Below are 144179 nucleotides of genomic sequence, written 5' to 3'. Positions count from 1 at the left end.
AACCCAACCTAAATAGAAGAAGCAATAAGACACTGAGTGTGAAAAACTTAAAGAAAAAAAAAAAAAAAGCCATCAGTCCAGGAACTACCTAGTTAAACTTTAGTATAAATTATCAAAAAATTATTTTCCTGCCTCCATTATATTACATGTGTATGAGTCTACAATTTCTGGATGCTTAGTACTTTAAATGCTTCTGAAGAAAAATGCATTTAGTTGAAAACCAGCAAGGAATTTGCCATCTGTTTGTACAGCAGCAACGTCAAGGCAAAGTGCTAGTCTGTGGTTCATGTCCAAAACCCTAACAAAAATATACAAGGTACATATGCTTGCAAATGTGGTTTTAAAATCAGAAGTCAATTAGCGTGTTCAGTGTTTCCAAACCTGATCTGGGTTTGCATTACTTACAAATAAAGAAGCTACAGACTCAAAGAATTAAAAATAATTACTTTAAGGTAGAACCTAGCACTTGTTCTTAATAATAATAAGCACATTCATGAACACCTACAATTTTTAAGGATCAGATCTCTCTTTAAAGCATGGGTTCGGTTTTTTGCTACTTATAGGACTTTACCTAGAGTTGTTGAAAGGATTAAACATATAATGTACTGGGAGTTTCTCAGTACATATTATAAACTCAATAAAAGATCACTATTATCATATATTATTGCTATTATTACTTAACTGGTCTAGGATACGGATCATGTCACTTAGTAAAAGTAATAAACTAATTGTCAAAACTCAGGGAAATTGAAATATCTGTCAGGCACTCAGCTAAGTACTTAACTTTTATTAACTCATTTAAATCTACAAACCACCTTATGAATATGCATTATTAGTGTACCCATTTCAGAGATGAGGAAATTAAGGTTTAGAGATTATAAGTAAATGGTTCAAGGTCCTGTGTAAGCACTAAACCTGGGGTTGAATCCAGGGCTTCTTCTCAGAAGTATTAAATATACTGCCATGGAAGTAGAATATCACCTTAGAAATTCAGTAAGTGAAAAGAACAGTGTTAAACCATTTTCAGTTCTTTCCTTCTTGGGGATTTAAGTGTGTCTAGGTTTTAATATTTTGCTGGTGGTGTCCTCACTCTATGATAATGTAAGAGATCTTATCTTCCTTTCCACTTCCCATTTTCCCAGGTGTTACGTTAGAACAGTGCAAGTACATCTCCTATAAGTACATCTGAAAAACCTCAAACTAGTGCTAGATCCAAGTGAGCCCAAGACTCAACCTCTACTTACTTGGGATTGCCAGTCTTTTGTCTCTGACCCTTAGCTGTATGCGTAACAGCCAATTAGAGATAGCTCTCAGTTCCTAAGTTTTCTTAAAAAAACAGAAAACTTACAGTTATCCAAATTTACAGGGTTAAATTGACTTTCAAGTGTGAGGGAATGAGAACAGTCATCACCGAGAGGTTTTTAGTATAAATATTTTCATATTTACATACACACATACACACATACATGTGTATACATTTAAAAATTTTTATCACATTTTAGTATAGTGAATAAAACTAAAATCAATAGAAATTGAAAATTCTGTTCAAACGTGTAAACATCCCGTTACACATGCCCTATCGCAAAGCAGGTAAAAAAATTTTTTAGATTGTTGAAGATCAAAACCAACCATATCATTATGTATTATATTTCCCTGGAATTAAAAAAAAAAAAACTTTTTAGCATATACACATTTGAAATAAATAAATTAATGTCATTTTCTTTGACATTATGCTTATGTTTTCAATTTATACATGCAAGTTTGAAAACAGAGAAATAAATTATGTGGCTGCCTCACATTAGTGTGAAAACTCCTCTGACACTGTAAAAATAACAACAGCATTAAGTTACTTAAATAATTTGTGGTGTTTGAAGAAAGCTCATTAGCACTTTGTAAATTTTCACATAGCCCATGTTATAACTTCATTTTCAGAAGAGCTATCATAGCACAAAAACAAAATCCCATGTGCAATTAATAACTGAAAGATTCACTGAATGGTCTTGAATAGAAGACACTACATAATAGAGAATAAATTCTTAACTTGGTATGTAGGGCTGAAACATTAATAAGAGTTATACCAGTGGAACTTATTCTTTCTTTTCCTTTTTTCAAACTGTCTATCCATTTGTGAAGGTTCTTTCAATACTCCAGTTTCTGCAATTTAGTAGATAATTCTATTGGAAGTAAAGTCAGATTATTTATGATTTTGGATCACTTTCCTTTAAAAGTTCAATGCATCATTTTTCTGCAAATAAGGATTTTTGCTACTTTATTCTTTGAGATAACTGCTACAAAATAATATTTCGGGACTCAGTATTTCCCATCGATAGTATTCTGGTTTAAAATTCAACAGATAAATGCTCTAATGGGGAAGAGAAGGAATTTCTTTTACTTATGTAACTACATCTTTACTCATGTAACCACAGGCTGAGCAGAACTTCTGCTGTGGAAATTAGGACCCACAGCTAATAGCAAGAGATGATGCGCACCCACTTCTAAAGAAGACCCTTAATAATTAGCAAGGAGACAGCAGAATTTATCTCTACAACAACCACTTCTCCACAACTCTGGCTCCCCAGTGCTCACGGCCACACTTCACAGAAGATGGCTGGGAGGGAGAGGGGGAGTTGGAGCCCAGAGCTCCTGGCATCGGCATTGTAACCCTTTTGGGGGGACACACTTGGACAACTACTCCCATGCAGACAAGCCAGGGGACTTCAAAAGTGTAATTCATAGAGAAATGAGGTATTGAGATCGTACTCCCTGCCACAAGCTTGCCTATCTGCAGAATCTTCAGGGCTACCCTCCCACCACTTTCACTGCTGAGAATAGCTTGGTGAGAGAAATCTTGCAAAGACATGGCATGTGTCTATGGCGTTTGAGTGTATATGTAAAAAAAGACACTAATGACTTCCAATCCACATCAGGGGGATTTTAGATCAAAAGTGACTTGAACACAATAAAATCTCCAGATTATATAGGAGAATATCCACTTGACTTCCAATCAAAGATTCTTAAATAGAACTTAAAAAGTGATATATCACAATGAGTGACTCACAATTACTTATATACACACATATATATACACACATATATGTATATATACATATACATATGCATAATTATATATGCAATACTACTGCATATATATGTGTATATATGCATACATATATATAATTATGTAATACTATTGCATATGTATTATATATATACATATATATATGATCAAAAAGGCAAATCATGTAGTGGAATAAGATATTTGTAACATATAAACTAATAGGAGGCTTGCACTCGGAATATCTAAAAAAAAACTTCCCCAAATCAGTAGGAAAAAGACAGATGATTCAATAGAAATAAATGAACAAGTTTTTAAGAGAATTGTATTAGCAAGAACTGTGTCAGCTTTGACTGAAAGAGACAGTGAAAACTGAGAAGAGGTCTTTGGAGATCTAAACTTTACAGAGAGAAAGTAGATTGAGAAAATGACTAGGGTGCAAATATAAGCTATGTTACTAGAATAGGAAGGATGGCTCAGGGTGAGATCAAGAATTCTGAAATCCAGAGAGCAAAGCCAGGAATCAAGGAATCCATGGTATGTATATGACTGAGTCCTGAAAGAGGACATTTCAACATTTGCCTGGCGGGATTTCAGAAATATGAAGACACTGTAATTCCTGTGTGCCTCTCACCACTCACACCCCTTTACAAGGAAATGTCTGTAATGGTATCCTAGGACTGTTTCATTGGATTATATTGTAGGTACACTAGGGGAGACAGAGAAGTTGTCTCTTTAATTCACAGGTCTTAAGATTGAGAGGAAGTCTACTAGAAGGGCTATACCTAAAATCTAATGTGGATGAAAAGATTCTAGAATTTTTATGGGATGAGACTTTTCAAGGCTTGGGAAAGGGTGAGTATGGTTAGCATTTGGAGTGTATTTTGCACATAAATCATTGGAGATTGAGAGATGGTGCAGTAGCTGACTTCTGAGATGGCTCCTAATGGCTGCCCCTTCCCAGTATGCAGCAAAGAAATTGAATCAGTAATGAAAAATCCCCCCACAGGGACGTCTGGGTGGCTCAGTTGGTTAAGCATCTGTCTTTGGCTCTGGTCATGATCCTAGGGTCCTGGGATCGAGCCCTGCATCAGGCTCCTTGCTCTCGCAATGAATAGGGTTGACTTATGCTCTTGAAATGAATAGGGTTGGCCAATAGGATATTGCAAGAATTACAAAATGTGACTACTCCTATTTTCATGAAAATCCTGAATTGTTTCTATAACACAAAAGAATGAGGCCATATAAAGAGGATTTTGAAGAGGATTTCTTTATTTTTTTTATTTTTTTTTAAAGATTTTTATTTATTTATTTGACAGAGAGAGATAGCGAGAGCAGGAACACGAGCAGGAGGAGTGGGAGAGGGAGAAGCAGGCTTCCTGCGGAGCAGGGAGCCCGATGTGGGACTCGATCCCAGGACCCTGGGATCATGACCTGAGCCGAAGGCAGACGCTTAACGACTGAGCCACCCAGGCACCCGAAGAGGATTTCTTTAAATAGATTGGTGCTATGAAACCTTATCCTTCCCCACTGGAAAGATTCATCTTCACACAAAAGAGAAGATCACTTGAAGAGCTCAATAAAATACAATGAGGTTTAGAGGACAAAGTGAATTGCTTTCTAATTCATGAATAATAATCAAAATGGTAAGAGATGAACAATATAGTGTAGTTAAGAATACCTAAATTTTCAGTCAGAGCAAAACCACCTGAGATTTCCCCATGGATGAGGTGTAGGCCGTAACACACACACACAATTGACTGTGTTGTTTTTGAACCTCTCCAACAGAACCTCCATAAGTGTGAACACATTATAACAAAAAGAAGCAGATATATGCCTGGATTCCTAGGCGCTGATGAAGTAACGAGTGGGCAGCCAGAATAGAGATGCCCTCATCTTCCTCAAGGAAATTGTAAGTTAAATATTGCCAGTGATGTGGAATAGCGAGTGAAGCAAGGAAGTTTAAATAAACACTGCAAGTCCAGTGAGGACTGATGCTAAAACTCTGCCACCGTTCATGGCAGTACCAACCAGATAAAACATTTATGGGCTCAGTTTGCTCTCCTTCTTCCTAAATGCCAATCCAGGAATGGTCAGAATCTCCGACTTACAGAAATAGCATCACTGAGCAAGAAAAAGAGAAGAGGGGCACCTGGGTGGCTCAATTGGTTAGGCGTCTGCCTTTGGCTCAGGTCATGATCTCAGGGTCCTGGGACCAAGTCCCACGTTGGGCCCCTTGCTTAGTGGGGAGCCTGCTTCTCCCTCTCCCTCTACCGCTCCCCTTGCTTGTGCTCACTTGATCCCTCTCTCTCTCTCTTTCTCTGTCAAGTAAATAAATAAAGTCTGAAAAAAATAAAAAGAAAAAAAAAAAAAAGAGAAGAAGCCAATCACATAATCTTCCCTGGCAGTAGGTTTCTTCCCTGCAACATGTCTGTTTGGGGTGAGGGCAGGAGGGTCCATTTTAAATCAGATTTGGAATTCTTAATATTTTAATATTGTAATTGTTTTACAAAGTAGCAGTAATGTTTTGTTGTTGCTGTTATTGTTATATTTTGGCTTAAGAACAGGAAAATTCGTAAGGAGCACCTAAGATTTCGTTCATCATCTGGGCAAATCTGATACCCACTGAGTAAATTTTAAAAAGGCAAAAATAAAATCATTTTATGATAATGTCCTTACAACTGTGTTTTTTCAAAATGCCAGTTCAAATGGCAGCTTCTTTCTCTACATGAGCTAAAACATTGTGCTGTGGTACTCGTTGGAAATCAGATAACTTCAAACATCCCAATTTCCTTTATATATGTCCCTGTCCATTTCTTTCCCCAGTGCTCGTCTTCATCATTTGAAGGTATTTCTGTTTCTTCAGCCAAAAGATAAAATGATAAAATAAACATAATAAAATTCAATTTTACCTCTTAGGGATGCCAAGTTAGGTAATAAGGCTTTGGGATGGGAGGGTGTTTTTACCCATTTGGGTCTATAGCTTAAGCACTCTGAATTTGCTCTGGCTGTAACAATGTGAAATAAACCAATTCCACATTATGTGGAATGAGTGTAAAATACAACTGCCCATTTTTGGGGTGGCCATTTTAAAACTGTGATAGGAAGGAATAATTGCCTAGTTCTTACTTTCTGCCAAACATGGTTTTAAGGGCTTTATGTATATTGACACATTTAATCTTCATAGGATTGTCTCTATATGGTGGGTACTGTTAACTCTTCTGTGATGAGGAAACTGAGGAACACAGAGTTAAGTAAATTAACTCAGAGGTCTCAGAGGTAGTAAGTGACAGAGGTCAACTATAAACTCAGGTATCATGGCTTCATAGGCTGTGTCCTTATCCACTACACTCTACCACCTATAATTCTAAAATTATAGTTTGCAGGTTTAATTTGACAGAAGCTATATCTAAAACTTAACATTTTTATAAAGATAATGTAACTTCTATAATTCATTTAATATTATTTTTTAAATTTTATCATGTATTGTGTATAACCCCGAAGATAAAAACGAAGGGGTGGATCAGGTCACTGTACTATGAGGTTACCAGAATTGATGTTCCTGATATTTCTCTTCCCAAATTTCTATTAAAATATTTACAATTATAATCCTGTCAATAGTACATAAAGTTTCCCTTCTCTCCACACCCATACCAGCATTTATTTCTTGTCTTTTTGATGATGTCCCTTCAAACAGGTGTGAAGCAATATCTTTTTACAATTTTAATTTGCAGTTCCCTAGTGACTAGAGATGTTAAACATCTTTTCATGTACCTGTTGGCCTTTTGTATATTTTCTTTGGAAAAATGTCTATTCAGGTCCTTTGCCCATTTTTTAAATTGGGTTATTTGGTGTTTTTTTTTTTGCTATTAAATTATGTAAATTCCTTTTTTTAAAAGATTTCATTTATTTATTTGAGAGAGAGGGAGAGAGAGAGGGAAAGCACAGAAGGAGAGTGAAAGGCAAAATCAGATTCCCCGCTGAGCAGAGAACCCATCTGGGGCTGGGTCCAGGACCCTGAGATCATGACCTGAGCCAAAGGCAGACACTTAACTGACTGAACTACCCAGGCACCCCTGTAAATTCTTTATATATTTTTGATATTAAACCCTTACCAGATATATGGTTTGCAATTTTTTTTTTTTCTTATTCCATAGGTATCCTTTCACTCTGTTAATGATTTCTTTTGCTGTGCAAAAGTTTTTTACCTTGGTACGGCCAGTATGAAAAAAATATGGAGAATCCTCAAAAAATTAGAAATAGAATTATCATAATATCCAGCAATGCCACTTCTGGGAATATATCCAAAGGAAATAAAAGTACTAACTTGAAACAATATCTGTACCCCCATGTTCATAGCAGCATTATTTACAACAGCCAAGACATGAAAATAACCTAAGCGTCCATCAATGGATGAATGGATAAAGAAGTTGTGGGATACACACGTACACACACACATACACAAGAATATTATTCGGTCACAAAAAATGAGGAAACCTTACCATTTGTGACAAGATGGATGGAAGTTGAAGGCATTATACCAAGGGAAATAAGTCAGACAGAAAAAGACAAATACTGTCTGATCTCATTTATATGTGGAATCTAAAAACAAACAAACAAAAAACAACTCTTAGGAAAAGATCAGACCTGGATTACCCAGAGGCAGAAGGTTGGGGGATGGAAAATTGGAGGAAGCTAGAAAAATGTACAACTTTCCAATTATAAATAAGTGCTAGGGATGTAATGTACAACATGATAACTATAGTTAACACTAACCTTATGATACGTAGGAGAATCATTAAGAAAGTAAGTCCTACTTTTTTCTTTTTTTCCTCTTTTCTTTCTTTTATTTTTATTCTATCTATATGAGATAATGGATATTAGCTGACCTTATTGAAATAATCATTTCATAATATATATCAATAAAAATGAATAATAATAATATAATGAGATAATCATTTCATAATATATGTTAATTATATTGTATATTATAATATGTATTAACCAAATTATTTATAATATATAAATAATATAAATTATTGAATTAGATAAATACATATATTATACAAATATGCAGATATAAATATATATTATATAATATATTAATCAAAGAATTATATTATATATTATAATATATTAATATATTATAATATATAATATAATTTATTTTATTATATATAATATAATTTATTTTATTATATATAAATATATTAATATATTATAATAAATATTAATCAAACCATCATTTTATATACCTTAAACTTATGCAGTGATATATGTCAATTATTTCTCAATAAAACTGGCAAAATAGTGAAATAAGTTTGCTTTAAAATTTTAAAAAAATATTTATTATGAAATAAGACATGCAAGAAATATAAGGCATAGCAAACTTTCTATCCAGTTTAATAAAATAAAATTAAATTTGTTTTTAAATTAAAAACAATATTTATAACCACACCAAACAATTTAGAGAAAGAAAATCCCATATAAAAAGTTCACTAACTTCATGAAAAATTACTCAAATGATACCCTCAAACAAAGTTCAGAAAAAGAGAGGCCTAAGGATAAAAATGAAATACATTAAATTATTCTACTTTTGCATCCCTAAGTCTAAGTTGCAAGGCTACACCTAACCAAAGACAAGGATCCCATTGTTCACTTTCACTGAGCCAGACAGAGTGAATCTGCTACTGTTTTCTGGGATTTTTGGTCACCCAAGAAAGAATTGTAAGGAAGACTGACTGCACACACACAGGTTATCTTTAAAGCTGGAGAATATTCTTGTATTATTAGAGTGTGCAAAGAAATGACAATCTGGGGTGTCTGGGTGGCTCAGCCTGTTAAACAGCTACACTTGATTTCGGCTCAGATCATGTTCTCCAGGTGGGTGAGATCCAGCACCATGTCAAGCTCTGCACTGGGCATGGAGCCTGCTTAAGATTCTCTTTCTCCCCCTCCCTCTGCCCCTCCCTGCTGCTCTCTTTCTTAAAAAAAAAAAAAAAAAAAAAAAAAAAAAAGACTGTGAGAGAAGCAATTGTGTGTATTCACGTCGCAAAATTCCCAGTGTCTGTGTTGAAGCTTCTCTGCTTTGTGTGGTGCAAGGGAACAATTAGTTAGACTTTCAGGACAACACCCAACATTAATCTCAACATTTCAGCATAAAACTTCTCTCTTTATCAGTGTTTCATGTTTGTTTGGTTTGGGGAAATACTTAGAAGTTGCCTTTCAGAAAATGGCAAGTTTAAAAGTGTTCCACTCTTCCCCACTCCATGGTGACCTGGAGAAGGGCCATCCTCACATCTCTACCCTGCTGGAGATATAAAGCCTATACTTTTCCCAGTCAGTAATTAGAGGCCCACTGTGTTAGAGATTTAGTATGGGTAAAATACACAAAACTTTTAAGATCAGGAGCTAATGTTTGTAACACATGAAGAGTACTTCAGTATTAATTGAGAGATATATTATTATTATAAAGCAAAGAACATCTGGATTTTAAAAAGGAAAAGAAGGCCAATGTGAAAACTGAAGATAACAAAGGCAGAATGTGTCTAAAAGTGAGTTGTAGGAATCAGGTGAAGAAGATCACAATATTAAGAAGTCTTAAAAAATTAATACACAGTCTCAGATTCCTGGTTTACTAGAAAAATCAAACTTTTGGGATATTGTACAATAATTACGCATACATAAAGCTGATATGATAAATCTTAATTAAACATTGCATATCATTGATGTCATTTTTATGCAATTATAATTCACAAAGGTTTGGTATGTGAGAAAAGGAGGGTGCAGTGAGCAATATAAGGGTAGGTTCTAAGTATGCCATAGAGCACAGTCTTCTCCCTTGATTTTCCTGGGCCAGCCATAAGAATTCTTGTCTGATCCACCATTACAATACTGCAACTGTTTAAGAACAAAGATTTGGTAAATGATAGGCCAGTTGTACTTTTTTGTATTTACCCCAATGAATTGAAAACATGTTCATACAAAATCCAGTATGCTGATATTTATAACAGCTTTACTCATAATTGCCCAAACTTAGAATCAGCCAAGATGTCCATCGATAGATAAATGGATAAACAAACCAAGGTACATCCATACGATGGAAGATTATTCAGTGATTTAAAAAAGTGAGTTATTAAACCATAAAAGAACAGGAAGGAATCTTAAATACATCTTATTAATTCAAAGAAGTTAATCTGAAAAGGCTACATACTGTGTCTTTCAACTCTATGACATTCTGAAAAAAGCAAAACTGTGGGCACAGTAAAAAAAATCAGTGGTTCCCAGGGGCGTTTGGGTGGCTCAGTCGTTAAGCGTCTGCCTTCGGCTCAGGTCATGATCCCAGGGTCCTGGGATCGAGTCCGCATCGGGCTCCCCGCTCTGCGGGAGGCCTGCTTCTCCCTCTCACACTCCCCTGCTTGTGTTCTCTCTCTCACTGTGTCTTTTTCTGTCAAATAAATAAATAAAATTTAAAAAAAATCAGTGGTTCCCAGGGGTTCAGGGTCGGGGAAGGGAGGGAGGGATGATTAGATGAGGCATAGAATATTTAGAGCATGAAACTATTCTGTATGATACTGAAATGGTAGTCACATGCCATTATATATTTTCAAAACCTACAGAATGTACAACACACAGTGATCCCCAATGTAAACTATCAAGTATAGTTGATAATATTGTATCAATGTTGGCTCATCAATTGGAACAAATGGCCACACTAATGCAACATGGTAATAATAAAGGGAATGGAAGAGGAGAAATTTGAGGAGATATATCAGAAGTCTCTACATCATGCTCAACTTGTTCAATTTTTCAGCAAACATAAAATTGCTTTAAAAAAATCTTTTTCAAAATTTGGGTGTCATAGTAACTGATCTGGGTTTCTACAAAATGCTGCTTGGAGGCAGCAGGACTAAAAAGTTAAAACCAAATGAACACTGGCAAATTCAAAGACCTCCGCATCCTGAATGTGCTAGACAAAAACCTTTGGAGTTGAAATCAGTGTGTGGATAGCGCTACTTTTAACCAACAGAGACCAAACATCCATGAGTTGTGAGGCTCTCCCCGACCCAACTACCCTCATGCAACCCTGCCCCCTTACCAGACACACACACAGATGAGCCCCAGCATTACCTAGGACTTCACCTCTTTACAGTATCCTGCAGAGAGCAGATTATATCAAGAATGACTGAGATGAACTTTATCATATGTTTGGAAAGTAAGGGGACTTAAAAATGAAAATTTGTTTTTATTTATTTATTTTCTTTTTAAAGATTTTATTTATTTATTTGACAGAGACACAGCGAGAGAGGGAACACAAGCAGGGGGAGTGGGAGAGGGAGAAGCAGGCTCCACGCAGAGCAGGGAGCCCGATGTGGGACTCGATCCCAGGACCCTGGGATCATGACCCAAGCTGAAGGCAGTCGCTTAACCAACTGAGCCACCCAGGCGCCTGAAAATTTGTTTTTAATAAAAAAAAATAAGAAGGTTCTGAACTTGAGCACTGGGATTCTTATCTCATTTCAAGCTTTTATCAGTATGTATGAAATCAAACCCTTTCTATCCTCAACCAGAGCAAGGTGTGCTTAGCAGCCAATTAACTACAATTTGAACGTACACCGACACTTACATGAAATCAGAGGATGGAAGACAGGTGCAGCAGGAGATTCAATGGACTTTGACCAAGAAAATTCTCACTATGCCAAAAGTAGAAAAACACTCTCATATTTGTGACAGTATGCATTAAAGCAACATGCATTTATCTTTTGTATTACGTGTGTGAATGTGTGTGTATAAAATTTCTGTCTCCGACAGGCCTCTCAAGGCTTGCCATTCAATTAAGTTTAATCCTGATTTTCTCATGATTACATAATCATGTGTGACATGTTCATCCAGTTTGTTTCCATAGCCCACTCCTTTCACCTGCTGACTCTTTCATTCATCACTTTGCAGATTCAACGGCACCTCTTTTATAAATGTTATAAAATTGTCCCTCATTCACCAAGCAGGCCTAATTCCAACTTTTGAGCTACCTCAGCATTTTGTTGGTGCGTCTGTTAATGAGTAGTAACATGTTATTGTTGTCACCTGTGAAAACATTACATTATCCAGTAGAATATGAAAGCAGTGAGAATGGGAGTTTTGTTTTCTAATCTTGTACCACTAGTTCCCCCAAACGCATTTAAAAAGTGGACATCCAGGGCGCCTGGGTGGCTCAGTTGGTTAAGCGACTGCCTTCGGCTCAGGTCATGATCCTGGAGTCCCAGGATCGAGTTCCGCATCGGGCTCCCTGCTCGGCAGGGAGCCTGCTTCTCCCTCTCCTTCTGCTGCTCCCCCTGCTTGTGCTCTTTCACTCTCTCTCTCAAATAAATAAAATCTTAAAAAAAAAAATCTGTTCCGGGGCACCTGGGTGGCTGAGTTGGTTAATCGACTGCCTTCCAGCTCAGTTCATGATCCTGGAGTCCCGGGATCGAGTCCCACATCAGGCTCCCTGCTCGGCATGGAGTCTGCTTCTCCCTCTGACCCTCCTCCCTCTCATGCTCTCTGTCTCTCATTCTCTCTCTCGCAAATAAATAAATAAAATCTTTAAAAAAAAAAAAAGTGGACATCTGATACATGAATGTTTCTGTGTATGATGAGGCATTTCAAGTCATTATACTAAGCACTTGTTGCCATCTTTGGAGGAAGATATGTTTACCATCTTTATCATCATAGAAACAGACTCGGAGAGATTATGACCTATTCATGATCCCAAAGCTAGTAATACCGTATTTGGTATGTCCAATCCAGATCCAATTTTTTATTGAAAAAGAGAGGGCATGGCAACATAACAGCACCATCAATGGTCAATATTGTTGTTGTTATTAACGGTTATTGAATGTTTAACATCTACCATCCATTGCTTCATGTCTTTTAAAGTTTCATTTTATCTAATTATTGAAACAAGTTATGAAGTAAATTCTACCCTGACCGTGAAGGAACTGAAAAACAGAGATTTCAGAAACATGTACAGACCATTAAATTCATTAGATCTAGAAAGTACCTAAGACAAAGATAAGTAAAAACGTCATTTTCTAGTATATCCCAAATATTTTATTAATGCCTTCAGGAATAAATATAGTAATGCAAATATATAGGCCTTGTTGTTTATGTCATTTAAATAAAATGTCATATTGATATTTTTGTAATGTACTGAAAACATAGGCAGTGTTCATTAAATTTTGTTCCTAACACCCGAAAATATAATGCTAGAAAATCATTTCACCTTTGTTTTCTATATAAGTAAATTTAAGTTAAGAGGTATGAACTGAATTGCATAAAAATAGTTGTTTTGAAAATGCAAATAATTTTCTCCTTCCTATTCATTAACTGAAAATAAGAATATGGAAATCAAGTATCAATGATTAAGTGTAATTAAACATGAGGGAAAGTAGAACTAGTCTATGGTTCTAACTTCAGATCCTCTGATTTTTCTTGGAAAAAAAATATTTCATTACAAATATGTTTCCCCAAATCCATTTTTATAATATAATATTATTATTCTAATACTGTCAGTTCAATATGGCTTTTGACATATTTGAGGTTATGTCAAAAAATGAAAGTTACCCATTTTAATTTAAACCTTAAGATTTAAGAAGGGAAAACAATTTCAATATTCCTTTACAATAAAAGAGATTTAATTCAAATGCATTAATTAGATGAACTTAAAGCTAAGAAATATTTTGTTATTTGCTGAGAGAGATTCTGGGAAAATAACATAGAACCCAGTTCTAAGGACTCCAATGAAGACTTACGTTTTCCTGTAGGAAGAACATATACATGCAAAAGCACACAAGCGCAGACACACATATGCAAATATATCCCGGAAATATAGCATAGGTGGTAACTTTTAAAGCTCATTTAATTGAGAAATAGAATGAGGAATTCTTAATCTCAGGAAACAAACTGAGGATTGCTGGAGTGGAGGGGGATGAGGGGGTTGGGGTGGCCGGGTGATAGACATTGGGGAGGGTATGTGCTATGGTGAGCGCTGTGAATTGTGCAAGACTGTTGAATCACAGATCTGTACCTCTGAAGCAAATAATGCAATATATGTTAAGAAGAAAAAAAAAAGAAGAAGAAGGTAGCAGGAGGGGAAGAATGAAGCGGGGGAAATCGGAGAGGGAGACGAATCATGAGAGACTGATGGGCTCTGAGAAACAAACTGAGGGTTCTAGATGGGAGGGGTGTGGGAGGATGGGTTAGCCTGGTGGTGGGTATTGAGGAGGGCATGTTCTGCATGGAGCACTGGGTGTTATGCACAAACAATGAATCATGGAACACTACATCTAAAAGTAATGATGTAATGTATGGTGATTAACGTAACAATAAAAAATTAAAAAAAAAAGAAATAGAAAATATGTTATTCATATTGGAAAAATAACTTTGCTGTGTTGTTCTGAGAGCAGGATTTAGGTGCTACAGATACCTTTCCTATATAATGATGTGTGTGGCGACTTCAGAATGACATTTTCTTTTACCTTCTGAAAAAGAGATGCCACATAAGAGATATTTTCCCCATAGATGTTAGTCAAGATGGTGCTCTTTCTGGGTGCAACTAGCTATAATTTGGTTTTCTAACAAAATTGAGAGAAAAGTGAATTTTTTTGTTTGTTTGTTTTCATTTTTGTTTTTTTCCGCTCCAAATCTAGAAGAGTCTGATCCACGTGTCCTTCTGGATGTTCAGGTAAGAACAGAACTAATCACTGACATATGTATAACTATTGAAAATAAAATGCTATTTTTTCTATCAATGCAACACAACTATTATGTGAATTTCTGCCAACAACCATTCCCATGCAACCATTAGAAATTTCTTATTCAACTAGCAATTCTTTCTGTATGGACGTCATGCAAAAACCAATTCTACTCATGATGTAAACAAGTCCTTTATTTATTTATTTATCTATTTATTTATTTATTTATTTATTTACTTATTTTCTTAACAATTCCTTAGTTCAAGGAGGATAAATGTTTAAGGGGAAAAAATGTAGTGAAGCACCTCAGTGAAAGAAACAAGACACATTTATGGATGTAGAACACAATTATATTTATGTAGATTTGGAAGGAAACTAAATCAGGAGGGGCCCTTCCTTTTTGGTCTAGCTTCATTACGGCCTGCCTGTTTTTGGAAGTCCTAAAGGTTGCAACGCCTATCACAATTTATTTTTATAATATAAAATTAAATTATTTTGTTTAATCTTATTTGTATGGAGGTACTCTTAACCCATCGTTCAAAATTTAAAAAAAATTATAATGTAGAAAAACATTATAATGTAGAAAGTATGAGGTAGAATGTAGATACAAAATCACATCTATGTATAGTTCTATATCCAGATCTTCTTAGTGATATCTTCAGAAGCTTTCTGATGATAACAAATATTGTTAGGAAACATTATTTTAATAGCCTAGCAAAAATTATAATGATGATAGTAATAACTAGAATTTAGTAATAATAATAATAATAATTTATTTGTTGCCACACTTGGAGCTAAGTATTTTCTATAGGCTCTTTTTATATAGAAGTTTTTTTTTTTTTTTTTTTTTTATGTTATGTTAGTCACCATACAATACATCATTAGTTTTTGATGTAGTGTTCCGTGATTCATTGTCTGCGTATAACACCCAGTGCTCCATGTAGAAGGTGCCCTCTCCAATACTCATCACCAGGCTAGCCCATCCCCCACCCCCTTCCCCTCTAGAACCCTCAGTTTGTTTTTCTTAATTGAGGTATAATTGACATCTAACCTTATATTAGTTTCAGGTATATGATGTAATGATTTGTTATTTGTGTACACTGCAAAATGATCACCACAATAAATCTAGTTATTATCTGTCACCATATAGTTATATATTTTTTTCTTGTTATGAGAACCTTCAAGATTGACTCTCTTAGCAACTTTCAAATATACAGCACTGTATTGGTAACTATAGTCACCATGCTGTACATTACATCCCCAATATAAAAGCTTTTATATGTTGCTACAACAACATCCCATAGTTGAGAGGCAGCATTGCATAACTGTTGGGAGTTTTGATCACTTGAGCCAGACAGCTAGACTTTATGACCTAGAACTTCTAAGTCAGGTTAATTCACCTGTTTGGAACTTAGTTTTCTCAGATTTGAAATAGAGAAGTGTTGTTGTGAGTATTAAGTGAGTTAACATATTTAAATTAAGTGAGTTAACATATTTAAATCACTTAGAAGAGACATACGGATTACTAAAAGTAATTGTGATTCTTTGTTTTTGCCATAATAAATAATGCACACCAGTGCTCAATGAAATATTTTAGTACACATTTAGTACACATTTAGCACTTTATATAAAGTGCTGAGGGGCGCCTGGGTGGCTCAGTCGTTGAGCGTCTGCCTTCGGCTCAGGTCATGATCCCAGGGTCCTGGGATCGAGCCCCGCATCGGGCTCCCTGCTCAGCAGGAAGCCTGCTTCTCCCTCTCCCACTCGCTGTGTCTCTCTCTGTCAAATAAATAAAATTAAAAAAAAAAATAAAGTGCTGAACATGAAATCACTGGAGCATACATTTTAAATATTCTCATGACTTTTGATTTATACTGCTGAAATTCTTCCCCAAATTTCTGCTCTAATAATTTCCATTCAGTGTAGAGAAAACATATAGGAGTGTTTTTTTGCCAGAATCATTAGATTTTATGTAATTTCAAATTCAGAAACTAATAGTTTAAAAATATTCTATTGGCAATTTTTTTAATTTTTTTTTTTTTTTAAGATTTTATTTATTTGCAAGAGAGAGAAAAAGAGACAGAGAGCATGAGAGGGAGGAGGGTCAGAGGGAGAAGCAGACTCCCTGCCGAGCAGGGAGCCCGATGTGGGACTCGATCCTGGGACTCCAGGATCATGACCTGAGCCGAAGGCAGTTGCTTAACCAACTGAGCCACCCAGGCACCCAGTCTATTGGCAATTTTTTATTCTGCTTATTTTTCTAGTGAAGTCCTAGTGAATTGGTCGTCAATTTGAATAAATATTTCATTAAGATGAAATTATATTATAATTTGCTATTATACTTTGTTGGTTTATTGTAATTTTTTTATATTATATTTTGACTTATATTAATACCTTGTGTGTAGAATGACTAACAGAAAGTTTTGTGTTTTTCCGTAGTCAAATTTATTAACATCACTACTGTGATTTTTAAAATTTTATTCTTGGAAATGAAATTATAATACATGCCATATAAATATGGTAAAGATTATATATAAAATATTATATATATTACATATACCACATGAAAACGTAATATACTTATGTATAATTTCATATGGACTTGTGTGTGTGTGTGTGTGACTCTATCCCCATGATATCACTTAGAATGCTATATTCTCGGGCGCCTGGATGGCTTAGTCGTTAAGCGTCTGCGTTGGGCTCAGGTCATGATCCCAGGGTCCTGGGATCGAGCCCCGCATCGGGCTCCCTGCTCGGCGGGAAGCCTGCTTCTCCCTCTCCCATTCCCCCTGCTTGTGTTCCCTCTCTCGCTGTGTCTCTCTCTGTCAGATGACTAAATAAAATCTTTAAAAAAAAAAAAAAGAATGCTATATTCTCTTCAATATTCTGCAATATTCAGTATCAACACAGTATAGATATAAATAAGCTCCAAAATTATATAATCTTACATATAAAACAGTGAAATGTAAAAAAAAAAATCTCACTTGAATATATTCTAATCAAAATAGGAGCCTATAAAACATTCTTACCAAAAAAGAGCAGGTTATATCTGAAAGCATTATAATTTTTGAATTTTTTTGTGCCCAAACCTATTTAGATGAACCCAGTGCGAATTGCAGTTTTGCTAAAGTACAGGCTTTCCTATGTGAGTAAATCATTGCCTTTGTGTTGGCCAAATTCTGTAGATCATTTCTTCTGGATTAAAGAGATGTGTTAACATGAGGGAATAAAGTACTTGGATATAAAGTATCACTGTATGCTAAAAATCAAACAAATATAATGCATTTTGTAATTAATCGAAATTTTGCCTTGTAAACCTAAAAAAGAAACATGGAAATAAAACGTTCTTGTTTCTCCTGGAGCACAAGTACATTTTAGCTGGGCCAAATGCTCTAAGTTTCTCCGCCTCTGTAAATCTATCAGATGCTTCATTCAAATGCATAATCATTATTTATTAAGACTTCGGCATTAAGAATAGTTCTACTTAGTTTATTTGACCGATTTAAGCGTTTTGTTTGTTTTGTTTTGTTTCTTGCTCCTTTTTTATTGATGTATACTTGACAAAATATTATATTAGTTTCAGGTGTATATCATCGTGATTTGCCCAATCCATGCCTTCTGCGATCTCGCCACGAACATGGATGGACCTAGGGTTTATTATGCCAAGAGAGTAAGTCAGACAGAGAAAGACAAATACCATATGATTTTACTTCTACACGGAATCTAAAATAAAAACCAAAACAAACCAACAAATAAAAAGAGACAGAATCATAAATACAAGGAATAAACTGGCAGTTTTGCTCTTGTTTTTGCTGTTGTGTTTTGTTTTTTTTACCACCAGAGAATTAAGCCCATTTCCTTGACTTAGCTGAAATAGATGCCTCCTATAAGGTAGAAACATCTTGTATACTTAAGCAACATAGAGAATTTAAGGGTTTCAGATTCCACTACAGCTACAGTACCTACCTACGCTAGAGTTCAGTACCAGCCTTATTCAACAGTCTTTGAAATCTTAAAACTTTTCTTCCCTTTTTCTTAAAACTGCAAAACCAGAAGATACTGGCTTGATTTCTTAGTATTGTGTCAGTGAGAAAGTATAGCAAACCTCACCCATGACATATTGGCTACTCCAAAAGAATGCTAATATTGGAAAGTTAGGGCACTATAAACAGTTCCCTGTGAATTGTCCTATCACCCAGGGAGCAGATACTTGGCACTGACAGCTTTTCGTTGGCTCCTTAAGTTATATCAAGAGCTTGCTAACCATTCTACATAACAAGCAGCAGAAGAATTTGAAAAAGCTATTGCATGGCAGCTCTGTACTGGACTATAAAGCAATATCCATGGAGAGAGGATAATTTTTTTATTTTATTTTATTTTAAAGATTTTTATTTATTTGTTTAACACACAGAGAGAGAGCACAAGTAGGCAGAGCAGCAGACAGAGGGAGAGGGAGAAGCAGGCTCTCCGCTGAGCAGGGAGCCCAATGCGGGGCTCGATTCCAGGACCCTGGGATCACGACCTGAGCTGAAGGCAGACGCTTAACGACTGAGCCACCCAGGCGCCCCAAGAGGAGAAATTTTTTAAACGTACACCGCAAGTGTTGGTAATCTTTGCATTAAAAAAGTCAATACTTAATGGGTAAATAACGTACAACTCCAAGAGTGAATTATTAGGTAAACTGTTGACTTTGGAGATAATGATGTGTCAGTGTAGATTCATCTGTTGTGACAAATGTACCACTCTGGTGATTGATGCTGATAATGGGAGAGGCTATTCAGGTGCGGGGGCAATGGGTATGTTAGAAATATCTGCCTACTTCATTTTTCTGTGAACCTAAAACATTATAAAAATAGTATTTTTTAAATGAATAAATATAATGGAACAATAGCTTTGGTGAAAATGAAATCATCATATTTTCTCTCTTCATTGAGATTTCTATTTACATTCAGTAAAACAATTATTTTAATCAAAATTTCCACAAAATTTGCTAATATGTCAGGATTATTGCCATAGGTAATGATGTATGTTTAACAAAACCAACCTAAGAAAATGCAGACTTCATAACCTGCTGATGTTCTTTATTCATGAAATACTAAATTATGTAAATACAAACTGATACCCAACACAGTAATAGGTAGTGATTTTTGTCTTTGAATAGACTACAGTTTCCACCTTAAAAAAAAATAATGTGAAAAATTACCAGAAAGCTCATATATGACATGGAACTTCAATTCCTTTACATTGAAACATGACATTGTTGAATAAACCAAAAAATCTGTCAGTTGCCTTTCTTTGAAATATGGATTGCATAAGGGAATGAAAGCATTACTAACACTGAATAAAATTTCTGTCCAAAATTCTATGAGGCAGAGAGATGTAATTTCACTCAGTCATTGAATTATGATACAGGAGGGGGCAAGGAAATGATGGGAAATCTGAGATCAATCATCAGGAAGATGCAATTGAACAGAATCTGTTAATAAACAAAATTAACTTTGCTTTGCTTTCCAGTATGTACGCTCAATCATGTCATTGTAGAATTGCATTTTATCTTTGTTCCAGGGGACTCCAGAAAGTAGTTCGGTATTTCTCGACACTCCACTATGATATGATAAAATTGAAAGTATCACAAAAAGGTTATTCGAATTTTCATCAGATGAATGTGAGGCAAGCAGGGTGGATTCTATTAGCCTTATTTTACCGATAATGCAATCAAGAAACAAGAAGCTTAAATACCTTGGTGTAAGCCTCATGGCTGGGAAATGAAGTGCTAAGGCTAGAGGCTCAGTATTTATTCTGTGATCTTTAAAATGTCTCTTTAATTATAAATTTTATAAAGGTAACTGACATTTACAGAGGACTTAATGACAATCCTCAAAGTGCACTAAGTTGCTTGCATTTTTTAAGCCATTTCTATTTCACAAATATCTTACGTGTTCATGAGAAGACTGAGGGCAGCTACTAAGTGTTAGTAAGTGCTAAATTTAATGTGCTGGTAGTATCTAATGTGCAATTGGGGGCGGAGGGCAAGTATTATTAACAACAAGGTCAAAACCTTCTAAAAAGAGCATAAATTCCAAGATAAAACACTGAAAGGATGCAAATAAACTTAATGTAAAAATAAACAACAATACAAAGTCAAGGCAATAAAAAATAGAGTCTAAAAAAATGATTTTTTCATTCGTGTTGTGAGGTGCAAACACATTTGGTTTTAGTTTCTCTTTTCTCTCCATCCTACCTACCTTACCCTGCTTTTCTCTTCACTATGGATTAGCCCTTCTTACACTACTATCGCTGAGCACATATTGTTATCCCAAAATAGTTGCTTACTCCAAGTAGGAATTTAATAATAAATGGGTAAAATGAGGTTTTGAAAATAGTAAGCATTATTGTATTCAAAATTTAATTGATGAATTTATTAATTTTTTTTATCCAAGGCATTATGCTCAACACTGCAGAAGTGCATAATATGTGGGCTTTTCCTATAACAGAGACTATTAAATATAAGTGTAAGTGTAATTGTTAGTTTTCACTTCTAAATTTATTTACCTCTGTGATTATTTCCCTATTCCATCCTGATTTTTTATCTCCCTTATTTCCTTCCATAAACTTTTAGTGATTTCCTTCTATGATGTTCTATCAAGGATAATGTATCCAAGCACATATCAAGGCAGGTGTTGGGATTCACCTATCTTGCTGCCTCTCAAGACAAAAACCTCATATGCAAGTTCCCTTTGCTTATTAAAACTGCCATCTACTAACTTGGAATGGCCAACCTCTTTCTCTCACCTCTCCCTGCCCTCTAGTATGAGGGCCAATTTCAGGTAATATTTGGGAAGCTCCTGAGGTGCATGCAAACCACAACTGGTGAGCCAGCCAGGAGACCAAAGAAATGGGCCTTGGGAAAGGGGCATCTGTGGAGGAAATCCTGAGATGGCCACCCACTTCGATGTGGTGAGGGGTGGCCCACATGTTAAATGCTTGTGGACCTCTGTGTGAGCACAGGGATGCTCCTAAAATGCCCGCCCTTCTAATGTGCTTGTTAGAGGATTTGCACATAGCACACCTCAGCCAAGAAGGAAAGCTCACGGTTGCTACCATGGGCTGACCTCTACTATGGGCAGTTCTGCTGGCCACTGATACCGAAGTGGAGGCTCATGCTAGGGATAGGAAATTAAAAGATGAGTTGATATCAGGTAAGGAGGTATGGGTGTCCATTAACCTGCTGGCCTCAGGGCTGGCTGACAAGATGGGAGAGCAGGATAATAAATTAGAGACCTTAGCATGCTGTTTTGCAAAGGTAGCAAGGGACTAACCGTGGCAGACCAAGGTCTAAGCATTTGTGACTCAGTCTAACTGGGAACTAAGGCTTGAAATCCTGGAAGAGTGATAAGAATGAAAAGGAAGATATCGTGGAGATTGACAGTGACTCGGACAAAATGTCCCATACTATCTGACCCTAATACAAAGGGACACAAAATACAGCGACAACAACCCCAGACAGCAGGGCAGCCCCCACTTCTGGGAATATTCTTAATAAGAGAATACAGTCCCATTGAGCTTACTGACATAGATGCTAAGTTACAACTAAAGGCCAGGGGAAGTGTCCAGGCTAGGTTAGTACAGCTGTGGGATACAAGAGGTGATACATTTCTCTGGCTAGGTGGGAGGCAAAAAAAAAAAAAAAAAAAAAAGAAAGAAAGAAAGAAAGAAAGAAAGAAAGAAAGAAAGAAAGAAAGGTAAAAAAAAAAAAAAGAAGAAAGAAAGAAAGAAAGAAAAGTAAAAAGAAAAAAAGAACAACATCACCACACACCCTGCCACCCAACAGTGCCTACATGATGCTCAAAGGGTTCAAGGTACTCACTCACTCCCTTATAGATTGGATCATTCTATCCTGCAGAGAGACTTTACTTTACTTAGAGGAGTTCTCTCTAGGATGTAGGGCCTTGGCATTTTATAGAGGAGATGCTTCAAGTTGTTAGGGAGCTGAGAATGGGATAGGCCATCTACACTCCTGCCTCTGAAGGCCCTGATCAGGCCACATTCACTGCAGGCATAAAAGCTAACATACTCTGCTCTACCCTCAACACCTGGTATGAAACACTGATATCTATGCTGAACCCAGTTTTGAGACAGGATATTCATGATATTAGGAGATCCGATGCTGATCTGGAGGAAACTGACAAATCCCAAGAACAGTTAAGAGCTGTGGGAAAGTCTAGAGATAAAAGGGAAGCTGGGAAAGCCAAAAGGTGACCTGCATAGACTGTGAAGGCTCCAATAAAAATAACCTGGAAGTAATACTGCAGAATCCAGGCTGAAGGGGAGGTAATCAACTCCCCAGTACTGCATTGGTTGGTAGAAAGCCTTAAAACCTAAATAACAGTTCAGATCTGTCCCATCTGCCCCTACCCTCCCTGAGGCCTCACTTGCTCCAGCAGAGGCCTCAGGGATACCCTCTTATTCAGGTGGATGCTTCCCTTATCCCAGGTATAAGATGCAGGCTAACATCGCCTCCAGGTGATGGCTACTGAGGGGGACTGGAAGCCTCACGTTGAGCTCACTATTCGCTGTTCCTCCAAAAACAAACAAGGCGATGTCTCTGGTGGACAATAGAAATGAATGTACTCTAATACATGGTAACCCGCAGAAGTTTCCTGGCCCTCTCAGTGCTGTCTATGGCTGTGGAGGGCAAACAGTCATGGTTAGGAAGTTTCTTTTGAGTTTGCAAACTGGGCATTCTCCATCCTTCCCTCTCCCTGCCCCCTCTGGAGAGTATGAGGTTTTCTCTCCAATACCAAAGAACATATCAGGCAATGATATCCTATAAGGTCAAACTCTGCAAACTTTATTCAGTGAATTTCACCTCCAGGTTAGAGTAATCAAACCAGTGCTGATAGGAAATACCAACAGGGAACTGGTAATCCTGTCACCCTCTGGAAAGCGTGGTCACTATCAGCCAGTAGTATGCATGAAGGGCATAAGGAGATAGGAGAAACTATTCAAGAACTGCACCCAGTAAATATGTATGCCCTGCCCATAGTGCTTTAAATATCCAGTATGGCCTGGATACCTTCCATGGAGGAAGATAGTGGGCTACCAGGAACTAAACAAGGTACTGTCCTTCATGAGGTTATGCCCAATATTGCCACCATCTTAGATACCTTAGCCATGGTTCCAGGTGTATGCAATGTCTTTTTCAGTATATCCCTGGCCACTGAATCACAAAGTTAATTTGCCTTCACATGGGAGGAGCAACAATGGACTCTTCAAGTTCTCCCCTAAGGTTACCTGCATAGCCCCACCTACATATGTCATGGATGATAGCCTGAGACCTGTCCCTGTTTTCCTTCCCAACACTAGCTGGGCCATTACATTGGCCCATTACATTGATGATATAATGCTAACATATGAAGATTAGCCTCTTTTAATCTTGTTAATGTTGCAGGCTTGGCTGAAACACCTAGGAAGGAGAGGATGGGCAAAAAACCCAAAGAAAATTTAAAACCCAGGCACGCCTGCAAAGTTTTGGAGACTCGTCTTGTTGGATTAGGCCCATGCTGTCCCAGACGCTATGATGGATAAGGTGCAAGCTTGTCCATCCCCTAGAACATGAAAGAGATGCAGGCCTTTGTAGAGATTTGGGAGTTTTGGAGAACATTTATTCGTCATCTGGAATAGTGCCTCCATTCTTTATATCTCCTGATACTAAAAGGATACATATGAGACTGGAGGTCAGAGCAACAAGCTTTTGAGAAGGCAAAAATTCTAGCACAGAAAATTAAAGTTCTGGGCACTCCCAAGCAGAGCACCATTTGAGTTAGATGTGTCTGTGACTCCAGAAGGTATGGATTAGACCCTATGGCAGAAACAACAGAACGAGTGTCTTAGCTCTGGAAGGGGGCAAAAACCTGATATACTCCTATAGAGTAATAGCTCCTAGCAATGTACCCAGCACTCTTCCAGGGAAAGCCTCTCACTAAGGAACAGCATATTACGGTAAGAACCTCCCTACTTATCAAAGAGTAAGTTGAGGCTGTGTTCCATCAACCCACCTCTGCCATGGCTCAAACTTCCATTGAGTGCCATGCCTATCTGCAGCAGAGGATCACCTTGTCTACTAGCCCAATGTCTAGGCATGTGGATGCTACCATGCCCTGTGGAATATATAGATACCAGCATGCATGGTATATACAACCAGGACAAGTTTCTAATAGCTGCCAAGTCCAGGTGGGCATGTACCTATTTTCTACTGGTATCATCACTTGGCTGGTGTCTTTGTTTCCTCAATTGGCCTGGAAGATGTTATAACACACATAAAAGCCCCTTCTAAATTCACTCAGCAAGCCCTGAATGATAGCCAACAAAGCTGCTCCTTATTGAGCACTAAAATGTCATGTCGGGATCGCAGGGTTCAGGGATCGAGCCCTGCATCAGGCTCCCTGCTCAGCAGGGAGCCTACTTCTCCCTCTGCTGCTCCCCCTGCTTGTGCTCTCTCTCTCTCTCTCTCTCTGTCAAATAAATAAAATAATATCTTTAAAAATAAAAAAATAAAAAATAAAATGTCTCTGATAAGAAAACTTGTCTTCTAAAATAGAATAGCCTTAGACATTATTATGCTGAAAGGAGGCACCCATGCCATTATCCAGACAGAATACTGCGTGTTCATATCTGATGAGTTTGCTACTGTATCATACTTATTAAATCATATGAGGACACAAGTGAACACCATGAGTGATTCAACCCCCAGTTTAGAGGACTTGATAAATCAGTGGTTTGGATCATGGACTCTTATGGAAAAAATTGTCACTGATTTCGGAATCCTTGTTTGAATCTGTGTTTCTGTTTACATATGCCTGTATCATAGCTATAGTATGTGTCTCCATTGCAGCCAGATAGCTGCAAAAGGACCCACTTTCGTACTAGTGAAACCACTCAGGGTCCACTGTGGCAGAAGAGGAGGCACGTGATATTGTATGAGGGGCTTATGGGGGGTTAGTGTTGGGGAGGTCATCAAAAAAGATGTGGCTGCCATTTGGCCGATGAGCTGGCCCTGGACAATCCGAGGCTCCTCACCCTTTCCCCAGATCTTGGAATGGGGGTCCTGCTTGGCTTTTCCACTCATAGAAGCTGTGTAGTGACATAGCTTTGAGATAGTGACATTGTGTCGCAAACACCTGCGTGGTATACGTGACTGAACCTAGTTAAGACTTCTATATAAACTTGTATTTGGCAGGTGAATTCAGGGATCCACTTGTTTTGCTACCACCCAAGACAAGCCTCATATGTAAGTTCCCTTTGCTTATTAAAACTGCCACCTACCGGGGTGCCTGGGCTAAGCATCTGCTTTCAGCTCAGATCATGATCCTGGACTCCCTGGATGGGGCCCCATGTTGGGCTCCCTGCTGGGCAGGGAGTCTCCTTCTCCCTGTGCTCCTCACCTCGCTCCTGCTCTCTCTCTCTCTCAAATATAAATAAGATCTTAAAAACAAAAACAAAAATCTGCCCCCTACCAACCTGGAGTAGCCTGCCCCTTTTCTTGGCCCTTCTCTGCCCTCTGAGTACAGAGACCAATTTCAGATTATATCTGGGAAGCTCCTGAGGAGCTTGCAAACCAGCAGAAAGTTCAAATAAAGTTCTTTATAAATGAAGGTGCAGCATTTTTATTTCTAATTGTATCTCAATCTCGAGGAAAGTTTTTCAAAAATTTTATTAAAATATGTAGATTATTCTTTGATATAAACTAAAATATTAAAGGAAATTATTTTATATGGGATATAACAATTTAAATAAATAAAATAAAACATGATTACTTAAACTTAGCTGTAAGAAATCTATAATGTTATTATAAAATATGTAACAAGCAAATAGATTGATTTTGATATATTAAAATAATTTTAACATAATTTAAAAAGTGTAAGAATTTTTAGAATATTGTCTGTGTATGAATAAGAAAATTAAAATATAGGCATTATTTTACACATTAATAAAAAAGGATATTTCCTAAAATATCTTGAAGTAGTATATGGGCACCTAATGCTTGTTTTTGTTTTGTTTGGATATCAAAATGTTTGTTTTGTTTTGTTTTGTTTTTGAATAGCCACCTGGGCTAGATTTCTCAGAGGTGTATTGCAAGTCTATACTTCTTGCTACTGAGATAGGGAAACTGAAGGACTCCATAAATTCTGTTTTTTGAAAAAACAAAACAAAACAAAAAACCCCCACCCTTTTTTTTGCTCCTTTTCCTACTTATATTCTTGCTAGGACCTGCACCCCCACCTTACACATACCTTGTAGTATGTCCGCCCTGTAAAAGTCAAGGAGTTAATGGTTTCTTCTGAGTCTTCCAGTACAACAGATAACATCTAAGCAAGGACTGGGCAAGAATGACCAGACAAAGCCATCATATGTATATTCCAGGCCACTGGCACTAGACATCTTGATGCCAAGTCCCCCTGCTCCAAGGAATAAATGACTTATGAAGGACACCTGGACCTTTGTCCTTGTTCTAACTGATTTATGGATGCTTGAGAGAATACATATACCAGACCACAATCCTCAGTGAAAACCCCGGCCCTAAGCAAAGATGAGACTCTCTGAGACTCCCACTCAGTCTATACCAGCACTCTCTTTATACCCTCAGTAAACTCTGCTTTCACTTCCTGCTGGCTCATGTTTGATTTCTACCCTGCATGTGGCCAAGGACCCTCTTGGCTGGTCGTGCTAGACCCCCTTTGTGTTCTCATACCCAGCCTACCTGTATCACTACTAAATCCTCTTTCTGGAGCCGTTCCATTCTTCCACTTTGACTTTGCTACGTAATCATGTGACCCAGCAAGTTCAAAGTTGCTGCACAGAATAAGGGATACTATATATAGAGAGATCTGTCTATTATAACAGAAAAATCTCAGGAAGAAATCCTTAGGATTTTGGAGCAAAGCCAAGAGTATAAATACTATATATTCAAAAAGTAATGATGGTTAAAATTTCATAAACTGAAGATTGTATGATATATAATTCTACCACAGATTAATTAACAATTCTCCAACTAAACCCAGATATAAAACAAGACATATGGAGGGCATAGCCACAAACCTGTCAGATAAAGCATCTTTTTTTTTTTTTAAAGTTTAACAGAAGATTTTCTTTTCTTTTTTTTTTTTAAGATTTTATTTATTTGACAGAGAGAGAGAGAGAGCACAAGCAGGGGGAGCAGTAGAGGGAGCGGGAGAAGCAGGCTCCCTGCCGAGCAAGGAGCCCGGCGTAGGACTCAATCCCAGGACCCTGGGATCATGACCTGAGCCAAAGGCAGCTGCTTAACCGGCTGAGCCACCCAGGCGCCCCAGAGAAAGCATCTTTAGAGACAAATACAGAATAGTCGACCTGATCACAGAAAGTTATCACTAAGATCCCTCCCTCTCCTCTGGGTTTACAAAATGCATTTTTGCAGAGAGCAGAGAATTTCAGCAGTAGCAACTCAGGTCCCCATGCAGTCCTTTGAGATTTATTTACCAAAATTTTGCTTTTGAAGAAATGGTTGAATTTCACAGCCATACGTAAAAGGACTATGCGGCCAATAACGCAGAACCCAAAGCCAGGTCAGTATGTTCCAGGACTCCAGGGAAAGAAGCTATGCTGGTTTTGTGAGGCGTAGCTCAGCTGGCACCTGCTTCTCTCTGAAGACAGAACTGAGGCCAGAGATTAGCCGGTAGCTTTGGAAAACATAATAGGAGATTAGGTTCATGGTGCCATCATTTGCTTCTCACAACAGACTATCTGCCTGTCTGAGCCTAGCACTCACTCTGCGATTAGTTTTTTTTTTTTTTTTTTTTTTTAAGATTTTATTTATTTTTCAACAGAGAGAGAGTGACAGCGAGAGAGGGAACACAAGCAGGGGGAGTGGGAGAGGGAGAAGCAGGCTTCCCGCTGAGCAGGGAGCACGATGTGGGGCTCGAAGCAGGGCTCGAAGCGGCGCTCGAAGCAGGGCTCGATGCGGGGCTCGATCCCAGGACCCAGGGACCATGACCTGAGCCGAAGGCAGACGCTTAACTGACTGAACCACCCAGGCGCCCCTGGGATTAGTTTTGCTCCAGGAATTCTTTGTCCCTTCACTTCACTAAATATGGTCACATCCAGTGATAGGAATTAAAACTGTCACCTGTCAGGTGGAAGTGTAACTGAACTAACATGAGTTCACTGCTTGGTGAGTCACAGATAGAAATTATGCTATATGGGTTTGTTCACACAAAGTAAACTTCATTTTCAACAAAGATCATGGGGAATAACTTCTAAAGTTGTGACTCCCCAAGCAAGTGTGAATAGGTGAATAGGTTTTTTTTTTTTTTTTTTTTTTCTTTAGTTTGTTTGTCTTTAGAGTTAGAATGAATATTTAGATAGATAGGGGAGCCTCGCTATTGAATGTTGAGGTAGCATAAGGTTGCACAAGAAAACTTGCCTGTACACACATGGTATGTTTGTAAATGAGGCGTATGGTTCTTCTGGGGTGGAGATTTTAGTATTATAATGAAATAAAGGTAGCCAGTGGTTACTCTGTGGGTCACTCCATCGTCCATCTGCACAGGTGTGAGTGGGGAGTTAAGCTCAGACTGGTTTGGGTGGTCTGGGCCAAACGGAATTCTTTGTCAGGACAGTTATTTCTTGAAGGGTAGTTTGGTTTGGTTTCCATCATGGGTCTTTTGCCTGAGTCAGGAAATAAGATAGAAAGGAGAGCTTAAGGGAAAATGAGGGACAAAGGTGGGCGGGTATAAGAGTGTGAGCAGTAAAGGTAGGGTCTTGGGGTATAGCTGGTGACAAAGCTAACTAGAACTTCTACCTATTAAACTGTTAAGGGGTGCCTGGGTGGCTCAGTCGTTGGGCGTCTGCCTTCTGCTCAGGTCATGATCCCAGCATCCTGGGATCAAGCCCCCCATTGGGCTCCCTGCTCAGCGGGAAGCCTGCTTCTCCCTTTCCCATTCCCTCTGCTTGTGTTCCCTCTTTCGCTGTCTCTCTCTCTGTCAAATAAATAAATAAATAAATAAATAAATAAATAAATAAATAAATAAATCTTTAAAAATAAATAAATAAAAATAAATAGAATCATACAGGAGTGCCCGGGTGGCTCAGTCGTTAAGCGTCTGCCTTCGGCTCAGGTCATGATCCCAGGGTCCTGGGATCAAGCCCCCCATTGGGCTCCCTGCTCAGCGGGAAGCCTGAGTCTTCCTCTCCCACTCCCCCTGCTTGTGTTGCCTCTCTCACTGTCAAATAAATAAATAAATAAAATCTTTAATAAATAAATAAATAAACTGTTAAACTTGGCACATAACAGAGAGCTTGAGTAATAGAGAAATATGTTAAAGAGAGACACCGAAATTTCATTTTCTTGAAGACAGCTGGCAATCTGTCTACACACAACATTAACTCAGGTCTGGCTTGTCCCAGTGCTCTTACTAGGGCTTAATTAATTTTTTCTACAACTCCCCTCACCAATACACGATACAAAAATGACTCTAGCCTTGCCACAAAAATTAATATGTCCTATTTTCTCTGTTAGAAATAATACAATTTAATGAGCTTACCTCTATCAGTTTCTGTCCCATAAATCTGCCTTATAATTATTGGGTACACATTCATTAACAAAAGCATCACTTGGTTCTGGCATCTTATCTCCACTCCTCTTAACCCCAATCTCCATTAAAGCATCATTTTTCAAATTATGAGTTGCCATTGTTGAGGGGGAAGGCATTTTTCCCTGTCCGAGGTTTTTCTAGCTGGACTAAGAATTAAATTTACATGAGAGACATTAACAGGAGAAAATAAAATTTAGTTTCATAGTTATGGGGAATCCCCCCAAATATGGAATTCCAAAGACAGGCAACATGAGGCTTATATGACATCAGAGCTAAGGAGAGGGGTAAGGGTCTGGGGATACAAAGAGGAGGAAGGCCATTAGCAGGAAGGTGAGAGATGTTTGAAAAACAGAGCTTTCCCTGTTATGTAGATACATTTGTTAGGTAAAAGAAATCTCTGTTAATAGCTATTCCAGGTACAGGCTCTCCTTTCCAATGTAAATTTAGGCAGTTGAGGGCAAGGTAAAGAGATTTTCCTCAATCTGTTAGGTTTTGATTTCTTTCAACTCAAAAAATCTTTATACCAAAGTGGTCCATCTTGGGGTGTCCTGCTCCTACCCCATCCACAGGATGTGAAATCAATTAAATTGGTCACCATATAGATTAGAAGCGAATAGAAAAGGAAACATAAGAATACAACACACAGTTAGTTTAAGCACTGTTTCCTTTGCTATTTTTCTAAGTATGTGTCTGTATTCTGAGTTATGGTGTTGAATCATTTTCTTACTGTTAATATAAGCCAAAAAATAGTTTAAAAATCACCAATCTTGAATCTAAAAAATCTGCCTGCTTTTCTTATTCTCTAAAACATTTGTGATCCATTTTCAGTGAAAATCCCTCATTCTATCACCCACTCTAATCTCTGCAAAATTCCTCAGTCTGTCACTGTAGTATTCAGTACAAGCTGCAATGCTCTCTATTATTTTTCTTAGTGAGCCCAGGCTTCCAGTGTGGAAAGAGACGAAAACATGCCTTGGTTCCTCCTACTACTTAATCATTGAGAATTGTTGAGGAGGAAGATTTTCCTCTGATCTTTGAAGTGGTTCTAGCTAGACTAAGAATCAAACTGACAAGAGACAAATTAACAGGAGAAAATCATATTTAGTTTTGCATGTACGGAGAATCCACACAGACATGAAGTTCCAAGAACAGAAATGTGACATGACGTTTATATGAGCTAAGGAGAGGGACATAGTCTAAGTATACAAAGGGGAAGAAGACCTTTTAGCAGGAAGGTGAGAGGAGATGTTTGGAAAACAAGGCTTGCCTTATTATGCAGATAATAAAGGTAAAGAGGAATCTCTGATAACAGCTTTCTTTCTGGTACAGGCAGGTATTTGAGGGGGAGTTGAAGGACTTTTCCTGAATCTGCTGGGTTTGGGTTGTTTTATTTATTTATTTTTTAAGATTTTATTTATTTATTTGAGAGAGAATGAGATAGAGAGAGCATGAGAGGGGGAAGGGTCAGAGGGAGAAGCAGACCCCCCGCTGAGCAGGGAGCCCGATGCAGGACTCGATCCCGGGACTCCAGGATCATGACCTGAGCCGAAGGCAGTCGCTTAACCAACTGAGCCACCCAGGTGCCCTGGGTTGTTTTAAACACAAAATTATCTTTATGTCAATTTCGCCCATCCTGGGGCTGCCTGTACTTTGCCCCAACAGAATAAAGGTCTCACTTCCTTCTCTGAATCTTGCTTCTTTTCCCTAATTATTTTTTTCTTTTGAGAGGAATAAGGTGGGAGGGGTTATGCACCACTCTCCATAATCAATCTTTCCCCAGTATCTGCTTGACAATATTTCCTGTGGTAATTTCCTTAAGAAAGTCCCATAAATAAGCAGAGTACTAGCTTTTGCTTAAAGCAGTTTTTTTTTTTTTTTTTTACACTTCATGTGCATCAGTTGGTTGTAGATAAGTAAGAGTTATGGTATAAAATAATCCACCCATTCCACCCCATGCCCCCAAGCAAAAATTACGAGAGAAAAGTTTAACAGAAAGGGCTTGGAAAGAACATAAAACATCATTTGGTTTGGGAGACATGGTAAAGAAGGCAAATGGGAATACAAGGTGAGATTGTAGTAAGAAATTGAAGTGTCCCTGATGAACACGGATGCCAAAATTCTCAATAAAATACTGCCAAACTGAATCCAACAATACATTAAAAAAAATCATTCAAGTAGGATTTATTCCTGGGTTGCCAGGGTGGTTTAATATTTGCAAATCAATCAACATGATACACCAAGTTAATAAAAGAGAGGATAAGAACAATATGAGCATTTCAATAGATACAGAAAAAACATTTGACAAAATACAGCATCCATTCATGATAAAAACTCTCAACAAACTAGGTTTTCAGGAAACATATCTCAACATAATAAATGCTATATGTGAAAAACCCACAGCTAATATCATCCTCAATGGGGAAAAACTGAGAGCTTTTTCTCTACTGCCAGGAACAAGACAGGGATGTCCAGTCTCACCATTACTATTTAACATAGTACTGGAAGTCTCAACCACAGCAATCTAAAAATAAATAAAAGGCATCCAAATATTCAAGGAAAAAGTTAAACTTTCACTTTTTGCAGATGACATGATACTACCCATAGAAAACACAAAAGACTGCACCAAAAAAATTGCTAGAACTGATACACGAATTCAGTAAAGTTGCAGGATACAAAATCAATGTACAGAAATCTGTAGCATTTCTATCCTCAATGATGAAACAACAGAAAGAGAAATCAAGGAATCAATCCCATTTACAAATGCACCCAAGATAATATGATACCTAAGACTAAACTAAAGAGGTGAAAGACCTATACTCTGAAAACTGTAAAACACTGATGAAAGAAATTAGAGAAGATGCAAAGAGATGGAAAGACGTTCAGTGCTTATGGATTGGAAGAACAAATATTGTTAAAATATCTATACTACCCAAAAGAATCTACATATTTAATGAGATCCCCATTAAGATAACAACGGCATTATTCACAGAGCTAGAACAAACAATCCTAAAATTTGTATGGAACTGCAAAAGATCCTGAATAACCAGAGCAATCTTGAAAAAGAAAAACAAAGCTGAAGGCATCACAATTGTGGACTTCAAGTTATATCATAAAGCTCTAATGATCAAACAGTATGGTACTGGCATAAAAATGGATACATAGATCAATGGAACAGAATAGAAAATCCAGAAATAAACCCACAATTATACTGTCAACTACTCTTTGACAAAGCAAGAAAGATATCCAATGGGAAAATTTTAATAAAATTTAATAAAATGGTGTTGGGAAAACTGTACAGCAACATGAAGAAGAATGAAACTGGAGCACTTTCTTACACCATACATAAAAATAAATTCAAAATGGACAAAAGACTAAGCGTCAGACAAGAAACCATCAAAATCCTAGAGGAGGACATAGGCGGTAACCTCTTTAACATTGGCCATAGTGAGTTCTTTCTAGATATGCCTCTTGAGGCAAGGGAAGCAAAAGCGAAAATAAACTATTGGGACTTCATCAAAATAAAATCTTTTGAAAGAAAAATATCTTCTGCACAGCAAAGGAAACAATCAACAAAACCAAAAGGCAAGCTAGGGAATGGGAGAAGATATTTGCAAATGGCATATCTGATAAAGGTTTATTATCCAAAATATAAAGAACTTATAAAACTCAACACCCAAAAAAGGAATAATTAAAAAATGGACAAAATACATGACTAGACATTTTTCCAAAGAAGACGTACAGATGGCCAACAGACACATGAAAAGATGTTCAACATCACTTACCATCAGGGAAATACAAATCAAAACTACAATGAGATGTCACCTCACACTTGTCAGAATGGCTAAAATCAATAACACAGAAACAATAGGTGTTGGTGAAGATGTGCAGAAATGGGAACCCTCTTACACCATTGTTGGGAATGCAGACTGGTGCAGCCATTCTGGAAAACTGTATGGAGTGTCCTCAAAAAGTTAAAAATAGAACTACCCTATGATCCAGCAATTGCACTACTAGGCACTTACCCAAATAATACAAAAATACTAATTCAGAGGGATACATGCACCCTGATGTTTACAGCAGCATTACCTACAATAGCCAAGTTATGGAAACAACCCAAGTGTCCATCAACTGATGAATGGATAAAGAATAGGTGGTATACATGCATACAATGGAATATTACTTACCCATAAAAAAGAATGAAATCTTGCCATTTGCAAAGATGTGGATGGGAATCATAATAGAGAATATTATGCCAAGTGAAATAAGTCGGAGAAAGACAAATGCCATATGATTTCACTAATATGTAGAATTTAAGAAACAAAACAATCACAGGGGAGAAAAGAGAGAGGGAGGCAAATCAAGAAACAGACTCTTAACCATAGAGAACAAACTGATGGTTACCAGAGGGGGCGTGGTGGGGGGGCAATGAGTAAAAGACCCTGAATAGCCAAAGCAATCTTGAAAAAGAAAAGCAAAGCTGGAGGCATCACATGGGGATTAAGGAGTGTACTTGCAATGGTGAGCACCAGGTGTTGTAAGGAAGTGCTGAATCACTCCATTGTACACCTGAAACTAATATTACACTGTATGTTAACTGGACCTTAAATAAAAAATTAAAAAAAAAATGTGTCCTTGGGAAAAAAAAAGAAATTGAAGTGGAAGATAATAATAATAATAATAATAATAATAATAATAATAATAATAATAATAATAATTGAAGGATGGATGACATTCTTTCAAGAAAATTAGGAATCCAGGGGCATCTGAGTGGCTCAGTTAAGCATCCAACTCTTGATTTTGGCTCAGGTCATGATCTCAGTGCTGTGAGATCAACCCCCACCTTTGGCCTCGTGCTGAGTGTGGAGCCTGCTTAAGATTCTGTCTGTCCCTCTCCCCGTGTCTCTCTTCAGCCCCCGAGCTCTCTCTCTCTCCCCCTTGCAAATACCTACATACATGCATACATGCACACTTACATACATACATAAATAAGGAAAACGAGGAATCCATATATGAGATCAGTTAAATACAGGTCTCTCTCATTGAAAGCCATGTTCCCAGAACATTCTATAGACAGATTTCAGTAAGTGCAATGCTTAACTTTCAGTTGGTAACTTTATGCTTATTTGAAAAAAAAACAATTTAATGTGATATTTTACATCAGAAGAACAAACAAACAAAAAAAAACTAGAGCAAACGTGGTATTTTGCAATTATTATCGCCACTACACATTTTCTATTTAGATTTCACCTACTTAATCTAATAGTACCATTAGTTTAAAATAAACTTAGGCAGCTATAAGTTGTATGTCAATTTCAAATCACATTTTTTTTCTGCTGAGTTAAAAAAAAGGCAAACAGAAACAGTGAAAAGAAGACTATGGGGAAAAAAAAAAAACAGTAAAAATCTCTCTGGTATTTTGTCAGTTTGGCATTCAGTAATCCTTAGGGGAAACTTGACTTCTGAATTCAACTTAATAGAAAAGCCCCTATGAACTCTGTCATGGGAATAACTATTACAGAATTTGACACAGTGTAGACAAGCAGGATCATTGCAGCAGAAAAACCTATAGCGATAAACCAAAATTTTTTTGACATAAGAAATCTAAGTTTGGTGATTATCAACTAGGCAGCTAGAGAAAGCTGATGGGACAGTAAACTTGAAACCTAATTCTCCCGAGGGTGGATGGAATGGAAAACTATTTCCATTCTTGGTGAACAATTTGAATCATATATAAGATCAATTATTATTAGACTACTCAAATCATTATTTCAGCTTACTGGAATAATCATTTGTGTGATTAAAATAGATAATAAGTTGGAAAAACAATCAATATATTTGTTTTAAATATTTAAAAGCATAATATTATCTGGATAATGTACTGTAAAACAATAAATAACAATGCTTTACTATAGTTTTAAGCAACGTTAAAGGTGAAGATAACCCACAGAAAATCTACAGATTAGTTCAAATAATTCTTTTAAATGAAGAAATTAAAATATTGAATATATTGGTCTGTGGTATAAATAGGCAATGATCAGACTATCCCTTTCCCTAATACCTAAAATATGGAAAACAACATCATGTTGAGATCTATTTTGACAAAATAAATTGTTTACTTGTAAGAAAAAAAATCTACTTAATTTTTCATACTATAGGCAATTCAGAATCAAATTTCTAGAATTAGAAACTTATACTTGTTAAAAACTAAAAGGTCTGAGATTTTACTCTACATGTAAGCTAATGAGTTTCTCAGCCCCAGGTTAATGGATGCTGGCAGAAGACATGAGACAGTGGGATCCAAAAAAAAAAAAAAAGGTTTTATTACTCACATCAATGGCAGGATCTACAGAATCAGCAATTTCTTAAATGGTACCAATTTTCTTAAGCCCCAATATGCACAGAGTGAAACCAAGATGACCCAGTGACACTTGCACATGCAGTGGGCTCTAGGACAGGAAAGGGACTCAAAGCCAGTATGTTGGTCCACCGCTTCCAATGGTGACACTCTCTATCCCAAGGCTGTTCACTATATATTCATTGTTGAAAAGATAGAAGAAAAAAAAATAGTCCTTCTGCTCATAGGTGGGGGAAACTGTAAAGACCCATGGAGAACTGTCTACCAACAGCACTTGCATTTTATTCACTAGTGTATTTGTGTTGAATAAAAAATAAAAACAGAAGTTTTGCCTTTTATAAGTCCATTTCTAGAAATTTACTATTTCTTTACTTTGCCTTGTGTTACACCATTGATCTTATTTTTTTTTTCATTATCACTCTACACCTGGGTGTCTTTTAGGACATTTTAATTAACATAGTATCATCAAATTTTAATACCATAGATATGCTGTATATCTGCTTAGGTAATATATATATATATATATATATATATATATATATATATTTGTGCTTTCTACATAAAGAAAGTAAGATATTTTACACCTCAAGAACCAATTTTTGTCTCCTTGTGGGTGATATTAACCTTGAGAATAATGATCACTTCAGGGAATTTCCATTTAATTCTATGTAAATTCTAATCCTTATCCAAAGAATTATGTTATTCATGGGGAACTTCTTAAAGTTAATAAAGAAAATACATTATTTCAATGACTCCTGACAATAACTGTTTCAGTTAGAGAATATTATTGCTATTATTAGTGTTTCACAGATGAAGAAACAGAGGTATAGGAGAATTCCATATATTCCGTTTCCCGACCCTTAGGAAGTAGACAAGTAAGAAATAAAATGTAACCCAAAAGGCTGGGCCAGATACCCTAATTCTTAAATTATATAATTGATAACCAAAATGTAATCTTTAATTAGATTTTTTCATACCGATGCTAAATCTCAATCTGATACAGCTGCAAACAAACATGTTATTCATATAACAATTATTTTAGGGTACCTAAAATGACAAATAAAAGCCTACAGAGTAAGAGTGAAAGAGCAAAAAGCAAAAGAGGAGCAAAAGTCAAGATTTACTGGCTTTAATTTCAGATTATTTTTTCAATTCATTTAGCACACCATGTCATACTGTATTCCTCTTATCCCTTAGAAGAGAACCTTTTTGGTATAATTCTCTCTAGCTCCCTTTTGAGTACATCATTCTCAAAAGAATTCACCCTTCTTTGCAAATACCAGCATTATTTCTTGAACGATATTTACTCTGTGCATTTTTTAACCTCAAAATATTACAAAGAATAAAATTCTCAATAAATAATAGTGCATACCATGGAAAATAGAGATGCCTTTTTTTATTATGTTCAGTTAGCCAACATATAGTATATACCTTTTTAAATCTTTGATAGTTTTAAAGCTAAATTCAACATTTCATAATTTTATATAATTTCCAAACATTTCAATAGCTTTGTTTTGAAAGATTAACACATAAAAAAATGAATATAGCCAACATGAACGTTTAGAGATTAGCAACAATTTTTCTACCCATAATTATCTGAATGCTCAAATAAATATAAATCCATATTATTGAGACATTATTATATGAGGAGAAAGGCCCAGGAAAGCGTTTCCTCTCCCCTAGTTTTTCACACATTCCTAATAATGGCTGTTTACTCTTTTCCTCTAGCTTGATTTTCATGAGTTGTTTTTTTTTTTTTTTTTTAAGAAATAAGAGAAGAGGCATAAAAGAAATGGTTTAAACAAAGAATCAGCATAGGAAAAGATGAAAAAGCCATAGAGAAAAATCTGACAGGAACTACTGTTAAAAAGTGTCTAAGCTGTCAGAGCTGACAGTGTTGAGAATCCCTACAGAGTACTGCATCCTCAGGAATGTCTAATAAAGGTGATGGAGTTGGGCTTATGAAGATTGTTGTGTTTTTCCCCTTGGCTATAAACCTAGTTAACACACCTTTTTAAAGTGTGCATTAACTTCATTTTATTAAATTGTGAAAGGTATTGTAAATATCAAATAAGGTATACAGTGCATATGTAGGGAGAGAACACAAATAAGTACTCATTTACTCATCACCCAGCTGAGGAAATAGAATACCGTCAGTATCTTTAAAACCCTTTATGTTTACAAGACCCTCATAAAGTAATACATCCGGAAGATTACTGTAGAAAAATAATCATGGCATTTGCTAATCTAACTCTATCTCATTCTATTATTTACCTAAAAATTCCAAGGTCACAAATTTGGAAATGAAGTAAGCTAGGATAAATAAATCCTTAAAATGTATGGCAAACCCCTTGATAGATGGGGGGTAATAATTCCATAAACCGTGAGCTGGAGACTAAAACGGCATGGAGTTACTATGTCATTGGACCACACTTTGTATATAAAATGTATATCTCAGTTAAGCAAAAGAGATACTACTGTTATACCCTACAGGCATAGCTCTCATGACACCATATTTAGTAAAAGAAGGGGTCATGTACTTCAAAGTGAAGAATACGGACAACAGCCTACTGCCAATTGTTGAGGCTTCACCCAAGCAATTTTGGATTCCAGAAACTCTAAGCTGACTGTCCTGAGGAGATAATAAATGTTTTCTACTGCAGAGATTGTTTTAGAGATACTAATAGAAGAAGGGAAAGTACAGAAACAAGGATTGTGCAAGTTTATGCTACTCTGTAAGCAGAGAAAAATCCTCCTCTATAAAAAGAAGACACTATGTCCAATCCATTAAGTCTAATGTAGACGAGTATGGTGTTCTGGAGTATAGGTAGAGATACACACACACACACACCAAGAAGAGAAGGTGATGTGAAGATGGAGACAGAGACTGGACCGATGCTGCTGGGAGCCAAGGAATGCCAGTAGAAGTTGGCAGAAACAAGAACATATTCTCCCCTTGAGCCTCCAGATCAAGTGTGGTCCTGCCACCACCTTGACTTTGCCCCACTGATCCTGTTGTCTAACTTCTGGACTCCAGAACTATGACAGAACATGCTTCTGCTGTTTTGAAGCCTTCCAGTTGGTCGTAATTTGTTAGAGCAGCCACAAGAAACGAACACACATTTGGCATTGGGTATAGATGCAGAAGAATGGCCAAATGTGTGCTGCTTCCATCCGAAACATTCAGGATACACAACAGTGCTGCTTGAGACAAGTGGTTGGAAGTATTTCTTTTCTAATAAAGTATCTATTATTCTGTCCTGTAGAAACCAAGAGTCAAAATCTAGCTAACACTTTTTTTGTTTTTTTTTAAGATTTTATTTGACAGAGAGAGACACAGCGAGAGAGGGAACACAAGCAGGGGGAGTGGGAGAGGGAGAAGCAGGCTTCCCGCGGAGCAGGGAGCCCGATGCGGGGCTCGATCCCAGGACTCTGGGATCATGACCTGAGCTGAAGGCAGACGCCCAACGACTGAGCCACCCAGGTGCCCCTAGCTAACACATTTGATAGCTAAACACCTCAGTCATTATGATAGGCACATCCTTGTCAGATATCAGAAAGATTCCACAGAATTAGTGGGTCTATGGGTAAAATTTCAGTTTGAAATCCAATTCTCCTGTCCATTGTGACAAGAGAGAGATTTTGAGGCTCCATTGTTAGGGAGATATTTCATGGACAGGTATCAAAAAGTCAAGCATTCTTATCATTGCCAATGATAATTCAGAGAGAAAGAGTTAATTCAACCCAGTGAAAACTTAACGGCAGTGGAGAAGTAATTTAGCTGGGAAGCAATTAACATTATCAGGAGAAAAAGTTGCTTGGCTTTGATTTGCCCCAACTGATTAATGTGAGAATCCAAAACAGACTTGCTAGTACCCAGACTTCAGAGGTCAAGCAGGAAAACAACATATCCTGGGAAACAAGTAACTTTAGAGTAATTAAACCGAGACACTGGGTGAAGCTGACTGGAAAGAGGAAAGGCAGGGAGACTTGGGACAGAATTTCTGCAAGACTCTACAAGACATACTGTACCAACTGGAAGGCCACCTATAAAGAACTGTAAATTACTGGTTTCTTCTTCCCTCTGATATGAAGTATTTTCTTGGGCAAGTATGAGGGAGAATGCATTTTGACTTTTGATAGGTTAAGCCTATTTGCCCCTTCTAGCAATCTGGACATAAAGGGAAGTTTACATGTATATTTGAGTTTAACACATCTTGATATAGTGTTTGATTTACAGCCTTAATTTTCAAGACCACCATGTTCATATATTACATCTTGCTCTAAATTTTTTAATAGTGAAATTTCTACACTTTTAAAAAGGACAAACCTATTTCAAAGAGAATGATATATATTTATTCATTTAGTGATTTACTCAACAAATATTTAATGGGTGACTATTCGACAAGCAGTAGGTGACATTCTACCATGTCTTTGAAAAACAGACAAAAAACTATACAAATCACACACACACACACATACACACACACACCCCAGATGTGGATAAATGCTAAGTAAGACAAGAGAGTAGGTAAGTGTGATGGTGAGTGGGGGTGGGATGGCGGTGTTTGGTGGCAGGCAAGATTACTCCCTTAAAAAGGGTACAAAGGAAACTTCTTCCTTGGGAGATGACATTGAAGTCCACCCCTGAAGGAAAATGCTGCTCTCTGAGGGGACTATTTCAACCAAGAGGGTACAGTTCAAAGGACTCCTTGAGAGAAAGCACTGAGTCTGGAGGGAGACCAGGGAGACCCTGATGGATGGATTAGAGTGAGTAAGGGCAAGAGGCAACAGATTAAGTCAGAGACGCAGGTGCCAGAGCCTGTGAACATTGTAGTGCTGTGGCTTGGATTCTGAATGAGGTTCCCTAGCAGAGCATTTGAGAAGGAATGGCATGATATCCTCACAGAAGAATTGTTTTCTCCATCCATTCGGATCTAGAACTACAATAAAAATGCAAAATGTGCTAACTACATCACCCATTTGTTTACTCTGGAAAACATTTCTTTAAAATAATTGTTTTTATTTTAGTTTTTTTCTCATTCTTTTTAGTTGTTATTTGTGTTTATTTTTACTTTATGGACTATTTAGTCCATGATTCACATGCTGATACTTTTCATCACTTGCATATAGTGCAACCTAGTTATGCTGTATCGGTACTATTATTTCAATATACAAATAGTGAGAATTCTAATAATATTTTATAGTAATTCATTCCTAAAACTGAGGTGAAACTCTGTCAATACATGTCCCTGTCATTATTTTAATACCTAAACACTAAAACTATTTAAATTTTCTTTGATTTCATAAAATATTCAAAACTTTGTTTATTGAAGATGTGGTTGTTATATAATAAATATAAAAAGGAAAAAAAAGGTACATATCCTTATCAGTAAATACTCACACAGCACTCAATAGTTTTTGCTACTTTGGCATGGTGTCATATGCTGATATAAGTGATGTGCTAACTAAGGAATTAGGCACATAGAAATCTCAAACTAATTTTGATTGACGAATGATCATGTTTTTGTTCAAAGGGAGAAATCATAAAGGATAATCAGGCAGTTGGCGTATTTTGCATAGAAATTAACCTTGTTTGAAGTTCTGATTCATTTTCATAGTTTATGTGTTTGGAGTAAATAAAGTTTTCTATCAAAACAAATCCCCAGGCCAAAATAACACCCAGTGTTCACTTGTCAGGAAGACATCCATTCCTAGGAGAAAAACTGCTGAATTTTCAATGTGCTTGATTGTACTATTTTCAGATCACACATTGACAAGCATTTTGCCCTGAAGATGGTATGGTCAAGCCTGTTTAAAATTCATAGATATTTTTCTCCTTACCAAGATGAATAGCTCAGCATTGAACATTTTATGTAGGTTAAAGCACCCCTCCCCACATTTTAAATGTTCCTGGCACCCTTCTTATCATGCAACCTGAACAACTTTGACAACGTTTCTCTACTTACCAGAATCTCATTACTACTAAGGTACACCATTTAATTTCAGATTTGCAAACAGTATTGTACTCTTGCATGTGAACTTATACTTTCCCTGTAAACTTGTGGAGTGAGATTCATTGATTTAAAGTTAATCTTTTATACTTCCCTGTAAATATATACAACATTATAAAACATTGATCCAGAATATTGATCTTTAAGTATTCAAGTCGAATTGTTATAAAGTGTAAGCCTTTCATCATATAGATAATGTAATCTTCCAAACTTATTAGTGGGAATTCTTATTTTAAAACTTAATATGGAAAATGCTGTGTAAAAAGTACTCTTTGGCTGGTTTTGCAGACCCTACACAAAGGCAGACCCTTTTACATTTGTAGTGAAATAGGGTCACTCAGTTAAGGTATGACAAACTTGAGCCTTCGGAAGATTACTAAAGTTTATGATTAAAACATTTGGATCACAGTCTGGAAATAGGACTTTGTGGACCACGTAGATTTAAATATTTATTAATAAGCATTCACATATACAGCAGATTATTACAATGAATGCTTTTCTCCACCTATAAAGAAAAAGATAAGACTCCCTGGTCAGTATGGTTTAGAGAAAAAATTAAAACTCAAATATTTACATGTTTAAATGAATGAGGTCTCCAGGGTAGAACTGTGACTATTGCTGTGATCATGTTTCTGCAAAAGTGGGCAGCCTAATATGCCATGCAGAAAAATGTCCCGATTTTCCAGATTTTTAAATTCTTCACTTAAAGCCAAAACTCTTATCTTAAAATTAAATAAGATTATTGCATTAGTTTTCTATTACTGTATGAGAAATTACCACAAAACTTAGTGCCTTAAACAACATCCATTTGATGGTGCACAGTTCTGTAGGTCAGAAGTCAGTTGACATTAACATATTCTGCCCATGGTCCCATAAGGCTGAAATGAAGGTGTTGATTGGACTGGACTCTTATTTGCTACAGGGTACATTTAGATTTTTGTGAGAATTAATTTCCTCATGGCCACAGTATATAGTTCCTGTTTCCTTGCTGGCTGTCAGCTGGGGATTATACTAACACTTAGAGGTCACCCACGGTCCTCATTTATATGTGAGCCCTCTCTTTCTGTAAGTGAGCAACCTCAGGTCAAATCTTTTTCACCCTTGGAATCTCTCTGACTTTCCCTTCTGCTATTAGCTGGAGAAAATTAGAATGTGGGACATTCGTCTTAGAGGGTTCTTGTGAGAAGACTGTGCCCACTCAGATAATCTCCTTATTGATTAACTGAAAGTTAACCAGCTAAGTCAACTTAATTACATCTGAAAAATTCCTCACATCAGAAAACTCTCTTTTCCCATTTAAGGTAACTTATAATCATGGTTGTGATATCCATCATATTTTAGTCTGAGGGATTAGGAAGGAAATCTTGGTAGAGGGGTACTATTTTAGAATTTTGCCTACCACAATTCCGAGACACTTTGTGAGCCGATTTTTATTTTTACTTATTTGATTTATTTATTTTTGTAGAATATGGAGACTCTGAGGGCAGAACTTTTGCCCTCGTCCAACCTGTATCTTACTCATTGTAGGGATACCCTGGTATCAGCTACTAGTCCTCTGGGATCTTATATTGTTCTTGCCCAACATTGTTCTCTCTTTACAATTTGCTCCAATATTTCATTTTTCAGTTTATGATCTTTAAATCTTCACATTTTTTTAAAGATTTTATTTATTCATTTGACAGAAAGAGACACAGTGAGAGAGAGAGCACAAGCAGGGGAGCGGGAGAGGGAGAGGGAGAAGCAGGCTCCCCACTGAGCAGGGAGCCCGAAGCGGGGCTCGATCCCAGGACCCCAGGACCACGACCTGAGCCGAAGGGAGACGCCCAGCGACTGAGCCACCCAGGCGTCCCAAATCTTCACATGTTAATGACCACTTATTCTTAAGTATAGCATTTCTTTTTATATAAATTATTACCCTGTGATATGCTCTACAAAGAACTGGCTGCCTGAATCTTTGGAAATTCTGGGAATGGCTGTGACCTGTTCTTTAGTTTTCTAATGTTCTTTCTAATAAAGAAACAATTATTTTACTTGTGTTTTCTGCCCTGTTGGTTCTTTCTTCTTCGGGAGCAACCAGGAGTTTTATATTATACTCACATTTTGATGAGATGGGCCACTTCTGCTTTAACACTGAAAGAAAGTGGATTCCTTTCTCTCCCAATCTCCTACTACCTTCACCATCTATAGATGCCTTTGTCTATTATTTCACAGAAAAAGAAAGAAAAGTAAGATTCCATTAGTGGGAAAAGCCAACTCGCTATCAATGAATCTGTCTCTTCCTGCATTCCCCACTTATAATGAAGGACTCTTGTGTGTCAGTTACAGTTCTAGCCCATGGATATAAAACTGTGGCCTAAAATATAAGCCTCCTTTCACTCCTTCAGTGGTTGCTGAAGACAGCAGACAAGTAAAGAAACTCTGTGTATAATGTCAGGGTGGCTAAGTATATGGAGAAAAAAGATAATAAAGTAGGAAGAGGAAGAGAAAGTAGTATTATGGTGGGATGGGGAGAGTTGTTCTCTTCAATTTGATGTTCAGGCAATGACTTGGGAGAGGACTTGAGGGTGATGAAGAAATGAACAATCAGGATTTCTGCGGGGAGAAGCTACAGTTTGAAAACAGCAAGCCTAAAGCTCTGACACTGGAGCATGTCTATGTATTGGAAGAAAAGTTTGGTCATCCATGTGGCTACAATGAAGGACGAAGAGAGAAAAAGAGAGTAACAGTCCTGGATTATTTAGGGACCTGTCTGTCATGGTAAAGGCTAGCTTTTAATTCTGAGTGAAATAGGATGTCATTGGAAGATTTTGATCAGAAGGTAATGCAATCTGATGCCATTCATTTTTAAAGGATCACTCTGAGTGCTTTGCTGAAACACATTGTAGGAGGCAAGAAGCAGACAAAAGGAGATCAGTTGCATACTACAGTAATTATCCAGGCAATGTCTGTTATCCTATTCTTGTTTGTTTTGTTTTGTTTTAAATTTTAATTCCAGTATAGTTAGCATACAGTGCTATATCAGTTTCAGGTGTACAATATAGTGATTCAGCAATTCTATACATTACTCAAGACTCATTGTGGTAAGTGTACTCTTAATTTTTCTAAGCCCTGAACTATTGCCCTATTTAAAATCATTAAGAACCTATCTGGTCCCCTCCATGTAAAGTTTGAACCCCTTAAAATGATAGACATAATCATTCATGATCTGATCACTGTACTTCTCCATGGATAGTTTTATAATCCTTTATACCTTCTCTGATAGTACCTATTATAATAAAATAAATCATTGTCTACGTTTTTATTTCTATTTATGTGTATGTTCATGACTAAAGTATATTAGGTATATTATAATGATTTTGGCCAGACCAAAATCATCGGTGTGTATTGATATAAGTATGTAATTAAATATGTATTTATAATTACATATAGATATTCTAATTCAGTAAATATATAATTAGTATTTGTTTAAATTGACTCAAATTACTCTTCTAGTTCTTTATATTATAAATATACATATTTGTTTCAAACTGAATACTAAATGTGTTAAGGAAAATGTTAAATTAAACGTAAGTGCACTTTCATGTGTTCTGGGTTGAAAGATATGTTCACTATAAAGTGAGCAATATGAATTTGATCCCTTTTAGATCACATTTAGGAAGATAGGTTACTGAGATAACAAATTGCCAACATTATAGTTTGGCTTCATCTATAAGGCAGTTCCGTGCTGGGATTTGGAAGACATCTTTAAAATCTGTTGTACTTTCTAATGCATTGAAAGCCACTGTGGGATTTATTTCTTCAGAAACATTGCTCATGTCCATGAAGCTTCATGTCATGAAGCAAGCATAGCTGAGCTTACTCTATTACAGAGCCTTGAAATAAATTGTTGTGACCCACATAACTTGCATTCTCTTTCAGAAATGTATATAATTTCTCAAGGGATCTTATGAAATGCTGTAGAGTGCCAAACAGTATTATACGTTAGGCGATAAAGCCTATAGATTCATACAGAAAAAAAATGATACAGATATTATGGCAAGGGGAAATTGGACTTTGAGGTCACTTTGGTGTGATGAGACTGTTGAGTAGCTATGTGAGTCACATCTAATGGTGTGCCATATGATACTGTGTCTTCATCTGAAATGAAAAGTTTGGCCTTAATTGCCTTGGAATTAACAGAATACCATATAGCCAGAGATCCAGGATTAAAACTTTGAAATAAGAAAAAAATTATGTGTATTATTTGATTTTGTATATATTATGAGCAAAAATATTTTTCCTCAAACCTATGTGCTGATTTTGAGAGAAATTGTTGAGTGAAAATTTAATCATTTGGATCTCATATTTTAAGTTGCAAATTCGTACCAAATTATATATCATCTTTTTCTCTAAAACCATATTTTCAAATGTAGCATATGGAAATGGGTCTTTCCCTTTTTGTCCTTATCAATTATATTGAATTTTGGTTAGTTACACATATTTTGCATTATATGTCACCATAGGCTGGCTGGCCATCCATCCACCCATCCATTCATCCATCCATCCATCCATCCATCCATCCATCCATTTAAATAAGTAGATATATAGTCTACATAGATTATCTATGTACAAAGATGCATAAATAGCCTACTGACATAGATAGATAATAGATAGATGATAGATTGGATAAAGGGCACTACAAAACTACAGTATGTGTTCACTTTGAAGTCTCTCCATGTTCCAAGATGGCTCACCACTATATTCATGTGCCAGGTAGCAGGAAGGAGGAAAAAGAAAATGTGAAAAGCATTCTTATTCTGTTTACTTAAACAGATCTTCCAAAGTTTGATCATCAGTTCTCATTTTTCAGGAGACAGTTCTTTGGCAAGAGAGTCTGGGAAGTATCATCTTTACCTTTATAAACATGTGAGCAGCTAAATTTCAGGGTTGGGTTGGGGGCCTAGGTGGCTCAGTCGGTTAAGCACCAGCCTTCAGCTCAGGTCATGATCCCAGCCCAGGGTCCTGGGAGATCCCATTGTCCTGGGATCGAGAGCTGCCATCCGGCTTCCTGCTGGCATCGGCCTCCATGCTTGGTGGGGAGTCTGCTTCTCCTTCTCCCTCTGCCTCTCTCCCTGCTCATTTTTCTCTTTCATTCTTTCTCTCTTAAATAAATAAATAAAATCTTTAAAAAATAAATTTCATGGTTTTGTTGCTAAAGATGAAAGAAAGGATGCATTTGGGAAATATCTGGCAATCTCTGCACAGACGATGTACACAGATTGATGCAGATAGTATGCCAAAGAATAATAATTATGGCAAAATACCAAACTTGGAACTGAAGGAATTTAAATAAAATGGACAGTGATCAAGAATCTTTAAACTATTTATTTTAACAATCAATAGCCTCCTCTGTTATTTAGCTTCTCTCCTTAAGAATGTCTGTTGGAAAGATGTTGAGATTGCGGGATGTGTCATTAGTGGCGTTTAATAATATTTCACTCACATTTTTTCCCCCTCTGTTCTGTGTTCTGGGGAGATCCTTAAGTTAGCTCTTCCAATTAGCAATAACTGCGCCTCGGATAAACCTCATCGGCTACGACGAATGACTGTAATTTCCAGCCTGTGTCTGTTATGTTATTCAATCCATTGACTTGTGCAGTTTAAAAATGGGCATCGTATGGTTAAACTGCCAACTTTTATAGCACCCTGTTTTGTTTATTTTAATGAACATAATACTTTTCACAATATTTTCATTAATCATTTTTAGTTTAGAACTTTAATTTTGTTCTCTGTATTAGCCATCTTAGCTAATATAATAAATTAAATAATTTCCAAGGATTAATTTTGTTGACTTCAGTGTTCTCTAACTGATGATTTTCCTAAAATAATTGTTCACTGTATTTTTAAAGGGTCAGTTAAACCAGATTGGTAAATTTGAGTCTGATTTCTCAGTCCAAGTAAGAATCCCTGTTTGCATGATAGTCAATGCTGAATCTGATTACAGGCACTTTGCCTCCAGAGTATGTGCAAGTGTAAAAGTGGCTATAATAGACAAGTCAAGTCTGGAAACACGATCAAGGGATGACACTTTGGGCCCTGGCAAACATCTCTAGCGTCAGCATTATCTCTGCATTTGTGAGGACTTTCTCGACAGAGAACTCTACCTAGGGTCTGCCTCTGGTCTGGTTTTCTTGGTGAATTCAGATGCTTCAAATGGGAGAAAATTCTTAGTGGTTTTTACTGCCCTATGATTAACGTCCTAGTAGGAGATCCTCAATTCTCCCAGCGTTGAGTTTCTTACCACAGGGCAGAATTTTTCAACTTAGTAAGAGTTGATATTTTGGGCCAGATAATTCTTTGCTGTGAAGGGTTGTTCTGGAAATCGTAGGATATTTAGTGGCATCTTTGGCCTCTACTGTCTAAATGTCAGGAGCACCCAGTACCCCTACTTCAATGCCAAGTCATTACAACCAAAAATGTCTTTGACACTGCCAAATGTCCTTTAAGAGGAAAAAAAGGCCCAGTTGAAAACCAGTGCTTTAGGATAATGTGAGGGGGGAGGTTTGCTTATTAAAAAACCAAAAAACAAAAAACGAAAAAACAAAAACAAAAACAAAAAAAACCCACAAAAACAAAAAAATCACGTTTGTTTGTTTTTTAAAGATTTTATTTATTTATTTGACAGAGAGAGAGCGAGAGCAGGAACACAAGCAGGGGGAGTTGGAGAGGGAGAAGCAGGCTTCCCGCGGAGCAGGGAGCCCGATGCGGGGCTTGATCCCAGGACCCTGGGATCATGACCTGAGCTGAAGGCAGACGCTCAACAACTGAGCCACCCAGGCACCCAACAAAAAAAACATGTTTTGTGGCAAGATATGTTGTCATTCTGGGATGCTGGGCACTTCTCTTCTAATTTTGTGTCATTGTTATTTTGTTTTCAGGAAATTCTAATATATTGTTCTACTGAGAACCACTGTTCCTGAGTTTTCCAATTATGTGCTTTTACTTGATTAACTACACACCACCATTTTATAATACTGGCCACATATTTTTCTTAGAATTCTCTTTTCCCTTGAATTCTAGACAACACTCTCTCCTCATTTTTCTTCTGCCTCATTTGTTCTTTGTTCCCAGTGTTTCCCTGTTCCAACACTCTAGAACCTTTTTCAATTACCGTTTTTTTTTTTTTTTTTTTGATACTTCTGCTCTGCTGATATAGCACCTGGTGTCTATATGATTAGAGTACAGGTTATAGAGTAGAACAGCCTGGATGGAAAATGTCTGGCTTTCAGTTATCTAAGCTGAACTATTTAAGACTCATTTTTCCTCCTATAAGGTGTGGGTTAGTGACAGACACCTCATGATGGTGATTTTTTTTAATGATACATACAATTCAGTTAATACTTTTTTTAAGATTATTTATTTATTTGAGAGAGTAAGTGCTAGAGTGAGCATTAGGTAGGGAGGGGCAGAGGGAGAGGGAGAAGCAGACCCCCTGCTGAGCAGGGAGTCCAATGAGGGGCTTGATCCTAGGACCCTGAGATCATGACCTGAACCAAAGGCAGACGCTTAACCAGCTGAGCCACCCAGGCGCCCCTCAGTTAATACTTTTAACACAGATCCTGATACATAGTAAGTACTCCATAAATGTTGAATGGTGTTTGCATAGTGCATATTATTTTCCACTGAAATTGAAGATTTGCTTGTGTTTCCACTAGATTCTCAGTTCTTTGAGGGCCAAGATTTTAGTTTTTTAGATAGGTTATTCCAAATCGCTAACATAGTGTCTGGTCCATAAGAATATGATGAGTAATATATATGCATGTGTGTGTGTGTGTGTGTGTGTGTGTACGTATGACAGAATTATGTAAGCCTGTATTTAAAAATAATTAAGATAATTAAGAATGAGAAAATTATAAAAAATTATATGTCACCAGTATTTAACTTTTCTAAGACTGTCCTTGATAAGTCAATTAATATGTGTACAATATACCAAATTAAACTAATGAATGTTCCTTTCTTTGGATTGTTATATTTCTCACATTTGGTAAAAAAGGCTTACTATTTTAACTACCTAATAGAAAAATATTTAAACATTTAACCAAAACTGATAATTTTTGAAATCTTCAAAACATCAATTTAAAAAGTTTTTTTTTTTTTTTTTTTAAGATTTTATTTACTATTTAACAGAGAGATAGAGAACACAAGTAGGCAGAGGGAGAGGGAGATGCGGGGCTCGATCCCACGACCCTGGGGATCATGACCTGAACCGGAGGCAGCCGCTTAACGGACTGAGCCACACAGGCGCCCTAAAAAGGTTTTTAAATGCAAAGCAACATGGGTGCCTGGGTGGCTCAGTCGTTAAGCGATTGCCTTCGGCTCAGATCATGATCCCAGGGTCCTGGGATCGAGCCCCGCATCAGGCTCCCTGCTCAGCGGGAAGCCTGCTTCTCCCTCTCCCACTCCCCCTGCTTGTGTTCCCTCTCTCGCTCTCTTTCTGTCAAATAAATAAATAAAATCTTAAAAAAATAAATAAATAAATGCAAAGCAACAATATAATAATAATTATTTTCAATTCTTTAAAAAAAATTCAATACTTTATTGCAAAAATAATCAATTGCAAGAGATTTCCCTAGGGTATGGAGCATTCAAATATGAGTCAGACATGTCCTTTATTCTAAGTAGTTCACAATTTAGAAAAATAAATCATTTATTGAAAAAAAGTGACCTCTAATACAGGGTAGATGGATTGGAAGAGAATATCCTTGGGATACAAAGAAAAGAGAGATTAATTTAACCATAGAGAATTGGAGGTCTCAGGTAAAGTCAATAGTGTCAATTTGACTCAAGTTTGACAAATGGTAAGATATTTCCTAGAAATAAAAAGCATGTCAATCATAGGAAATAACTTGAGTAAAGATATTGAGTTGTGGAAATGCAGTTCATACCCATAAATGTAGTTCAGTGTTGGATGAGTACAAAATTTGTGGAAAGAGAAGGCCAAAGAATTAGATTATAATCAGTTTCTACAAGACATTGAATTTAGCATACAAACTGGTTTAACCATTTTTACTTAGGTATTGCTGGGCTAGTGAGAGACATATGAACAAGGGAGTTGTGAGATATGAATTACCTGGATTTATACTGCTATGTGTGACGCAGTGTGAAATGTGTGCTAATTGAAGAAAAAAATGGAGGAAGTAAGGAAGCAAGAAATGATGGAGACCTCAGTCAAACTGTGTCCTAGAATGAGAGATCAATAAAGTAAGTTGAGAGAGACTTAATAGTTCACATATTGCATGCAGCTGCTGAAAGATTACTGGCCACTATAAATGGCTGTAAAGTCAATATTGAGGGAAAAAAAGAAAAAAAATCATTATTAGGAGTAATTCTATAAAAATACCTTTAAGAAGATATTGTGATAGATTATCCTAATCTAGTAGAGATAGAGACAAAGATAAAGATGATTTTGGTTAAATGAAAAAGATTTTTGCAAAACATCAGAAACTTTTTTTTTTTTTTTTTGAGAGAGAGAGAATGAGAGACAGAGAGCATGAGAGGGAGGAGGGTCAGAGGGAGAAGCAGACTCCCTGCCGAGCAGGGAGCCCGATGCGGAACTCGATCCAGGGATTCCAGGATCATGACCTGAGTCGAAGGCAGTCGCTTAACCAACTGAGCCACCCAGGCGCCCCAACATCAGAAACTTTTTAATTACAACTTGCTATAGTAGAAGCTGATGGAAAAGTGATAGGCTTTAAAAATCTATCAACAATGTTTTCCTAATGTTTCCTAATGTTTGTGTGTTTATCAACAATTTCTAGAAATCTGTACTGGTGAAGAATAAATATGAAAATAGCACAATAATCTTATAAAGCTCGGAGTAACTTCCACTGATTGTTGTTTTATTTGACACTATGTCATGAAGTTTATAGTAACATTAGTAATGCCAAACTTTTCTGTAGACAGATGAGATACCGTTATGTATTTAATGATATCATGACAGTATATTGATGATTGCATTGCAACATTTATGTGGGAAAATAAGCATTTTTAATCTGCTGTCAGATTAAACCAGTTGGAGAAAAATGTGCTTGAATGTTCCACTGTTACTTTCTATGTTGTTGACATCAAGCTTTGGAACAGCAGAATATAGTGAATTATAGCCTGTTATATTTTAGATGTTTGTGAAGAAATATGTGATTCAATTAAGTTTCCCAAGGCTTATTTCTGTAGGCAAAATATATTATCAGTTGCTGGATGTCTGCTGACACAAATGTGAAGTCATAGTTATGGTTACATACTTATTGCACACACCAGCTCTTTTAAAAAATAGACTTTATTCTTTAGAGCAGTTTTGAGTGCATATCAAAATTGAGCTGAAGGTACAGATATTTCCATATACCCCTGCCTACACACAGTCATAGTCTCTCCCATTTTCCACACCATCACCCCCACCAGAGTGGGGAATTTGGTACAACCGATAAACCTATACTAACACATAATTATCACCCAGAGACCATAGTTTACATGGTCTATACCAGTTTTGATGCTGTATGTTCTGTAAGTTTGGACAAATGTATAATGACATGTACCCACCATTATAGTAATCTACAGAGGGGTTTCACTGCCCTAAAACTCCCCTGTGCTCCACTTCCTCATCCCTTTCTCCTTTCTCAGCTCTCTTCAGGTGGCGCGAAAAATAACATGTTAATCTTTCAGACAGAAATGATACAAAAATAAGAAAGGTAGAATGGAGGCAATGAAGTAAATGATTGTTACTCTTATTGAAATGATGAATTAATGTAATTTTAGCTTACAGTTTGTAATTATTATTATAGTTTAGTTAATTATATTTTATAGATCAACATATTTTTATGGTTTCATGCCTTTGATAAAATGGAGGTTCTCAAATTATAACTCATTGCCACCATTCATATTCCAGAAATATGTAAAATGCACCATAAAAAAGATAGCATATCTATAGTGATATATGCCTTTTTCATTTTAAAAGTAATATCAGAATTTCAAGTATTTGTATTTTGTGAGGGAATGAACAAATCATTTGAAACATCAAAAGAGTTAATTCAATTCCAAGTAGTGTTGCCATTTATTTTAGTTGGGAAATGAATATTTATCTTAATGTAGATTAGAAATTAATTTTAATTTCTGTTTTAGTCATCCATAAAAAACCATGTATGAAATACAGTAAAAAGAGAAAACAGAATAACTCAATGTCATATAATCTGTCTCAAACAGATGCTATTTGTTTAAGTATATTTTCTTTAACATTGCCATTGGAACAGAAGTCTGCCAAGACATAATTTTCCTCAAAATTTAATCATACTTCTTTCAAACACCAAAATTAAAAATAACTGCTATTTTTTATGTTCATTTTGGTCTCCCTGAATTCCATGAAGGCTTTATTGTAGTTTACCATACAACTATACCAAAAACTTTTTAAAAATATATACCACATAAAAATCTGAGAAACATAGCCATTAGATTGAAGATTTAGAAAAAAAGGTAAATTCAATTCTGAGACCCACTCAAGGTAAAATTTGAGCAGCAATGTTTTATTCTCTTCTTCCGAGGTTTTAAAACAAAACATGAATCAGAATAATTTATATGATTAATGTTGAATAAAACTAAAGTCATGCCAATTCCTAAGAGAGGGACCTTCAAAGCACATCTCTAATTTAAACAATTTTGTTCTCTTTCTCTATCTCACACTAACACAAGTCAACAACATCTTGCATGTGGACTAATAAAGTCTTTTCCTCATTGGTCTTCTTCCACTTTTTACTATTCTTCTGCACACATATAGTATGTTCTCCACACACAAATGTGATCCTTTAAGAATGAACATATGTTACATCATTTCTTCCCAGAAAACCTCCAGTAGTTATCTAAAACCCTTAGAATGATCTGTGAACTTTTTACTCTGACTTGTGTGTTCACACATTATGGGGCTATTGAACATCACTATGGCTCATTTAACACTTTTCCCATCTCTTCCATCCCAGTCACACTGAGCCTTTCTACTATTCTAGAACACTTCACAAAAGCTCTTAAATCAAGGACTAGACACGTGCTATCACAGAAACATGAAACACTCTCAATTCTGATATGCGAACATCTTGCTCCCTTGTTTCATGTCTGGAAAGTCAGGAGTCCTTCCTTACAAACATGTATTTTTAAAAAGAAAGTTCAACTGAGTCTTGTGCAAATGTCACCTCAGTGAAGCCTTCTCTGACCACCCTGGCACACCCTCTCCAACTTCCTTGATTTATATTTCTCCATGGCATTCACTTCCTTCTAATATACTCTCTCACTTACTGTTTTTGTTTTTGTCTCTCTCTCTACTAGAATGAAAGCTTCTTGTGGGAAAGAATTTTTGTTTTCTTTGTTCAATGCAGTATCCCCAGTGCCTACAATAGTGTATAGCATCCTGTAGGTGCTCAATAAACATTTGTCAGCTGAATGAAAACTATGAATTATTTTTTAAAAAGCAACCTAGTTTTTCTCTGACCTATTTCTTACCCTACTTAACTTGTCTACATAGCATTCAATGTTCTCCATTACTGTTGTATATTTATTGATGTGTACCTGTCCTGTAAGGTAAGGGACTGTTTTGGCCTGTTTTAATGAGACCACTGGACACAATGTAGTATTCAACACATATAGAGAAGTCAATAAAAATTTAGCCAATAATGCAAGAGTTCATAATTGACATAAAACTGGCACTTATAACTGAGAGAATTTATTTAAAGGGTTATCATAAAGGAAAATGCAATGTTAGTCAATATCTGCAACAATTTATCTTAATGGTAGAACAGTTGGTTTTGTAAGACTTTACAAATGTAATTCAACCTTTAATTTCAAAGCCTAACTGAGGAACAGCAATACTTTTGCGGTAAGGTGTGAAGGAAGGACATGCAAAACAATGTTATCTAAGTTGCAGTTCTGTGCATTTCCTGCTTGGTCCTTCCATAATAAATAAATTAGAAGAATGGTTGATGACACCTTTCATACACTCTCCATAAGCTTCTCTCAAAGGGGCTTTTGATCAATGTTTGGCAATAAAAATCTGAGGTTACATTTTGCTCAAGGACTTGGGAACTTTAAATACAGCATTAAACTCACACCAAGAAGAAAATGATTTATTAATCACATAACTATATATTGTTTAAAATATTTTCCATGATTTTGAAGTTTTGGTTCAAACTTAAAAATGATTGCCACCTTTTTAATTGTTTCCGGGGTTGAGAGCACTCCCTGTAGACCTGAGCTGGCTTTTCATCAGCAAAGGCATCTTTCTATAAAAGACTAATAGTGTGGAGGCACTTCAGAATTTCTTGTATTCCATGTTGGCAACTGTTTCTGAATTTTAAATCTAATACTAAAAGCCCCTCAAACGTCTATCTAAATGTCAAGTCTCTAAATATCTTAGTCTAGAAACATGTTTTTTTAACTCAAAATTTTACTATTAGAAAAATGAATATAAAATTAAAAGTTACAGAGTTTATGAAAAAATGATATTTTTTTTCTCCTCCTTGCTCTTATACATTTATTCCTAATTCTTTTTAGTATAACAAAGGCTTGAAGGTCAGCATTGTATTGATTATGCCCTAATTTTCTTGTGGGAAATAAAGAAGAAAGTTGTCATTTTTTCCAAATAGCCCTCACTAGATTGGCCAAAGGTGAGAAGATAAAATGTTGGAGTTTATTCTGACAGTTACAGGGAAAATAGTTTTATCTCTGCATTAGATAAGAAATCCAAAGTTTTTCTTAAAGTAGTTTATTTCTCCTATTAGGAAACTAATGTTACAGATAATGCATCAATATGTAGTGATAAATCTTGATGATCTAAAGAAACAGAGAAATTATAGTGATAGATGCCAAAAATATCATGGATGATTGATTTAAAATTTTAGCAATACCAATTTGATATTTTATTAGTGTGTTACTTTTAACTACTATTTTTATAGCTAACAAAATTACTAAAACTAATTCTATTGTCCACATTTTGTTATTGTTAAATAGCTTTTTTGTTATGGTAACATCAGTTTTATGAGATGCATCACACAAAAAAAGGAGGAATTCTCTATAAAAGTGGTAATATGTGCACCATACTCCTCATTTTGGATACTCATTTACACATTAGCATGTTAAATATCATTAAAAGTTACATAAACATTCCAATACTGAAACAGACAATCTGCTTTACTTTTTTTTTTTAAGATTTTATTTATTCATCTGTCAGAGAGACAGAGAGAGAGAGCACAAGCAGGGGGAGGGGCAGGCAGAGGGAAAAGCAGGATCCCCACTGAGCAGGGAGCCCGATGTGGGACCCGATCCCAGGATCCTGGGATCATGACGTGAGCAGAAGGCAGATGCTTAACGACTGAGCCACCCAGGTATCCCTCTGCTTTACTTTCATGAAAGTTATCTTGATTGGAATGCAAAGTAAGAAATGGAAACAGAGACTTCCTCTCACATACATTAAAAAAAAAAAAAAAGTTCATATGCACACTTGTTATAGGGCATACTCATTTAAAAATAAAACTAAATAATATTAATTTCTAATAGAGATGTATATTTTAAACATTACTAACATTTAATATAGGTACCTCATAAAAAGCATTCAATATGCAATAGGTATGGGCAAAGTTACTACAATGTATATCACAGTTTAGTCTCCTTACAACTCTACCAGATGGAGGAAATGAGGATTGATGATGTCAGTTAATTCAGCCAAGGCCACTCATCTAACCATTGGTGGAAACTGGATTGGTTGACACCAAATCAATATTCCTAAACACTACAATACATGGTCTCTAGAATCTCAGGTAAAACTATTAATTTATCAAATGTTTACTGAGTGCTAACTACGTATCAAGCACTGCTTTAAGTGCTGGTAATTGAGAAGACACAATTTTAGGATCTAATAACAAAACTGCTAACAAAATAAACAGAAAAGTCTAGCTTTTGTGGAGCTTAGTGGAGAGAAATACATAAGACAATGAATAAATACATTATACAGCATTGTAAAAGATGATAGATGCTCTGGAAATGACTAAAACTGGATAAGGGAGATCGAGGATGAGAAGGGGAAGGTAGCATTTGGGGATGTGGCTTGGAGATGAGAAACACATTTTCCAATTTAGAATTAGCAGTGAATGAATCATTCATCTTACTCTTTATCATATTATGTCTTATTCTGATAATAAAAATCTAATCTCTGAAGCAAAGTAAGAAAAAGGCATTTTGTATTTATTTTTATTGTTAAACGTACATAGATAATGTAAATTGACCATTTTAACCATTTTTAAGTGTACACTTCAGTGGCATGAAATACATTCACACTGTTGTGTAACCATCACCACTACGCATCCCCAGAACATATTTTATTAGAACCTTTTTTTTTTTAAAGATTTTATTTATTTGACAGAGAGAGACACAGTGAGAGAGGGAACACAAGCAGGGGGAGTGGGAGAGGGAGAAGCAGGCTCCCCGCAGAGCAGGGAGCCCGATGCGGGACTCGATCCCAGGACCCTGGGATCATGACCTGAGCTGAAGGCAGTCTCTCAACCAACTGAGCCACCCAGGCGCCCTATTAGAACATTTTTAACATCACAAAAACTCTGTCCACATTAAACAACAATGCCCCATTCCCCCTCTCTCCAGCCTGTGCTAAGAACTATTCTCCTCTCGGGGGTTTTGAAATTAGGAAGTGTGATGGATTTCTTCAACTTTGTTTTTCTTTTGATTTCAGAGGTGGAATTGCTGAATCTTATTAATACAATTTTATTTTATTTATTTTTTTTTTGAGGAATTGCCATACTTTTTCCGTAGTGGGTGGAGCATGTTACTTACATTCCTAACAGTAATGCAAAGGGTTCCAATTTCTCCACATCCTCACCAACATTTGTTATTATCAGTCTTTATTCTTTATTGCATTTCCCTTATGATTTGTGATTTTGAACATTGTTACATGTACATTAAGCAATGTTTACATGTTACATGTATAATAAGGATCGTGTTTATTGCTCGTTTGTGTATCTTCTTTGAAGAAATGTCTATTCAAATCTTTTGCTTATTTTAAATGGGATTTATTGTTGTTGTTTGTTGTGTTTTTTTTTTTTTTTTGCTGAGTTTAGCATACACTGGGATTTAATCCTTTATCAGATATATAATTCACAAATATTATTTCTATCCTGTGGGTTTTTGTTTTTTTTTTTAAGATTTTATTTATTTATTTGACAGAGACAGAGATAGCGAGAGCAGGAACACAAGCCCCGGGAGTCGGAGAGGGAGAGCAGGCTTCCCGCCGAGGAGGGAACCCAATGTGGGACTCGATCCCAGGACCCTGGGATCATGACCTGAGCCGAAGGCAGATGCTTAACGACTGAGCCACCCAGGCGCCCCTGTGGGTTGTTTTTTTTTTTAGTCTGTTGACAATGTCCTTGCATGCACAAAAGTATTAAATTTGGATGTGCTACAATTTATATACTTCTTTCTTTTTGCTTTTTGTTCTTTTTGTGCCATCTCCAAGAAATCATTAACAAATCCAGTATGATGAAGATATTCCCCATTTTTCCCAGAGTTTTAAAGTTTTAGCACTTATGTTGGGTATTTGATCCATTTTTAGTTCATTTTTGCACATGGTATAAGGTATTGGTCTTTTGAATAATCATGCCCGGTTTCCTTAGCAATATTTGACTTCCTTTCCTCTTTGAAACATCTTTGCACCCTTGTCATTTAACCACATATGTGAAGATTTATTTCTGGGTTCTCCATTCCATTCCATTCTTTTGCAAGTCAGTCTTTATGGCAGTACCACACTGTGGTGATAGGTTTTGAAATTAGGAAGTGTGATGGATTTCTTCAACTTTGTTTTTCTTTTGATTTCTCTAACTTTGTTCTTCTTTTTCAAGATTATTTTGGCTATTGATGTGCGTTGAGATTCTACATAAATTTTAAGATGGGTTTTTCTGTATTTGCAAAAAATGTTCATTGGGATTTTGATAATTTGTAATCACTTTGGATAATATCGATATCTTAACAATAGCAAGTCTTCCAATTCATGAGCATAGGGTGCCTTTCCATTTATTTATTTCATTTAATTACTTTCATAAATGTTTTATGGTTTTCAGTGTATAGGTGATTTGCTTCCTTAATTAAGGAAGGAATTACTTTATTCCCAAGTATTTTACTCTTTTTATTGCTCTTGCTAAAGGAATTTTCTTTAACTTTCTTTTTCTAGTTTTCATTGTTTGTATAGAAATGCAACTGACTTTTGTGTGTTGATTTTGTATCCTGAAAATTTGCTGAATGTATTTATTAGATCTAATAGGTGTGTGTGTGTGTGTGTGTGTGTGCGCGCACGCGCATGCGTGTAATCTTCTTTAGGGTCTTACATAAAAGATCATGCCATCTGTGAACATTGATGTTTTATTTCTTCCTTTCCAATTTTGGATGCCTTTCATTTATTTTGCTTGCCTAATTGCTCTTTTTAAAATTTTTAATTGTCATGGGATTCTTGGAAAAATCATTTCTCAACTGCTCCTTTTGTTTTGGAGGAAGTCCAGGAGCCCTGAGTCAGCTACAGACAAGTTTAAGGGGCAGGTAATTTCTGAGGTTCCAAAAGATAAAAACATGATTTTAGAGAGGTTTGGAAAGATTTTAAATGGTTCAGATCGAGCAACCACTTATGTCTGAGAGGTTAATGCTATGCCTGATGGCCCTTTCCACCTCTCCACCACCACAACACAAAACTCTGTGATATTATAAATATAAGAACTGTGTCACCACGGTCCTAGTCATTCTGTGGTGGAAACATCCTGTGGAAAGTCATGTCACACAAAGGAGAAGAATTTCCTGTATTAGAGATAGAGGGGAAAGTTCACATTTGATTGGAGTTTAAGAAAAAGTTGGAAGAGGCTGGGACAGCAAGTTGATTGGCAACTTGTGGTCAACAGAACCTCTGTGATATTAGAAGGGGCTATGAGAAGAGTGGCTCCCACATCTGGACTGCAGTTACTATGAGTATTTGGGAGAAGCCCCCACTCCATACTGATACTAATCAGGGATTCTTAGAAGGTACAATGGGAGAACAGCCTCCCAAAAAAGAAATGTCTGCTAAATAAATGGGTATCAGTTCCAAGCATTCAGATTTGAACAGTTTAATTAAATGTGAGCAATTTGTCAGTTATATGGCTTAAGCAAGTGAAGACCAGAGTGTACAGTTTATGTTTACAGAGAAGGACATTCCTAAGGAGAAAGTATACAAGAAATTTCACAAAACTACAAAATGCCTTAAAGCTCTGTGATAATTTTATGCATTCACTTGACTGGGTCATGGCGCTCAGATTTTTGGTCAGACATTATCCTAGATGTTTCTGTGAGGGTGTTTTTGCATGATATTAATAATTAAATCAATAGACTTTCATTAAGGTAGATGACTGTCCATAATATGGATGAACCTCACCCAATTAATTGAGGGCCCAAGTAGAACAAAAGACTGGCCTCTTCTAAGCAAGAAGGAATTCTGCCAATGGATAGTCTTCAGACAAAACTGCAACATTGGCTCTTTCCTGAGTTTCAGGCTTCCAGCCTATCTTGCAAATTTTGGACTTATCAACTTCCATAATCACAAGAACCAAGTTCTTTAAATATTTCTATCTCTATATACACATCCTATTGGGTCTGTTTCTCTGAAGAAACCTGACTAATACAAGCTGTAAGTATGGACTAGAGGTAAAGTGGACAATATGACAGCTACTTTAGGGCAAATATTAAATGCAGAGGTAATTTTGGGAGGCTTGACAATGCTAATCTATAGATCAAGAGGTCATAGTAGCAAACGCAAATGAAGATGGAAAAGGACAGCAGGCTGTGTGATGTGGACTATTGCTGCCACAGGAAACTAATCAAAGTGCTCAAATAATGAGTGCAGGGAAAAATCAATTTAATACATAAAGCAGGATTGTCAAATAAAATAGTGACTTCCAGGTTTGATACATCTGGAAACTGAATATGTTTATTAGATTCACAGCAGATAGATGCTATACAAATAAGAAGGATATTAATAGGATAAACCAAATGACGAGAAGCAAAAAGTATTTCCAAAAGATCTAGCACTTATATAAATAAATTCCAGATAAAAAGCACAGCATAGACAAAATATATGAATTACCTAAGTAAAATTAAAAAAAAAAAAGTAGTCTATCACCCAGCCACCCCATCCCTCTCACCCCCCACCACTCCAGCAACCCTCAGATTGGGGAGGGTATATGCTCTGGTGAGCACTGTGAATTGTGTAAGACTGTTGAATCACAGACCTGTACCTCTGAAACAAATGATACATTATAAGTTAAAAAAAAAAAAAAAAAGAAGAAGAAGAAGAAGAAGAAGATAGCATGAGGGGAACAATGAAGGGGGGGAATCAGAGGGGGAGATGAACCATGAGAGACTATGGACTCTGAGAAACAAACTGAGAGTTCTAGAGGAGAGGGGGTGGGGGGATGGGTTAGCCTGGTGATGGATATTAAAGAGGGCACGTACTGCATGGAGCACTGGGTGCTATATGCAAACAATGAATCATGGAACACTACATCAAAAACTAATGATGTAATGTATGGTGACTAACATAACATAATAAAATAAAAAAATAAAAAAGTAGTGATCTGAAGACCCCCACAGACCTATGAAATTGTAGGACAATTAATGTAAAAAAAGCAAATTCTCTCCAGTACACCCTCTGCACCACCATTCATACACACACACACGCAATGATAATGTTTGCAGACTTTTTTTAAATTTTAAGGATAAAGGAAAACTCCATAAGGCTAAAATAAGCATATGATGACTCTCATATTTCATACTGAGGAAGTCACTTTTGTATATAAAGTTGAAAATAATACCTAATGACTCCAGTATTCAAATGTATCTGTAATAGTGTTTTAAATTTTTATTGTTATTTTAATTATTTACTATAACTACATCTATTTCTATATACCTTTGAATTTTTTTTTAATTTATTTTATTTGAGAGAGAGAAAGAGAGCACAGGAGGAGGAGCAGAGGGAAAGGGAGAGAGAATTGTAAGCAGACTCCTCGCTCAGTGCAGAGCCCCACACGGGGCTTGATCTCAGGACACAGAGACACGACTTGAGCCAAAACCAAGAGTCTGATGCTCAATTGACTGCACCCCCCAGGCGCCCCACTTTGTAGTTTAATAATTATTCAGTTCCAGTTTATTTTGTTTTTCCATTAAATCCTGGAAAAATAATTAGTAAATATACATATATATTCCCCACCTAAGAATAATCAATGTAGGCAACTTTCATGAACATTGTCTGATGAGCAGATACAAAGAATTTATTTTCTTTTTATGCTTTTCACTATTATCTATTTTACCTACTATTATTAATTATAATTATTTACTTATTTTACTTATTGCTTATTTTTTATAGTAGGCCTTTATCTTTTATACAAAAACAAATCATTATTCTTTGGGAAAAATGTCTTATTGGGAAAAACTAAAGTTTTACTCAAAGGAAATCATATAAAGACTACTAATTCAGAAAAAGAAGACTTAGTATGAAACTTGAGAAGCTATTTTTTAAAGCAACATAGTAATCATAACAAAAATATAAATTATAATGCATATAGAAATATCATAATAAATTATTTAAAATATAGTGAAGTTGCAAAAATAAAACAAATCTTACAACTGTTTCAAAAAAAGACTAAAATTTCTCTAAGAGATCACAAACCTTAGAAAAATCACTGTAAGATAAATTAAAAACTAGCAATGGGCTACTCTCTCTTCATAAAAGTAATAAAATTCTGTGATTTTAATGATTTGAGGGTAAAGTCTTCAATATTTTTATGTATAAATTAAGTCAATAGTCATATTTTAATAGTGCCAAGTCATAAGAGAAGAAAAGCACTCTTTTCATTTTAAAGTAACTTAATTATTTCTAAAACTTGCAGACAGAAATAGACAAAGAGAAAATTACAGAGAAATGTCCCCCAAAGCCAATATAAATGGAAATAATAGCTCCCATCTGATCCTTTAAAATAGTTCAATATTACTTATTTAATGGCTTATCAGATCAACGGAGAAAAATAGCATAATTACATCAAGAGCTATGGTTGGAGATTGCATATCTGCCCTCTGTAAAGCCACCTACTTATTGGCATTAGTAATGGTCTCTGTGTAGTTGCTAATAGAAATTTCATTTGTGGAATTTTTAGGTAGGTGTATATAAAGGAAAGTTTGTGATAAGTGAATAAAATGATTTTCTTACATTGTTAAAATAGTAAAGTTGTGATTAGTGACAATATAAAAGTTAAGTCAGGTCTAAAGTAATCAAGGAACCATATTAGCTAACAATGATCTGATTCCGTGTACAGCAGTGATCTATCCACATTCTGTTCATGACCGTTTCGGTTTTCTCTAAGAAGACTCAAGTTTTCTCTCTAGCTCTCCTCTCCTCTCCTGAGCTCTCGTAAGAATCATCTTTAACAGTCCATTTACTGCAATGTAGGTTTCTTCAAGCATGCAACCTCCAAACTCTCACAGTCTCTGCTCATTCCCCAGGTCCACGGCTGCTTAGGTATTTGTTACAGAACTCCCACTTCTTGGTGCCAATTTTCTTAGTCTGTTTGGGCTGCTCTAACAAAATACCACTAACTGGGTGGCTTATGAACAACAGACATTTATTTCTGACAGGCCTGGAGACTGGAAATTCCAGATCAAGTCTCTAACAGGGTAACATTCTGGTGAGACCCTTCTTCCCGGTTCATAGTCTGCACCTTTTTGCTGTGTCTTCACAGGGTGGGAGGAGGTTAGCAAGCTCTCTGGGGCCTCTTTAATAAAGTCATGAATTCCATTCATGAGGGCTCTACCCTCATGACCTACGCATCTCCCAAGGACTCCACCTTCTAATGCCATCAACTTGAACAGTAAGATTTTGTCATTTGAATTTTGGGAGGACACAAATATTCAGACCATAGCACAATGTGTGACTGTATCATAAATCATCTATCTTTTGTGCTTGTAATGAAGATACTGAGACTTTCAAATTGTGACTAAGCCTGACTGGGACACTAAGACATGGGATCCCTGGAAGAGTAATGAAAATGAAGAGGAGGAGATTATGATGATTGACAATGAAGCAGACACAACACCCCATGGCATCCCACCCTGACACAACAGGAAACCAAAGCACAACCACAGCAACCCCAGCCAGTGGAGCAGCTTCCACTTTAGGACATATTCGTGATCAGAGAATACATTCCCATTGAGCTTACTGACGTGGATTTCAGCAAAAGGCCAGGGGAATTATCCTTGGCACAGTTGGTGTGCCTATAAGATATCTGGGGCAATGGTATTTCTCTGACCAGGCAAGAAGAGAGAGAAAAAAAAAAAAAAAGGGTCACATCACCACACTCTGCCCTCTGGCAGTGCCTGCATGGCACACAGGAGTTCAAGGTACTCAATCCCTTATAGATTGAATTATTCTAGCCTGCAGGGAGGTTTGACCCAATTGGGACATCTCCCTGTGCAGGTAAGAATTTGGAGACAAATAGAACTGCATCAAATTCTCAGAGAGCTGGGAATGAGACAGGTGATCTATGCTCCTGTATTTAAAGGCCCTGATTGGGCCACATTTATAGCAGGAATGAAAGTCCACCCCCATCACCTGGTACATGACACTGATATCCATTCTGAGCCCGGTTGTGGGACAAGATGCTTATAATGTTGGGCAATCCAATGGTGATTTGGAGAACACTGATGGATCCTGGGAATGGATGTGGGCTGAGGGAAAGGACCCAGGTGAATCTTATTCCTTCCTTCTCTAGGATATTTTGCTCATGCTAGGGGATGAAGCAGTAGGAAACAGAGCTTCCTGGAGACACAAGATTATACCTACCCCATTTCCACAGGGTGAGCACTTATCCAGAACTGTAGAAGGTAAATCTGAGAGAAAATATTTATATATCCTTATTTGAGGTTGGTGAAAAATCCCAGTAGTTTCTAGGCTACCTGGTCAAACGTGGTTTATCTTAGAAATAGAGAAGTCCAGAAAGCCAGAAGACTATCCCAACCAGCTGTGAGGGGTCCAGTCAGAATAACCTGTAAGCAAGTGGCATCATTTCTGAGGGGATCCCACCTGAACAGCTAGACTGACAACCTAATACTATGTTAGTTCATGTATGAAAAGCCTTAAAACCTGAAAACAGTTTAGACCACCTCCTCTGCCCCTATCATCCCCGATGCTTTGCCTGCTCCAGCAGAGTCCTCGGGGATTCAGTCCTATTTAGGCTGGGTGCCTCACACACCCTGGGTATAAGATGTAGAGCAAGATTGCCTCCAGGTGAGGACCATTGTAAGTAGTCAGAAACCTGGAAAAGGAATCATCTACTGGAATTTGCAATGGGATGCCCCACCCAAATGGGTGAGTTACTTTGTACCCTTGGGTGAAGGGGATCTGCTCAATCTCTGCTGGGATCCCTTTGTCCTGATGCAGGTTGGACCTGTGGAGACACACTATACCTGCAATGGAACATGCACCTGGAAAGAGGAGGGAAAATGGGGGTTCTGGTCTGGCAGGTCCTGCCCCCAGTCGATCTCCTCATGCCTGTCAGTGCTATTTCTCTCGGCCGTCATGTATGGTAGGCATAGCCAGATTCCTAAAGCTTCAGCCCCATTAACATCTAAGGATTAGGCCACAAGTGTAATTCTTGTAGAAGGGGAGGACCTGCCATGTAATTTTCTACTAAATATCTGTCTTTCCAGCCTTAGACCTCTACTGCTCTTGCTGTGTCCAATCACAGGATGAAAACCTTTTGGAAATATCTTTCTACAGTGGGCCCACTCATATGCTCATCAAAGAAATCAGCCCAACTGCTGGGTATGTGGGCAGCTGCCCCTCTTTAGCTCCTCAGGATTGCTGTGGTGGGTATCACCCCTCCAGGGAAGGCATTAGAAGACCTTAAAATAGTACAGTAAAAATAAGCTAGTGTTAGTACTCTCAGTTCATCTGATATCACCAATACTAATTCAGAAAACTGGCCTGTGACACACACTTTTAATGACACCGGACATGGGTATTCTTTTTCTGTCAAACAAACTATAAAAGTAGCCCATCAAATTGCTTACCAAAAGGATCCTGGAAATACCACCATCAGAGTCATAGGGGGATATGCTCTGACTTGGGAGGGGTTTATATGGTTTGTCCAGGGTTGTTGAGGTTTGAGCACCCAGGCACCCCAATGTCAGGAATCGAAAAATCACTCTAAAGAGAATCAACCCAATTATACTGGAAACATAACTAACTGTGTAGTCATTCTATCATATTAAGGGACAATGACTGGTTTAGCACCGATTGGTTGTGACACCCAGGCATTTACTGGGTCGAAGAAAATGGAACACCATGGTGGTATGGCACAAATCTTTGGCCATTGCTTCCACCTGAGTGGTTGGCCTGCTGCATCCTGAGCTTCTCCTGGGCACTGGAAAGAATCTGCCCGACAGTAACGATGGCTGCCAATCTCCCGCTCCTCAAGGCCAGATGGACACATTCTGTCTTTTACTGGTATGATCGGTTGGCTGCTGTCTTTGTTCTCTCCATCAGCCTGGAGGATGTTATAGCACACAATAGAAGCCCTTGATAAATTCACTCAGCAAGCCCTGAATGATAGCCAACAAAACCTGTCCTCATTAAACACTGAAATGACTCTAATGAGAAAAGCTGTCCTCTAAAATAGGATGGCCTTCGATATTATTACTGCCTCACAAGGAGGCACCTACGCCACTATCCAAACAGAGTGTCATGTATTTGTACCTGATGAGTCTACTAATGGATCATCTTTACTAAATCACATGAGGACACAAATGAATGTCCTAAGGGACCCAATCCCCAGCTTCTGGGATTTAATAAATTGATGGTTTGGATCCCAGGGTTCTTGATGGAAGAAGTTGTCATCAATTTGGGGCATTACTGTCTTAAGCTGTGTTTTCTCTTGCATGTGTCTGTATCGCTGCTGTGACATCCACCTCCAACACAGCCAGAGAGCTGCCAAAAGAGCCCCCTCCACGCTAGTGAAACCACTTGCTGACCTCTCAGGGCCCACTTCGAGGGGGAGGGGGCAAATGAAATTGTAAGAGCCGGTCATGAGGGCTGCAGTTTTGGGTCAAAAAGGCATGACTGCAACTTGATCCTGGAGCTGGACCCAGGCACTTGGAGGCTCCTCACCATTTTCCCTGTCCGTGGAATGTGGGTTCTGCTTGCCTTTCCTACTCCCAGAGGCTGCTCCAAGGACATGACCTTGAGATGGTGACATGGTGTTGAAAACACCTACGTAGTATACATGACTGAGCACAGTTTGGGCCTCTTTTAACGTTTGGAGGACAGATGCAGAGATCCATTTGTCTTTCTGCCACCCAAATCAAGGCTTGTATGTGCATTCCCCTTGCTTATTAAAACTTCCACCTACCAACCTGGAGTAGCCTGCCTCTTTCCCTGCTTTCTCCCTGCCCTCTGAAGACAGGAGCCAATTTCAGATTACATCAAGGAAGCTCTCAGAAGGGGGCAAACCAACAGATATATATCCTTTTTAAATAAATAGCTATTTATATTCTTTCCCATATTTAATTGGGGTCTTTACCTCTTTTATTTAGTTGTAAGAGTACTTTATATACAGTAGACACAAGTTCTTTATCAGACAATATAATTTGCAATATTTTCTTCCATTCTGTGAGTTGTCTTTCGACCTCATGATGGGATCACTTACAGCATGGAAGTCTTTAATTTTGATAAAGTCTAATTTACATATATGTTTTATTATGTCACTTTTGCTTTTGGTGTTTTTTCCAGAAGCCTTTGCCTAAGGTCAAAAAGATTTACTTCTATGTTTTATTCTAGGAGTTTTAGAGATTTAGCTCTTATGTTTAGATCTGTGATCACTTTGAACTATTATTTTTGTGCAGGGTGTTAAGTTAAGGGTCCAAATTAATTATTTTGCATGTAGATATCCAGTTATTTCAGAATCATTTGCTAAAAGGACTTTTTTGGGGGTGGTGGTGGGAGTTTGTTTGTTTGTTTAGAGAGAGGGAGAGAGAGAATCTCAAGCAGACTCCATGCTGACCTCAGAGCCTGACGCAGGGCTTCATCCCATGACCCCAAGATCATGACCCGAACTAAAATCAAGAGTCAGATGCTTAACCAACTGAGCCACCCAGGCACCTCAAATGTAGCAGGTTTTGAAATCAGAATTGTAAGACTCCAACTTTGTTTTTCTTTTTCAAGATTGGTTTTACTATTCTGGGTTCCTTGCATTCCCATATTAATTTTACGGTCAACTAGATAATTCCTGAAAAATTGGTAGAAACATGGTATTTTGATAGTGACTTCCTTGAACCCATAGATAATTTGGATGCATTGCTATCTAATAACCTTGTCTTCTGAACCATAAACATAGAATATCTTTCTATTTAGTTAGGCTTTAATTTCTTTCAACAATGTTTTCCATTCAGTATTTCAAAAAAATACAAAATTTTTTTTGTTAAATTCATTCCTAAATATTGTATTCTTTTTGATGTTACTGGAAGTAGAATTGTTTTCTAATTTTATTTTGGGGTTTTTCATTTATAGAGTACATAAATATAATTTGTGTGTGTGTGTGTGTATTCATCCTGTATCCTGCAAGCTCCTTATCCTTCCTTAAAGCCAAATATTCTAGATAGCCAAATTCAGACATCATATATAGAAGTTATAGCTAATTAAATGCATGTATTATTAGTAGAATTTATTTTTGTGTGTGTCCAATAAGTTAGCTTCTCCTAATTTATCTCTTATTTAATAGGACATATTGGATATACTCTGGATATGGAAAGCGATGTTGAAAAGAGAAGTGTGAATGAAGAAATAGAAGAAGTGAACCATGAATTAGCTGACATCCTGAAGACAGGTCTTATTAATCTCAATAATAAATACTAGCTTCCCCTTGTTCTTTTTTAGCATCCAGCACTTCATCTAATGAAATGGTTCTGTAGGATAGATGACATAAAAATAATAACAAATTGTTTTTTAATTTATCTAAATCAATAAAAAATAAATGAAGGAAGCTGACAAAATATAGAACTCATATTTTAGATACTTCTCTCCCTTTCAGAGGTCACTCTTCAGTAATTTATTTTGGAACAAATCAGACTACTATGTTCCTCTCCTGATTTGCCCAGTGAAAATGGCTCCCCACTGACTCTCTGCATGCTCTGCTGAGGATTGCTTACTACATCAGTGTTGATATCCTCTTGAACTCTGGAACAAATGTCTTCATAAGATATCATATGATGTTACAATAGAGTAACAGGTAATTGAATATGTGAATGCCCATAGTTAGAGTTGCAGTATTAGTCAGTCTCTTTAGTCTCACAAAATTAGTGCACAAGAATGCTTGAGTGTATAATATTTTACTACAGGCTTAGATATTATGAAAGTTATGCAGAAGAAAAATTGTAATAGCTGTTTTTTTTTTTTTTTAAGTATACTATGCCAATATTTTTATACAATCCGAGGGAAAAGTACCTAAGAAGTCTAATCTTTTATAGGGATCACTATTTTGCAATATAGCTCTATTAACCTCTAGAACCTCTAAGACATATCTTTTAAACTCTATCACTAATAATCATGATATTTAACCCTTAGATTAAAAATGAACTTATCTCAGGATTATCTCCCTATATTTGCATCTCCATTACTCAGTAAGATTAAAGTTGCAAGAAGTTCAAATTAAACAATGCTTCATTGTTTTGGTACTTTGCTTTCTATGCAATAGGTGAGGGTAAAATTATTCTTGTTCTCTTCAATGTCTACTCCTCTTTGGTATAGAGCAGGAAGGAAAAGGTCAAGAGCCCATACACATTCCCTCCATAGCTAGGAATTTTTGGGAAATGAATGACTTTGATTAGGCATCCCTGCACTCAAAGTAAAGGTATATTTACTAAAATGGTGACCATATGTATTAAATGTTTTTGTAAGGTTATAAAAGTATCTGGATCATTTATAGAAAACAAACCTAAAACAGATTTACAGAGCACGTAGAATGGGGTGGTCATATCAGCTATTTAACTAAATGGTGAATAAAATGAGGGTATTCCAAAACCAAAGTATCTGCCTTCTCTGTTTATGTTTCTACTTTCATAACTCAGAAACCTGTCTTTTTATCCAAAGTAAAAAAAAATAATAATTCTGAACTAGAAAAGACAGCTTTTTAAGGGTGCCATAACACAGTGTTTCAGGGTTTCTTCAGGAAAAACATAACTGCGCATGATACGTGCCTGCAACTTTTGAATCACTAATAAAGCTTGATGTAGAGTAAGATTTATAATTTCCCTGAGTTAACTGTGAAATTCAACCCTTTTTTGTTAACACACACTGATGCATTTCCCATTGTTCATGTTTCTTTGAGTTAGTGTTAACTCAGGTGTATATCCCTGTATAGCCTCCCTTAAGATAAACCTAGAGTTTCAGGGATACTCGAGATCTAGTGGGGCAAAGATAAAGAAGAGGGTCTGTGTCAAGAGACAAGAGTTAAAGCACATGCACGATTATCCACTTCCCTGGGAAACCAGAAATCACAGCACTCAACAATGATAGGTATCAACACCAGTAGTAGTGGTGATGGTAGAAGCAGTAAGAACACATTTGTTATGTTAATAAAGACAGATTCCAAATTTCAAAAATTGGCCTAGAGACAGGCCTGGGGACCATTATTAGTTTACTGTTACCGGTGGTCCCTCTGATGAGATCTGCTGGTGAACTGAATTAGTACTTTTTCTCTGCATTTACATCATAGCCATAGAATGATTTAAACATAATAGATATCCTAGTTGATTGTTATCTTAATTAGTGTATACATTTGAATTTGAGTAAACAGGAAAATTCAATCTGAACCAATATACTAATAGTGCATTTTAATAGTTGAAAATACAGGATCTTTATAATAGGCCCTGGCAACAACCTTGATCTCAGCCTACATAACACTGACTAATAAGGTGACTGGGGGAAAAGTTACATTTCAGTAATTGGTATTAATATGACAATTACTGTAATTTTTAGTAGAGAATAAGTGAATCAATGAAAAATAACTTTTATTCATTTATTTATTTGTCAGAGAGAGAGAGAGCACAAGCAGGGGGAGCTGCAGGCAGAGGGAGAAACTGGCTCGACGGGACTCGATCCCAGGACCCTTAACCGACTGAGCCTCCCAGGCATCCCGAAAAATAACTTTTAAAAATTTCATAAAATCATTTTAGAGAACCTTGAAAAGTAAGCCTTTCAGATACACCAAAAATGAAAATAAACTGTTTAGGTCTGCTTCTCTGTTTATTTATATGCCTATCTACCTATCTAAAATCTGTTTTTAGAATTGGGACGCCTCGGTGGCTCAGTCTGGTTCCTTGCTCAGCGGGGAGACTGCTTCCCCCTCTGCCTGCCTCTCCTCTGCTTGTGCTCTCTCTCTCTGACAAATAAATAAATAAAATCTTTACACAAAATAAAAATAAAATAAAATCTGTTTAGAATGAATATTAGTAATAACAAATAGTGCTTGTTACCTGACAAGTACTCCTCAAATAGTGCTTTACATTCAATACTTACTTTAGCCCGAAAAGGTAGTTACTTTTTTGATCCTCATTTTCTATAAAAGAAAAATGAAACAGCGAGAGGGTAAATGCCTTCCTCAAAATCACAAATGTAAAGAAAAACATTACAAATGTAAAGAAAAATTGAGGTAGTTAGTATTAATTTCCTTATTTTTTATGAGAAAATTGAAGCCTAGGGAGGGTAAATAATTTCTCTCAAACCCCATATGCAATAGCCAGGGTTTGGACCAGAGTTATTCCTCCTCAAGTCTAGAGTTTTAACCACCACACGGTAATGCTTCTGCATGAAATCTGACTTAAGTATTCCTTATTTCGGTAGGAGCATCATCCTATGTAATGTTGCCTTTTACTGAGTACTCATTGCTCGTAACACTTTCTGAACTTTTTTGCCCACAATTTGCCTGTCTTAAGTCCCCTCTTTCTTAAATTTCTTCTGATCCATCATAATGGATTCGAGAAAGTACTGATCAAAGATATTGAGCTTTGTTAGATAATTATCTTCCAATTATAATGCAGGTTTTTCATTAAATTGTATGGTGACTAACCTGGGTTATTTCAAGCAATATGGCAGGCTTGAGTCAGATCATCTAAGGTCTCTTTAAAACATGCCATGTAAATTTCTCAAGAATATCAACAGGTTACAGAAATTATATATTCACACATTCTGGGAAGACACGGGGTGATGGGCTACATTTATGTGACAGCTGATGAACAATAAATCATACTTAATACTATTCTAGGAAAACATAATTCAGAAAACATCAATAGGGACCAATGGGATTGTTTCCTCTAAACAGACAAAGTCAAATTTCACTGTAGAAATGTCCTTTTCTTATATACCACATCTGGTCATTTCTATAACAAAAGAATGCGTAGAATCTGACACATAATAAACATTCGGTATATGTTAGCTACAGTGACAGTGATGATGATGTATGCATAAAATTTGAATCTGCTCTCACAAGAGTCTAAGTTGTTTTAAGTAATACATTACATCGATATGGAAATTTTGGAAAAGATCATGAAATTTGTACTGGGTTTGTTGTTTTCTTCTGTGTTAAAAGTCATAACTTGTCTTGCCATACAACCTTTTCAACAAGTGGGTCCTTACACCTGAGTTTCATATATAGTAAGTGTCATGGTCCTTCTTTATTCTCCTATATTTTCCCTCTGCATTAAGTTGAACAAATGCATTCATATGAAGGGCTTCTAACCAGAAACAAATTTTGAAACCTTCTTCTACTATGTATATATAAATGCATAAAACTTAGTTTTCAACCCTAATATCTTTATTAGCTTGGAATCCATATCAAAACTGGAAGAGAAACCAGGAAATCTTCTGATGATTCTTGAACCCTGCTCTGTGCCAGATGACTATCATATGTTTATATTTCTATCATAACATCAGTTTACATCACACTTATTTCTATTTTTGACATTAAAAACCTAAGACTTGAAGATTAAATAACTATTGATTTCTAGCATTATAACTGCTTATTAAAAATTAGACTTCAGTCTTAGGCTTTACGAAGTATAACACTTATAACACCTGTTGATATATTTTCCTGGAAACTTTCATAGTGTTTTCCATATGTAGGGGCCTCTAAAAATATTTATAGATTGAGTGAATGGATGAAAGCCACATAGTTGAATGGAAACACGAACTCAAGTTTATGTTCCTTCTGATCATTAATTACTGAAAGGCAAAACTTACATACATGAGATGAAATCAAATTGAAAAACATTCAGCAGAAGTGGATATTTCTCATGATTTTGATCAGTGGAATGGTAAGTTGATGCTTTCACTCCTTCAATTCCCTATTTCCCTACAGAATTGCAGCTGCCAATTTAAAACGTGGTGCCACTACTTCCAAAGTTCGCATGTCATCACTTTCTTTTTTTTGTGGTGTTGTAAATTTGATTCTGAGATTTTCGTTCTGAAGCTTAATCAGAATGTCCCTTAAGGAAAAATACTGTGCAGGTTGAAGGAAGCAATGTTGGACAGAGGGAGAAGTTGAACTATGATACAGTTCCTATGGAGGACTCACCTAAAAGGGGTGCTGGACCAGTTGTGATGGTCCTGCAGAGTGATCTCAATTGTGAAGAGTGCTGTGAGCCTTTATAATCTCCTGTCAACTGTGTGCTGCCTCCAGGGAGGGGTACATGACCATTAAAAAGGTGGCTGGCTTTCTTGGATTGAGGATAATTCCTGGAGAGGGACTTAGCAGAGAATGAAATTTATGTGCCATGGCACAGCATACACACTTTTAGTGTCTTGATAAATGACAAAAGGAGTTGATCACACCAGTAAGTCCAGTGGAAATCATGGAAAGTTTTAGGGCAAAGACAGATGTTACTTGTACTGGGCAGTTCTTGAAACGAGTGCTGGATGCTATCCAGGAAAAATGCCTCATTATCCCATTATGGGAAGTAGAGTTTGGGTAGCTGCCTGGGAGCAGGTTATGTGTATGATAATCTTTCAAGATGGTGCTTAGAGGTTTGCAGGAAACATTTCTCAGCTTAACTTCTAGAAGCTGATGGAGAAAACATCTTCACTGGAGTGGAAGCTGAGTGGTCTTTTGGTGATGACTCCAGACTTAGCTCTAGAACACTGCCATTTGTGTTTTGTCCTCTACTACAAGGTTCCTAATTTCTATTTCTGTAACAAGTAATTCCTAATTCCTTTCTCTGTAGTTTATCTCAATTAGACCCCTCCTACATGCAATCTAATAATATTTATTATATTATTAATAATGATAGTAATGAGTAAAACTTTCAAAACTTAATATGTGCCTGGAAATTTTCAAAAAAAAATTTATTCGTTAGAGTACGTTAAATGGGGCAAAGCTTAGTTACTATAACAGAAGATCCAAAATTACAGTAGCACCAAGACAATGAGTTTTATTTTCTTTATTGTCACAGTTATAGTATGCATGTTTCCCATTTCAAGAATATTTATGCTTTTCATAAATATTTGGGGATCCAGCTTCCTTCTAAGCCACTGCTCAACCATACTTGAGAGATTTGTCATCCTTCGCATGACCGAAGCTCCATTGGGATTGTCTCCTGATAGTTGAAAGAAAAAGTGTAGATGGAAGATTTACTCCTGAAATCTTCATTAACAGACCAGAAATGGGACATATACTTAATTACATTAGTAGATATTTAGTTACTTGCTTGTAACTTATTGCAAAGGAAGCTGGTACAAAGTATCTGACCAGGCAGAAATGTTTGAAATTGAAATGAAATGAAATGAAATGAAATGAAATGAAATGAAATGAAATGAAATGAAATGAAATGAAATGAAATAATGAAATGAAATGAAATGAAAAAGAAAAAAAAAACTGGATTTGCATAGAAAACTAGCAGCTCCACTGGCAAATTCACCAGTGGCTTTTCTATTTTCATCACCTGCCCTTTGTCTTCACTTTCTTCAGGCTCAACATAAATACATGCCAGTCTTTGAGGGAAACCATACTCTCCTCAAATGATAACTGTTACAGATACTTTTGTATGGGTCTAGTCCTTAATATTCCCAATAGGAGGAGAGTATTTAGGAACTAAAATCAGACTCTTGTCTTTAAAGCCTTATGTTCTATTAACCCTTTTATTCTGATCAGTGTCTGAACCACTTTAATTTGATGGATAGTACTTTAAAGAGATGGATAGTAGTAGATGGATAGTAGATAGAAGAAGGGCTGAAGAGAAAAGGGACAAACAACATTAGAACTTCAAAAATATTGTCTTGCTATAAAAGTGCATGCAGAGATTTCAGATGTCATTGGTAACCAATGCTTTTAATCAATAGTATGGAAAGAGAAAAAAAAAATGATGGAAGAGAGGCTCCCACTGATAATCCTCAAACTATTTCTCTGCAACCCAAGCATTTTGAATATATCACATCATGGCCCTGTTTTTTGCCCATTTATTATCTTTGGTGTGACAGTGATTGCATAGATGGAATCCTCTTTAATATAACATGAAATTCATAACTTATAAAGAGAATTAGTTTTGCATAGGTCTTTACTCCATAATTAGAAATACATTAATTTAGATTTTCTTTCTGTACAAACTTTTTCTGTGCAGAACTAAATATATTTAGTCACTGGAAAACAGTACAAACTTTTTCCAGTGACTAAATATATTTGAGTTAACTTGAAGTGGTAGGAAAAATCTTAGAGAAATTTCAGCTAAGTGTCTTCATTTTAAACGTTGGACAAAATTGCTAAATGCTTCTACAATAGCACATAGCTTATTTATTTCAGGTCAGGACTAGCATTTTGGTCTACTGACTCACTCTAATATTCATTCTAGTACACCCCACTGCCTTTCCATTCTCTTCCTCTCCTCTTTTTCAACATAATTATCCTTGTCACCTACTTTCTAACTATCTGACATTTTAATTAACTTTTCTAACATCAGAATCTAGAAACTGATGAGCATTCCAATTTTTTCCTGTAATTAATTTTGCTTTGAGAGTGGTATTTCCCAAAGTATATTCAGCTCAACTCTAGCCACGTAGAAATGTTCTGTGTAAAACAGATTCCTGGGAAGTTAGTTTGAGAAATGTCGTGCATTATGACTTTTCTGATATGTATAATATACAATAGTGTAACAAGTGCTCTATGAAATAAAACTTTGAAATAGAAAATTATTTAACTGCTTAAACCATTATTTTTTAAATTTATATTTACAATCCTTTCTCCTATCTGCTTTTATCATTTAACTGTTCTGTGTACTTTTTGGGAGAGTTTCCTTGGAGTCATGTCCCATTACTCTTAGGAAATCTCTCAGACTGAAGGAATGATCAATCTGGAAATAATATTTCATATATTAAAACTCCTAGATAAAGTTTGTTGTCACAATTTAAAGTGCCCGCTCAAGACACCATTAATTCAATGAACATTTGTAAAGAACTCAGAATGATTTATATTATTAGAATTTCAAATCATATATTGTCCACATGTTCACTGATTATTTAGGTATGTTTTGCTATAAAGGGAAATGTAGGAATAGATATTATATTTTATTTTATTTATACTATATATATTATCTATATTTTAGCCAAATTACAGGCAGGGAGAGGAGAAAGAGAATGTAAAAATGTAATAAAATATATTTGGATTGTATTATCATATGTTTAAATTTAAGAACCAATATAGAGCTTCAGAAAGAAGATACTGCTGCTTGTTGGGTCCCTGCTGGAGGAGCAGTAGCACTACTGTGCCATGGGTCATGGTTTATGGCAACCCCGAGCTGAGAGTCCACTCCTCGGCTCCGTCTCTGCAGCTGGCTTCTCCACTCCTGGGATACCTGGGAGCTCTGCTGCACTCAGGCACCCCCAGTCTTTCTGTGACCCCGAGGGTCCTGAGACCACACTGTCCCAGCCAGGGTTCCACCCCCCGCTTTGCCACTGGAGCGATGTCCCTCAGTGGAGCCAACTTCTACAAGTCCCAGTTTTGGGCTCTGCTGCTCTATCACTTGCCAGAAGCGGCTGACGGAGGCCCCCTCCCCTGCCATCTCTCCTCCCGAATATCTCCTCAGATTCACTTCTCCGCATGTCCTACCTTCCAGAAAGTGGTCGCTTTTCTATTCAGAGAGTTGCTGCAATTCTTTTCTTTGATCTCTTATTGAGTTCGTAGGTGTTCAGAATGGTTTGATCCCTATCTAGCTAAATGCCTGGGACCAGACGAAATCCAGGTCTCCTACTCCTCCGCCATCTTGCTCCGTCCACCACGACCAAGTGGGATTTATCCCTGGGCTGGAAGGTTGGTTCAACATATGCAAATCAATCAATGTGATATAATACATTACTAAAAGAAAGAACAAGAACCATATGATCCTCTCAATAGATGCAGAAAAAGCATTTGACGAAGTACAGCATCCTTTCTTGATCAAAACTTTTCAGAGTATAGGGATAGAGGGTACATACCTCAATATCATAAAAACCATCTATGAAAAACCCACAGCGAATATCATTCTCAATGGGGAAAAACTGAGAGCTTTCCCCCTAAGGTCAGGAACATGGCAGGGATGTCCAATATCACCACTGCTATTCAGCATAGTATTAGAAGTCCTAGCCACAGCCATCAGACAACAAAAAGAAATAAAAGCCATCCAAATTGGCAAAGAAGAAGTCAAACTCTCACTCTTTGCAGATGATACGATACTTTATGTGGAAAACCCAAAAGACTCCACCCCAAAACTGCTAGAACTCATACAGGAATTCAGTAAAGTGACGGTATAAAATCAATGCACAGAAATTAGTGGCATTCCTATACACCAACAACAAGACAGAAGAAAGAGAAATTAAGGAGTCAATCCCATTTACAATTGCATCTAAAACCATAAGACACCTAGGAATAAATCTAACCAAAGAGGCAAAGAATCTGTACTCAAAAAACTATAAAATACTCATGAAAGAAATTGAGGAAGACATAAAGAAATGGAAAAACGTTCCATGCTCATGGGTTGGAAGAACAAATATTGTGAAGATGTCAATGCTACCTAGAGCAATCTACACATTCAACGCAATCCCTATCAAAATACCATCCACTTTTTTCAAAGAAATGGAACAAATAATCCTAAAATTTGTATGGAACCAGAAAAGACCTCAAATAGACAGAGGAATGTTGAAAAAGAAAAGCAAAGCTGGCGGCATTGTAATTCCAGACTCCAAGCTCTATTACAAAGCTGTCATCATCAAGACAGTATGGTACTGGCACAAAAACAGACACATAGATCAATGGAACAGAATAGAGAGCCCAGAAATGGACCCTCAACTCTATGGTCAACTCATCTTTGACAAAGCAGGAAAGAATGTCCAATGGAAAAAAGACAGTCTCTTCAACAAATGGTGTTGGGAAAATTGGATAGCCACATGCAGAAGAATGAAACTGGACCATTTCCTTACACCACACACAAAAATAGACTCCAAATGGTTGAAAGACCTCAATGTGAGACAGGAGTCCATCCAAATCCTAAAGGAGAACACAGGCAGCAACCTCTTTGACCTCAGCCACAGCAACTTCTTCCTAGAAACATCACCAAAGGCAAGGGAAGCAAGGGCAAAATGAGCTATTGGAACTTCATCAAGATAAAAAGCTTTTGCACAGCGAAAGAAACAGTCAACAAAACCAAAAGACAACTACAGAATGGGAGAAGATATTTACAAATGACATATCGGATAAAGGGCTAGTATCCAAAATCTATAAAGAACTTATTAAACTTAACACCCAAAGAACAAATGATCCAATCAAGAGATGGACAGAAGACATGAACAGACATTTTTCCAAAGAAGACATCCAAATGGCCAACAGATATATGAAAAAGTGCTGAGCATAGCTTGGCATCAGGGAAATCCAAATCAAAATCTCAGTGAGATATCACCTTATACCAGTCAAAATGGCTAAAATTAACAAGTCAGGAAATGACAGATGTTGGCGAGGATGCGGAGAAAGGGGAACCCTCCTACACTGTTGGTGGGAATGCAAGCTGGGGCAGCCACTCTGGAAAACAGTATGGAGGTTCCTCAAAAAGTTGAAAATAGAGCTACCATATGACCCAGCAATTACACTACTGGGTATTTACCACAAAGATACAAATGTAGGGATCCGAAGGGGTACATGCACCCCAATGTTTATAGCAGCAATGTCCACAATAGCCAAACTGTGGAAAGAGCCAAGATGTCCATCGACAGATGAATGGATAAAGAAGAGGTGGTATATATATATACAATGGAATATTATGCAGCCATCAAAAGGAATGAAATCTTGCTATTTGCAATGATGCAGATGGAACTGGAGGGTATTATGGTGAGCAAAATAAGTCAATCAGAGAAAGACATGTATCATATGATCTCACTGATATGAGGAATTCTCAATCTCAGGAAACAAACTGAGGGTTGCTGGAGTGGGGGTGGTGTGAGGGATGGGGTGGCTGGGTGATAGACATTGGGGAGGGTATGTGCTATGGTGAGCGCTGTGAAGTGTGTAAGACTGTTGAATCACAGACCTGTACTTCTGAAACAAATAATACATTATATGTTAAAAATAAATAAATAAAGAAGAAGAAGATAGCAGGAGGGGAAGAATGAAGGGGGGGGAATCGGAGGGGAAGATGAACCACGAGGGACAATGGACTCTGAAAAACAAAGTGAGGGTTCTAGAGGGGAGGGGGGGAGGGGATGTGTTAGCCTGGTGATGGGTATTAAGGAGGGCACGTTCTTGGGCGCCTGGGTGGCTCAGTTGGTTAAGCGACTGCCTTTGGCTCAGGTCATGATCCTGAAGTCCCTGGATGGAGTCCCGCATTGGGCTCTCTGCTCGGCGGGGAGCCTGCTTCTCCCTCTGACCCTCCCCCCTCTCATGTGCTCTCTGTCTCTCTCATTCCCTCTGTCTCAAATAAATAAATAAAATCTTAAAAAAAAAAAAAAAAGGAGGGCACGTTCTGCATGGAGCACTGGGTGTTATATGCAAACAATGAATCATGGAACACTACATCAAAAACTAATGATGTAATGTATGGTGATTAACATAACATAATAATTTACAAAAAAAGAAAGAAGATACTGCACCAATATTAAAGTTTCAGAAAGAAGATACTGTACAGAAATAAGATACTGCACCAAAATAAAAGCTTCAGAAAGAAAATACTGTACAGAAATACTTGAATCAGGGGAATATAATTATCTTATATTTGCCTGATAATACACACATATATGGATATCTAGAAGTCTACATATATTCAATCCAAGTATTATTTCAAGGATAAAATCAATCCAATATTTAATTTTCAATAACAGTTTTAACATTGAGAACTTGGTTTTGGTTGGCAAAGCGTCAGCATACTTTTTTTTTTTTTTTTTTTTTTTTGGTAATCTCTACGCCCAACGTGGGGCTCGAACTCATGACCCCAAGATCAAAAGCTCAAGGTTTGAATGCCCTGCCAACTGAGTCAGCCAGGTACCTTCTCAGCATATGTTTTGAACTTTGAAATGTTTGGTTATAAATCTAAAGTTCTAATTCAATTCTATTTAGATTGCACTGATATTTATTAAATATACACTATTTGCCCACTTTCTTAAAATGTCTATGGTTTTAAAATTTTATGATAAACATAAAATTTTAAGCACTTTGTCAATACAAACAATAACAAATAATTACAATTATTAGGGTATTAAATATTTTCAGGTCAACTTTACATTTTCACATAAAAGCTGTATTTGTCTAACTTGGTTTAGAAACTCAGGTTAATTTCTAAGATATCTTATTAATAATTCCAAAAAATTTAGGAAGGGTATATGCTTTCAGTTCTTTTTCTGCTTTATTTCAATAGTCTTTTTTGTTTATAAAATATTTAATACACATAATCTGTTATGCTTGAAAAACAATATGTAGGTGGTGCCAGGGTGACTCAGTTGTTAAGCGTCTGCTTTTTGGCTCAGGTCATGATCCCAGGGTCCTGGGATGGAGCCCAGCATCAGGCTACCCGCTCGGCGGGAAGCCTGCTTCTCCCTCTCCCACTCCCCCTGCTTGTGTTCCTTCTTTCACTGTGTCTCTCTCTGTCAAATAAATAAATGAAATTAAAAATATATATATATGTAAAAAGGATATAGTGACTGCATTCATTGTAGGGAAGAGGAAAATGAGTAATTAAAATTAGGTGTAACATCCAGGGCCATTATATTAAAAGGGAAAGCAAAGAGTTTGGTATAACTTCTTTATTTCTAAACTTTATTTCAATTCTACATAGAAGATTTTTGTGTAAAGTACTGCTGAATTTTGGTAGTGAAATAAATTTCCTGATGACAAGATAGAAGCCTAGGTTCTAAAATTAGAGTTCTTTTGAAAGATTCTAAGACATAAATATTTGGTTGACTATATCTTTAATAAATAGTGATAATCATCAGAAGAAAGTGAAGAAGTTGGATGTGAGGTCAAACATTGTGAATTCTAATTCAGTTCTAACAAGGAACATCCAAGCCTGGGCGTTCTTGAGCTAATTACTCTCATAGCATGTGATAGGCTTTCCTCAGCAATCTTTATAATAGCTGCGAAGAGGAGAAAAGTGTTCAGAGAAAATAAAATTATAATTAATTTATATAACAAAATATTAACCAGTCATTTGTATAGGCAGTTGATAAATTCTTCTTTCCCTTTATCCTCAAATCTATATTTTAAGAATGTTGGACCTAAGGGGGAAAAAAGAGTCAGGTTTTAATTTATCTTTCATTTATGGAAGAGATCATTCCGATACTACCGTTGAAAACCTTTAAAACACCAGCCATTTTTAGACCCAGAGCAACATGGTCACAGTTGGTTACTTAGATGGGTAGGAGACTTTCTTGTTTGCTCTAAAAGGTGTATCTCAGTCTACTGTGTCTTCATCATTCAAAATGGAACAAAATTCTATTTACTGTTATTTGAGTATTTGGAAATGGGAGTTTTCCTTTCCTTCTTTTCCTTTTTGTACTTTTCTTTCCTCAGAGGAAAATCATTTGTGGTCTCCACTGGGTCTTTATTCCAAGCTAGGCATTTACCCACATTTATTTTATTTGTACACCTAAATCTTGAAATATACACATGGGAGTTACTCAGCAAAAAAAGTGAATCCTATTAAATACGTCACTCCAATAGTTTCTTTTTTTTCTTTCATTGACCTGCATATATTATCTACTATTATGCTTTCTAAATCTCTTATGCTTTAGAATTACCTAGGTTACCTTTTAAAATTGTGGGGGATTTTTGTTTTTTTGTTTTTTTGTTTTTTTTCATCTCCTCTAAGAACTACTAAATCAGAATGTCTGAGTTTAGGCCCAGTAATATTTTTTTAAGCTCCACAGATAATAATGTTAAATTCCAGACAAATGTACTTGGAAATAATTTTCTTTATTTTAATTAAATATATTTGAAACCAGTAGTTCCTCAGAATATATAACTAATTCACAATAATTTTTACATGAATTTTAATAATCATTCTTTTCAACATAAAATTCTAAATCAATAATCATATATTAACAAATCAGATACCTTTGTTCATAAAAGATAGAAAACAGATTTTGTCAACATGTTTTTTATATAGATAAAAATAATATTTAATTTTAATTTTACTATTGATCATAGAACTTTTCCCTACCATTTCATTTTAGTATGTTGTTTCTAAAATGCAAATGTGATTTCCCTGATTGACACTCACTTATGTTTGAAGACTAACCTGCTTACCATAGTCTTCCACAATTTGATGAGTAGCTCTCTCCCTAACTTCCTATTCTGTCCTTCCCTTCACCAAGTTTAGGACTTCAATAATAAGTGGCTGCTTTCAGTTTCTTGAATAAAATATTCTCTTTTTTCTTTTACAGTGGTCACTCCTAATTTAACAAGCAGTCACAAAATGAAGTAAATTTACCTGTTTTATTTATTTATTTATTTATATTTTTTTAAGATTGTATTTATTTATTTGACAGAGAGAGAGACAGCGAGGGAGGGAACACAAGCAGGGGGAGTGGGAAAGAGAGAAGCAGGCTTCCCGCCTAGCAGGGAGCCTGATGCGGGGGCTTGATCCCAGGGCCCTAAGATCATGACCTAAGCCGAAGGCAGTTCCTTAACCAACTGAGCCACCCAGGAGCTATACTGTTTTATATAATATACAAAAAGCTATATTAATATATATACTTTAGAGATAAACCAATAAAGCAAAAAATATAGCTTGCGTGTAAATATAATTTCTTTTAAGATTTAGCATATTTAATATGCATTGATTGATAACAATTTTGAAAAGTTTATGGTGATATTGGAATAAATCAAGCTTTGGGGTTCAGTTTTTATGTCTTAAAATTGGGAATATTTTAATGTGATTTTTTTCTCCTCCAGGCATCTTCTTTTGGTTTATCTGCTCATGCTGAAAAGTGCATTTGAAATAAGAAATGTTGCCACAGTGTATGCTCAAGATTACAACCACATATGTCTTTATTTTCCCTTAGAGCATCTATCATATAAATAATATCTGAAATAAAGTCCCAAAAAGATTAAATAAAAAATAAACATTGAGATTTTGCTGTTTGTATTTTGAAATTTGATATATATATAAATCAAATGAAATTAATATTTTTCAGCTTTCAAATCCAATTAAGGATGAGAAGCTGTGAAGCTAGTGATTGCTTTCTTCTACGTGTTTCTAGATAAAAGTTGTTTTAAGGAGCATATCTGCCTATTTACTATATCTTTTAAGGGATATGTTAAGGTTAACTTATTCTAAAGCATGTTTAATGTCTGATACCTCAGATTATTTTTTTTAAAGAGCAACAAGGCTAATGAAAAAGACTTCATTTATTCAAATGTCACTTCAGAGTGCATACAATATCTAAAATTATGAAAATGGTTTATTAAGAACCTGTAGCTGGAGATGCTTTGAAATTAATAGTTGATCAGAGTAGAGTTTCAGGCACAAACATTAAATTACCTGAGCAGCTTTTGTCCACCATTATTTTCAATTCCAGGGTAAAACCTGACATTGCTGACTTGAAACTCTACCATTCAATCATTTCTTCATTTATAATAACCTAAGGGGGGTGGGCGCCTGGGTGGCTCAGATGGTTGAGCGTCTGCCTTCGGCTCAGGTCATGATCCCAGGGTCCTGGGATCGAGTCCCGCATCGGGCTCTCTGCTCTTTGGGAGCCTGCTTCTCCCTCTGCCTCTCTCTCTCTCTCTGTCTCTCATGAATAAATAAATTAAAAAAAAATCTTTAAAAAAAAAATAACCTCAGGGGGGAAATGAAATATCAGTTACAAAATTAGGCAAGATTCAGCAGATAGTTCTCAGGTAAACAACATATTTTTTTTTTTACAGAGACCATTTTTGACAGAGGATTAATTATGACCCAAATTTTGCTATTAAATTTCAAATTAAAAGTGGGTCTCAATTTCACTCTACTGATCAAAATAATTTCTTCTCAATCCCTCATCTCAACATTTCTTTACAACTTGAAGGATCTAGCTTATTTTCATCTCCCAATGTCCTTGTCTGTTTCAGCACTTGTTAACTCTCTGTCCTCTTGATTCCTACAGTACATTGGCTCATAATGCATAGTAATTATATTCAGCTTTTAAAATTTTCCCATTGTTTCATGTACTTAGCCTTTTATCTCCAACTATCGAAGAGGAATTTTAATGACAGGGATTGTGTCTCTGATTCCTTCTCTAATCCTAAAGCTACCTGACAGAGCTAAGTAAGTGGTAGATGCCTAGCTTGGTGATTGGGAGAGTAATTTGAAAGGACTTTTATGGAAAGCATCTGAAACACACACACACACACACACACACAAAACCTATTGGTTGCAATAAAACCACTGACTTTTTAAAAAAGATTTTATTTATTAATTTGAGAGAGAGACATGGAGAGACAGAGGGAGAAGGAGAAGCAGACTCCCTGCTGAGCTGGGAACCCAAGCGGTTCAATCCCAGGGCCTGGAGATCACGACCTGACCTGAAGGCAGACGCTTAACCATCTGAGCCACCCAGGTGGCCCAAAACTACTGCCTTAAAATTCTAGGTGATTTTTCTCATTCTTTTTCTTTTTTTATAATTGTATGTTATTTATCAAGATCATATAAGGCTAAAGAGTTTGCTAAAATCTTGATTTATATACTCCAAATTAGGTAAATATGTCAATAGAATAGATTTGTATTACCTATGTTATGGTGCAAATATCAGTAAGGAATACAAAGAATAGCCATGATTTTTAATCATTCCTGGTACCTTTTGCTCTTTTTCTCCCAAATGACTTCATGTCTTAAAATATTATCTCAATCAGGCTGGATTTGTTAAGAAATGGATTAAGTTTTCCTTATATTAGTATTGTTATCACTCTGAATCAATGTAAATTTAGACCAGAGCAAAATAATTCGACATTTAGCTGCATCAAATTGATTTGATACGTATCTATTAAGGTCAGTAAAATAGGGCATGTAGTTCATAAATCTATCATTTATGTGATTTCTAGGGATTGTGTGACCTAGAATTAGAAATCACTGTGAAGCCTTCATAGGAGTTTTTTGTTTGCTTTGATTTTTTCTGAATATATGATGTGATTTAATTTAGCTGCCTTTGATAACTACATCCTGGAGATATGTATATATACCTCAGTCTCCATTTAATTCCAAACAAAATATTTGTGCATCTGCAGTTTGAGGGGTGAGCAGGATAAAAAGATTCAAACTTGAATAGGTGCAAATGAAGTTGGTTTCTGTGCCATCAGGAGTTTTGTAAATAATAGTTTTAACCATACATAGTGAACCAGATGCTTCCGAGAATGAATGTTATTTTTTTGGAAATAAGTGCTTGGGAAGCATCCCTTAGGTCACTAGAGTACATTTAGTGCACGTTTATAATAACAACACTAAATGAGTGCACTCTCCTAAAGGATGGATGTGTTTTCTCAAACATTTACCTTTCCATGGTATCAGTGATATAGATGTAGACTGAGTAATTATTTCCTGCTGTGACTTAAAGGTTTTGAACCAATGTATAACCCTATGTTTTGTGTGGGTCACAGCCTACTGATTGTGATGGCATTGGCTACAGGTGTGTGGGGCACTCACTAAGGCTTGCTTGTTACAACCTGTGAACTCCCAAAGACATTTCCTCTGCTGGAGCCAATGTCTTGGCTAGACCTGGCCTATGGTTCTTATGACTGCATCATGCACCTCAGCAACAACCATCAAGGGACTTTACAAAAATGTTTATAACTCACAATTCCTGGAGGATATGGGGGCACACCCGGCGCCATACAGCCAGGTCCCAAGTAGAGAGAGTGTGTGTGTGTGCAGACCTGGGATTCTTCCTTTATTGGGATAGAGGGTGAAGTACCTAGGGTTTGGAGACTTCACTCTTTATCAGTGAATTTAAAACATAAGAGCCAGAATTAAAACACTGGAAGGGAAACACAAAGTCACTCAAGAGGTTAGTTAACTGTGTCACCCAGGGTTTTCTAAAAAGGGGAACTTCATGGGTGGGATGGGCTTGTTCTTCATTGAGTTGCCTAGCTGTCAATGTGTTTATTTGAGATGGATGACTTTGAAATGGATGTCTCTGCAATCAAAAGCTTAAGGTCAGGCATTTACCTTACAATAAAAAAAAGTTAATGGTCAGGCACTTACCACTATATCTTACCTGCTTTTTGGTGCCTAAAATTTTTTAGCAAAGGAAAACTGTCTTCAATCTTCATAAAGATGTTTTCTAATCTAAATATCTTAGTAATAGATAATACACTGAACATGCATGACTAGGTGTGAATGATATATCAGATGTGTTTAAGAGCTTATTGTAGTGAAAGCAGAGAAGGGAGAGGTAAGAGAGCATGAGAGGCCTGAAGGACAGAGGAGAGAAGACCCATGAAAAGAAGAGCTCAGCTTCAAAGGCACTGAATTTATTAAAGATCTATTATGCCAATTTAAAAATGTTACCTTTGGTAGAGGAAATAATGTAGTTAAAGTTTAGAGAAATAATAAAAATGACCTAACATCTTTCAGTGAACTGATAAAGTTAACAATCATTTTATTATTATTGTAGGGTGTTTTGTTTTTTTTTATTGTTGTTTGTTTGTTTGTTTGTTTTTAGTGCTAACTAACATGTCAATACTATGCTTTGTGTTTTAAATAAATTATGTCATTAAATCCTTATGTCACTCCTGGCTATAAGTCATATTACTATTTCTACTATATAGATAAACAACCTGGCCCTTCGAGTTCTCAGAAAACTTATGTTAGATTATTATTTAGTAAATGGCATAACAGTAATGAGAGTAGGCATGGCCGGTTTCAAAGTTTATGCACTTCACTACTGTATAATCATGCACTTTTTCAGAGTAGTTGTATATGAAATTTAGAGAGAAAATTTGGAAAAGTTTATAAAAAGGGACAATTTAAAACCTCTACATAAACTTCATTGAGTAACAAAAGTGATGAGAATCTGGTCACTAAATATTCTTCTGAGGAACGTGAAGTATAATTAGCATATTGATTCTTTAGTAAATCCCAAGTCATGTATTGGCTGCTAGAATTTCAGAAGCCAAATATGGATAGTTCTGCATTGGGCTGTGGGGATGAAGCTCTTAGATCCTGGTGTTCTACTATTTCAAGAGACAGGGACTACTTCTTAGGGAGAAAGTCCAAATATTTTTAGCAGAGGTCATGCTTTTCTGTAAGACATCACAAAAAGTGTAGTTTCTCAACTGGAAAAAAAATGCAAATAGAAGTGTTCTGAAGAAAACAAAAATGTCATTTACAGTTTTACTATCAGGTTATTGTCAGGTAAAAGCCAGAGTCCTGTAATCTTTTCCCAACTAAGATAAAATGTCAGCTAGAAAGCTACAATCCACCCCAAGTTTGCTGAAGACCAGTCTTAAAGAAATCTTTTAGCCTCTCATTCTCGATCTTAGCTCTCTTTCTTGAAATGGAGCAGTAAGTGCTTTGAAATGGCTCAGCATCCAAAAAGCAAGCTGAGTAGAGGAGTAGAGATGGGATTTGTCCTTTGCCCCTTCTTCTGTCAAGAACTAGTCTTACTTATTTGATCATCATACATAGGGTCAGGTTATTGGAAACAGACTTTGAAACTAATATTTGCATTAGGGATGTTTCTTGGCGAGGAATTTGGGAAAACACACTAGTGAGGGAGCAAGGAAAGGAAAGGAAGACCGTATGGATGGAGAAGTTGAATGTAAGCTAGGATGCCCCTCCAGAGAAAATAGAAACAGACGTAGCTGGTGGGACTCTGAACACCTGAATGGATAATGGCCATGTGGGAGAGGATGGGGAGGTAATCTTGAACAAGGCAGCTTCCTTCCACAGAGGATAGGTTTAGGGAATGTCTCAGCCTTGAGCTATCAGCAGGCAGCACTCTTGCCCTGGGGAAATGAGTTCTGAGAGGGGATCTGTGAGGTCTACCTAAGTATCTACAACAATGCAGAACTACCAGCTGTGAGTGTGTATATGTCTGTGTGGAAAGGGGTTATACAGACATCTGATTTTATCTATTAGAGTCCTGTTCATTATTTAAAAAAAACAAACAAACAAATCCAAACTACTTTTGTTGTCATATTCAAGTTTATTTAGGCTGAAAAGATGACACACTTAAAAGTAAAAGTTATTGCAGTATGTGGGTTACCCAAGAAACACTGAAAAATCAAACCTCTGAGTTTGTAACAATTTAGCTCAGTATTGCCAAATAATGGAGGTTTGTGGATTATTCGTAATCATAGGTCCCTTGACTGTATCTGCAGTTTTAATTTCCCTAAGGTGAATTCCTCCAAATCCTGCTAAAGTTCAGGTTGTGCAAAGTGTGCGAGCTGCCCTGAGGCGAAGGGTGAAAGATGTGAGCTGAATATTGAAATGTCCACAGTAGTCAGTTCCACAGCTAAGCAGTCTTTCCTAGAAGAAAGGTGGAAAACAACAGTTGCTGAGGCTCAGCAGTTAAACTGAGGAATCAGCTATATTCTGTTGGAGAGTAAATTACATTCTGGGATTTGGGTAGATAAACTAATTAATGAATGTCTTAAAGCACCTATATTACTTTACTGTCCCAAGCCTTTTCACATCTTCAACTTACCTTCTCAGTAATGTCTCTGAAATCAGTTTTATTCTAAATGCAAACTATTGTATCTATCATTGGCTCCAGACCAAAGGGAGTTGTTTAGATGTCTTATCTGTCTCCTACACATCTATTCATAGAAGACAGACAAACATACGTCACTCGTGAGTTTTTTTCAGGAATGACTAGTTTTATCTTCTCATACTCCAATTACACAGATCCAAAGTCTTTAAATGTATCCATGTTATCAATGAGTCACAATGCCCAACATAGTTTATTTACATTCTCATTTCTACATATTGGGATATTCTGTCTATGAATGTATAGCAAATATATGAACCATATTTCTTTGGAGTCATGGACATTGCTTTTTATTGAAATGCACTTATAATATCGATGTCAGCAGTGTAAGCAGAATATCCTGAATATCATAATTGTGGAAGACATAACACTGAATTAAAAATTTCAAGAGAAAAGAAGATGGATCATACAATAGGTTTGCTGTACAAATGTCATCTTTTCCCATTCAGTATATTAAGGGAGATACTTAGCTCTACCTACCTGTTAATGAGGACTGACTAAATATTTTATAATTCTAAAATGCTTTAAATTTTTGGATAGACACATAACAAAAAGCATTTTGCCTTCTTTGCGTACTCCCATCACTTTATTTTATTTTTTTAAAGATTTTATTTATTTATTTGACAGAAAGAGACACAGCGAGAGAGGGAACACAAGCAGGGGGAGTGGAAGAGGGAGAAGCAGGCTTCCCGCGGAGCAGGGAGCAAGATGTGGGGCTTGATTCCAGGACCCTGGGATCATGACCTGAGCTGAAGGCAGATGCTTAACGACTGAGCCACCCAGGCGCCCCCTCCCATCATTTTAAAACAATGGAAGGTACAGAGCTCTCATTGAATCCTGGAACTGGGGATTTGTTAGGCCCCACAATAGCACTCACTGCTACAGTTCTGCATTTAATTCTCTTGAAGGAAGTGTTTGTGACAGCTTAGGGGATTCCTACCTGGGAAATCAATTCCAAGAGGTTGGCATTGCAGTGACATGGAAACAACAATAACTTCAGGGAAACATGGCCATGACAATGGCATCCTGAGATTGTAAACCACGCAAATGGATGAGCAGGAATACACAAATATACAGGGGAGGCCGAAAGAAAGAGACATACTGAGAAAAGACTACTGGGGCAATTGTGGCGGCCAAAGAGGATCACCGTGAAGTGGACACAAAGTCAGAAGAGGACGTTGTTAGCATACATGTGTTTCCAGAATTTTTTAGTTAAAATAGTATATTAGCATTCTTTTATAAATATTTGAGAATTATATTAGAACTGAAAGTATAAACATATTAAAATGAAAAATAAAGCATTATATGATAAAATAGGCCCTATACTTAGGTCAACTAAAATGGAGAACTTAAGTAATTTGACAACAAAAAAATAACATAAAATAATAAATAAACCATTCAATAAAATTATAATTTCATAGTATAAAGCTCAATATGGTCAATTGAATATAATAGTTGACTTTAATAAAGAATAACTATGTTAATTTTAAAATATCAGTTTCCTCCAGAATGGCTTGAAAATTACTTTAAAAATTACTATTTTCCTTTGACAGATATAAATCCTTTGGCATGGCATATTTTTTTCCTTAAGGATGAACTTCATATATTTGAGCATACCCATATTTTTGGGTGTTGGTTGCAATAGCAATATTCATGTAATGTACATTTAGATGAAAAGCATTTTAGGTTCTTTATACAGTGCAAAAGGCCCCAAGAAAAATTTTAAAAATCTGTGTTCTATACATTTAAAAATATTTAGTTATCTGGTGTCATACAAATAATCACCTAGACATTTTCTGATATTTTCAATAGACATGTTTTTTCAATGCATACACTGTCTTAATATATTAATATTATTTTAATATCTTGAAGAAGCCATAGATTGAAAGGAAAGAAAATATACACACATATGCTTTATAGATTTGGCTTCCAAACTATTACTTTTTCACAGAAAAAATATGCATTTTATAATTTTTAAGCTTTATTTAAAGTACAAATATAACACATATAAAATTCTAAATGAGCAAGAGAAGATTTGGAAAAATATATATAAGCTAATTATGCCATTTCAAAAGTTTATAACACTGATCTTCTTACACTGTTGTAGGGAAAAATAACATTTGTCAAATGTTGGGGTGGGCTACTGACAAAGGCTTCAATCATGCAGAAAGCTGTTTTCAAATCCATTAAAAAAAAAAAAAAAAAAGCAGGCACCATTTACATGATAAATTACTCCTAGACAAGAATCTTAGCTGACTACCCAAGTGCTTGATTCTGTTATCACTGATTTGTCCTTCAGTCTTCAACAGAATGAAAACGAAGGACTTATAACTAATTGTGCCAGGAAACAGAGCTAATTTCCTTATACTGCCAAAAAAAAAAACAAAAAAAACAACAAAAAAAATATTGTAAGCCATTAAACTTGAGAGTGAATAATATCGTGTGCAATAACAAAGTATTATTAATGTCTTTATTGTCCTACAAAATGTCTTGATTGCTATTCTTAAGTAAATTTGCTTCTGAAAAGTTCTACAAAATTCCCTAAAGAACAATAAAAAAAAAAAAGGTTTCAGTTAATAAAGTTTAAAAATTTCTGAAGAAACTTTAAAAAAATATTTCAGTATAATTTGAAAACCAGAAGCCTTATCTGTGTAGGATAAATACAGTTTACTAGCATAAATTTAACCCTTTATTTAAAGAAATGTATTTAAACTTTTAACTAAGAATCACTTGCTCTCCACTCCTTTAACTTGATCAGTCATCAGTGAAATGAAAATTGAAACCATAGTGTGAAACCATTTTACATGCACCAGATTGGAAAATATTAAAAATTAAGTAAAAGCAAAGATGGGACTATTGTGGGATACGGAGTTTCTCATCCACTGTCAGTGGGAACAACCATTTTGGAAGATATTTTGGCATTGTAGAAACAAATTAAAATGGAGTCTTGTCAGGGACAAAATGGATAGAGTTGATGCAGGCACATAAAGGAAACTTAACCTAACCTTACAGAAATTTACAGCTCCTCTCAGAAATCAGCAGAGGATACCAGCCAATCCCCAAATGCCAAGTCTGTTTACACCATCTCTGTACTTCCTTATTCCCTTGACTCAGCTACTCTGATCCAAATAAATAAAAAGACCACTAGGCAACCTTTCAGCTGAAGAAAACAAATTAACTTTCACATTTACCCCATAAAAATCCCTTAGACTGTGAGTAATCCGGAACTCATTGCTCCAATAGCCTTGATTTTCCCAGCCTGCAAATTGAAACCCTTGCAATAAACTAATCTTTCTCCTTTGTTTTATTCAGTGTGCAGAGTCTAGTTTTTGATATCATTAATCAGTGCAGTTAACCATAACTATCCCCTCAGGAAGAGAACCTAAAGAATCTCTTGATAGACCTTCAAAGATAAAGAGGGACTTTCAAAGGTAAGGCTTTTTTTTTTTTTTCTTTTTAATTGGGCTGTGGTTATGGAGTTTTTTGTTTGATTTTCCTTTAAATTGGTCAGATAGGGCGCCTGGTTGGCTCAGTTGGTTAAGCGACTGCCTTCGGCTCAGGTCATGATCCTGGAGTCCCTGGATCGAGTCCCGCATCGGGCTCCCTGCTCGGCAGGGAGTCTGCTTCTCCCTCTGACCCTCCCCCCTCTCATGTGCTCTCTCTCTCTCTCTCATTCTCTCTGTCTCAAATAAGTAAATAAAATCTTAAAAAAAAAAAATTGGTCAGATAATTTTCATATGATTTAATGTATGTATAATACACTTAACAATGAGAGGGATTTTATTTTCCTTTCCTTTCCTTTCTTCTTCCCTTTTATGTCAAGCTAGAAAGCTGGTTTACTAAAATTCCTCCAGTGAGAATAAACGTAACTAGCCACTTGGAATTCTCCCAGCTAATATCCTTGATGAGAAGGGAGTCAAGCAAGACAGTGTGCACCTGCATTTAAAGTTATGAAGGATAACCGTTTTTATTTATAAAATACTATATGCTTTAGATGTTGAGTGCTATTTAGTATTTATGCAAGCATATGTACTTGCAATAGGTTATATTGGAACATTAGTGTTATTTGAAATTTTATTAGCATACTAAAAGAGAACTCTGTGTAGAAAAGTTTGCCTATTTGCAAATCCTATATTTTATCTCTATTATGCCCACCACAACCTTCCTTCATGATTGTTTGTCTAGAGGTTAAAATGAAATGGCACAGCCCTTGACATGAATACTGGTATTTTGAATTTTTTCAGCTAAGTTAATGTGTCTAAAGTGGTTTCCTTCTCTGGTTCCATACAAATAGCCAAAGCAATTTTGAAAAAGAAAAACAAAACTGGAGGCATCATAATTCCAGATTTCAAGCTCTATTACAAAGCTGTAATCATCAAGACAGTATGGTACTGGCACAAAAACAGGCACATAGATCAATGCAACAGAATAGAGAGCCCAGAAATGGACCCACAACTATATGGTCAACTAATCTTTGACAAAGTGGGAAAGAATATGCAATAAAAAAGACAGTCTCTTCAACAGATGGTGTTGGGAAAAACTGGACAGCAACATGCAGAAGAATGAAACTAGGCCACTTTCTTACATGATACCCCCCCAAAATTCAAAATGGATGAAAGACCTAAATGTGAGACAGGAAACCATCAAAACCCTAGAGGAGAACACAGGCAGCAACCTCTTTGACCTCGGCCATAGCAATTTCTTACTAGACACATAACCACAGGCAAGGGAAACAAATCAAAACTGAACTATTAGGACTTAATCAAAATAAAAATCTTCTGAACAGTGAAGGGAAAAAATCAACAAAACTAAAAGGCATCCTATGCAATGGGAGAAGATATTGGCAAGCACATACTGATAAAGGGTTAGTATCCAAAATCTACAAAGAACTTATTGAACTCAACACCCAAAAAACAACCCAGTTAGGAAATGGGCAGAAGACATGAATAGACACTTTTCCAAAGAAGACATCCAGATAGCTAACAGACACATGAGAAGATGCTCAACATCACTCATCATCAGGGAAATACAAACCAAAGCTACAAGGAGTTACCACCTCACACCTGTCAGAATGGCTAAAATTAACAACACAAGAAAAAAGAGGTATTGGAGAGGATGTGGAGAAAGGGGAGCCCTCTTACCCTGTTGGTGGGGATGCAAACTGGTGCAGTCACTATGGAGAACAGTATGGAGGTTCCTCAAATTTAAAAATAGGACTAGCCTATGACCTAGCAATTGCACTACTAGGTATTTACCCAAAAGACACAAAAATACAAATTCAAAGGGATACATGCACCCTGATGTCTATAGCAGCATTATCAACAATAGCCAAACTATGGAGAGAGCCCAAATATCCATCAACTGATGAATGGATAAAGAAGAGGTGGCCATATATATATATATATATATATATATATATATATATATATATATATAATGAATATTACGTAGCCATCAAAAAATAAATAAATCTGGTCATTTGCAATGACGTGGATCAAACTAGAGCATATTATGTTAAGTGAAAGAAGTCAGCCAGAGAAAGACAAATACCATATGATCTCATTCATATGTAGAATTTAAGAACGAAAACAGATAAACATATGGGAAGGGGGAAAAGAAAAAAAAAAAAAAAGGAGAGAGGGAAAAAAGCCGTAGGAGACTCTTTAATATAGAGAACAAACTTAGGGTTGAGGGAGGGAGGTTGTTGGGGGATGGGCTAGACTGGTGATGGGTATTAAGGAGGACATTTGTTATGATGAGCAGTGGGTGTTTTATGTAAGTGATGACTCACTGAATTCTACTCCAGAAACCTATACTGCATTGTATGTTAACTACCTAAAATTTAAATCAATCAATCAATCATCAATCAATAAAAAGTATTTTCCTTCTCTATAAGGAAACAGACTCAAAGATGTCTCATTCAGGTGTTCCTATCTCTACCTTCCTTCAGATTTATGTATTGCAAATTCCATGTACAACCCACATAAGTCTATCTCAGTGGCAAAAATAATGAGAGTGACATCCTTCTTCCATATAGATGAGTAACCCCAATTGGTTATATAATCCCCACTTATCACCTGAACAGGTTGTGCTCTAACATCCATATCCACACTGCGGTGATGGCCCATGTTCCTAAGGAAACTGGACTTTGCCAGATCTCCTAATATCTGATGATCTTTGATTGGGGAGAGGGAGGATTCCCTGGAATACTGTTCTCCTATTTCAAAGATACCTATCTTGCATGAGAGAGATCTTCTTATCCTCACTGGATATTATATATCTGGCAACTGACAATAAATTTCTCAGTATTTAGTTTTTTGATCATTAATCTGTTACTTTTTTTTTTTTAAGATTTTATTTATTTGACAGAGAGAGACATAGAGAGAGAGGGAACACAAGCAGGGGGAGTGGGAGAGGGAGAAGCAGGCTTCCTGCTGAGCAGAGAGCCCGATGCGGGGCTCGATCCCAGGACCCCGGGATCATGACCTGAGCCGAAGGCAGACGCTTAAGGACTGAGCCACCCAGGCACCCCTAATTTGTTACTTTTTTCAATATTTATTGGCTTTTTGTGTGTGTGACTTCCTGTGTGTATTCTTTCCTTATGTTCTTTTCTTCCTTTCTTTCTTTTCCTTTTTCATTTTTACTTTAACCCTTTATCTAGTTTTCTGTTGGATTAGATTCACTGCTTTCACACTGTTTTGGGATAATATATGATTACTATATGATATATATGATTACTATATACTATAAAGAACTGGCTCATTGGATTATGGAGGCTGAGATGTTCAAGATCTGCGTTGGCAAACTGGAATCCCAGGAGATCCAATGGTATAGCTGCAGTGCAAGTCTGAGTTTGAAAGCAGAAGACAAATGTTTCAACTAGAAGAGAGTCAGGCAGAGAGAAATAATTCTTTCTTACACTTTTATTCCTTTCAGACCTTCAACAGATTGGATGAAGCCCACCCACAATGGGGAGAACAATCTGCTTTACATATTCAAATTACTTATTCAAATGGTAATTATTCAAATGTTAATTCAAGTTACTTAATCAAATATTCTCACCCAACACACCCAAAAATAATGTGTAACCAAATATCTGGGTTCCCCATGACCCAGTCAAGTTGACACATACGATTACCATCACAGCTATAACATTTAACTCATAAGCTGAAATACTTCTCTTGTTCTCTTTTTTAGCTTTTAACTTTAGTTACATTGCCTTTTACCCCAAAAAATCTATTTTTTTATCTAATAAAATATTTCAATAATTACTTTATGACTTCTTTGCTTCCCTCGCTTAATAATTTCATAAATTTTAACTTTGACTTTGGATTAGTTCTGCATATTCTATCAGTCCAGTTATATACTGATAAACTAGAGAATTATAATTTGGAATTCATCAAACTATATGCACTTTTTTCTCATTCCTCAATCCCTTTATTTTCTTTTCATTTTTCTTCCTATTGGCCTGTTAAGGTGAACATAGATAATGTTCAACTCTTTGAGCAATACTTAAAGCTAACCTGGGGTTTAGCTAAATAAATAGGGTATTCAAAAACTGGAGGACTTTACTCTTACAAATAAAATTAAAATACATGCTTTTATCACGTTTGCTACCAAAGAATTGTGTTGAATGAGTGCTTCCTAACTGGTGATTTATGAAGACCCCCAGGCTCATGATGATTTGAAAATATGCCACAGGACAATTACTGTACATATTCTCATGACACTCACCAAGCTACAGTAAACACAGGTTACTGTAATTTCTTTCCAGTAAATGAAGTCCTGAAAAATTCTAGTAACATTTCCTTCTCCAAATAGCCTCCGTTATTATATGCATAAAATGGTATGAACATTGAAATCAGATTTATTTTGCTGTCTGACATTTTTATTAAGTCCAGAATAAAAGCTACAGTCAAACTAGACACATAAACATTCCAATATTTTAATCTTTATTTGGGTCTGCAAAACAGTGGTTTTGTTATATATAAAATATATGGCAAAAGTCCCTAGCCCTATGACCACTGACGTCCAAAGTAAGTCAGCATTCTCATTAGTTTTCCTGGTTAACATACGCAGCCCTTTTTTCTCTATTGTTCAGCCCAATTCCTTACCCTGTTAGCTCAGGGGAAGACAACAATAAAGAAAAAGGGGCACCTGGGTGGCTCAGTCCTTAAGCGTCTGCCTTCAGTTCAGGTCATGATCTCAGGGTCCTGGGATGGAGCCCCACATCAGGCTCCCTGTTCCGCAGGAAGCCTGCTTCTCCCTCTCCCACTCCCCATGCTTGTGTTCCCTCTCTCGCTGTGTCTCTCTCTGTCAAATAAATAAATAAAATCTTAAAAAAAAAAAAAAACTATAAAGAAAAAAAAGTAGGCTCTGTGCATTATTTGGCTATGGTGTACATTTTACTATATTACTGAAAAGGAACTACAAATGTAGTTATGAATTTATTTTCCTGAAGCACAGCTGTTTTTATTTTTCCCTTTGTGATCTTTCCCTAAATTTCCACTCCATTAAGGGACAATGAATTAAGAGACAAGTCAGCTCTAGAACTGGTATATTAAGGGGCCTCCATACACTTCTAATTCTATTTCTCACGAAAGAGTTTTACAAATTTATGATTACTCTAAGCAAAAATACCCAAATACATAATTCTATTCATTGCTATTTTGTCTTTGATCTTTGGGCTATTACAAATAATGTGGCAATGAACATTCATATATAAGTCTTTGGGTATACAAATGTTTTTATTTATCTTGAATGTATAACTAGAAGTAGAATTACTTACTGATATGATAAATCCCTGTTAATATTTTAAGAAACAGTCATATACCCATCATTACAGTTTCATACAGAGTAGTTTCACTGCCCTAGAGATCCTCTGTGTTCCACCTATCCATCTCTTCCCACTCCCCCAGCCCCATCCCTGGAAATCACTGATCCAGTAAAATATAAACATTTTCATGAATATAACTAGATCTTCTCTCCCTTTCGTTGTGTTAAATTTATATACTACATCTGTGTATGTTCAAAGATTGCTATAATTAATGTTTTATATAATCCTATGTCTTTTAGGGGTGCCTGGGTGGCTCAGTCGTTTAAGCATATATGGTGGACTTCTGAAATGTCTGTGTAAGGAGCTTGAAAAACCCTCTCTAGAGTAAAACAGCAATAACAGTGGACAAAATAGTCAAAAATAAGCATTTAAAATTTCTGGAAATTGATTAGAGATTAGAGAGAATACAAGTTGAAAATAATTTATTCAAAAAGTGTACTAATTCTCATTAAAAACAAATGGAGTCTATGACAATTAAGCCAGGGACTGCTCCTTTCTACCCACCAGTATCTAAGTTGGGGATATTATGTTCTGTGTGGTGCTCCCAGTTGCCTTCCTCATGTCGTGACTGATTGAATGGTGCAATAGATTGATTTCAGACAAGTAAGGAAGGCCGTGAAGAATGGCAGTTCCCTTTCTAGTCCCTCCTGCACCCAGTTGTGGCTCCAGTGCACAGAGATTCTCTTCTGGGTGGCTGTGAGGATAGGAATTTCACATCATCCTCACCCCAAACATTATGTTGGGGAACTTCTATTCATGGATTTCCCTGAGGTGTTTCACTTCATGTAAAGCAGAGCATGGAAAAATCCATTTCTAAAAACGATTTGTAGAAATCACAGTGGAAAACAATTAGAGGGGACTAATATCACTGTGATGCAAGGAGAAATAATGGCAGACTGGTCAGAAATTTAACAGGGAGTACTAGGAATAAATATAGTCGTAGAAGGTTCTCCTAATGTCAAACTCCATCCCTTCTGGTCCACCAATCTGTACACCTATGCAAGGCTGTGTCTATTCAGGAGACACCAGAGAGAAGTGGGAGCAACTCTCACTAGCTGAATGTAAGGCAGAATTGAACTTCCCTCAAATTGGAACCATGCCCAATGTTACACACAGACTTTATTCAAAAGGCCAAAGCCTTATGTCTCAAGGTTTAAGCATAATTTCTGACCAATCACTGGCTGACCACCAAGCTAGGCATATCTGGGACAATCCTGGGAACCTGGGCCAAAAGAGTCAACTTAGCAGACAAACACTTTAAAGTACTTGAAATATGTTCAAAAAACTAAAGGGACTTATTTTTCCTTTAAAAAAAATATGATGGGGGCGCCTGGGTGGCTCAGTTGGTTAGGCGACTGCCTTCGGCTCATGTCATGATCCCGGAGTCCTGGGATCGAGTCCCACATCGGGCTCCCTGCTTGGCAGGGAGTCTGCTTCTCCCTCTGACCCTCCTCCCTCTCATGCTCTCTGTCTCTCATTCTCTCTCTCACAAATAAATAAAATCTTAAAAAAAAAAATTTAAAAAAAATAAATAAAATATGATGATGATACATCAAATAAAAAATCTCAATAAAAGGATACAAATTATATAATTTAATCACATGGAAACTCTAGAGTTGACAAGTACAATAGCTAAAAGGAAAAAAAAAATACTAGAAGAGATCAACAGATTTAATTGGCATAGCAAAGCATGAGAAGATTTGAAGATAGATCAATAGAGAGTATCCAATCTGAGGAACAGAAAGAATAATGGAGAAAGAAAAATGGTGACTCAGGAGACCTATGAAGTACCATTAAGTATATCAACATACAGGTAAAGGGAGTACCAGAAGGAAGAAAAGAGAAAAGACAGGGGGAAAAAAAAAATAGTTTGCAGAAATAATGGCCAAAATCTCTCCAAATTTAATAAGATGCATTTTAAACACATTAATCTATTTATCTAAGAATCTCAACAAACTCTAAGTGGGGTAAAACAAAGATATTCACACCTAGACACACATAGTCAAGCAATTAAAATATAATGACAAAAAGAAAATCTTCAAGGCAGCAAGTAAAAATTTATGTGTCACATACAAGTAAATCACATGAAGTATAAAAGCTGACTCCTCATCAAAAATGATGAAGGCCAGAAGGCAGTGTTATGACATTTTCAAAGTGCTGCCAGTAAAACAATAACTAAAAAAAGAAACAAAAACAAAAACAAAAAAAAAAAAAAACCTGTCAACCAAGAATCTTTTATCTGGGAAAATTATCCTTCAAAAAATAAAGGTGAATTAAAGACAATCACTAGTAACAAAGACTAAGAGAATTCATTGCTATCAGAGATGGCTTATAAGAATATATATGTTTTAAAGTTATATAGGTTGCTGGGGTGCCTGGGTGGCTCAGTCAGTTAAGCCTCTGCCTTCGGTGCAGGTCATGATCCCAGGGTCAGGGTCCCTGCTCAGTGGAGAGCTGATTCTCCCCCTCTCTCTGCCCCTCTCCCCCACTTACATGCTCTCTCTCTCTCAAATAAATAAATAAAACCATGAAAAAGTTATATAGGTTGAAAAAAATTGGGAAAAGAAGTGATTCAAATCTACATGAAGAAATAAAGGGCACTGGTAAAAGTAATTGGGTAGGTAATTATGAAATACAATATAATTATATATTTTTCTCCATTCTTTTAATTGTCCTTTTAAAACTACAGAAAGAAGGAGTGCCTGAGTGGCTCAGTCAGTTAAGCGTCTGCCTTCAGCTCAGGTCAGGATCCCAGGGTCCAGGGACTGAGCCCAGCATTGGACTCCCCACTCAGCAGGGATTCTGCTTCTCACTCTGCCTCTCCCCCTGCTTGCTCTCTCGCTCCTTCTCAAATAAATAAATAAAATCTTAAAAAAAACCCTACATAAAGCAATAATTATAGAATTATATCCTTGGTGGGATGCCTGGGTGGCTCAGTCAGTTTAAGCGTCTGTCTTCGGCTTGGATCATGATCCTGGGGTCCTGGGATCTACTCTCTCGTCAGGCTCCTTGCTCAGCTGGGAGTCTGCTTCTCCCCCTTCTGCTCCCCCTGCTTGTGCTCCCTCTCTCTGAAAATAAATAAATAAAATCTTTAAAAAAATTACATCCTTAGACTTCTAAAGATATATATACATACTAACAGGGCAAAGGAAGAATGGGGTAATTTGGAGTGAGAAAATGACACCAGGTTGTTACGTAAATCTAAAAGAAGAAATTTATAATCCTGGAAGTGATAAAATAAGTAGGTTGATATACAAAATTCTATAAATATTGCCTTTTTTTTTGCTCTTAGCTTCTTTAAAAGACATAGGATTTTTTTTTAAAGATTTTATTTATTTGAGAGAGAGAGTTTGAGCAAGAGGAGGGGCAGAGGGAGAAGAAGACTCCCCATTCAGCAGAGAGCCCAATGCGGGGCTCGATCGCAGGACCCTGAGATTATAAGCATCAATGCAGAACAAATGGGCTATCTATAAAGCACTTGTTTGAAACTAAACTGTAGAAGACAATGGAGTAAATACAAAAATAGTTTTACTTTATAAGTTTTTGAGCAAAGAGCCTTATACCTTTCAATTTATCATTAAAAACACACAGATATTTTACAACATTTATGAACTGAGAATATCTTATATAAAGTAACACTTAAAGACATGCTCTAATAAGAAAAGAATTACAATAATAAATTCAAGCCTGTTCATTTGCAAATGCTTAAAAAATAAGACAGAAAGGTAACATAGATTACTACTTGCTTTAGAGATTTCATAAAATCATCATAAATTCTATCCCAGGTCTTGTGAGATATCCAATATTTTTATTTCAAATTTCTTACCCATTTTGCTTACATATGTGTTGCCATTAAATGCTTGATGTCACTCACATATCGTCTTCTCATCTTCTACAAAGAACTCAAATATAAGATACGTCCATTTTCTTTGATTTTCCTACCAAACCCTGCTTACATAGGCTTGTCATGCAGGGTATAATTTTACTGGAAACTTGGGGGGTTACAGTGAAATAAGTTATATTACAGCACAATAGACAAATTAAAACCTAATGAAAGTATTATAGATTTCCACTTAAAAAAAAAGTATGTCCGGAACATGTAATTGCACAACATAAGAAATAAATCTAAAAATGATATATAAACCCAGAAATGTATAACAAAAATGGAAGTGACCAATAAAAAACAATATTAAAGAAGCTTAAAGCAATAAGAAGTAAATAATATAAGGTATTTATAAAAATGAAGTTATAATAAAAAAATAAGAGACCTGTTATAAAGAAAAACCTGTTATATATATTCCTGTGTCCACATGGAATATTTATTTATTTATTTATTTATTTATTTATTTATTTATCTGTCTATTTATTTATTCTTTAAAGATTTTATTTATTTATTTGTGAGACAGAGAGAGAGAGAGAGAGCATGAGCAGGGGGGGAGGACAGAGGGAGAGGGAGAAGCAGACTCCCTGCTGAGTTGAGCAGGGAGCCTGATGCAGGACTGGATTCTGGGACCCGGATCATGACCTGAGCCGAAGGCGGACCCTTAACCAACTGAGCCACCCAGGCACCCCACATGGGATATTTAAAATATGAAAACTAAAACTGTTTAGAAATGGAAATAGAAATAGAACTATAATCTACATGGGAAACTTTAATATTCTGTTTTGATACATGTAGTAAGCAGAAAATAAGTGCCTAGTGCATGGTTTTGTAATAATTTCTCTACCTAAGGCTACAGAATGCCTTAAGGATTTTTTATTTTATTCTTAACCACTTAAGCCAATATAAATCTTAATAAAACATAAAGTATAATCAAATAACTATGTTGAGAATACGTCTCACATACATACATTTTAGTTATTTTATTTTGCCTATTCATTGTAGATTTAGGATTTATAAAGAGATATATAAACTTTATGAAATTGTGAAAAACATTATTTTTTTTATTTTCTTAATTTTAGGATTTGAATGTCTTTTTCTTTTAATCTATGCCACACAGCAAAAGTCAAGAAGCTACTAACTTTATACCGTGATTATGCCAGTGATTTGATCTCTTGTGAATAGACTTCTCCAAGGCTAGGAGCTCCCAGCTGTTTACCCATTTGGCTCATATTTAAAAGCAAGTAGGAAATCATGCTTCTACATTGCCAAAATATTTCCCACTGCCAGAAGTACACAGCCAATGATGCTGAGGGAAACATAAGGTGATGTATGAAAAATATAATTCAGAATACATTCTTTCTACTTTCTGGTGTGTATGCTGATATTTCAGATAAGGAGAAAAAAACACAAGAGTGAAGGAAACACAATAAGTTTTTCATAAGGAGTTTAATCTTTGAAACCTTTAAAAATGTATAATTTATAGTGGGTTCCCACAAGGATATCATTAGGACCCTGGCAAGGAAAATAAATATAAGATATTAGCCTCCATTCTCTATTACTTGGAGTTTTAAAAACATAGTATATTTAGAAGGAAAAACTTACTTAAAAACATACATGAATAATAAGACTGATTCAAGTAACATATAACAAAGACATCACACATAGAAAAATAAGGTCTCAGGAACATCAAAATCAATGCACTTTCAAAACAATTTAGATATCATAGCCCAAACCTCACACGTATTTAAAATTCATATACATAATAATATTTATTTAGTTGGAAATATTGTTTTGTTTGAACTGTGAAACATGTTTATTTATACTTTTTTATAGAAGTAAGTACAATTTTCACACCTTAAATTTAAGTATTGAGGAAGCGATTATTTCAAAACTTGTCAAGAAATTCCTAAGAAATTCCTGGCTCCAGGATCCAGAAACAATACTAGAGTGGATCAAAACAAAGCTTCTACATGCTACATTTAATGCGGAGAAGTGGCAGTTTCTATGACCATGCCTTAAGGTGAGGAGGATTTAAGAACATTGGGATGAGGCACTGAGGTCAGGACAGGCGTTAGGGTCTTTTCCGTTATTCTCTTCCTTGCTCACTCCATGCCAGCTACACTGAACTTCCTGCTGTTCTTCAAACATGCCAGGCATACTCCAAATTTACAGCTTTAAGCTGGCTCTTCCTGTGCCTGGAATCATACCTATTGTCTTGATTTTACTCTTCTTCAGTCTTTGCTCATATCGCATTTTTATGTTGACTTCCCTGTAGAATACTGAAACCTGCCCACCATCCCTTCCATTACTTTACCCTACTCTCCTTTTCATTTTCTATTTACAATATGCTTTCCCTTATATAATTGTGTCCTCTCAATAAGTAATTTGTGATTATTTCTATTATTGCCTGTTTGTTTCTACCCCCAGAATATATGCATCCTGAGGTAAAGTAACTAGTTCTGTTAACTGAGGTAGTCAGCATAGAAGAGTATCTTCCACATAATAGGCACCTGGCACATATTTCTTGAGTGAATGACTAATGAGTGCATCTTACAGACTGAACTCTAAACAACACAGTAAACCACTGGTAGTACAAATGTCTAAATCAATGTACAAACATTGCTATAAATGAGCTTTTAGTTTATTTCTTAGTTACTATTTATCCATTAATTAGGGAAAATGATGTCTAGAAATAATGTTAATTGCATCTTGATTCTAATCCTAATTCTTTCCATTCCTCTCTTTGTTTTCTAATAATGCATTACTTTTTGGCATTCCTATACCTCTAAATCTAGTTTTTCTTTATTCTTATTACACATATTTATTCAAAACAATTTATATCTCTCGTATCAGTAATTTAGTGAAATGTCTTTAAATGTAGGTATCTTCTACAGAATATTTATAAAGAGTTTTGTAGGCTGGTTATTTATGTGAATTTTTTATTCTGCTCTCATGTGTGTAAGTGCTAGAATAGAGAATATTTGGCAAAATTAAGAAAAAAAAATAACACTATACACTCACCTCCCCCAAAAGCATTCTGGAGATGTGGTATAGAATTTTATTGATTTCTGTGGCTTTAGGTGGAACAAAAATAATTTGTGTTGATCAATAGATGAGTAAATTTCCTTCTTACTAATTTTATCTTGGATATTTTAGCCTCCATTCTGACACCCTACATACTAGTTGCCAAATCATTCACAACTACCCTCTCCCAAACCCTCCTTTTAGTGTGGTATCTGAGATTAAACCCCGAGCTATTGCAATCTACTTGTGAATACTGATATATGATACGAAGACATATTTTAGTTGGCATCATTGCTGGCTAGGATAGTTTATAAGATTGAATAAAAACTTTGGACTTCAATTTGATTGGCTTTCTCTCTGTTACTTGGTCACTTATGGCCGTTTAATTCGTCATTTTGTTTTGTTTTGTCTTCCTCATTTCTAACTGGAAAGAATTAACTTAAATTATCTTTAAAACATTTTCCATTTATCTAACTTTCTTTAATTCCAACATTATTTTATAAATAGGGACTATAATCTGGCAACCTTTTTTTTTTTTTTAATGTTTACTGCCTTGCATTTTTTCTCATCTGCCTTCTTTTTTTATTATGGTATTGTTATGTTAATCACCATACATTACATCATCAGTTTTTGATGTAATGTTCCATGATTCATTGTTTGCATATAACACCCAGTGCTCCATGCGGTACGTGCCCTCTTTAATATCTATCACCAGGCTAACCCATCCCCCCACACCCCTCCCCTCTAGAACCCTCAGTTTGTTTCTCAGAGTCCTAGTCTCTCATGGTTCATCTCCCCCTGCGATTCCCCCACTTCATTTTTCCCTTCCTACCATCTTCTTTTTTTTTTTTTAACATATAATGTATTATTTGTTTCAGAGGTACAGGTCTGTGATTCATCAGTCTTAAACAATTCACAGCACCTTTTCTTGCATAAGGCCTCATTCAACTGTTCCTGGTCACCAGAACCCTGTAGTAGTTGCCGTTATTCATAGAATGTTGCTCCTTTAACTCAGGTACACAGACTCAGAAAGCAATTTCCTCTGGAAGAACAACATGCAATATGCATACAAACAGGCAAAATGATAAACTTAGTAATTTAATTCAAATTTGAAAAAAACTTGCCATGATAGAATCTTCAAAGAGTTCTACATCTACAATTTTCACTATAACACTTGAACTAAACCACTATAAAGATCTGAAAGGTCTAAATACCCAGAATCAAAGACCTTAAGTCACAAGTTGAAGGGACCATATATGTACATGTGTGCACATATGTGATGTGTATACCGCATATATTTGCAGCTAGTTTCTAATAAAAACATTTGAGTAGTGTTATTTATACATCATAAATTGTTATTTATATTATGATCTGCTTACCTAAGAAATAAGAAAATCTAATTAATTGCAAAATCTTCACTTAATAATGTGACTTAGCTTTTTATCTAGATTTATCAGCTTTTGGCACCTGTACAAACTAGCTTAATAAACCAGTTTTCAAGAATTTTTGATAAAATTAGATCATGTATCTCGTGTGTTAATTTTCAGATATTAAAGTGGTCCACTCCATTGCTGATTGAAGGTAAATATTTAAAATGACTGTGAATGGCATATAAAGGTATGTCCATCTGCATGATAATTTATAGAACATAATAATGGAGATAATTCCTGTAATTTATAATCCTAGTCAAGATATTTTAAAATGTGCTGATCATATCAATCTATGATGGCAAAATATGGCCTTTTAAGTTATTTATATGTTTGTTTTATTAACGTTCTTTGATTTAAAACAAATATCTAATGGACTACCATTCTATCTTTAAATTTTGACTAATACAAAAATTCTAGATTAAAAATAGCTTAAACATCAAAATTAAGGTGTTAAATTATCCTTATTACATAACCAAAGTATTTTTATTTTTTACCTTTTGCCATCGTTTGGAGGAAAATACTATATACACATATATATTCTTTGACAAAGCTCAAGAGACTACTCTGACAAGTGGCACCCTGATATTTCTTATTGAACTGGATAATTTGTTTACAAACATTGGTCATAATTTATTTTTCTTTTGCAATGTATTATATAGATTTACTCACATACTATATGGAACTTTTTTAATTTTAATTTTTATTTTTTAAAGAGATTTTATTTATTTATTTGACAGAGACAGAGACAGCGAGAGAGGGAACACAAGCAGGGGGAGTGGGAGAGGGAGAAGCAGGCTTCCCGCGGAGCAAGGAGCCCGATGCGGGGCTCCATCCCAGGATGCTGGGATCGTGACCTGAGCCGAAGGCAGACGCTTAACGACTGAGCCACCCAGGTGCCCCCGAACTTTTTTTTTTTAAATCCCTGTTATTGCAAGATGAAAAAGAAACATATCATTACTGAGTCTTTACAAATGAATAATATATTTCAAGACAAAAGCAGATATGAGTTACTCTTCAAAATAATAAATTAACACTTATTAATTCTATCCTATTTCTTGTGGGCTTTATATTCTATCACATAACATGGGATTCTGAATTTTGGAACATCATTATTCTCAAATAATTTATCTTAATCCCAACTTCAGAGCCAAAAACTATAAAATAAGTTTTCAATTTTATATTTGTCAAAGTTCTATTAGGATTAACATATTTTTAATAGAAGAAAATGGAGGTATTCAAAACAGAAATGTCAAAATCAAAACAATGAAACAAAAATGAAACTATAGAGAATGGAATCAAAATGAAAGCATATAAAATTAAGAAGGAAGTGAATGAGTTACAGAAATTGACACAATAGAGTTAAAAAATTGATCCAAATAATTATATTATAAACATTTGCATTTGGGACAAATTATCTTTGTATTTTACATATTTGTAAAAGTACCAGCATTTATTGGTAATTGTCTTGCTGCAAAATCAGCTTAAATTACATCAAGCACTGGGTTCCTCCTACGGTTCCAAGATTACCTTGTGTACTTGGAAAACCTGTAGATACCTAAGGTTAAACATTAATACTTAAACGGACTTTCAATTTCAGTTCCAAGATGTAGAGTCTGGAAGTTGACATTAGAAAATGTTGGACAAACTCAAAATCAATGATTTTTCTTAGATACGTCCAAGAATAGAGGTTTCCTGGCCAACTGCCATCCCAATATTTGGAGAGATCAAGCATACCCAGAGAGACAGAGCAACCAGGGTCTGCTTACTTGAAGCCAACACTGCTCTTTCTGATAATTGCCTGTGTTGAAGTTGGCTGAGATATCCTTCCCAGAATATTAAATGCTACTACACATCCATTGTCAAATCTGAGCATTCATCAACTCAGCTTGCCACAGGAGCAGGAGAGACAAATATCAATACAACTATAAACTACATTTTCTAAATAGCTAGTCAGCAAAATCTCAGCAACAGTGAAGATCTTTATATCATAGATTAATATCCTACAGCCTTACTCCATCTATCTTTGGTTAGAAAAGAGGAGAACGATATAAAATATGTAGTTCCAACAGCTAGGACCTGGCCTGTTGTTGCCAGGAGCTAACCTGCCATTCACAGCTAGGTAATTACAGCTAGTCTTTGTGTTTTATTGAAAATAAAAATTCTCAGAATACAAACAACAGACAAGACCAGTCTTTGATCTTGATAAATGAAGACCAAAAAAAAAAAAGACCACTCCATACTCATATCTGAACTCATATAAAAATAAATCACAAAAATGACTGAACATCCACCTATCCTGACTAATATAAGTAGTCACAGCTTCTTCATCAATTAAAGGTCCATCTAACTAGTTTCCCTTACATGATTACCCACCCTTCATTCCTACCATTTTCTAGGTTAGACTTCTTAAGATACTCAATCATAGAATTACAACTATTTCTGCACAGCATCCAATCCAGAACAAAACACTGCTTTCTTGAAATCTCCTCTAAATCTGCTAATATCATCTTATTGAGGACCCCTACAATTCTCCATGGTATTCATTCCCTTTCACTGCAGTGAGTTAATAGTTAACTCTTTTTTTTTTTTTAAACTATATATGTGTTCTTGGTGATCTTTAATTAGAGGACACTGATATCTGTAATAAGAAAGATTTTATTGGAAATGAATAATCAGCTATTATTTCATTGATGGGGAGTAATCTATCAATTTGAATGCAATTATAATTTCTGCTTCAATTGTGTTCTTTCCTTAAACTTTGCTAAAAACCATTTTTTCTTTAAAAGTTTGTGTTCCCCCACAAGTGCCCACATATGGTCAGGCCTATCCATACGTGGCCCAGACCCGGGCACCAATCCTAGGGAGGCTGGATGCCTAGTCAGAGCAGCTTGTGTACCTGTTTTCAATAATCCAGGAAGTTTAGGGCACCTGGGTGGCTCAGTTGGTTAAGCCACTGCCTTCGGCTCAGGTCATGATCTTGGAATCCCGGGATCGAGTCCCACATCGGGCTCCCTGCTCGGCGGGAAGTCTGCTTCTCCCTCTGACCCTCCCCCCTCTCATGTGCTTTCTCTCTCTCATTCTCTCTCTCTCAAATAAATAAATAAAATCTTTAAACAAACAAACAAAAATAATAATAATAATAATCCAGGAAGTTTAGACCTTTGTGTACAGGGGCTGCCCGAGCCCAGCAGGTCATTCTCTGGGACTAGCAGCTCCCCCCACACTACACTGCTGATGTGAGCTGGGAAGGTCATTTGAGCTAGATCCTTTTGAACTAGCCCTGTACCAAGAAGATGCACAGAGTCTCCATAGGGGTCAGTTCTCCCAAGTGTCTTGCATCCATGATCATCCTGGAACTGCCCTGAATTGCAGCGCTAGGGAGTTCCTGTGAGATCTGCCTGCAGGAGAACAGGATTCTCTGTTTTGCAGTGGGTTGGCCCTTAGCGTCACAGCGTGTTCCCCAGAAATTCCCACTGCAGCCCAGTGAATCCTTTGGAGCCAGAGAAACATCCCATGGAGCCTGGATGTTGAGTGATGTGGTAAGCAAATCTATAAATCTTAAAATGAGTTTTCATTTTCTGTCCCCATGTTCATCATTATCTTACTTATTTTAATCTCTTTATCCCTTCCGCTATATTCTAGGCAAGTTTTAAAGATTGCCTCCTTTTGTTCTTTGATTTTTCTTCAAATAACAAGTGTACACTTAGTATCTGTAGTATTAGTTTTAATTAATCTTGATACATTTCAATACTCCCTTTCCAGCTTCTGCCCCTTTTGTTTCTTGTCTTTATCTCTTCTTGTTGCTCTGTAATTTTGCCCTCTTTCCTTACAACCTGCAATTGTTAATCATTATCTATTCATGATATGTGTTTCCTTTATTCTTTTGAGAATCTCAACCATTGCTTTTTGTTTGTTTGTTTTATTTTGTTTTGTTTGTGTCTCAACAGAAATCACGTTAAAGATGTTTGTTCTTTCTCCTTGTATTCAGAATGCAATCTTTGTTTCCTCTGGTTTATCAATCCTTTTTTTTTTTAAGATTTTATTTATTTAGGGGCGCCTGGGTGGCTCAGTCGTTAGGCGTCTGCCTTCGGCTCAGGTCATGATCTCGGGGTCCTGGGATCGAGCCCCACATCGGGCTCCCTGCTCAGCGGGAAGCCTGCTTCTCCCTCTCCCACTCCCTCTGCTTGTGTTCCCTCTCCCGCTGTGTCTCTCTCTGTCAAATAAATAAAATCTTAAAAAAAAAAGATTTTATTTATTTATTTGTCAGAGAGAGAGTGAGTACAAGCAGGGGGAGCGGCAGGCAGAGGGAGAAGCAGGTACCCTGCTGAGCAAGGAACCCAATGTGGGACTTGATCCCGGGACCCTGAGATCATGACCTGAGCCGAAGGCAGACACTTAACTGAGTGAGCCACACAGGCGTCCCTATCAATCCTTCTCAATTGTTATTTCATGCAATTATTTCTTCAGTCATATTTGCCATGATACATATCTATGAAGAAAGTATGAAGGGTTTTTCCTTGTGAGTTCATTGGCCAATGTATGCTGGTTGAATTTTTTTCATAGTTGTAGTTTCATGGCTGTGGTTATTGTTTAGTTTCTAGTGTAATTTTTTAAGTATTAGGTATTTATCTGATCTGGGACTGCTATGTATGCTTCTTCCCTACCTCAGCTCTTTGTGTAAAGATTTGGAAGCAAAAATAAACAAGTGGGACTGCATCAAACTAAATAAAAACTTCTGACAACAAAGGAAACCATCAGCAAAATGAAAAAGCAACATAATGAATAGGAGAAAATATTTGCAAATCATATATCTGATAAGGGACTAATATCCAAAATATATAAAGAACTCACACAGCTCAATATCAAAAAGAACTCCCAAACAATCTGATTTAAAAATGTCCAGAAGTATGGAATAGACATTTTTCTAAAGAAGACATATAGATGGCCAATAGGTACATGAAACAATGCTCAATATCGCTAATCATCAAGGAAATGCAAATCAAAACTACAATGTAATATTACCTCACATCTGTTAGAATGGCTGTTATCAAAAGACTAGAAACAACAAATGGTTGGTGAGTATGTGGAAAAAAGGGAACCCTTGTGAACTCTTGGTGGGAATGCAAACTGGTGCAGCCACTGTGGAAAACAGTATGGCGGTTCCTCAAAAAACTCAAAATAGAACTATCATATGATGAAGCAATTATACTTTTGTGTATTTATTCAAGAAAATGAAAACACTAATTCAAAAAAGATATGTGCACCCCTATGTTAATTGCAACATTATTTACAATAGCCAAGATATGGAAGCAACCCAAATGTCCATCAATGGATGATTGCATAAAAAAACTGTGATATAGGGCCACCTGGGTGGCTCAGTGGGTTGAGCGTACAAATCCAACTCTTGATTTTATCTCAGGTCATGATCTCAGGGTCCTGGGATTGATCCCCATGTAGGGCTCCATGCTCACTGGGGTCTGTTTGAGGATTCTCTCTCTCTCCCTCTCTCTGCCCTCCCTCTGCTCAGGTGCTGTCTCTCTCTCTAAAATAAATAAATAAATATTAAAAAAAAAGAAATTGTGATATAGGTTTGAAATGGAATATTATTCAGCCATTCAAAAGGATGAAATCTTGCCATTTTTCAACAACATGGATGGACCTTGAGGTCACCATTCTAGGTGAAATGAATAAGACAGAAAAAGGCAAATTCCATATGATCTCTTATGTGTGGAATCTTAAAAGAGAGAGAAAAAAATAAGCTCAAAGATACAGAGAACAAATTGGTGATTGCCAGAGGCCGGGAGTGGAGGACAGGAGAAACAGGTGAATTGTTTTTGTTTTTTAGTTTAAATAAATTGAATAATAAAAAAGAAGATTCACAATAAATTATGTGAAATGCTCCATACCAGAGACCCCTTGACACTCCACTAGTAAATACACATCCTAATTGAGCTCTCTATGTTAGGACTTCAGCTTCAAAAATGCATGCCCCATCAACAACATCTCTCTCCACTTCTTGCCCTACTGTGTTCCTGGCAGTTTTAACTCTCTATAATTTGTGTGTGTTTGTGTGTGTGTACATACATGCATGTGTGTGTTCACATGTGTCATTTAGAGAATTGTAGGTATGTCTTTCAATCATGTGGCTTAAAGTCAATTTGCCAAAAAACAATTCACCAAAAAGTCAACTCACTGAGTGGTATTATTCAGTGAATATCCAATTTGTTTAGTAACACATCTGCTAAAAAAAGCAAAGCTTTATGTATTATCTACAGAAACATTTAGAGCAGTTCATAGAAAAATGCTTTTGTTTCCAAAGTTATAAGTATCAAGATTTTTTTTCCCCAGGCTATATAGGTGATGCTTTCATTTCAGCAAAATTGGCTAAATTTAGAGTGCTTTTATGTCTTTTAAAAGTTTTACAGGATGAACATTTCCAAAGGCACAGTGAAAAGAGTTGAGTGCAACAGCAGTTTTGTTAGATGGAATTATGAATAGGTATTGCAGAGTCTATTTGAGTAAATTCAGTGAGTAGCTTCATAGTAGGGTTAGCGTTTTGGGTGCTGTCTTTTCCTACCCATCTAAGCTTTTTCTCTCCATTTGTGCCTGTTAATTTTGCCTGTAGTTGATAACATCCCCTTTTTATATTTATGTATGTATGTATGTATGTATGTATGTATGTATGTATTTACTTACTTACTTATTTACTTATTGTTTCTATGTCCTACATTGAAATGTAAGCTCTCTGAAACAGGGGGCTTTGTTTTGTTCACTGCTGAATTCCCAATGCCTGGAAATAGTTTCTGCTCAGTAATAAAAATAGTAATTGTGGTAGATAGTGTTCCCAATACATAGTTACTCTTCTCTCAGCACACCCTCTGTAGGAGAAGCATAGACTTCCTGACTTGTTGTTATTGGGTTTAATCACATGATTTGCTTTGGCCAAAGGAATGTGAATAGATGGTTGGCTGGCCCATTTTAAAAGAGGTTTTAACTGATCTATAGACCAGTGCACAAGAAATAAATATTTGTTTTTGTAAGTCAATGAATTTTGAGGTAGTTATACAGCATTAAAACAGCAAAGGCTGAGAAATACCATAATTTACACTTATGTAATGCTTACTATAAGCAGATACTGTTCATACTATATGTTTATCATTTATATAGTGAAAACAACATCTTCAAACAATTAATGAGGTAGATACTACTCTCAGCTAAATTTTATATATGTGAAGTTTGAGGCATAGAGTTTAACTAATATACTTAAGTTCATATAAACTATCAGTTGTAGGACTAAGATTTGAACTAAGACTCTTAGTTCCAGGATTAAGGTTTTCAGATTTAACAAATAAAAACTTAGGATGTTAGCTAACTTGAATTGCATATAAATGATGGATAAGTTGTTTTTTTTTCAGTATATTTGTCTCCCAAATTATAAAGGTGTCCTGTATTTTATCTGCAAACTTATCCAGAGTCCTTCCTCTCAACCACAATGTTGTATTATTTCTTTATAAATATTTAGAGAATAGATGACCAAAAATTCTAAGAATGTGATTTGTGTTAAGACTAATTATTTTATAATTTTTATGGCATTTACTTGTTCATTGTTTCTACGTCAGCGTTCCTCACTGTGTCATCAAACTGTGGTGAAACTTGTAGGCTGCATTCATTGTTTACATTCTGTCTAAGTGCATCTGGGCTGTGTTGGGCACAGCCAGCCAGGACACCAAAGAATGGTGTTGGAAAAGGGGCATCCACGGGAGACATCCTGAGTTGGCCATTGACCTCTATGTGGGGAAAGGTGGCTCATATGTTAGATGCTTGTGGACCTCTGTGTGAGTATGGGGACATTCTGAAAATGTTAGTTGGTCTGATATTTGAGGAACTGTGCATAGCACACTGTGGCAAAGAAAAGAAATGAAGGGCTGCCATGGTGGGCTGGCCTCTATGGTGGGCAGGCAATTTAGCTAGATTCTGATGCCCAACTAGAAGTTGAAACTCTACTCAGAAAGTTGGAAGAGTTTAGGTTAGAGAAGGACATGCAGTTGTCCACTACTACTTGTCTTGGCTTCGAAGCTAGCTTCCCAGGTGGGACAGCAGGATAATAAGATAGAGATCTTATCTTGCAGTTGGTAGGTTAAGGTCCAAACATGTGTGACAAAGCCTGATTAGGTTGCTAAAAGGTGGAATTCCTGGGCCAGAGATGAGGATGAAGAGGAGAATGTTATGGTGATTGATAAGAAAATGAACCAAACACCCTGTGCCATGTGAACCTAAGACAAAGGAAAGCAAAAGCACAACAACAACAACCCCAACCAGTGTGTCAGCTCCAATTCAGGAAGCATTCATGAAGAGAGAATACACTCCTGCTGAGCTTATTGACAGAGCTGCCAAGTTCCAGCAAAAGTCCAGGGAAAGTATCCCAGCATAGTTAGTGTGATTATGGGCTACAGGGGGCAATGACATTTCCCTGACCAGGCAGAAGGCAGAGAAGATAAGCAACATCACCCCACACTCTGCCCTTTGGCAGTGACTGCATGGCTCTCAGGATTCCAAGGTACTTTCTCCCCAATAGAATGGATTATTCTAGACTGCAGGGAGGCTTGGTTCAATGCCATTCTCCCTGGGCATGTCCGACCCTCACATATTATAGAAGAGGTACAACACATCCTTAGGGAACTGAGAATGAGACAGGCTATGTGCACCCCAGTCTTTGAAAGCCCTGGTTCATTCACTACAGGAATAAAGTTAAGATACTCTAGTCCACTCCAGCACTTGGTATGGTACCCTGATATCCATGCTGAGCCCAGTTGTTGGATAAGACTTTTATGGTATTGGACAACCCATTGCTGATCTGGGAGAAATCCCGAACAGAAAGGGCTGTGGGAAAGATCTGAAATAGAGAGGGAGTTTGGAAAACCAAGAAGCTATCCGAATCTGCTATAAAGTGTCTGGTAAAATAACCCAGAGACAAATGTGGTCTGACCTATTTACTGGTCCTCCAGGAACAAACAAAAGGTGATGGCTCTGGTGGATACTTCAGTCAAATGTACTCTAATATACAGTAACCCTCAGAAGTTTCCTGACCTTCTCAGCATCATCGATGGTTATGGAGGGCAAATAGTTATGGTAAGGAAAGTCCTTTAGACCTTGCCGATATGACATTCTCCCCACCAAGAATATGAGGTTTTTGTCTTCTCAATACAGAGAACATATTGATAACCCAAAAGGTCGTATTGCAAACCTTTATCAGTGAATTTCACCTCTGGGGTAGAATAATCAAACCAGTGTTGAGGGAAAATGCCAACTGGAACTGGTAAGTCTTTCTGGAGTCAGGATACGTGAAAGACATTTGGGAGCTAGTGTGAGGTAGTCCTCTCTGTTTTCTATGTCCTGGCTCATAAGGCACTGGCAACCCCTGGTAATCAGGAAGCTGATGCCCTGGCTCGGTTACAAGCCCTGGCAACGGGGCCTTCTGTAGCCATGGCAAATTGAATGCATAGAAAGAGCGACCATTGCAGTGTTTGGGTGAGATGGCAAATTGCCAAGAATGCTTGATTGCCCTTGAAATACAGTGACTTGGTTAATGCAATAATAGCTTGCTCTTTGTGTTTTAAACAATATCCAAGGCATCTGTCAAAGGAGTCTGAGGCCACCCACTGGAGTTCCCAACTGGTGAGGGATTGGCCTATTGATTATATTGGGCCCTTCCCACTGAGTGAGCGTTCTAAATATGCCCTGGTTTGTGTGGACACTGCCTGTGGTACCATGTACGGTTACCCTCATTAAACAGATAGTGATTGAAGGTCACATTTCAAAAGTCATGATGTACAAGACTGGGAAAAATAGCATGACATTGAATGGAGGTTCCTTTTCCTCTATAACCCATAAGCAACAGGATTGGTGTAAAGGAAAAATGGAATATTAAAGCAGATTAAATTACTAAGAGGTAAAACCTTGGCCAGGTGGACTCAAGTACTGACTCAGGATTTAATACATTCGAATGATCAACCAGTAGGGCCTATCGCCCCATATGCCAGACTGGGGCCCCCATCCAAGGCACATAAGACTGTAAAGGTATGGAAGACCCCAAAAACAGCCATTGCCACAACACTCACCATGCTATGCTGCTGAGAACACCGAGCCCCATCACAACTGGGAAAGGAAATTGCAATGGGATGTCCCGCTGGAATGGGTGAGTTGCTTCATACATCTGGGTAAACTACTTCATCTCCACCAGGATCTCCTTGTCCTGCTGTAAGCTGGACATATTGAAATGCATTACACCTGAAATGGGAACAAGTACCATTGAAAGAGGGGAGAAGATGAGGGTCCTGGTCTGGCAGTGCTGCCAGGAGCCCCCTCCCCTGGCAAACATGTATGGTACGTACAACCTGGTCAAATTCCTAAAGCTGCAACCACATTAGTATCTAAGGATCAGGACACAGGTATGATTCTTTTGAAAGGGGAAGACCTTGCTACACAAGTTCCTACTAAATGTTTTTCTTTTCAGCCTTAGACTTCTACTGCTCTTGTGGTGTTCAGACATGGGATGGACTTAATGGAAATACTGTTATATAGTGGGTCCACTCAGTTGTCTGACAAAGAAATCAATCCAACTTCTGGGCATATGGGCAGCTGATCAGATTGCCATGGTGGGTATATCGCCAAACCAAGGAGGGGACTGGAAAGCCCTAGAACAGTACATTTGGGAAGAAAAGCTAGAATTAGTACTCTTAATTCATCTGAATTACCAATATTTATTTTGAGAGACTGAGTGAGGGGAGGGGCAGAGAGAGAGAGAGAGAGAATCTCAAGCAGACTCCATGCTGAGTGTGGGGCTCCAGCTCATGACCATGAGATCATGACCCGAGCTGAAATCAAGAGTCGAATCAAGAGGTGCCCCAGTGTGGCACACCCTATTAATAACACTGGGCATGGGTATTCTTTTTCTGTCAATCAGACCACAGAGGCAGTCTGTCAGACTGCTGACCAAAAGGGTCCTAAAAATACCACTATTAGAGCCATGGGTGGTTATGCTCAGACTTGGGATGGGTTTATGTGGCTTACCCTAGATTGTGGACATTTGAGCACATGGGGACCCCTATGTTGGTGTATTGTATGGATGGAGGTTTCTGTGATTTGTCCTGCATGACTGACCACCATGACCTGCACGTACTCAGGCAAGCTAAAAAATGTTTGTGAGACTTGTGCTGCATGAGTGACCTCAGGAGCCTGGTTAGTTGACATTAGCTGGCCTCCAGGTCAGAATTGGCCCTTCTGGTCTGGATGCCAAGAGCTATAAATCTTGCCTTACATCCCCTCTGGCTCCAGGCTGGGCCTGCCCCCTAGAATGGGATCTGTGATGGGAGGCAAGCACACCTAGCCCAGGTTCCTTGAAGATGTAAAGACATGATAACATAGAAAGGCAGCCTGCTCCAAATTGCACATAGGTAAACAAATGTTTAACTTCAGACCCCGTCATTTGCCCTATAAATATGGTCCTTATGGAGGTGGTCAGTTGGAAGTCTCACTTGAGGGGAGGACGCTCCTCCCAAGCCTCTCAATCTGAACTCCAGCCTGGTTGTCTCCACAGGGCTTCCCAGCTAATGAGGTTGGATGTTGCAGGTACCTGATTTGATGTAACTCTGTCTTATTCTCCTTTATTTCTTACTATTGCCCTCGTCTATGTGCAGATTTCCCTTTTCTTCTTTCAGTTGCTATTAGACTTTTATAATATCAATAAAGTGTTTTTCCCCTTCAAAACTGAAAGTATGGCTGCTGTGAATCTTTTGTTTAGAACAGTTGGAAACAAAAAAATTATAGTAAACAAAAGCAACCCAATTATACTAGGAATATGGGATGGATACTACTGGAACTGCATTGTTGTTCTGTCATATTAAAGAATAGCAACTGGTTTGGTACCAACGTGTTGCACCATCTAGCTATTTACTGAGCATTCCTCAATGGGACCCAATGGTTGTGTGGCACAAATCTTTGACTGTGGCTTCCATCTGGGTTATTAGGCTGCTGTGCCCTGGGTATTCCCTGGACACAGGGGAGAATCCACCCCAGGGTAAAAACAATTGCTAACCTCCCTCTTCTGAAGGCCAGGTGGACACATTCTGTATCCACTGGCACAATCATTTGGCCACCATCTTTGTCCCTTCTACAGGCCTGGAGGATATTACAGCACACATAGAAACTTTACTTAGTTCACCCAGAAAGACTTAAATAATAGCCAACAAAACCTGGGTTTACTGAACTGATTGGAGACTGGAGATTTGAAATGTCTCCAAAGAGAAAAGTTATCTTCCAACATAGGATGACCATGGACATTTACTGCCCTGCAAGCAGGCACCTGTGATATTATCCAAACAGAATGTTGTATGCTCATACCTGATGAATCTGCTAATGTGTCATCTCTATTAAATTACATGAGGGCACGAGTGAATACCTTGCCTGCGTGATCCAAACCCCAGCTTAGCAGACTTAATAAATCAATTGTTTGGCTCATGGGACTCTTGGTGGAAAAAATTATCATGGATTTGGGGGATCATTGTCTTAATCTGCGTTTCCTCTTGCATGTGCCTATATTGTTGCTCTGGCATCTGCCTCCAATACAGCCAGAAAGCTGACAAATGAGCCACCTCACATGGTGGAAAGGATAAGGGAGCTTTATGGGTCCTCTTCTACGTGGGCACTAACCTCATTCAGAAGGGTTCTACCCACATGAACTAGTCACCTTCCAAAGGTCGCACCTCCAAATACCCTCACACTGGGAATTAGCTTTCAACATATAAATTGGGAGGAGAGAGTGGGTAGGGACAAAATTTAATTTGTATTCAATTTATAGCACATTCCAAATGATATATTGGCAAATAGCATACCCAACCATTTATAGCCAGAAGTGCTCAAAAAATAAAATGAGATGAAGATAAATTAATATTGTTCTCGGGTTTTTTTCAAATATTGGTAACTCTAAGTTCAACTACAATAACTTAGGTCCAAGTGCAACTTAATGTACCATACTTGTAGAAATAAATCTCAATGGGTAATTCATAACTATTTACTTGATTATCACTTACTATAAACCAAATAATGAATAAATATAGTTCTCTTCATTCATTTTTTTCATCCAAAAATGCTTTTTTAAAAGTGATTTCTATGGACAAGGCACTATTCTATATTGTAAAAATATAGCGTTCTATCTTCAGAGAGTTCTAAAATAATAGTCATCTTATCTACCCTTAAAGATTTGACTTAAAAAAATATGTACATGCACTTCCAATTATAATAAAACTTATCAGATGCTAAAAAATGGTATTTTAGAGAACTTTGGAAAATGTGGGCAGGATTGATAGAACAATCTAGAAAAGACTACTAATAAGTTGATATTTGAATTATATCTTTAAGGAATAGTAGATGTTAGGTGACAGAGACAGTTTTCAAATATATGGAGAAGTAATATGATATGTTATATTTGAGGAATATAAAGAAGCTGAGTGTGGCTGAAGTAAAAGGAGTTTTATTTGAATTGTGTTTTAGAAAATTATGGAGGATGAGACTGAGAAGCAAAACCTTGTTTTTAAAGGGATAGATAGATAGATAGATAGATAGATAGATAGATAGATACATAGATACATAGATACATAGATACATAGATGATAGATACATATAGATAGTAGATATAAGGATTTAAATAATTTTTCTGTAAGTCATGGGAGGCAACATAGATCCATAAGCAGGGATACGCCATTCTCATTTATGCGTTTTGCAAGGAAAATGCCAAATCCATCATGGTACCTCATGTTAACCCTTTGAAATGACCCAGAAAGCAAGGCATACTAGAGTCTCTCTGATTATATCAGTTTAATAGCTTCAAATGAAATTTAATGATGAAAAAAAAATTTCTCTGATTCATAACATACATTAGTACTACAAAGACTGGAATATTCTGTATCTACATCACTAAGAGAAATAATGGTTTTCCATGTAGAACTAAAGCATGACCACCCCTGTGGCTGGAACTGAGAAGCATTCCTGGGGTGACATCCTGTCTGAAGTGTGTAATTGTAGCTGAACTCAGCTGCTGGGATTCCGTAGGCACTCGTAACCTGGGCATTGGTTTGTTAATGGCGGTTATGAGGTAGGGATGAAAAATCATCACCCTAAACAAATTTGGATAACCCTACTGATTATTTTGAATATTTAGATACATGGATTCAAAGAAGAAGAGGAAGAAATGACTTTACTCTCTACACACATTTTATACAGACTTTAAAGGATATGTTTATTTAGAGTAAGTACTATTACATAAAGTAAGTAATGTATGTTGCTTAATGAATGAATAAGTAAATTAGATAAATCTTAAGTATATTTTAATTTAAAAAGTTAATTAATTTTAAAATATAATAGCAGTCTTTGTATTAATAATGTGGTATTAAAGACATTTCTTATCCACTCAATTCTATGAAACCAACTGAAAACATGAATATGATTTAAAAAAGGTAAAGCTAGATTTAGCAAAACTAGAAAGCATTTCAGATTCTAAAATTCAAACTAAAAAGGATGTTTTAAATACAATAAATATTAACTGCTTACTTTGTTCCAAGTACTCTTCTATCACTTGCGATATATCAGAGGGGAAAAAAAGAAAAACAGGTAAAGATTCCAACACTTAAAGAAGCTTGTATTACATAGTACGTTGTAAACAAACAATGAACAATAAACATTATGATTAAGTGAATTATATGTTACATACAAAGATGACCAGTGATGTGAAACAGAGGGAAATTATTGTAGGGCACAACTGGATGGGGAGTTCCTGGTGGTATCAAAAAGAAATTGTGCCTGACAGAATTAAATGGACAAGGGAGACTTTATTTTAGACATTTGCCGTACATTATGTCCCCAGTATAGGAGAGTGATTGAACTCAACTATGTTGAAACAAATGCTGGGGTGAGCTAGTGGAAAAGTGCTGGGGGATATTAAGGGGGGATGTTGATCAATAACATTAGGTTGTCCATATTGCTAATTGGTGCTTTGATGTCAGGCTCCTACCCTCCCATAGAGAAAGGTAGATGGTGGCATTAACTTGATCATTACATTTCAAAGGGCTAGCTCCCAGGGCCTTGAGAAAGATATTTTTGTGTTGTAAAACTAGCAAGAGGCTGGGAGAAAATTTACATCTCAGAGGAGCAGAGAGAGAATTTATAATTGCAGGTTTCCTTTTCTTTTCTTTTTTTTTTTTAAGATTTTTTATTTATTTGAGAGGGAGAGGGAGTGAGAGAGAGGACAAGAATGGGATGAGGAGCAGAGGGAGAGGCAAACTCTCCCTGAGCAGGGAGCCCAATGCAGGGCTCGATCCCGGGACTCGATCCCGGGACTCCAGGATCAGACCAGAGCCGAAGGCAGCCACTCAACTGACTGAGCCACCCAGGTGCCCTACAATTGCAGGTCTTCTAAAATAAATGCTCCGGGCACCTAGGTGGCTCAGTTGGTTGGGCGACTGCCTTCAGCTCAGGTCATGATCCTGAAGTACCAGGATCGAGTCCCACATCCGGCTCCCTGCTCAGCGGGGAGTCTGCTTCTCCCTCTGACCCTCCCCCCTTTGTGCTCTCTCTCATTCTCTCTCTCTCAAATAAATAGGTAAAATCTTAAAAAAATAAAATAAAATAAAATAAATAAAATAAAATAAAATAATAAAATAAATGCTCCAAGAAAAGGGAAGTCAGGGGTCTCTAGTCTAGCAGAAACTTGTCTACAGTTTAGTACAGCTGAGGAGAACTTTAAGGCCATCAGTAGTTTGGAAAAGTGGGATGAAGGTTGTAATCATTATTAACAGGAGAAACACTGAGAACAGCACAGACCCATGCTCTTGGAAAAGGTGTCTTGGCAGTTGTGATAGGGAAATTTGGAAAGTATCTATATTAAAGATGCCTGTGGAGCCCACTTGTTCTCCTCATCCTGGACTTACATTATGGTGAGCAAGTCAGAGGTCTAGGGAGACATGGCCTCAGACAAGGATAAGAGATAGAGAAGTAGCATGTTCATAGACACTACAAAAAGAAAATTAAAGTTATAAAAAGATACAGTAAACAATGTTGGTTAAAACACATACAAGGTGGACTTAAAAAATGCAGAATGTACTTCAGACAAAAAAAAAATGTTCTTGGTATTCTCAGATACATTGTGGTTTTATTAGCTCATAGGCAAAAAAAAAAAAAAGATAAAAGAAAGAGTCATGGGAATAAAAGGTACAGCACAGGAAATATAACCAATGCTATTATAGTGGTGCTGAGTGCTATATGGTGATAAATGTTAGCTACACTTGTGGTGAGCACAGCATAACACAGAGAGAAGTTGAATCACTATGTTGTACATCTGATAATAACGTAACATTTGTAGCAACTATACTCAAATTAAATATATATATTATACATAATATATATTATGTATATAATACAAAATATATATTATATACATAATATAGTATATATAATACATAATATATATTATATATTTAATACATTATATATATTATATATATAATAAAAAATAAATTTTAAAAAACAAATGAAAAAGAAAGCAATTGAGCCCATTATTAACGTCATTCCATAAGTGAGGAAACTCAGAGTTTAGGTTAGGTGGCCAATATCACCTAAAAAGTATGGAATTTATCTTATAAAGTTGGAACTCTGGGGCCAGTATTCCAAAGCATTGTTCTGTACAGGTTTACCTATTCCTTTTTGTTTTGTTTTGTTTGTTTTCAGGTTTACCTATTCCTTTTGATGAAACATCTTGATAAAATTCATCCACTAGTGAATTAAATTCAAATTAGTGAAACTGTGTGTTGAAAAAATTACCAAAGCAGCCTTAAGACTGATAATCTTAGGACGACCTGCTTGTTGAGTTTGCCCTTGGCTGGCATATGGAAACTAGGATTTCAGAAGGATTCCAACTATTTGCAGAACAGATAAGAGTATGCTTAAAATATGCTTAAAGTGTTTGTGCAAATCATATGGTTTTATGGTGAATATGGTGAATGTGAGCTTTCCTTCTGCAAGTCTTGATTTTTGGTACATGCTAAACAGAGAGTGCCTATGTGATCAGTCCCCAGTAAAAACCCTGGACATTTCACACACATTGTCACTACTACTTGCTGGAAGAATTAAGCACATTTTTTTGTGACTCAACTGGGAGAAAACTCTTGGAAGCTAGCATTTAATTTCCTCTGCACTTTGCCCCATCTACCTTTTCCCTGTGCTGATTTGGCTTTGTATCATTTCATTCTAATGAATCTTAGGTGTAAGTATGACCATATGCTGAGTCCTTTGAGTTGGTTTTGAGGACCCTAGACACACTGTAGTTTACCTGATAGATTACATATGTTGTAAGTCTTGAAAATGTTCTTATTAAAGTACATTATTAAACACAGTGAGTATATATAACATTTGTGAAACTATACCACATTCTTTTTGGGAACCCCTTCTCCTTATGATGCATATGAGTTTATCAATCACAATATCATCTAAGTTATTCTTGTCAAATAAATGGGAAAATCACTCAGGTTAGGACAATTATAAAACTCTATGAATGACAAGTATAAAAGTATAAAAATTAGTAATTTTCCAGATTTTAAATTTTAATCATTTGGAGCTCAGACTGTCTTGCATGTATCACAAAGAAACTCTGCCTATAGAGGCAGGTAAATGACCCACAGTTTAAAAAAGATAGATGACAGGGCACCTGGGTGGCTCAGATGGTTAAGCGTCTGCCTTCGGCTCAGGTCATGATCCCAGGGTCCTGGGATCGAGTTCCGCATCGGGCTTCCTGCTCCTTGGGAGCCTGCTTCTCTCTCTGTTTCTCTCTGTCTCTCATGAATAAATAAATAAAATCTTAAAAAAATAAAAAAAAATAAAAAAGATAGATGACAATCACCAATGTAGAAAGAGCAAGAAAATGAAGAGAAAGATTGAGTTTGAACTTTTAGTTAAAATAATAAAATTAACAGGGGTGACTGGGTGTCTCAGTCAGTTAAGCCTCCAACTCTTGGTGTTGGCTCAGGTCATGATCTCAGGGTCTTGAGACTGAGCCTCCTGTCGGGCTCTGCACTCAGCAGGGAGTCTGCTTGAGATTCTCTCTCCCTCCTTCTCCCCTTGCCCCTCTCCCCAGCGCGCGCTCTCTCTCTCTCTCTCAAATAAAATAAATAAATAAATAAAATATTTTTTAAAAAAGAATAAAATTAACAAAATGCAAGTCTGGGAAAGAGACATGAAAGTCATTTTAAACAAGCTGATTGTCTCATTTTTTCATTAAAGGACATTAATAGGTATTCTTTCAAAATTATAAATAAAAGGTAAGATTTAAGGTATCAATTTAAAGGCAAAAAATTAAGCATTGGATTATCTAAAAACCAAACTTGTAATTTTCTAAAGAGAAACACATACACACACACACACACTTGTATGCACAAATGTACAAATGTATAAAATGAAGGAAAGGTCATATTGCAAAATAAATAATACAAAGAAATACATTAGGGATGCCTGGGTGGCTCAGTCGGTTAAGCGTCTGCCTTCAGCTCAGGTGGTGATCCCAGGGTCCTGGGATCGAGTCCCACATCGGGCTCCCTGCTCCACGGGGAGCCTGCTTCTCCCCCTGCCTCTCTCTCTCTCTCTCTTTCTCTCATGAATAAATAAAATCTTTAAAAAAATTTTAAAAAAATTAAAAAAAAAGAAATACATTAAGTCATGTGGACACAATACATTTGATTATCTCTACTTCCTCTGTAAGGTCCGATGAAACATGAAAAGGACATGAAGTATAGAATGGAATAGAATTTGTTATCTCCACTTACCTAATTAATCAACTAAAAACATGACAAGAATAAAAACACCTAAAACTCATAAAAATAATGAAAATTGAAAAGAAAATGACAGGAGATGAGCAATATCAAAAAACCTTGGAAATGGAAGAACCAATGGCAATTTTTCAGAATTTAGAATGTGATTTCATCTACTATAGAAGGAGAAGCCAGCAAGACTTGCATAAAACTGAAGTTAAAAAAATGCCAACAAGGCTCAAGAGAAGGTGCAAGGTAACTTTAAAAGTGAATGATGGGGCACTGGGTGTTATACACAACTGGTAATTTATTGAACATTACATCTGAAACTAATGATGCACTATACGTTGGCTAATTGAATTTAAAAAAAAGAAAAAATACATTAAAAAAAGATGTTAGTTGGGGGGGAAAAAAGTGAACGATGGGGGCGCCTCTGTGGCTCAGTCAGTTATGCACCTGCCTTTGGCTCAGGTCATGATCCCAGTCATGGAATGGAGCCCTGCTTCACATCGGGCTCCCTGCTCAGTGGGGAATCTGCTTCTCCTTCTCCCTCTGCTCCTCCCCATTGAACAAAAACTGTGTCAGATAGGGTTCAGTTGGTTAAGCATCCGACTCAGGTCATGATCTCATGGTTGTGAGATCGACGCCCAGGTTCTCTTTCTCCCTCCCCTTCTGCTGCCCCCCAAAATAGTGCCATATGAAAAGGAAAGGGAGTCATTTCATGAAATGAATAATTCTTGAAAGTTAATTATGATATGATACTAAAAATCATAATATTCCAGTTATGGAATGAATAAGTCACAGGTATGAAAAGTACAATATGATGGTATTATAATAGGAGTGTATGCTATGCTGAGCACAGCATAGCACATGGACTTGTCCAATCACTGTGTTGTCCCCTTGAAACTAATGTAACATTGTTTGTCAACTATACTTCAATTTAAAAAAAATCACAATAATATTTGAAAGCTACTTTCAATAAATAAAATAAAATGGAACTATTTAAGCATATATATATGTGTGTGTGTGTGTATAAATTTAGGATGTTCTAAACTCATTTGTGAAAGATTCAGAAAGTGAATTTACTGTTAGAGGTAAAAATGATCAAAGAAATACATTACTAGAAAATATTACAGACTGAAGGACTTGATACCCCAGTTGAAAAATGCCCATACAATGTGCAACATAATGGATGAAATAAGCTGAACATCAAGTTACATAATTATGAAATTTCAAAGCAAATACATTTTAGAATATGTTCTAAGGCTTTATAAATGAGAAAAACAAAACAGCATGCATGCAGTGTACTGAGAATGACGCTGACAGCTATTGCTATCAATGATGGGCACTAGAAATAGTAAAGCAATCCCTGCCAAAACTTGAGTGAAAATTATTGCCAATATAAATTCTTCACCCAGGTAGCACATTTTGCAAATGTGAAGGTAAGATGAAGATACTTTCAGCGATAGACCGTCCTCCATGCTCCAGTTCACTGAAAACTATCAAAGGCTGTGTTTTATTGAAAGGAATAAGAAAAAAGAATTCATATAATCTAGAGAAAAAGGAATTCAGAATAGAATGAAGTCAAGAGCATTTCCTAGGGGAAAACATTTTTGTGGGTACGGATCTGAATATCTGCAGAATTGGGCCTAAATAAATACTGTAAGGCTCAAATTGTGCCCAAATAAATAAATACTGAATAAAATAAATTTTATAATAAAGGCTTTTTGAGAGGTTTAGAGGAGTACAGGTGTTTTTTTCAAGTGAGAATGAGTTTAAAAAACTTACATTCTTATTTAACATATTAGGAAAAACATGTTGAAAATGGAAAAAATGTGTATCACTCTATAAGTGTATTTATTTTTAAAACACTTAAAAAGTAAAAGAACAAACACACTGTTCAAGATAAATATTTATTCTTGCTTCCATTTAATTTCTGAGTACATTGCAGCAAATGCTGCCCAAGATTCCTATTCAATACAAAGTTCTATTTTTTTTTAATGACGACACACATTCCTGTAAATTCCCCTACAGTTTAAGCATCTCTCCAAAATTAGCAAATATTATATGAAATAATTGTCTCTAACTTTTCAAACAGGTAAATTAAACTATAATAAAAACCAATTTCCAAAAATAACCTCCAATTTACCCTGGCAAAAAAAAAAAAAAAAAAAAAAAGACAAAAAGAAAAATAAATGAGGCGATAACTTCTATTCCCAAAGTAAACATCATTGCCTTCGAGTTTTATTCAGAATTATTTAAATTGCTTAAAAATGATAGGTTCTATTACCATGCCTACAAGCTAATCAATTTACAAACAGCTTACACTCATGTAGAGACTCACTATCAGTGTTTGTAAACTGTAATACAGCAAGTTGATTCATTGAAATGGCTTGCAAAGTGCTAAATTCATAAAATGTGTGTACAAATATTTTTTTTAACCATAATGAAGCCGGCCGATTGATACTTCACAATGTAAAATGTATGCAGAAATTATGTACCCTCAGTGATTTCCTATGTGCTCCCTTAATAGAGTGCAGGAAATGAACCAACATGTATGTATGTCCCTATGATTAGCATACATTTTAATTCCTTTAAACTGTAATATTGCTATCTTAACTAAAGAGCTCATTGAGCAGAGTAGTTGAGACTGAGAAAGAAGATATATTCTCCAAAAGGCAGGACTTTACTATTTTGTTTTACCTTTTTTATTTTATTTTTTTTAAAGATTTTATTTATTCATTTGAGAGAGAGAGAGAGAGAGGATGAGCATGAGGAGGGGCAGAGGGAGAGGAAGAGGGGAAGCAGACTCCCCACTGAGTGGAGAGTTTGATGTGAAGCTTGATCTCAAGACCCTGATATGACCTGAGCAGAAATCAGACGCTTAACCTACTGAGACACCCAGGCATCCTGAGACTTTACTATTTTATATTCAGACAAATCTTGAGCATTCTTGAACAAGAAAGAAATATAATTTAAGATAAAGTTTAATTATTCAAAATGGATTTACTCACAAAGAAATCCATATTCATCAGGTAACTGTATGGCTCTACTCTCTACCTTACTCTATTTATAACTCATTGTATATTGTCATTATGTTTTGGTTTTCAAAGAATATTTAAAATTCTAGCTACATCATTCTTTATCAAATTAAAGCCTGTGTCCCACTTTGATATAATTTAAGTAAGTATCACATAGATGGTTGGATTAATATTTTAGGCAATGGTCTTCCTAGAATTCATAAAAATATATAACATAGGCCAGCCACACCTATTTAACTAAGACAGTTCTTTATGAAGCATTAGGGAAATGTCATTATTTGTCATTAGACAATAAAAATTGGCATTTTTTATGGGTATGTAGTAAAAGTCTATAAATCATGTACTTAAATTCAGTTAGACTGTGTCACATATTTAGTCTTTGAACTGAACACTAATCTAGTACTCATTATTGGCCTATGACTTTTTTTCCTTCAGATTGCTTTAGTAAATGGTGCTACAGTGATGTAAAAGAGTTGTATAACTATGTATTTTTTAATAGTTGGCTTAATACTTAGTACACAGTAAACATTCTGTAATGTTCTATAATTTCTTACTTAATCAAATATAGTTAAGTTGCTAGTTGGAAAGATTTTTTTTTTCCTTGTTTTTTAATTGTTAAAGGTCCTTCTACCTTTCCCAAGTTAATCCATTAGTGCCTAATGACAAGAAAAGCATTCAGTATCAGGACTGGGTTCAACTACAGTTGAACCCTCATTAATCCTCCAAGGTACATATAAATGTGTAACTTTAAAATGGAAAAAATGTAGAGAACCTTTACTTTTTTGTAAAATTGAAAAATGAAAGTAAAAAATTACAGCATGGCTCTGTAAGATATAGATAAAGCAGCTTCTTATACAATGACTGAAATATCTTCAAATTAAAAAAAAAATCCTGCAAATTCCTGCAAATAAACAGTTATTTTTTTATTTACCATCATACTGAAGGACAGTCAAGGGAAAGGATCAATTCACAACTTAGACATTTGGCACTTAACATGTACCAAAAAATTAATAATAATTCTTCTCAGTCTAGAATTTTTTTCAACTAAATTTTACATTTTAAACCTTACATCTAATTAGTACATTCTAATCTAATAAGATTTTGACTTCTACATTGTCACCTGTAGTTTTGAATTGTGTGCTATTTTATCCTAGTTGTATTACTACATTTTAAAAGTTGAATATATATTGGGTATCTCTCAAATGTTGTTTTTAAATGTGTGTAGTCCAAAAAGAACCTGTGATTTCTGTGATATCTCTTACTTTATGATCATTGTCTATTTTACAATATTCTGAACACATCTTTCTCACAATAGTAATACGTTTTTAATAGAGCATACCTAACAGTGACCGTGGTACTATTTCCATCTGAGAAATACCCCTGTGCTCAAAGTTGACTTAATCTTTTTTTTTAATATTTTATTTATTTATTTGTCAGAGAGAGAGAGAGCGAATTCACAAGCAGGGACAGCAGCAGGCAGAGAAGCAGGCTCCCCACTGAGCAAGGAGCCCATTGCGGGACTTGATCCGAGGACCATGGGACCACGACCTGAGCCAAAGGCAGGTGCTTAACCGACTGAGCCACCCAGGTGTCCCAAGGTTGACTTAATCTAAGAGAGCATGCCAAATCTCTAAGATCAGTTTTATTTTAATTAATTAATTAATTTTCTGAGGCTCTAAGATCATTTTTATTTGTTTTTTATTTTTTAATTTTTTTTATTATGTCCAGTTAGCCACTGTATAGTACATAATTAGTTTTTGATGTAGTGTTCAATGATCCATTAGTTGTGTGTAACACCCAGTGCTCATCACAACACATGTCCTCCTTAATACCCTTCAACCTGTTACACCATCCCCCCACCCCCCTACCCTCTGAAGCCCTCAGTTTGTTTCCTGGGGTCCATAGTCTTTCATGGTTCTTCTCTAAGATCATTTTTAAACTATTCATTTTTTATAGATAGATTAATTGGAAATAACTTTCTGTTTTGCAGTTTATGAAGTAAGATTTTGAGAAAATCCCCCTGATAATCAGTTATATTATAGGACCATGTACTGAATTTACTATTCAAATGCATTTCTTTGTTCTTACATGAAAAATATCACTGTCATTGTTGCTAATGAACATCTCAGATTACTACACCAAAATGTTTTAATCTTGCACCAAGAACATTAGGGTATCTTCAGTGTTAACTTTGAAATAAGAGGAAAAGTAAACTTTGTGAAAATGATACATAAAGAAATCACATGTTTTTAATTATATAATTGTACCGTGTGATATTTAGGTCCTTTTCTTTTTTTTTCAAATTTATATTTAAATTCTAGTTAGTTTTAGGAGTAGAATTAGTGATTCATCATTTACATATAACACCCAGTTCTCATTACTACAATTGCCCTCCTTGATATCTATCACCCATTTAGCCCATCCCCTGCCCATCTCCCCTCCAGCAAACCCCAATTAGTTCTCTATAATTAAAAGTCTCTTATGGTTTGCTTGCCTCTCTTTTTTTTTTTCCTTCCCCTATGTTCATCTGTTTTGTTTCTTAAATTCAACATATGAGTGAAATCATATGGTATATTTGTCTTTCTCTGACTGGTTTATTTTGCTTAGCATAATACACTCTAACTCCACTCACGTCATTGCAAATGGCAAGATTTCAATTTTCTGATGACTGAGTAATATTCCATTATATATAATGTATAATATATAATGTATATAATACACACACACACACACACACACACACCACCTCTTCTTTATCCATTAGTCAGTCAATGGATATTTGGGCTCTCTCCGTAGTTTGGCTATTGTTGATAATGCTGCTATAATCATCAGGGTGCATGGATCCCTTTGAATCTGTATTTTGCACCCTTTGGGTAAATACCTAATAGTGCAATTGCTAGGTCATAGGGTAGTTCTATTTTTAACTTTCTGGGGAACCTCCATACTGTTTTCTAGAATGTTTCCACCAACAGTGTAAAAGATTTCCCTCTCTTCACAACCTCACCAACATCTGTTGTTTCCTGTGTTGTTAATTTTAGCCATTCTGATAGGTGTGAGGTGATATCTCATCAAAGTTTTGATTTGTATTTCCCTGATGATGAGTGATGTTGAGCATCTTTCCATGTGTCTGTTGGCCATCTGGATGTCTTCTTTGGAACAATGTCTATTCATGTCTTCTGCCCACTTCTTAACTGGATTATTTGGTTTTTGGGTTGTTGAATTAAATAAGTTCTGTATAGATTTTGGATAGTAACCCTTTATCAGATATGTAGTTTGCAAATATCTTCTCCCATTCCATAAGCTACTTTATAGTTTTGTTGATTGTTTCCTTCACTGTGCAGAAGCTTTTTATCTTGATGAAATCCTAATAGTTCATTTTTGCTTTTATTTCCCTTGCCTCCAGAGATCTGTTTAGTAAGAAGTTGCTATGGCCAACATTATAGAGGTTACTGCCTATGTTCTTCTCTAGGATTTTGAGGTTTCTTTTCTCATAATTAGGTCTTTCATCCATTTCAAATTTATTTATGTATTTATTTATTTGTTTATTTATTTATTTATTTATTTATTTATTGGGGGTATGGAGAGGAAGAGGGAGAGAGAATTTATTTTTGTGTAGGGTGTAAGAAAGTGGTGCAGTGTCATTCTTCTACTTGTTGCTGTCCAGTTTACTCAACACCATTTGTTCAAGAGACTATTTTTTTTTTTCCCCAGTGGATATTCTTTCCTGCTTTGTTGAAGATTAGTTGACCATATAGTTGTGGTCCATTTCTGGGTTTTCTATTCTGTTCTATTGATCTATGTGTCTATTTTTGTGTCAGTACCATAGGTGTCTTGATGACTACAGCTTTGTAATATAGCTTGAAGTCCAGAATTATGATGCATCCCATTTTGTTTTTCTTTTTCAGGATTGCTTTGGCTATTCGTGGTCTTTTGTGGCTCCATTCAAATTTTAGGATTGTTTGTGCTAGCTCTGAAAAAAATGCTGGTGATATTTTGATAGGAAGTGCATTAAATGTGAAGATTGCTTTGGGTAATACAGACATTTCAACAGTATTTTTTCTTTCAATCCATACTTATGAAATGTTTTTCTTTTCTTTCTTTCTTTCTTTCTTTCTTTCTTTCTTTCTTTCTTTCTTTCTTTCTTTCTTTCTTTCTTTCTTTCTTCCTTTCTTCTTTCTTCCTTTCTTCTTTCTTTCTTTCTTTCTTCCTTTCTTCTTTCTTTCTTTCTTTCTTTCTTTCTTTCTTTCTTTCTTTCTTTCTTTCTTTCTTTCTTTCTTCTTTCTTCTTCCTTCCCTTCCTTCCTTCCTCCCTTCCTTCCTTCCTTCCTTCCTTCCTTCCTTCCTTCCTTCCCTCCCTCCTCCCCTCCCTTCCTTTCTTTCTTTCCTTTCTTTCTCTTTCCTCTTTCTTTCTTTCTTTCTTTCTTTCTTTCTTTCTTTCTTTCTTTCTTTCTTTCTTTCTTCTTTCTTTCTTTCTTTCTTTCTTCTTTCTTTCTTTCTTTCTTTCTTTCTTTCTTTCTTTCTTTCTTTCTTTCTTTTTCTTTCTTTCTTTCTTCTTTCTTCTTCCTTCCCTTCCTTCCTTCCTTCCTTCCTTCCTTCCTTCCTTCCTTCCTTCCTTCCTTCCTTCCTTCCCTCCCTCCTCCCCTCCCTTCCTTTCTTTCTCTTTTTTCTTTCTTTCTTTCTTTCTTTCTTTCTTTCTTTCTTTCTTTCTGTCTGTCTGTCTGTCTTTCTTTCTTTCTTCTTTCTTTCTTTCTTCTTTCCTTTCCTTCTGTTTTTTTTTTTTTTTTTTTTTTTTTTTTTTTTTTTTTTTTTTAAGTAGCCTCCTCATGGAGTCCAATGCAGGGCTTGAACTCAGAACCCCAGGCTCAAGACCTGAGCTGAGATCAAGAGTTGGATGCTTAACCAACTGGGCGACCCAAGTGCCCCTGTTTTTCCATTTCTTTGTGTCATCTTCACTTTCTTTCATAAGTGTTCTATTTAGGTTTTTAGAGTACAGCTATTTTATTTCTTTGGTTAAGTTTATCCCTAGGTATCTCATGGCTTTTGGTACAAATGTAAATGGAATCAATTCCTTAATTTCTCTTTCAGCTGCTTCATTATTGGTGTATAGAAATGCAACAGGTTTCTCTATGTTGATTTTGTATCCTGTGACTTTGCTGAATTTGTATATCAGTTTTACAGGTTTTTGATACAGTCTTTTGGGTTTTCTTTATAGAGTATCATGTTGTCTGTGAAGAGTGAAATTTAGACTTCTTCCTTGCCGATTTGGATACTTTTTATTTCTTTTTGTTCTCTTATTCCTGAGGCTAAGAGTTTCCATATTATGTTAAGTAGTAATGGTGAGAGTGAACATCCCTGTCTTGTTCCTGACTGTAGAGGAAAAGTTCTTAGTTTTTCCCCATTGAAGATGATATTAGTTGGGGTCTTTGTTATTTGGCCTTTATTATATTGAGGTATGTTCCCTCTATTCCTAATTGTTGAGGGGTTTTATTCAAGAATGGATGTTGTATTTTGTTAAATGCTTTTTCTGCATTTATTGAGGGGATCATATGTTTCTTATCCTTTCTCTTATTGATGTGGTATAACGCGTTGACTGATTTGCCAATATTGGACCACCCTTGAAGCCCAGGAATGAATCCTACCTGAACATGGTGAATAATTATTTTAATATACTGTTGGGTTTGTTGTATATTACTGACAATTTTTACACGCATGTTCATTAGCAATATTGGCCTGTAATTCTCTTTTCTAGCGGGGTCTTTGTCTGGTTTTGGAATCAAAGTAATGTTGGCCTGATAGAATGAGTTTGGAAGTTTTCTTTCCATTTTTACTTCATGGGACAGCTTCAGAAGAATAGGTATTAACTCTTCTTTCTGCCAGAATTCACATGGAAAGCAATGTGGTCCTGGGCTTTTGTCTATGGGGAGGTTTTTGATTAACTGATTCAATTTCTTTGCTGGTTTATAAGTCTATTCGAGTTTTCTATTTCTTCCTGTTTCAGATTTGGTTTATATGTTTCTATGAATTTATCCATTTCTTCCAGATTGCCCAATCTGTTGGCATATATTTTTTTATAATATTATCTTGTAATTGTTTGTATTTCTCTGGTGTTGGTTGTGATATCTCCTCTTTCATTCATGATTTTATTTATTTGGTTCTTTTTCCTCTCTCTCTCTTTCCTTTTTTTTTTTCTTTTATTTTCTTTTTCTTTTTTTCTTTTTTCTTTTTTCTTTTTTTTTTTTTGGTAAGTCTGGCTAGGGGTTTATCAATTTTATTAATTCTTTCAAAGAACAGTTCTTAGTTTCATTAATCTGTTCTACTGTTTTTGTTATTGTTGTTTGTTCCTATATGATTTATTTCTGCTCTAATCTTTATTATTTTCCTTCTTCTATTGGCTTTGGACTTTATTTGCTATTCTTTTTTATTCCCTTTAGGTGTAAGGTTAGGATGTATATTTAAGACATTTCTTGCTTCTTGAGGTAGGCCTGTATTGCTATATACTTCCCTCTTATGACCTCCTTTGCTGCATCCCAAAGGTTGGGTCTTTTTCTGAAATGAGGGAGAAAAAGAAACATTGGGATAACTAGACACAACACAATAAAAATATAGTTTATTTTGGTTCTCTTCTCAATTATAATACAACAATGATGGGAATTTTTGAGTGCTTTAAGTTGACCTACTAAAATAATAAAATAATTCTTCAAATATATGTACTAACTAGAAAGGATCTAGTTAGGTATCATATAAATTAACTGATAAGGAAAACTTGATATCTGAAAACCTGGACAGATCATAATTATTTTTAGTCACTTATGCTTTTCTCTATATGCATTTCTCCAACATATATAAAGTTGATATTTATCTTGTACGTCAAATAAATAAATGTAAATAACTCTGAGGGCAGTGAAAATAAGATATTTGTATTTTTGCAAAACATATATAATGATTTGACTGAGTTTAACTATTATTTTTTCTATCTTATTTTGGATCTTAGCAAATAATGTACAAATACATACTATGAAGTTGTTTTCTTACATAATGAAGATATTTATAACTGTAGATCTAGCATATGCTCAAAAGTTTTATTAAAATCTAAACCTCTGGGGCGCCTGGGTGGCTCAGTTGGTTAAGCGACTTCCTTCGGCTCAGGTCATGATCCTTGTGTCCCGGGATCGAGTCCCGCATCGGGGGTCCCTGCTCGGCAGGGAGTCTGCTTCTCCCTCTGACCCTCCCCCTCTCATGCTTTCTCTTTCTCTCTCATTCTCGCTCTCAAATAAATAAATAAAATCTTTAAAAAAATAAAATAAAATAAAATCTAAACCTCTGATATTATTGACTATGCTTTGAGACACATTATTTCTATATTGCTGTATTCCCCCAGAGTGAATTCGCTATCTCCTTTCTAGAAGTAAGGGAGTGATCAATCTCTATTTTCTTTTTGTTTACCAGGAGAATAGGCATATAAAAAGTTTGCACTTTTTTTTAAAGTCTTTAATATGTAATCCAGTGTTGGAGATAATACTCTTCGATTATGTCACCCACCACCTTCCAATACAAAGAAGGTAATAGCACCATAAAATGAAGAAAGAATACAGTCAGGTTGGTGGGGGGAGGGATAAGGCAAAATACGGTCCATTAAAAGTAAACAATTAAAAAGGTGTAATCGTTAATGTAGTGATTAAGTGCAAGGATTCAGGTTAAACTGAGTTTATTGTCCTCAATCCAACTTCTTTTTTTTTTTTTTTTAAGATTTTATTTATTTATTTGACAGAGAGAGAGACAGCGAGAGTGGAAACAAAAGCAGGGGGAGCAGGAGAGGGAGAAGAAGTCTCCTGACTGAACAGGGAGCCTGATGCAGGGCTCAATCCCAGGACCCTGGGATCATGACCTGAGCCGAAGGCAGATGCTTAATAACTGAGCCACCCAGGCGCCCCTCTCAATCCAGCTCTTACTTTGATGTATGATCACAGCAAATCACCTCATCTTTACTATTTCTATTTCTTTAAATGGGAAAAAAATGCCAATAATAATTTAAGTACATACTTAATAGTGCCATGTTGAGTCATAAGGGAGTCTGAGGAAAAAGGAAAAATCAGTAATATTGATCCTGCCTTTATTCAAAATGTTGATAATTTGTTCATTTTGACTTTTGTTGCATTGATTTTTATTTTTTAATATTGCAAAAAATGTTACTTAATTACTGATTATTTTGTTCACCATTTAGCGCCAATTTGAGGCCTCACTAGTTTGACTTTAATTCTGGATCTGTCTCCTAATATTGTCCTAAGATTTAGATAAGTTAAAATATGTAAATCACTTATGATGTGGCCCCATATATACTAAGTTTTAACTGACTGATCAATATTATTATTTAAAATTATGAAGAGATTAATAATTTCAAGCATGTAAAATTAGCATAAATTTGTAATATATGAAATTGGAGATAAAAGTGGCTTTCATATTGCAATTTTAGACATTTTGCTCTAGTTTATAATTCTTCATAGCATTAATTCTGAAGCATTTGCGACTTAATTCTCTAACTGAAAGCCTTAAATCTCACTTAAGAGAAATACTTGCTGGAATTTAGGAGAATGTTTAGAGAAATAAACTAATGTTTTGCAATAATGGGGCAATTTTTTAAACAATTATTTTTATAATTTGTGGAATGTCTAAACCACACAAAACAATGAAAAATACAAAAAGATATTGAAAATCACTCATTTAAATCACAGCTCTAAGCAATATCCCCTATAAAAACAATGTATTCCTGCATATTGCACACACACAGGTGTGTATATATTGCTGTTTTTAAAAAGATAGTCATACTTTATACATTTTTCTTATTTTTTCTTTGGAATTCCTTAAGACTATTTCCCTTGATATTAAATATTCTTTGAAAACAATATTTAAACCATTATATCATATACCTTTACTAAAATTTGTATAATTATTCTCTGTTTTTATTAAGTTACTTCTGAAATATTGCTATTTTAAATAATATATTAATAGACGACATTGTGTTATTTCTTCAGGAGTCACACCAAGGCATAAAATTACTTTGATAAAGGGTTTGGAATTTGTAAGGTCCTTAATTTATATTGGTTTATTGTCCAGCAGAAAATATAAATTTAAGTTCCACCAAAATTTTATAAAGTATAGATTTCCTTGACTCTTTGCTGACATAGCTATTATATATAAAGTCTCAAATTTGTTGGAAAAATTATCTACTGCAAATAATGTGTTGACTACATCTTACTTGATCTTACTTTAAACTTCTTTTGTGTTTTATTAGACCTGTCTATTTCTATTTTGTTTCTTTTTCTCCCTGTGCTCTTTCATATTAAACATTTTCGAAAGTTGAAGGCCTACAAAATGCCTTAATTCAGCAATAAAATATCTATTAAGTACAAAAGCAATAATCTGATAGCAAACATCTTTTGAAGCCCCTAGGAATACATAAGTCTTATTAAGGTGGTAAAGAAGGGGAAATGCTCTAAGTGTAGTTGATAGATTATGAACGTATTGATGCTATAACCCAACAGGTGAAAATAATGATTCTGTTATTCAGTATTTCTCAAAATGTGTCCCCAAACCGTAAGCCTCAGAATCCACAGAATCAATCTGGTGCTTATGACCCAAATCCACAACCTAGGTACTCATCCTAGATTTTGTGCTTCATACACCTACAGTTACATCTACAAGCACACATACATTTTCATTTCATAAAATCTCTCAGAGAAGGGCGCTTGGGTGGCTCAGACCTACCTTAGGCTCAGGTCATGATCCCAGGGTCCTGGGATTGAGCCCTGCATCGGGCTCCCTGCTCAGCCAGGAGCCTGCTTCTCCCTCTCCCGCTCCCCCTGCTTTTGTTCCTGCTCTTTCTATCTCTCTCTCTCTGTCAAATAAATAAATAAAAATCTTAAAAAAAAAAAAAAAAAAAAAAACTCTCAGAGAATCAGATGCACACAGAATCTCAAAAAAACATTTTAAAAGTGGATATGTTTGTGGGCTGTCTGACATGGGTCATTAAATAAATAACTAATGCTACTAGGTAAATGGGACTTTTGTAGTAATTTAAATAGATTCAAAGACCAAACCACAATCACATACATGATATGGTTTCCATTTGAATGCATTTGTAGAAAGAAGCTTTTGTCAAAATGCAACTCAAAAAATTATACAATGGGAAATTATGTGATTAAAGTAAGATTAATTGTGCAATCAAATAAGCACATGCAAAATGTGTCCATAGTAAAATGCATAAGGAGATTATTTATTTAGAATCATCTTGGTACAACTGTACCATTTTTCTAGGCAAAATCATGCGCTTCAGTTGGAAGTCACAGATTTTTTTTTTTTTAAGATTTTATTTATATTTTGAGAGAGAGAGAATGAGAGACAGAGAGCACGAGAGGGAAGAGGGTCAGAAGGAGAAGCAGACTCCCCGCCGAGCAGGGAGCTCGATGCGGGACTCAATCCCGGGACTCGATCCCGGGACTCCAGGATCATGACCTGAGCTGAAGGCAGTCACTCAACCAACTGAGCCACCCAGGCGCCCGATTTCTTTTGATATTAAAGGAAAATATTAGAAAATTAAAAGAAGAAGCAATTAGGAAAAGGCACAGAAAAGTAGGAAAAACATGCTTAGAATTTTTTGAAATGAAATCTCATGTAAACATCAATATCAACCCATTGCTTTATATTTCTAGAGTCCTTTAAAGAATTATTATGGACCATCTGTAGTAACCACAGTTATGTGTCCCTAGCTAAGTCTCCTAGTAGCCAGGAAAATGCAAAAGTAAAATGATTATAGTCAGATTAACTTTTTACTATAGAGCTAATTACTCCAGAAAATTATTACAAAATCTTGCTAATCATTTTGTGTAAACAGAAGTTTTTATAAGACCATATTTTGATATTTTATCTTACAAAAACCATTTTTTACTGTTTTTGCCTTATTACAAATAATAATAACCAGAATGGCATATTGAAACCATCTAAGACCATTTTTTTCTGACCATTTTTTTCTGATAACAGAGTATTTTTTATGTATTCTGCATATAAATCAAGAATGAATTAAAATACTAACATGATCATTTTAGAGCTAATAAACATTTTTACTGAAGTATCAGATTATTCTGAGTCTGTATTTCTTTAAAAGACATTCTGCTACTTTTTTTGTTTTAAGATTTTATTTATTTATTTGACAGAGAGAGACAAAGCTAGAGAAGGAACACAAGCAGGGGGAGTGGGAGAGGGAGAAGCAGGCTTTCTGCCAAGCAGGAAGCCCGATGCAGGGCTCATTCCAGGACCCATGGATCATGACCTGAGCTGAAGGCAGACGCTTAACGAGTGAGCCACCCAGGCGCCCCTCTGCTACTTTTTTTAAAAAATATTTTATTTATTTATTTTAGAGAGCAAAGGAGAGAGATAGAGAGGGAGAATCAGGCTGCCCATTGAGCAGGAGGCCAGCATGGGGTTTGATCCTAGGACCCGGGGATCACGACCTGAGCCGAAGGCAGACGCTTAACTGACTGAGCTACCCAGGCGCCAGGACATTCTGCTACTTTAACAGAATTATTTAACAAGATTTAAATTTTAATAAGGGGTTCAGTCTTACCTAGTATTTTTCTATCATATTTAAGATGAAAGTTTTAAAAATTATTATTGTGTTATCCTACTATCCCCAAGTTACAAAATCTCCAATAATTAACATAGATGAAGGATGTTTTATTGCAGTTTAATGCACGCATTTTTTTTTCAATTCTCATACCTGTTAGTCAAGTGAAAATAATGACCGATATACTCTATATCTTGTGAATAGAAACCAAGAAAATCACTGAAAGGCTGAATTACTATTTTAACTGTAATATACCCATGTAATTGACAATCAATTTTATCTAAAAGTTTTTTTTTATCAGTGCAATAAACATTTTAATGATTCCTTAAATTTATTCTCATCCAGTATCCCTCATATACTAGCATGACTATAAAATCCCCTATGAGAAATATAGTCATGGGCAGATGGGTTTTTTTTAAGCACATGCTTGAGTTGATCAAAGGAGGCACTTGCTTGCCCTGTTCAACTACAAATCTCTTTTACCATAATTCCAAGAAAATAAAATCTTTTTGTAGTGACTATGTTGAGAAGGATGGGAATATCCTAAATTATTATACTCATTTTTTTATCTGCACTGTATCTCTATTTATGACCTCTGAAATAGCCCCTATATGCTGTTACTTTGTTGTACATCAACAGTACTTACTATATCTATCATGAATCTTACTTGATTGTTGCCTTTGTCTTCCTGATATGAAAGGTTTTTCTTAAAGATTATATATTTGTTTATTTGAGAGAGAGCATGAGTGGGGAGTGCGGGGGGCAGAGGGAGAGGGAGAAGCAGACTCCCCGCTAAGCAGGGAACCCAACTCTGGACTGGATCCCAGGACCCTGCATTAGGACCTGAGCCAAAGGCAGACGCTTAACCTACTGAACCACCCAGGAGCCCCTGAAGTTTGTTCTTATTTATTTTCTTATCTGCACCATAAGATCTTTTAAGTTCAATCTCATTCTCTCGTTCCTTCTATCTTCTGTCTCTATTTCTGTCTCTCTTACCCTACCTCTCCATCAATTAAATACTCAGTATAAGATATGGCACCAATAGTTTGCTTATTCAATAAATATCACTGTTATAGATGCTAAAAATGTATCTGTAGGAAAATAGGAAATAACCCATACCTTCATGGAGTTTATATTCTAAAAGGGGAGACAGGCAAAATCTTTAAGGTAAATATGTTGCATGTACTATGGAGATTTATCCTAAGAAGGGAAGGGAAAAGGGAATATTGGAGAGGGGAGTTTCAGTTTTAAATAGTACTTAGGGTAGGTCTCTTTCTCTTTCATAGGATGCTATGTATCTATACATGTTATAAGAGTTGCAGCATCAACTGCTTCAGAGAGCATCATTCACACTGTAATCTATGTGAACGATGTCTCTGAGTGTGCAGGCCACAAGCTATGCATCTATAAGAGTGCTGTGGTGAAGATGTGAAGGGGTTCAGGGAGAAAGACATGCATATATCTGGAAAGAGAATTCTAGGCAGAGGACACAAATGTCTTCTTTAAGAGAGAAGCATGTTTAGATGTTTGTGTATCATCAAAGAAATCCGTGTGTCCAAAAGGTATTCAATAAATATTTGGATGCGATTTAAATATCACCCACAATCAATTTTGTTGATTATGTGTTGATCCAAATTGGCATTTCTAACATCCTAGAACACGAGAAAATAAATTATTCTGTTTATTTTTTTCTGTATTACATAACTCAAACTTTGTCACAGTCGAACATTTGCCATCACTAAGATTGCCATTTTTGAAACCAGATACAGCTAGATAAAATAAACATAGATGAAAAAAATACTGCACATTGACTGGCATTTATATATTCCTATTCCATTTGGTATTTGAGAGCAAATCTTCTGCAGATTAATAATATTCATATTTTGCTCTGTGCAATGAAGTTGCATAAACAAATGTTGAATTAGTTTAGGTATACTGAAATAAGTAAGAACACACAATTTGCAAATATTAATAGCTTTGGAGTTCTTTCTAGATACTTACCTTGTGTAGCATCTTATTAAAAATATTTCTAAATTCTGTGGAAAGATGCCCATACTCAGAAGAAATCTAAAAGCATCTGCGTAGTGATTGAAAAATAAATAGAGCTGCGGTTTCTTTTGAGTTGATGCCGTGCTTCTTCCCATCTGGGACTGTTAACTCAAACAAAACAAAAGGGATGTTTTGGAAAGAGAATAAAAGAAGTCTTCTGAGCTTTTTCAGATACACTGTCTGCTTTAACCCTTTTCAAGTTTCAAGTTTTAGATCTCTTTTCCCCCACCCCAAATATGTTCTAGGGGAATTGTAATTCTTTGTTCCAGTCCCAGACTTTTCTGTTTTTCCAAGCGTGCTTTAAATGTCAACAACACAAACTAAACCACCAATTTTAAAGCAAAAATAACAGCCAGCCCTCTCTAGCCTACACTTTGGGATATTAAATTCTAAGTGTATTGTGAACAACTCATTTCAAAAACCAATTACTGCTTCAAAGACACAACGAAGACTTAAGTAAGAAAGCATCATCCACCTCACATTTCTGAAGTATATGTGCTCTGTGTGAGCCAAACCCCATGAAGCGTTGAACCAAACAACCACAGCGGGTTCCTATCCTCTTGGTTATTCAGCATTAATTTCTTAATGCCTGGTTGGGCTTGCTGATGAGTGGCCTCTATCTCTCAGGTATTCTGCAACATTGATTTCCAGCCTTGGAGTGAATTATTTGTTACGTTTTCTCTTTGCATGATTTAACACAGTTGGATTGCTATGAAGAGAGGGGGAGGAAAAGGAAGCTCTTGAATAGATGTGCCCTACTTCAGGCTTCTGTTTAGTAATACTGATGTGAATGTACATGTTTTTTTAAAAGACTGCTAAAATTTCTTCCAGCTACAAAATTTTAACATTTTGAATCTATCAAATGCTTATAATTAAGAATTTTCATACCCAACATTTGCAGTTTACAATTAAGATCACTGTGATAAAATATTTTCAGTGGATATAAGAGGTCCCTCCAACCAAATAATGAGTTTGTTTTGTTCTGTTTTTAGAAAAAACTTACCAGCAAGAATGTTCTATTAATGTATTTTTCCAAAATATTTCCTAAACCAGTTATCTTATAATTAAGTGCAATCACTTTAAGCAAAATTGTCTTCTTTTCAATTTCTTTTGTATTCTTTTATCTAATTTAACACTGATTAAATGCTTTAAATTTTTGGTTCCTACATCTGGATAGCATTTCAGCATCAGTGTTTTAATATTTGAAAAAAAATTATTGGAAAAAATTATTTAGAAATCAAAATAGTATACACACAAAACACATAGTGTTTATTTGAGTGATAGGCAATTTTATTACTAATTTTCATATTTTCATCATTCAGCCATCTTTATCAACATACAAAATTTTGCCAT

This window comes from Mirounga angustirostris, unplaced genomic scaffold (genome assembly GCF_029215605.1).
Source record: "Mirounga angustirostris isolate CCGP_5_RB_7025 unplaced genomic scaffold, mMirAng1.0.hap1 SCAF_2, whole genome shotgun sequence".
Lineage (NCBI taxonomy): Eukaryota > Metazoa > Chordata > Mammalia > Carnivora > Phocidae > Mirounga > Mirounga angustirostris.
The sequence above is the reverse complement of the archived record's forward strand: the minus strand, read 5'-3'. Positions refer to the sequence as shown.